The 116,137-nt window shown below is 39.5% G+C and overlaps 6 protein-coding genes and 2 long non-coding RNA genes across 8 annotated transcripts; 4 read left to right on the top strand and 4 right to left on the bottom strand.

Moving 5' to 3' along the window:
- The first annotated feature begins 22,217 nt into the window (after positions 1–22,217).
- LOC108051493 lies at positions 22,218–24,873 on the top strand. The gene has a single exon (XM_017133622.2). The coding sequence runs from the start codon at positions 22,302–22,304 to the stop codon at positions 24,834–24,836; it is 2,535 nt and encodes an 844-aa protein (XP_016989111.2). The 5' UTR covers positions 22,218–22,301; the 3' UTR covers positions 24,837–24,873.
- Positions 24,874–26,474: 1,601 nt separating this feature from the next.
- Positions 26,475–27,445, bottom strand: LOC108051494 (high affinity copper uptake protein 1). The gene is given in 2 exon segments (XM_017133623.2): positions 26,475–26,926; positions 26,928–27,445. Coding segments are annotated over 2 exon segments (813 nt in total). The 5' UTR covers positions 27,369–27,445; the 3' UTR covers positions 26,475–26,554.
- Positions 27,446–32,039: 4,594 nt separating this feature from the next.
- LOC108051495 (5-hydroxytryptamine receptor 1) lies at positions 32,040–35,629 on the bottom strand. Its single transcript, XM_017133625.2, has one exon. It carries the CDS (start codon positions 35,506–35,508, stop codon positions 33,820–33,822), a length of 1,689 nt encoding a protein of 562 aa, XP_016989114.1. The 5' UTR covers positions 35,509–35,629; the 3' UTR covers positions 32,040–33,819.
- Positions 35,630–35,667: 38 nt separating this feature from the next.
- Positions 35,668–85,343, bottom strand: LOC108051498. Its single transcript, XR_001769624.2, has 3 exons — positions 84,761–85,343; positions 68,202–68,211; positions 35,668–35,829 (listed from the first exon to the last, which is right to left on the bottom strand). It is a non-coding gene; the product is annotated as an uncharacterized LOC108051498 (long non-coding RNA).
- LOC108051496 (coiled-coil-helix-coiled-coil-helix domain-containing protein 10, mitochondrial-like) lies at positions 58,021–58,731 on the bottom strand. The gene has a single exon (XM_017133626.2). It carries the CDS (start codon positions 58,612–58,614, stop codon positions 58,108–58,110), a length of 507 nt encoding a protein of 168 aa, XP_016989115.2. The 5' UTR covers positions 58,615–58,731; the 3' UTR covers positions 58,021–58,107.
- LOC108051497 lies at positions 67,513–68,090 on the top strand. Its single transcript, XR_001769623.2, has 2 exons — positions 67,513–67,755; positions 67,855–68,090. It is a non-coding gene; the product is annotated as an uncharacterized LOC108051497 (long non-coding RNA).
- A 3,379-nt stretch (positions 85,344–88,722) lies between the features above and the next one.
- Positions 88,723–89,426, top strand: LOC123037502. Its single transcript, XM_044458547.1, has 4 exons — positions 88,723–88,782; positions 88,836–88,985; positions 89,046–89,213; positions 89,271–89,426. The coding sequence occupies exons 1-4, from the start codon at positions 88,723–88,725 to the stop codon at positions 89,424–89,426; spliced, it is 534 nt and encodes a 177-aa protein (XP_044314482.1).
- A 564-nt stretch (positions 89,427–89,990) lies between these two features.
- LOC108051492 lies at positions 89,991–113,130 on the top strand. Its single transcript, XM_044458546.1, has 4 exons — positions 89,991–89,996; positions 112,529–112,684; positions 112,748–112,915; positions 112,975–113,130. The coding sequence occupies exons 1-4, from the start codon at positions 89,991–89,993 to the stop codon at positions 113,128–113,130; spliced, it is 486 nt and encodes a 161-aa protein (XP_044314481.1).
- Positions 113,131–116,137: the final 3,007 nt, after the last annotated feature.

Raw genomic sequence — 116,137 nt, 5'->3', positions numbered from 1 at the left:
AACCCAAAGTTGCGCCGCCCACTGTTTTAAATAGCTAGGGATCTAAGCAACGACTCTAGTCACTTTAAGTCTCATTTCGAAAAAAAATTTTTTTTCAAATTTCTTCATTTTTTATAAGGGGTACCATCGTCATTTTTTAGGAAAATTGGACAAAAATACAATTTTTAAGCTGTGAATGCCAATGGATTGTAAATTTTATAACGAGTTCAACGAAGTATAACATTCCATATTGGGTTTATTATTCGCAAACTTACGGTTAAAATAAACCTTTTTTTTACGAAATTTGGTTTTAGAATGTTTGTCCAAAAAACGACTTTTTTACATATTGTAACTTTGTTAAAAGTGAACCCACAAGTGAACGACGCACTGTTTTGCAGAGTTTACGACCTAATCTAACAATCCTTATCAACATCCACCTGAGAATTAAACAATCGTTTTGCTTCCATTTTTCGGATTTTTCATAAGGAGTGACTTCATGATTTTTCGCAAAAATTATCAAAAGACTATATCCCTTTTAAAATATATTACTTTAAAACAAATTCTTTATAATTGTGGATTCTGCATAGTTTCGAAGTAAGGTATTCCAGATTCGTGGTTTCGTCACGCGTTGACGGTTTATCCTGGTGTGGACGTTGCAAACAGCAAACATGCCGCAGCCCTGTTCCTGCCAGCCACTCCTGCTCCTGCTCCATCCTGCCCCTGCCTGCCCCTCTCCCCTGCCGGCCAACCCTTTGTCCAAGGTGTGTGATGATTTTAATGGCCTCCGAGGAGGCGGGAGGGGCGTGGCGGGGCGGGGCAGGGCAGAGCGGAGCGGAGCGGAGCCAGGCCAACATGTTGAAAGGATTGCTGCGAGTTACGCCATGACCAGGCCTACACACTGTGTGCCACCCAGTTTCCTGCTCCTGGCCATCCTGGCCATGTCCTGCCACAGTTGATTGGCTGTTATTTTGGGTGTTGACGCAGCCGGAGGAGGCGACTGTTGAAATTTGCATATCAAAAACGGTCAGGACATCGCCTCTCTGTCTCTGTGTGTGTCTGTATGGGTGTGTGTGAGTGTGTGTGTGTGTGTAATGGGCCACCAAAGTCCTTTTGCAGGATCTGGCTGTGCCAGCGGCTCTATGAATTTATGAACATAATATAAATTTATTTTTGCAAACTTTTCATGTTTTTGTTTGGACCACCGAAAATCTGCATGCCACACCCACCGCCCAACGCCCAACGCCCAACGCCCATCGCACATTGCCCACCAGGACAACAAAGGGATTGTTGTGTCAGTTTGCACATATATGTATGTGCAAGGATGTGCATCCTTTTTTGCATGTGTGCGCTTTCGAGCACGTTCCAAGTTTATTTATGCGAATGCAGAATACTTAATGAAAATTTAAATGTAAAAGTTACTCGTAGATTGAGGCCCCTGGAAAATGGAGCCTGGAGGAGCAGGACGATCCATGTAATCGGTCAAAAGGAGAGCAACTGCACCTTTGGGTGGCCAGTGGAATGCCCAATCCATTCGAAATTCACAAACAGCGAGACACTCGCCGTAAGCCCTGCCAGTTATGAATCTCCATTTGGAGCAGCTAGAAATGCAGAAAAATATTTGAAATTAAATTGAAAGGAAAAGGAATGGGAATGGGAATAGGTACCTAAGCCAAGCCTGATCCCCTGAGTCCAGCTGATTATGCTAATGCAATGCCACCGCATTCCCTTACTCCTTTTAATGGAGCCGACCATTCGATTTAGATGCAAATTCATCACAAAGCCGCACCCAAGAAAACAATAAAACTGACCAAAGCCGCAGTTAAACTTGGCAGACTCCGTTTAAATTAGATTTTTTGAGCAAAAAGTTTCATAAGCCCCCGCCCACTTTCAGATCCTTGTTTCTCTCCCCACCCAAAAAAAAAAAAAAAAAAAAACATAACTCACAAATCCAATTGCCATAAATAAAAAGCCAGGCCAAAAAAGTTTCGCCTGCAGGCCAGTAACTACATCAAATGATGTACAAGTTAACACATTTGCTATATAAATCTTGTTCAGAAAGTCTAAACGGCGCACGAACAATTCTCGCAAGTCGAGTTATTCAAAAATCGCTTCTAAATTGGCCATCCTGCCCCCTTCTATATCCTTTCTGTGTTTTCTGTTTGTTGTTTTGGCCGCTCTTGCCATGCAGCTTTCGATTGTGCACATTTATCTTGGGGCAGCTTATGCGAAAAGTTATGAAATATGCGCACGAGCGCCGCACAAATTGTCGACGGCTGGGGAAAGTGGGAAAAATGGGTTATGGCATAAGAGGATGAAAATTCCCAGTGGAGAGCCCCCGGGAAATCGTGCAGCAATCTGCTGCCTCGTCTGCCTTACGACTGTCCGCGAATGCACTTGACACTGGTCGCAGGATAATCAAGTTTGTTCAGGATGATTCCCTGATCCAGACCAGATTGGCGAATAGTGAGCACATATCTTAGTAAAGATATCATTCCCCCTTTGAGTAAGCCATCCCCGGGAAAACTCAATTCATTTCCCACCCTCGTGTGTGTGTTAAAATTAAATAAAATAAAATTAAATGTATATAAAATTAGGTTAATGCCTTGGCAGCAGCATCCGCAGAAGGAGAAGCGCCAGCGCCTTTTATTTTATTGCTATGTAGATGAACCAACACAGCAAGGGGCAGGAGGAGGGGGGCCTGGGGGGTCCTGGGGAGGTCTTGAGAATGGACGTTCACGCACCCCAGGCACATACGTACACTAAGAAACACATTCTTAAAACCTTGTTTAACATTTTTGAAATTACATTGCTCCGAAAGAGCCCTTACCATTTAGCTACATGTTTAACTCCATAAAATAATGAATCAAGTATTTAAGTCATTTCATCTATGAAATATTTAAAATATGTATTTAAAACTATAACTTAACATAAAAGCTGATAACAATATTAATATATCCCTTTTTGGTTCATCTCCAAGATTGCCAATTTGAAATTAAAACTGTTAGCTTTCATAAGTATGATGAAACGAATTTGTTTAAATTATTTGAATGAGATCTGACTTTTTTTCTGACATTACTACACTATTTTTTCAAGTGCACCCTCTGCAGCGGATTGCCCCATCCCAAAGGCCACAAAACAGGCGACTTAAACAGGACTTATGGTTATCTTTCCATTTTATGGATATTGCGACCGGCCCGTTTTCCAATGTTTTTTCCACGGGGTGGCTGCCACGAAATAAATGAAGTTACTCGCAGCCATATGTTTGCTAAATGCTGTATGTAAATGTCGTGAGGAAAACACTTTAATTTCGGCAAAGTACAAGGAGAAAGAGCGAAGACATCGCGGCAAGGACATTCGAGGCATTAACTTAATGGCGCGAATGGAAGAAAGCGAAAGTGGCAGTGGCAGTGGCAATCGGGAAAAGCAGGGAAAGCGGCAAAAAGCCTCGCTGAACTTGAGACAAATTAAGGGAAAATCAACTGCACTCGATGCGGGAATTATGGACTGCAGTGGGAGAAAATGCGGCGCATCGCTTTGCATGGCATCCAAAAATAAAACGCGCCCTGCTGCAGCGAGTTAAGCCTACTTAAGCCCACGTTGCATGTTGCATGCAGCATGCAGCGTGCATCGTGCAGCATTCGGTGGCAGCAGCCGCAGCTAAAACATTAAACAGCTCCAGGCACGGGACACAAAACTCGGATGCCGCTGCACCATTTGTCGAGCTGGCTAAGCCCACTTAAGCCCTAAAAAACAGAGCGAACAAAGACGGAGACAGCCGGGGAAATCGGGGAAATCGGGTAATCGGGAAATCGGGCAGCAGACGCCTCTACGTTTTTGGACTCTCGCCGTTCGATTTGACTTATGGGTTCGTTCGCACTCGCTCCGATGTCCGCTATTAATAGGAGCGCCCTCGTAATCTGCCCATCATCCAGCCAAGATGCTGATCAAGTGGAGTGGATTTCGCCGAGATGGCAGGTTCCGCCGCAAGTTGACATGATGGCACTGGAGGAAATGTTTCTAAATTTATAATAAAATTGTATTTGGTATAAAAAAACTGATAATCAAATCAGGGGTTTTACATATCAATCATAAACTGTTCCTTGAAAACACAAATGTGTTGCGCCTTAATTTAACATTTTATATCAATTTAAAATACTGTTAGAAACACTTCCTGAATGATTTTTTCGCAGTGAAAAACCCGCGAGTCTGATGAAAGTTATGAAGATTCCGCCGTGCCCCATAATTGGCATCAATTTCACGGCCCGCCAGCTCAGTCGCCTTCGCTCAATTGTTTCATTTGAAATACGATCGCGATGCCACAAATAGACGGGGGCAAATTAGAATTTCCTCGGTGATTTTTTCAATTTTTGGGTGAAATTGAAGCGTGACGTGGAGCAAATCGCGCCACGAGCTGCTTCATTAGGTCCCTGAGTTGTTGGGCAATTAGAAGAGCAGGAAGCGATTGCCTCGCCGGCCGGGGATTAGCGATATTCAAATGGGTTCTGTGCTGCTGCCAGGGATAACAAACAAACAAGAAATTAAATCGTGTCAATATTTTGTGCCTTCTCTGAGCTGGAGACACGCTCCGTCGGATGGAACGTGAGTGGTTCTGCCGGAGAATCACGTCGCATGCCCGGAATATCTAAGTCCTGAGTCCCAAGTCCCAAGTCCTGAATTCCAGTTAAAGATACTTCGTGTTCGAAAGAGTATTGCTTTAAGCGGAACTCGAGTGCCACCATTAAAATGCCATTGTGTGCGCCATTTTGCCAGAGTTCACCCCCATCGAACAACCCCCCCCTTTTTTTAGGGGTGGAGTGCTCCCCCCTTTAATTATGATTCAGTGCACACAAACTTTTGTTGCGTGCCGCTCCACTGTTGTTATTGTTGTTGCTGTTGTTGCTTTGTGCTAACTTTTCAATTCCTAATTATAATTAGAGAATCGGTTGTGTTCATAAATATTAAAAAGGGTCCTTCCAGCGCTGCCTGTCTCTGTCTCTGTCCCTGTCCCTGTCCCTTTTGCACTGCCTGCCAACGACATTGCATGAATAATTAACTCAAGTCGTTTTGAGAGGGGGTGGCGGGGTGTAGGGATGGGGAGGGGGTGCCTCCTGCCAGGCGCCATTTTGTTTTGCCAAGAGGAATGCCGTGTAACAACCAACAACATTGGACAGAAGGAGCAACAAAGGAGCCTGCGAATGGGGGATGGGGTAGGGGGAGGGGGAGGGGGAGGGGAGAAGAATGGAAGGGGTCGAAAAGGGGTGCAAAAGGGGTGCTGGGGGAGATGGAGTGAGGGGCCACGGCGACACGTCATGAATTTATGAATTTTTGCATTTTTAATGTAATTTGTGCCACGCAGCTTTCTTCGACGAGGCAGACAATCTTTCTCTGTTGCAAGGATCGAAAGTGAACCCCAAAAAGAAGAAAGAAAAACATTTTACTTACTCAAACACTCTACAATATTACTTATATGCTAAGCTACGAATTCGGTGTGAGTAAAAATATGCATTTTGCTTATTTAACGTTTTAAATTTAACGCATTTTTATACCCTAGGAGGAATAATTTTCAAAAACAATTTTTTTTTTTTTTTTTTTTTTTTTTTATTTTAATATTTTAATAATTAAAATATTTGGTATATTTCCAGTTACTTTCCTTTTTGGGCATATTTGTATGATCAAATTATTGCTGTTATTTCCAAGTTAATATGAAGTGCTATAGGTTAAAGGCTAAAGGTTTTTTATATTAAGTAAAGCCTGAGAAAATTTGGGTTTTAAATACTTTTTTTTTATTATATTATTTACCGACGAAAATTTTTCACTTTTTAAACTCATAATAAATATGTTTGTTATTTAATTTAAAATTCGTTCCGTTGCTCAAACGGCACTTATGCTAAGGGCTGCCAGATAAATGGAAAATCAATAGCTATTTTACTTATTATAAGTTCTACAAGCGATTTTACAAAATATACATGAAGGATTTTGTATCGGATAAAATCTCGATGGCGCCATCTAGTTCTCGTTGTATATATGAAATGTTGTTATGTGGTAACGACACATCAAAGACACGAACCGTCAGTCGGGCAAGTAAGATTTATCGATAGTCAAAATGCTCATCGAGTTTCAATTTAGCCGTTAAGTTTTTCAAAAAATTAGTTTCTCCTTATAAAAATGTATATTTTGGCCAAAACAACTTGTAATAAAATTCATTCACAGCTGAAAAATTAAATTTTGACCCTTTTTGAAAAAAATGCAAAAAATTAGAAACAACGAAATTTTTTCATTCTCAGGCGGATGTTAATGAGGATTTTTAGATAAGGTAGTCAGCTATGCAAAACATTCGTTTTTAGCAAAGTTTAAACGAGTAAAAAAATCGATTTTTTGCCAAAAGCTTTGTTACAGAATTATACAAAAAAAGTTTACTTTGACCGTACGAATGCATTTAAAAGACCAAATGTGAAATGTATACACCTGTCAAAGATGCAAAAAATGTCGAACAACTGTCACTGTCATCGTTAATTAAGGGACCTCAGCGGCTCCAAAATCGTAGGTTTCCGCTGGGGAAAGTAATTAACAAAGTCTAAAAATAATAAACATAATAAGAAAAAAAATTTCATTTGGTTTTTGAGACGTCAACCCGTTGCTAGTTAAAATCGTTGCCGTCATTTTTGGAGTCAGATTTTTTCTCCTTTAACCTCCATATTCAATGTTTACCGAAGACCAAATCAGATAAGCTTTGGCCGAGTGACCAGCACGTCAAATATGCAAAACTAATTCGGATTTGGTATGCAAGTTCGATCCGTTCCCTCTGAAGTGTCCTGCGCCATGATACGTCCTCGTTGAGGGGATGATTCTCGAATGCATGAATGCAAAAACACCAAACTTAATGACACACCGAGCGGGCGACCACATGAGACCCATAAACCAATAACCAAGAGCAACCAGAAAGTTAGCAAAAACACAGGTGGCTGGGGAACTGGCTGGTAGAATGGGTTGTAAGGGTGGAATGGGTGGCGGATTGGGATTGGAATTTGGGGCGGGGATGCAGTTGGCAAAGTGAAACTAAAGCTACACGATGCAGCACACGCAGCTGCACACATGACCAGATCAGGGTCATAATCCGGTGGCCAAAAAAAAAAAATGGCCATCCCACAATCAACTCCAACTGAAGGCAGCGTTCCGTGAAACTGCCATTGAGCGGGTAGGTTGCCAATTCGGATTCGAGTTTTCCTCCTCCTCGTCCTCTTCCTCATCCTCGACAGGTGTATAGTTTTGCTGCTCACTGGCTTTGGGCTCTCCTGCCACTACCACAAATCGTACGCTAAAACCCATTTTGGCTTGACTCACTGCCTTTGGGAGGGGCGGAGGCGGCGAAGGGGGCGTGGCAAGGGGGTAGGGGGATATCTGTGGTACCTGCGGTCAGGGGCAGGTCTACAAATTAGATTTCAACGCAGTTTACAGTCTCCTCAGATCCCTTTTTACACCCGGTATGTGGAGACACAAGGGGTATATTCAATTAGAACAGATTTATGAGGGGGGTTACATTCAAGATCTAAATAATTTCAAATCTATATTATAAAAAATTCTACTAGATACCTACTAATACATATAATATGTAACTAGTTTAACTTTAAATTAAAGTCGTAAGCTTACCATTTGGTTCATAGAATTAATATATATCTGCATATATAATTTGTAACTTTTCTAACTACCTTTTAATAAAAATTCTCTTGGGTTTAATTTGAGTCCTAAAATTAATCTTAGTGGTACATTTTCAATACATACTCAAATAAGTCTTACAGGTGTTTTGTAAATCCGTTGTATTTAAAATTAGAAAACAAATGTTTATTGTTTATTTTATAAGTTTACTCGTAATTAACTAGTTGAAAAAGGTTAAGAGGTATCTGGCAGGCGAAGTTTCCAAATCACACATTCACCCATCGTCCTTCGCATCGCATTGGGCCACTCAAAAGGACGAGGAAAAGGCAAAGACAGGAGTCCCCAAAAGACCAAAGTGACACTGGCAGCACAGCGTAGTTGAAACATTTTAAAAGCATCTTCATCATAAATCCGTAGAATGAAAAACGATGCATGCCACTCACACTCACACACACATGCACATACCAATACCAGCAGCAGTTCAAATACCAATAGCCATGTAAATGTGAAGCCATGTGGGGTACAAATTTAGTTACACATTTTGCTTGTTTGTTTGCTGCCACTCCTTGTGGCAGCGGCAAAGTGATATTGTCCCCTGGTGGCTTAACTTGTCATGCGACTGTGGGGCAACCGAGCAAAGCTAAGGCAGCCCAGCGCCAGCAGGACCTTTTTGCATTGAAGGAGCCGAAGGAGCGGGCAGGCCGCATTTTATGAATTATTCAAAATGATCATAATAAATTGCTGCAGCCTTTTACGGCAGCCCGAAAGATGGAAAATGGCAGCTCGGCACTCAGATTGGGGTGCAAAGTGGCTACCCTTATCGGCTGCCATATTTTTTCGTTAGCCTGTGTGCACTTCTGGTTAAAATGTTTTACCCTCTTTCGGGCTCAGCCTGCCAGTATGCAACACTCTTTGCCCTGGTCAACATGGGTTACTTTGCCATGCACTTAGCGAAATCGAGTGTACATTAACTGTTTTGTCTCTTGGGAACTGAATTCCTGTCTTTGATAAAATGTTACTTGTAAATTTGTATTTAAATGGCGAAAGTAGCAAGCGTTAATGTTTAAAATTATGTCTAAACCTCAAACAGAAATACAATTTCATCAGGATAGTTGTGTATTTCATATAAAGCTTTTCTCCTAATTATTTACCCTTACGATAAGAAAGAAAACTAAGAAATATAATTTATGTAATATTATTCGTGATATAAAGCAATACATCTGGACACCTGTCTTAATTTATAGTTCTATGATTTCTTTAACCATTTTTTGGAACTTATTAAAAACATATTTTGCAGTGTACAAGTTTTCTTCCCGACTGCTGTGCCGGAAAAAACTTTAGTTTGCTGTTTGAACACCATTGCAGTTTACTTTCGCAGCAGCAACTTTGTGCTTCGATGGGAGGTCTGAAAATCGGACAAGGATCCGAGGAGAAGGTGAACATCTTGGCAGGAAGTCAAACAGATACGACCGCTATTTGCCTAGCCTCAGAAGGAGCCGCTTTCAGCTTTCGGAGAAGTGGCAATGAATAATGCCAGTGGCCGGCTGAAATCTGCTAAAAGTTTCACTCATTAAGTCCTTGAACAATGGAAGTGCTCTCGAGTACTCGTAGTTGTTGCCGTCGCTCCTCGAGAAAGCCGAACTTTGCCAACAGAATAAATCAATTTCTTAGCCCTCCTCAAAACAAACCCTTCATCACCGTCGCTGTTTATTTGCCAGCAAACTTTGGCGTTGTGGCCAACGAAACACCTGCGGAAAGACGTTGGACCGGAACGGAAATGCTTAAATATATATTCCGTTTGAGCATAGCAAACTGAGTGGGAGGAACATGCACATTGATTGATTATCGACACAGTTTGGCACTCAAAATCGCCTCCAACTCGGGCGTTGAGTGATGCCCTGAACTTGGCCCACTGGGCAACATGGCTAATACCCGTTCCGACGATTTGGCTGTGGGAACAGCCAAAGGCATTTGTGAGCGGCAAATGCCACGCTCCGACGGATGCAATATCGACCCCATCCGCCAGCGGTCTAAGTCTCCAGCAGCCATCTCCTGTTCACTTCCAGTTTCTGTTTCTGGTGCTGGCTTTGGCTCAGATTCCCCTGCCAGCTGGCCAATTCACTTCATCGCGATCCACTTAGAAAAAAGTGCACCCTATGAAGTCTATAGGAAAAACCCTTAAGTCTAGGTTTATTAGCAGAAAAGGCATTTGTTTGATTAGAAATAGTCATGAATTGGTAGAAGAGTAACAAGGCATAAAAACATTTTTATATACAAGAACATTAAATATAATTTCAGAATATTGTGACTATAAGATGCCTTTATCATTCTAAAACAAAATTTCGATAAATAAATGTTTTTCTCTTAGTGTAGAAATGCGGCTAGCTCTTGATGGGATCGCCTCTTGATGGTTTGAGTACCGGTTCAATGCGCTAGGTTGGTAACAGGCCTAAAAAGAATGCCGATGAGTTGTGGCTTCCATCCACTGATGGATGTTCCGGCCCAAAAGGCAATTCGCAGTTTCAGGGCTGTTGAATGGGACGAGCACTCTTGAAAATCACCACCAATTACTAGGCGAAAACAGCATTACTGGTCACACCGGGCGTATACGCAATGTGGTTTCAACTACTTAATCGGCGGCTGGTGGCTAAACTACCTTGCCCTTGCTGACCATGCCAGGATGCAGTCAACAGGAAGTCCTGTTTCCTTGGCACGCCTAATTAGAGCCGATTAATGAGCCAGTTGGCCACTCCATTGTTCCCATACTCACCGCAATTTTCTATTGTGTACGCAATTCGACTAATTAGTTGCACACTGCGGTCAACCTAGCAACACACAGCGGCAAAAAGGAAGAGTTTTCTCCCAGCCCCTTGGGCATTTCCTCCATGTGTAACAAACTGTGTCCTTTCCTTTGGAATCCTTTTGTGCAAAAACACATACCTTGCCCCTGTGGCGCATTAAAAAATTAGTGTGAGCCTGGTCTTAAGAAATCAGAAGGGATTACATTGCGATTTAAGCCCAAAACCGCTGGCGGCAGCAACAGGTAGACATTGAAATCCACAAAAGGCCTTTTCCCCTTTTTGTTGCCAAACTAAATTAAAAGCAAATGAAATAACCTTCATCTGGTTAATACAAGCCGCAGACCTTTGTGGCCGCCGCCATTGTGACCCGTCACAAAGGAAAAGGACTCTCGGTCCAGGAACTCGATTAATGTAGGCGCCAAAAAGTGGTAGCGACCCCGGGGGGCGGATCTCTTGGCCGGATTACGACCACGCCCACTGCGTGTGTGACCAGTTCCCCAAATTGAAATTGCCAGCACGTCAAACCAAAATTAGTTTATATCCAAGCCATTGTGAATCGAAGCAGCTCCTAGAGCAGATAATTTGCCGAAGATAATGCAGCTATTCTATTGGAAGGACTATACACAAAAAAAATACTAAACTCGTTAAGTCTATTACACTAAGGAAAATAACAATTGAAGTAATGAGGATATATATAAAGATTTCTTTAAAAGAACACATAATATAACAGTTTGGTATCTGCAAAGAATTGTTTTGCTTTCGTTTTTACATTTTATTAAATTGAGGTGTAATATATTTTAAAATGTAATAAAATTAAAAGCCTTAAAAAACATTGATTTCTTCATAAGATATATATTTTTTGAATACAGACATATTTCATATTATTCCTAAAACACACATTTAGTTATTATATAAGAAAGCGAAGCTACTCTCACTTTTATATTTAAAGTATGAACGATGTACTGCCTTCCTATGCAATTCACTCTCCATTTCGGGACCCTAACATATTAATTAAATTATAGTAATTTTTCTGGCAGTGTCCACTTACCTCGTTAGCATTCCTTTCCCCGCCCGCCTCCCGCCCCTGGAGGTGTCATTAGCATCCCTGATGGATGCATTATTCAGCAAACTCTATTAACATTTACGAACACTCGATGGCAGACGATGCTGAAAATGGGGAGGTGAATGGTAAATGTTTAACGAAGTTCGCTTCGAAAAACTATAAAGCTCAATTAATAACAATTTGGCGAGCAAACTTTGTCCAATCTGGGGTTCATTGTTGGTGGCCACTGCAGCTGAGACCCGATGATTATGGGGCCACGTCTTCATCGACTGGAATTTAAGGACAAGCGTAAAAGTGACCACGTCGGTTGGCAGTTTGCTGATGTTACGGCAGCTGGCTCTACTTCGATTTACCTTTGTGTTTTATTACGCCACTGGGAGCCATACGGCAAAAAAGTAAAAGCCATTTAAAAGCCAAAACTTTGCCAGCAAACTCCAAACTCCAGCCAACATGTGGGCTCGTCCTTTGTATCCTTGTGCTGCAAAAGTTTCAAGCGCGGCGCACACTTCCGCATTTATGGCGAGTTCCAGTGCCGGACTTTTGTTTTGCTCGACTTCTCCTCGATGCATTAGGTAGCAAATAAAAACGGGGATGTGGCAAACACCCCACAGGATGCCAAGATGCCAGGATGCCCGGATGTCGGGATGGGCCCTCCACAAAAGCAGCTTATTTCGAATTCCGCGAGTGTCTGTCCTCCGTTTTGCGGTTTGTTCTGCTTACAGTTTTCTAGTCAGAAGCATAACTCTGCACTCAAGTGCACTCCGGGGCCAGATGCCCCATTCCGCATGGAAACCCCACTTCCCAGTCACGTACTCCTACATTTCAATTACACCATTCACAACGCCCAACCAAATCAATAATCAATATATTATTCCGCGCAATTAAGGCAGTGGGAGTTGGGGTTTTTGTTGATGCATTATTACTTAGGGTGCAATTGAAAAATGCATGAGCCTTAATTGATAAACAAATGCACACATTATGCCAGTTTAATAGTTTTTTTTATTTGTTTCGACATGATAGAGCAATTAAAGACATTAATACATTGCAATGCATGGGGGTGTAAAGTGAATTAATGCTCAAAATGTGCTCATTGGATATGATTTGCAGCTTTGGGTGGGGCAATCATTTACATTCTTTACGCTTGCAAAATTAGCGGATTTTACTTAGCATGGAAATTTGTTTAATTTATTTAATTAGGCATGCACATGAATGCTATGAATTTCGACACATAAATTATCCAATATGCCATTGTTGATCTGAGATGCAATTGGAATATTTATAAGCCGAAAACATTATTGAAATGACAATAAAGTTAATTAATTATGAGCAGTATAAATTATTTGACAATGAATATTAAAATTACAAAGGCAACAAAAGTACTTTGTTGATATATTTAAATATTTTTTGTACATATGTTATACATTGTCCGGACTGTCAGTGTTAATTTATTTTGCGGAGTACTTTACCTTTAATAAGCTTTAATCCTGAAGGTTCAGACGGATTTCAATAAATTTTAAATAGCTTGCCAATGTTTAAAACAATTAATATGATGCATTTTATGATTTTAAATGACTAAGTAATAAATACTTCTGTAGTAGTTATAATTAAGTGAACTGGATCCCTGAAACTAGGAAATTCACTTTGCACATTCATTAAATCATATCAAATGATGATGGAATTAGTTTACCATTCACCTAATCCACGCGAACTGATCATTTACACTCTCATCATTGAGAAAATGCTATTCGCAATACCCGTAATTGAGTTTGTCGAGCTTTGAATGCCCGCCGATGGGTCCAATCTAATTATTTCTCCGTTCAAACTCCCATCCCCGACATCATAATCCGATGGATGCCCCCTGTGTTTGCTCTTCCATTCCACTTCCCCCATATCCCCCTAATTCCGACTAATAATGCAAAGGGCTGAGGGCACATTATACGCTGCGGCACTTTTTAAAATTGACTCAGGGAGGAGCCGGAGTTCGTATCCTTTGTTGTTCGACCAGACAAATGCTTTTAGGAGCGGCCCAAATTCCGCCCAAGGGCATGTGTCCTTTTCTTGGCCAGCTACTTTCGAGTAAAAACCAAATAAAAGCCTGGCGAAAGTATGTCGCAAGGAGGAAAAGTGAAAATTGGGGGAGTGGAAAGCGGGAAAGCGGGCCAAAAACTTGTTTTCGCTTGGCCAGCAGAGAGGCGTTTAACATTCTCGCAAGTTGGCCATTTTCATGTGACAAGACAGCACATTTCATTGCGGCAAACAATGTTGCTTTTATTGTCCGTACTCCAAAGTCCGGCCGGACACTTGCCAGCTGCGTGCCACAAAAGTTTGTGAAATGTATTATTTCTCTGAGACAAGAGGCTAAAATAACTGGGAATGCATTAAAATAATTTAAGGACCATTTTGTGCAGTGGCCAGGGCTTGTAAACACCTGCCATTCTGCATGTCGATGTGTGAATACCCTTGTCGCAGATGCCACCCACAAAACAACTGACTTTCGAGTCCCTCTGGATTCCATGGTATAACAACGCAAACATCACGTATACGCAATGTGTGTCAGCAAGGCGTTCAAGTGCACCCAATGTTTGAGTTGTGCGTGTGTAGTATGCAGTGTAAGTTGGGGATCCTAAAACTTGTGCCTGATGTTACTACTCCGAGGATGTCACACCAGCGAACTGGTGACCTTTTAAAGCGGCCACACCGCCTTCGCCGGCAATTTAGCAAACACTTCCGTTCGCCGATGTCCTTGTTGTTGGCCTGGGCTGTGGGCGTGGTGTTGTCCTGGCCCACGCACAGTTGGCGCGGCGCAACGTTTTTCGCTTCGCCTTTGACACTACCCGAAGGCATTTGTGCAACAAGAAATAGTAGCTCCAAATTGGCACTTAACGAAAAAATTGTGCCTATCACATACAATTTTAAAAACCACAATAAGAGTAGAGAAGAAGAGTTTTAAAAGTTGTTTAACAAAAATAGCTGTACATAATGATTTTTAAACAATTTTTTGAGTTACATTTAGGATGACCTGCTTGTTGATATCAAGTATCACTCAAAATACGGGTCAGTTCTATTTCTTTTAAAGTACAATAAATTAATTTAAAAGTTACATAAACGTCTTGATTAATAAATACAATGTTTTTAGAACCAACTTTTCATGGTTAGTTTTAGAATTGCATGCATTGGTAAATCGTTTTCTTATTTATTAACTTGGATCAATTTTAAACTTAACATTTTTAATTAAAATTTTTAAAATAATGTTATTTGTGATTAAACAAAAACATAAATGACACACTCCTTTGTAAGTAAGTTAAGCTAGTTATAGTAGAAAATGTTTATGTAAATATATATATATAACTAGCTAAACTTACTTTGTAAAGTAAGTTGTAGTCATTAAAAAATGTTTTTCTTTATATTTTCTGATTTTTTCACAGTGCACCTCTATGTGCTTCTGATTCGAATTGTAGTGAATTTCTTTCTCCATCGACGGCGTCACCTATTCCTCGGCAGCTGTTCATGTGCTGCTGATCGGAATTCCCGCTTTGTGCTGGTTACTGGGTTACTCGGTTCGCCTGAAGTGCCGTTTACTCATCTGGGATCGAACAGGGAGGGGGGAGGGGGGGGGGGTGGTGGATAAAGTAAGTGAGTGACAAGCGGACTGAAGCCTTAAGCCAGATAGGTTGTATATGTCCTGCGGATGGTTCATTTCTCGTCGCATCGATACCAATTCCCCCAGGACAGTCTCTGTTTTACGAGTTTTCTTACAAAGTAGCGAGGTTGCGGGTAACTTGGTTTTACTTCATGTGCCTTTTGCCCAGTTAAGTTGTTTTCTGTTGGCCCAGCTGGAATTTGCATGTCTGTTCGTTGACATTTTGCTGGGCTGCAGCTGCTGCGGCTTCTTTGTCAGCTTCTTATTTATGCATTTGTATCTTTGTCCCTTGCTGTAACTGTATCTGTATCTGTATCTGTATCTATTGTCCGGTCATTGTGGCGTTTGCGGTTTGTGGTGGCGCAGAAAAAGCTCAAATAAAAAGGAGCAGGGGGACTGCGGTTCAAAGCCCCGGATTGCCAGCTCATTACAATGAAGTGCAACCACAGGAGCGGAATGCCGAAAAAAACAATTGCAAACGGAGCACATTAAGTGCAGTTCACGCTGTGTCGGCTAATGAGCCCCTCTTCACCACCCATCGTTTATCTAACTTTCCACATTTTCGCATTTATAATGCTAATTCAGCAAGTTGATTACATGGCAGCCATGGGGCAGGGCGTCCAGGATGCCGGGATTATAAAATACAACATTGTGCTGCGGAAATGGAACAAAAAGCAGCCCGAAAGCCCAGCCCACAGATAGTGTGCTTCCCCTCCACGGAAAACACTTGCCTTTAATGTGCATTTGGTGGCAATTATGGGCGCATCAGCAGACCGACGGGGAGCACTTTTTGGCCAATCTTCTGCTCCTCCGCAGTCTGCCACTTGTAATTTGCATGGCGGACAAGCATATTTTGTGGCCAACTGACCGACGCCGGCTTTTATTTATGCTTTCTAGTGCACTTTCTACTTTCTCACTGTTGCCAAACTAAAGTGCCGGCGGCTTGGGTGTTCCGAAATTCGTTCTGATGTGACTGCATTTTTTCTACGAACGCTTTTAGCTGCACATTAAGCCATTCTACTTAAATCATAAAATTCGTAATCATATTAAATAAATATAAAACTAGTAAGAAGTAGTTTTATTGCACTAAATTCGTATTTCCATAAATAAGAAAATAACACTACTTTCACTTTTAAAAATGTTGTTACTTAAATTTCTAGGCCTGAATTTCTGATGCACCTATTTTAATTCATATTTATTATTTTATTGAAAGCAAATAACAATTAAATTGTTGCTTTTAATCAATGAGCTTTAGAATAAAAAGGGTATTAAAATATAGAAACTTACTAAGTTGCAATTAAAAACAATTTTCTATTGAGTGCAAGCTTAAAGGATTAAAAGCAGTCATGCGAACTGCATTGTTTCATTAACTTTGTGTATGCATTCAATACCCAAGTTCATTCAAGTTTGTAATTGCAGTCGAGTTATCAAAGATTATGCTCAATAATTAAATTTGTGAATCTGATTTTGGGAACCTCTGCTTCCAGTCCCATTCGAAATCTAGCACATTGCCCACATTGGTTTGGTTGTGGGCCTGTTGTGATCTCCGCCTAGTTTGTTTGCATTTCAAATTTGGCGTGCTGCATAATTTACAATTTGAATCCATCAGCGAACACCCAACAACACGGTTTGCATACATATTTAGCCATCGTCTACTATTTTTGTTGACCAGGAACAACTGCCAACTAAAACGCCAGCTGAAAGCAACATCTGCACCTGCCGAAAAATGGCAACCAAATCTACATTATTTATTAATTTAAATTGTTATTTCAGGCACAAAATGAACAGAGTGGATTATATTAATATTAAAATTTTGCTTCATTTATTACTTATTCATCCGTTTATAATAACAAAATTATAAGCAATTATGCTGTGTGAAATTTATATATTTTTTACAGTGTGCCACTCGAACTGCTGCATTTTTATACCCTTGCAGAGGGTATTATAATTTCAGTCAAAAGTTTGCAACGCAGTGAAGGAGACATTTCCGACCCTATAAAGTATATATATTCTTGATCAGCATCACCAGGAGAGTCGATCTAGCCATGTCCGTCTGTCCGTCCGTCTGTCCGTCCGTCTGTCCGTCTGTCCGTCTGTCCGTCCGTTTCTACGCAAACTAGTCCCTCAGTTTTAAAGCTATCTGCTTGAAACTTTCCCAAAAGTTGTCTTTCTATTGCAGGTAGTATATAAGTCGGAACGAGCCGGATCGGGCCACTATATCATATAGCTGCCATATAACTGAACGATCGGAAATGCCATATCTTTGGTGTTTTTAAAGTTAGGAAGTTGGGATTTTCTATGGGTTTTATTTTTGACTAAAAAATCCGACCTCCCAAATTTCATAAGGATCGGACGACTATATCCTATAGCTGCCATATAACTGATTGATCGGAAATGCCATAACATTGGTGTTTGTAAAGTTAGGAGGCTGGGATCTTCTATGGATTTTATATTTGGTTAATCAATCCGACCTACCAAATTTCATAAGGATCGGCCGACTATATCTTATAGCTGCCATATAACTGAACGATTGGAAATGACTTAACTTTGTTGTTTTTAAAGTTAGGAAGTTGGGACTTTTTTTAAGTATTAAGAATGCATCATATGAATAATTTTGGAGAATATAATTTATAGAATATTCTGCAAGGGTATATCAACTTCGGCTCCGCCCGAAGTTAGCTTTCCTTTCTTGTTCATGTTTAATTTCAGTTAGTGCCGCCTGCCGGAAACTGGAAACCTTTTGGCGGCCATCCAGGGCGAGTGGGCGTGTTTTTGTTTGGCAATTGTTTGGAGTATGTGTTTGGCTACACAAACCGCCACACATGGAACTCTATTTGCCATGCTCGTGTCAGCTTGATGCTTCTGTCAATTGGCCCGAAACTGTGCTCCATGCTCCGCCATTTGGTATGCCGTTGGTAAACCTGCAACTGGCCCAAATCCATGGAGAAATATAGTGGAAACTCATCTAATTGGCATCAAACTTTTTCGACACCTCAACTCTTTAACTGGCCTAGTGTCAGACCTTCTTCAAGCGTTTAATGAGTAGAGAACGTTTAGCATATAATATTCGCCAACACCAAAGTTTCGAGGGCAAAAGAGTTTTAAAACTTTCAAGCCACTCGCATATGAATATTATTTGCTGCACATTTTCCCAGCAGACCGGACACATGCGAAAATATATATCCCACAGCCCCCGAAGACAAAAACTAAGTTTGAACTTGGCTCGAGTGGCATTTCCCAACCATACAACCACTCTCACGCCCTCAGACAACATAAATAAGCAAGCATGAGTTGCCTTTAAGTGAAATTCAATAACGCATAAAATTCCAGGGCACAAAGACCTCCATACAAGCACATGTGCTCGTGGGAAAGTGGGTGGTTTTTGGGTGATAGTTTCCTCAGGCACTCCATAAGAATGCAGGGGAATTTTGCATATTACAAATCATTGTTTGGCTCGAGTGCATACACGCAAAGAAACCCATATAAAAAGGGAAATAATAGACTTTTTTTTTCAAATTTGACAAGGTTACAAATTTTAAAATGTAAATATATAAAAATAATATAAATAACTCGCAACCTTTTCCAAATTTTATACTTGGACTATTCATTTAATATAACCTTATACATTTATCTAAACTAAAAAGTTTATAAGTGCTTTGGTATTGTGACACGACAGAAAAACCCATTAATTCCACTAGTTAATTATCATTAAAATCTACTATTGACTAAGATTCAATTTTTATTAAATCTTTCGTTCCATGACATCTTTTTTTCCGAGTGGACTTTATAAGTTGGCAACAAATTTGTTGAGTCAGCACATTGGAAGCCTTATAAATTGTTGAGTACCCGAGACTGACATTGCTAACTCGGTTATGAATTCCCATTTACTTTTGCATTAAATCCTGGCCAAATATGCAAAACACATTTGCCAGCTGGAAAATTAAAGGCGGGAAACCGAAAGAAAATGGAAACTTCACCCTCGATAAGTCAACAAGTCGTTCTAGCTGTTTTTTGCTAAGACAAATTAAATTTATAAACAAATGGCGCACAGCAAACAGAACTTGGGCTGGCGAAAAAGTTAAGCATCGTGCATTTGCCAAAGCCCCGGGGTTTGGCATCAGCAGCAGCAGCAACAACCACAGGATTCGCAGGATGTGAAGGAGGTGGAGTTGCAGGAGCAACAAGCGGACTCAGAGCAAATGCCAGTTATTATTCTTGTACCCGCCGAAGTACTGCCGCATTTTTCGTGTTTTGGGGTTTTTTCGCATTAACCGAAAACTGTTGAGTGGGTGGAGGTGGAGGGCGGTACCTTTAAAAATGTTTCACTTAAGCGGGGAAGCTGCTCTCGAGCCCCAATAAAAACAAAATGTGTACACGACAAACAAACATAAAGTTAGGAGCTCGTTAAATTACGCCAAGGGGTAAAAATATGCGAACATGCTTTCACTTTTACAGCTGCCATCCGAACGAGCGACCGTCTGTATTTGTACCAGTGTGTATCTAAATAATGTGGGTTGTCAAGACGGATATACCCCCCCTCGCACACGAATCCCCCTTCAGCAGCAGTGCCCCCCTGCGATTCCAATATCCTTCCTAGTTCCGCCCATCCATTGCCAGATAGGTTAAGTGCGCCGCCAGCTATTCCCAAACATATATTTTATAATCCCAGCAGAAGTCGGCAACGCCGAGCACGTGATGCCATAAAGTCGGTCGAACGCAGGAGCGACTTAGCATAAGCCTGGCTTGCGGCATTTCCCAGTTTCCAGTTTCCAGTTCCCAGTTGGTGTAAAAAGCCCCGTTCCCAAATCTTGGCTTTATATATGGGTGAAGGGTCTGCCAAGTTGCCGATTCAGTGGAGCGCACATTGTTAAGGAAAACAGAGGACGCGTTCGGGTGCACAAGGCGCGAAAATCTGATTTAAGAACGGACCAAGCCGCAAAAACCAAAGCCAAAATAAAATTCATGTGCAAAAGGGAAAGGAAAATTAAGACACATACCTTTACATCGCCCTTTGACCTTTAACTGAAATTCAGTCTAAAATATATTTTCCACAAATATATATTGTTTTGCAGTTCAAAAAGTTATTTGTTATTAAGTTACCTTATCAGAAACGCTATTATATTTAAGGGCATTCAAAATAATTTTCCTGATAAAATGTTAAAATGTTTTCATAGACACAAATTGAAACAAGAAACCATTAGCTTACACAATTATAATTGGATTTTACTTGATACATAGGATATTCATTTTGTAGATTGTATAAATCACTCAATTAGGTCAACAAATAAAATTCATTAAGCATTGCAGCCGGCAATAAATACAGCCTAATAAATTTATGTTATTTTAAAGCTGCTTTCGGAAAAACCAATTGCAGGCAATATGGCAACTCATAATGATTGATTCGATATCCAAGTTCGGCAAGGGCAACTACGTTCTATAAATAAGCGAAACGGATGGAAAGGAAGCGATTGCAACTACAACATTCGCATTAATCGCTTCCCCCGGCAAAGAGAAAGTTTATCAATTTCGCCAGGGACCGGAAAAAAAGGGAACGCTCACGCCAAGCGCGATATTAAAAAGTGCCCCAATTCATTTATGGGTACATATTTTTTTTTGGGACAACATCAATAACCGATGAGCTGCCATAAATCCAGGGGCATTCATTTTATGTGGGTCCTGTGGCAACACGGTAACTATAACGATTTCAGCAAACCCCCACAACTGGCAACCTACAACCTGGTCACGCAATCCGCAGAAGGCTGCAAAAAGAGGAAAAAGTTGTCAAGGCACCACTTTAATTTCCTTGATATATGCCCAATGCGATAAGTTTCACCTGACAATGAGAGCATATCTATTATTAAGATCTGGCATCCTGGAAAAGCCGGTCGCAACGAGCAGAAACACATGCCAATGACCGCAAAAAGAAGCAGATTCTAAGCCGGTTCGGGTCATTAACATAAACAACTCTGCCCAGAAAACACATAAGTGGAATGCCAGAAAAAAAAGGGCACAGCCAGCAGAACCTCAACGAGACAAAGGACCCGTGGCTGAAAATATCCTGGAGAGCTGTCAGCCCGGCGGTGCATAAATCATGGCGACCTGCCGGCAACCGAAATAGAACCGAAAACGAAAACAGGGGATCACGATGTCAGCAAATGGCAAAACTGTCATTTTCTAAAGAATTTAATTGACAGTGGAAAGTCATAAATTATATGGCATATCAAAGATGGGCGAACAGGAAGCGTGTCCTGCGGCATTAGGGCTAATTGTGGGGATGCCCCGTGCCACTTGGCAAAACAAAGAAGGTCCTGGGGAAACACGTGTGTGCCCGGGCGTGCGTGAAAGCAAAAACATTCCTATTTGGTTTGCTAATAAATTAATGATACACTCGTAGAGGGCCTGCCTCCAAAAATCTCGGCGCCCGAAAGAATAGAGGACGATTCTGTGACAAACACTTTGGCGACATTCGCACGCGAAGGCAATTTATAGCCCGAAAGGACATTAACGGAAGGACCAGCAGCCGTGTGACGAATTTGGGATGTGTTTTCGAGGACGAGGCGTCACTCTGACTGGCCCAAATAAAACGGTAGCGAAATTCTGGGACCAAATCATTTATCTTTCGGCCATTGTGGAAGTGCTTAGCCAACACTGGCAGATGTAAACACTTCACTGGATCATAAGACTAAGCCTTCGCAAAAACCTTGGAACCGATTCACGGGAAATGTTTAATGGAGAAAAGGAAATACAACAATTAAGGGCAGAAAATGTAGGTAACATTTAGAGGCCACAGATTAAAGCTGTAGTTAAAGCTTAAACTGTTAAAGGCAAAGTTAAATTATGAAAATATCAAACAAATTTTTAAATTTTTAGTACATAAAGCACATCGGCTTTCATGTGTATTTTTCGGTACTGACTAATTTATCAAAGCCATATTTTTTTAAATAATAAAAAATCAAAGAGCTTGCAAAAATTATTTTTGAAATGCTGAAAAAAGCCAACTAAATTGATATACATCATGAATTTTCGTTGAAAGATTTTGTTAACACACTTTTTTTTTTCACACAATACCCTTTGACAACGCTGCCCAAATTGAATTAAAATTTTCCATTGCAAAAGTAAAAGTTTTGGTCGTTATTTTGGTCACCTAAACCAAATTGAAGCTAAAATGGAAATGCATAGGCCTGGCGATCGTAAAGGTGGGGTCACCCAGCGCACCTGGCGTCGCATCCTGGAGCACATGGCTCCGATCAAGGACTGCAAGGTGACCCAGCGGGAAATCTGTTGGTACCGCGGACTATCCCAATCCCAGATGGAGGCAGCCAACAGTTTGGGCAATATGCTGAGGGATAACATGGATGAGATGGCGGTCTCGGGATTGGCAAAGGTTATTGTGCGTTTTGGATTGCACCCCACTCCGCCGTGGGAAATCCTTAACATGGTGATGATTCTGAGCCGGGGAAACGACCTGGCCTTCCTCTGGTTCCTCATGGAAATGTGCTACAAGACGGAGAATCACGGCGAGACCTACAGTGTCAACGAGCAGATCATCATGTCCACCATCTTCCGGCTGGACCTGATTCCCACTCTGAGGGAACTAGATCGCTGGCTTCCATTGCAAAATGCCTGTCAACCGGAAAGGAATAAGGACGAAGGTCTGAGAGAAAGCCGCAGTCGGAAGAGGAAAAAAGATCAGGAACGGCAGAAGGAGCTGGCTAGAAAGGAAAAGATCATGACGCCCCTGTCGCCGTACTTTCAAGAACCAATTATTGGAGGAGGAAGACTGCGACAGGAGCGCCGTTTGCTATCCGATTATCCAGCTAATTCAGCATGCCTTTTCAAAATAGAGGAGGAGCCGCTCGAATCGAGTATATGGTCCCGCTGGTTTGGTAGCTACAAATTAAGCGAGTCCCACCGAGTGGGTAAATCCATCATTTTCGAGGAGATCAACAGCATTTTTGAGTCGTTTAAAGCAGCCTCATTGCCACCCCGCGATGTTGAGTCCTTGTGTGCCCATCACCAGTATATTCGGCAGATGGAAAACTCGCTGAAAGCCCAACTGAAAGTGATGAAGCAGAGAAAATGCGAGGAGCTGATCACCGTCAGGAATCGAATGGAGGAAAAGAAGCGGAAGCGAGTGATTCAGGAGCTGGAGGAAATGAGTGACTGCTATTTGAAGCGTTTCCAGGACATGGCAGCCCGTGCCAGATTGGCCTCCACCAGGAAACAACTCTTTGGCGGCAGTTCCGCTGGGGAATTTAACTTTGGCTTCTCGGAAATGGAACCCAAGTGCGATGATTTTAAAGAGGAAAAGTGCCAGACTTTCGAGGCAGACAGGCCACAGGAAAGACCTGTTACTATAAAGCCTAAAAGAAGAAGTAGATCTGGCAGTAGGACAAGGTTAACGAGTGGGGCCGAACCCAAGCCCAAATCGAAGAAAAAGTCTAGATCTAGATCTAAGAGCAGGTCCAGATCCAGTTCCCGAAGTCGATCCAAAAGAAAGAGCAAAAGACTGTCTAAGAAAAAGTCCGAAGAAGAAATAGTAGAGCCAATCCCTCACCGAAAAGGCAGAGATGAATTCCCGGACATATTGGTCAAGTTACTAAGAGGAGAAAGACCCATTTTACCAGACTGTCCTGACTTTCAGCCCGAACCCACAAAGTGCGCCAAGTGCCATATTTACAATCCCCGAGAGGGTTTGCCCTGGAATCGAACCCCAAAACAACGTCCCAGCAGCCTGATGCAGTTCCTCCAGTTGTGTGGCAAAAAGGAGAATGAGAAAGAGGATTCACATTCCGAACAGCCGGATACGAATCCTTCTTCTCATCCTGATGGGAATCCTTCTTCCCATCCCGATGCCAAGGAGAGTGTTCAGCTCTTGCAATTGGGACCACCAGGCTGTAATTGTATACAGTTCAACTATCGTGAGTTGTTTGGCTCGCTGCACAGGACTCATTTGGACGACGAAAGGATGCGTCTGAAGGAGGCCTTTGTGCGGGCCATCGACGACGATGTCCAGTATCTCAGTGCGGCCCTGAATGGCGAGGAAGAGGGTTCCATAGATGCCATGGTGGACAGAGCGGCCAAGCGGGTTTTCGCCGAGGATGTGCAGGCATTCCACAAGGAACTGGAGCGATTGCAGCGGAAAAAGGCCGAAATGACGGAGCGACAAACAAAGCGACTGAACTTCGGCCGCGATTACTATGATCCCGAAAATCTGCCTTTGATGAAGGAGATGCTCAGACTGGGTCTTCAGAAGGTAGCCAGGGATAAACGGTATGTATTGCCCACCCTGCCGGATGTGCATTCGGTGCCCTATCTCATTGAATGGATTCGACTGCGCTTCGGAAAACGATACTCGCAGAGGGAGAAAGAGAAGATCCTGATGAAGGATAAACTGGTCATGGAGCAACTGGGCCTGGTGATGCGGAACCATCTGGTGAATATACCTTCCCTCCCAGTCGGAGATAACGAAAAGAACATGGCCAAGCTGAGGGGCTTTGCCAAATGCCACAGGGAACTGCACACCAACCGATTTCTGGAGGCCATCATGGAGGTGGAACGGGTCTTCTATTCGGCCATGAAACCCCAACTCTGCCAAGCGGCAACGGAATCCACATTTTTAGCCTACCTGCCCGCCCATTACCACGACTTGGGCTTCACCGTCAATAATGAAAACTTAGTAATGGGGGCTTCCCATTAGCTGCCCAATTATTTCATAAAGACGAATTTTCCCGGAAGCATTGTAGTTTTACTAAGTTCCAGTTGGGTAATTGTCCCATGCAACTCATCGCATTTAATTGCGATTTGGCTAGATTGCAAGTTAAATTGCTCTTTGAAATTCTAAGAAACAAGGCCGATTGCTAGTTTCGGCAAGCCGAAGTTTTAATACTTTTTCAGTCAATAATTTGGCTAAGTATAAACTAACAATTTGTATACAAATGTATAATTTATTTATTTTATATGTCCAAAATCACGAAAAAATTAACTCCAGTTTCAGTTTTTTGGTCAAAACAAAGAGAAATAATGGTCAACGATTAGAATGTCATACATCGTTGAATTCGTTATACAATTTGCAATCGATTGGAAGTCAAACCAAAATTAAAAATGCGAAAATCAGTAAAAAAATTAATTGCTCCAAATCAAACTCGAGTTGCTAGTTCACATCTGCACAAAACAGTTAAAACAAAAACGGCCTTATACATTTGTATGTGTTGGCCAAAGTCCCAAACTCCAGTTTCTGTGTTTGGATCAAAACCACGGGAAATAATGGTAAAATGTTGTTGATGGTCACCCATAAACGTTAATTGTTTGTGGGTGAATTATTAAAGCCGCCACTGTCTTCTGGCCAACTCGCGATTAACTTTGCGTTGGCAACCTCCTCGTGGAATTCAGACTACGAGCTTCTGTGTGCGACGAAGCGAATGCGTTATCCGCTCGGAAAATGGAGTAAAGTCAGCTTATTAAAATATTAATTGAAAGTGGAAGCGTCGATAACTGACCGACAACAATGGCGGCAGCCCGTCCATTTCCATGCCATTTCCTTCTCAGTTCCGAGTCCGCATCCATGTTTTCATGTACCGAAAAGTAAACACTGCTTTATCGCCCTCATAATTATGCCGTAATGAAAGCGCCAGACACGGCCAAATAAACGGCGGCATCGTCCTTAGCTCCTTAGCTCACCTGGGCAGCCATACGAGAACCAGGACTCACAGGGCACAGTATGTGGGTCCTCTCGTAAATGCGGGCGTCCCATAAAGCTGCAGATACAAAAATATCCGAATAACGCGTTAAAATGTCCAGACTTTACTTTAGTGACGTGGCGATACGCTTAGAAACCAGCAGATGTTGTTCATGTTCCTAGACTATTTTATGGTTGCCTTAATTTTAGGCTGAAATGTATTGACTTAACATTTTCTTTATAATTTTAACTACACAAAAAATGCGTTCCCAAAAAAATACGGAGTTGGCAGAATTAAGGCAAACTACCTTTGTATTTATTATTGGAAAATCTAATCTCCTTCTAAAATGTCTGAAAATACTTCATTAACAAAAAAATAAATTTTCAAATAGTTCACAAATAATTCAGTATTTCTAACAATGCAAATTCCCTTAAAAGGGAACTAATTAATCATGACCCATTGCTACCCAAAAGTCAGCATACCCTTATCCCCATAACCTTTTTCCCTACCTAGCTATTTTGCGCATACGCCCCGTTGGCCATAGCCACACGAAAACCCACATTCTGCAGATGCCCCTTAATTTCGCCGGCAGAAGATGCTGCATTCATTGTTTTACGAGCCATAAACATTAACAATTAGGCCGGGTACCCAAGCCGTTATGATTTTTACAGCCTGCTTTAATTAGAAAAGCACATTAGCAGAGGTCCTAGACAGCTCGTCTTAGTCCTATTTCAGCTGTTCAGTTGCAGTGGTCATGGACGCGGGTGCCGTAGGCGAAGAAAATGAAGTAGCCAACACCAGCGCCCAGCAAAACGGCCACACAGAGCCACACGTTGAAGGTCATGAAGACGAGCATCAGCAGGAAGGATATGAAGACCTGCAGGACGTGCAGAAAGGTCTGCAGGAGGTGCATCCTGGAGCACCAGACCTGTAGCCTCGAGGTTTCGCCAGATTCCGAGGGATCCTGTTGCACATGATGGTGGGTGGGTGGTGTATAGATAACCGAGGACTGAGCAGGCGGAGAAGGGTTGCCATGTCCGGAGGGCTGAAGTGGTGGCATCGAGGGCGACCTTGGGCGGTAGGCGTAAATCTGGGTACCAGACTGTTGGCTTGGCCCTTGGCGGATATGTCGGCTGGTTGTAATTGTAGTTGGCCTCCCTGTACCGCCGTGGTTGACCATACTGATCCCTTCCACCCGCCAATCTTCTCCTGTCCCACGCAAATAGCCACTCTCTGAAGAACTTCAAGGCCTCATAAAGCACGGCCACCAGAAAAATGAGCAGACAGGATAGAATCAAAGCCAAAGCGGACTTAGTATGCCAGAACTTGAACAGAATGGTCTCCGTATCGCCGGCATGGAAAAACATCGACATGGTCATGTCGTGTCCCTCTCCTCCGTGATCCCCGTGCTTCGTATCCGCATGAGCTCCATGATGCGACATCTCAGGCGAATGGTATCCTTCGTGAACTGAAATCGGTGGACTAGGATCAGAGGATCCATGGGAACCGTGATGGACGTGACTTTCAGAAGCATCAGCTCCATTGTGATTCATGGTCAAACATCCGTGAAAATGAATTTGAATTGTTTAATTGTGTAAACTCGATCGACAATTAAGTGACAGCTTTCACAAAGATTTCGACAACCAGTTCGCTCAGCGTAACCTTTTTGAAGTAGATCTGAAGTAGACTGACAAATTAGATTGAATGACAAGAAAGCGATAACTAACATTTAAAAAAAAACTATAAATGCACTACAATTTATCCGATAAATCAATTGGGTTGTCTGATAATTGCACTCTATTTTATAAAACTAAATATAAGAATGCCTGCCTAACTACATCCCCTTTTGAGTGCTTTTCTATGTATAGTTGCCAGTTTCGTCCGCAGCCCAATCTCAATTCGGTTGTATCATTAACATAAATGACAGGCGGGCAGAATATGCCACGTGCCACAAAATCAATGCAGTTGCTGTCCGTGGTCCGCTTTTTCTCGTATAGTACAGTATGCGGGCCGGGACAAGCGAGCAAATTTGCTGGCGCTAATGGAATCCATTTTTCACCAGTCGCACGGATGAGACGAGTTGCACCGAAATCCTCCAATCCTCCGGCCCAGCCATGCATATTAATAAAGATTTAAGCGTCAGCAACCGGGGAAATTAAGTTCGTACACTGGGAGCCCAGCTCGAGCACTTACAATTGCTCACGAGCCGGCCATTAGATGGTGTAACACCGAATATTAATCATACGCCGTGTTAATTTATGGCCCAGCCACTGATTGCTGAACAAGATTTTTTAGCCAGACGTGCTGCAATCTTCGGTTGCCCTTTTTCGGGAGTGTACGTGGCGGTGAAAGGAATCCGTGGCCATATCCCTGCTAAAATGAAGCCACTAGCTGTCGCTGGGAACGCCTCGCTGACCGCCCATTAATGCCGCTGCTTTGTGCAGGAGCACATTAATCATTGCGAACGCTGCAGCAGCCATCGCAGCATGGCTCCAGTGTAATTTTTTTCCTTCAGGGTGGCGTCTCTGTTTTGCTTTTTTCGGGCTCGCAAAAAACAAAGGACCCAACGAAGCCGGCAACAAAGTGAGTCCTGCATTAAATGCTTTGCTTTTCTGTGGCTGTTCGAGCGCTTCCGCTTTCAGCCTGCCTCACAGACCTTAATTGTCGAAACGGAAGAAAAGCGAGATTTGTAAAGACAGTATTAGAACATATTGAATACCCTGCTTGATTGGAAGTTTATTAATAAAAGCATTTTTATAGAAGAAAGAAAATACTTGCTAGTTAATGACCCCCTGATCTTTCGACTTTTATACATTTGCTATAAACTCAAATATACATTAGAACAATGTTAAAGTTATATAAGCTTCTACGTAAATACAAGAAATACATCACTTCTTTTTTCTTCATTTAAAACCATTAGAATGAGTTCCTTGGACATAAGAAGCAAAAACGAAATTAAGGAAATCCCTTTACGTTATCCAGTTTAGAGGAAAGCCTGTCGGCTACCCTTTACTTAAGCTGCAGAGTCCATTGTTTGCAGTCCTTGGCTGCCCGGGAATGTAATTCCTTTTGATGCCCGACACGGCTTAAAGCTCCTTGAGGTCCTGGCTCTCCGTTCCGTTCTTTATCAATTGTCTTGTAGAGCAAAGCGTTAATCATGCGGCATTTAACGAGACTAAAGACGACTGCTCCCACGAGACTGAGATTTCGATGGTCAAAGTTTTGCCGCTCATCGTCCTCTTCGTTCGATAAAGCGACAGCCATGAATTCCGGGAAAGGAATGAAAAATGTTCGCCCAATGTGTGTGTGTGTGTATGTGTGCGTGGGTGTTGGGAAACCCAAAAGAAAAGCGGAGCATTCCGACCCAGCCGGGCAGCCTTGCGTGTAATCGCGCTGCTAAGTCCATTTAATCAACTTAATTTTGTACAAATTCTCAGACATTTCGGCTCACTTTTCCCCGTGCTTTCGTTCAATTCGGGAAAGTGACGCAAGCCCCGCAGGTCGGCATTTAATAAAACATTTTCCACAATTATAACAATGCGTTGGGATGCGGGGATTGCGGGGATCGCGGAGGAGAGGAGTGCAGATTCCTATCGCGTCATGTTGAAATGGAGTTGTTAGCGCTCGGAATAATTTACATAATTTGTTTTGAATACATTTTGACAAAGGCAAAGGTGTGCGCATTGCATACTTTGGGGCTGTTCCCGGCTTACCCGGCGCATACGCAATATTTGCCTTAACAATGTTTGCAAGTTTTAATGAATGAAAGCCACCCCACAACACGTGTTTTTATTCAGCTTATTGTCACAGAAGTACGAAAAGTAAATAACATTTGATTACACTTTTTATTTCAGATCCCCCGAGCCATTTAATACCCACACAAAATATTAAATTCCCATTTCGTCGAGATGCTGCTTTGATATTTATTAAATTTAACATCTAACATCCAAGGGCCATCCTCTCATCCATCCCTCCAAGTGAAAGTCATTTGCTGAAACTGGAGCTCATTTCTTTTGGGGCAAATACATTTGAAAATTTGTCGTATTACCTTGCAGCGCATTTGACATTTGGATGCCGGGGGAGGGTCATCGATTTTCGATTGCGTTATCGAAACAAATCTAGCCACTTTGGCGGCCTTTTTCGCTAACATCCCGAAAGTGAGAGACTGGAGAGTGCCACTCACAGGAAATTGAGCTCAATTGGGGTTTTTTGTTACGTGCCGCTGCCTTTTGGCTTGGCTTTTATTGTTTCTCCGGACGGGACCGTCCAGAAAAGGGTCCTGTTCGTCCTGTCTGTCTGTTGATTTATATGGCGAGTGCTTGTTAACACTTCACCGTTACGAGCCCGACAACTGCAGGCATCTTCATAAGCGATTTTTTTTCTGAAAGCCCCGCTGGAAACTTCTCAAGGACATCGTGCCGACCCTCGTGTCGATTCGAGATGTTTCATAAACGTCGTATTAGTGTCACGTAACTACTAATAGAAAAAATTGCTCGTAAAACTGCAGACTTTACTGCTGGCGATACGATAAATTTTACGCTCCCTAGCTGCACCAATTTCACTGCACTCGTCAGCATCGTTTTTCATTTCGCTTTTTTTTTGCGTGCCGAACGCAGCTTTTTGAATACAAAAATCCGCTTGAGTGAAAGGCAAAGCGCACCGAAAACACATATCCCCGTCCACATCCGAGGCGGAAGGCGTGGCCTTGTGCTCGGTGTGTGTCCTTTTTTTTTGGCTGGCTCATAAAGTGGCATCCTAGCAAGTAGTCGGTAGTGCAGAGAAGCGGGCATAAAATCATCATTTATCAGCAGGCACCCAGCAGCTAGAATTGCACCGAGAAATAAGTCTGAGCCTTAACAACATTTTATATGGATTGTAAATCATTGTAAAAATTGTAAATCAAATTAGGGATATTAATTTAATCATTCAAGTATAATACGATTTTTTAATAACCATATTTTGTGGTTATTTTATTTTAATATTTGATTTTTTTTTGTATGTAATGAAAGGGTAGGAGAAATCGTAATCTCAATTTGTTTTGATCAACATTTTTTTAAGATCAGGGACTTTTAAAAGTCTTAAAAAAACAGATCACATTTTTTCCTTGTGTGGATTGGCTGGAAACGCACCACAATTCTGTCAAATTTGTGTGATACTTTTTGCGAGTGTGAAACTGGTGCTGCTGCTGGCGCCGTCGGATCCGGCTCACTTTGTCATTGTCATACCCTTTTTGGAGCGCCTTGCTACGGTTCTGTTTCCTGGAATCTCGACCGCCTGCTTAGGATCCCTTGTCTTGTTTTTTGCCCGGCAAAAAGTGGAACTGAGGAATGAGCAGATATTTGCATACAGCAACGCACATTTCGAGGGCTTCCGCCGACGATGTTTGTTAGTTTGTTAGTGTTTGCCATTTGGTATGAACGGCATGTTGGCGTCGCTTTCCCGTTTTTTCCCTTTTCCTTTTCCCCTTTTTCACTTTTCACTTCAGCTGGAGCTTCCGTTTCCGTGCATTTTGCACGTCTGCCCAACTTGTCACTCGCAATGAGCTGAATGCACTCGATGGGCGACTGGCTTGCAGCTGCTTTTCAATGTTTTTTGGCCCGCCAGTCTGTTAAATTGCGCATTGGGTTGACATTCAGCAGCACAAACTGCCAGCAGCTGCTGCAATTCGCATTTGTTAAACTTGAATTCAGTTCTGATTCTTTTACCCGCTTTCGCAGGTTTCTATGAGCTCTGCAAGGTTGAACCTGTCTCCTTTTATATCATTTATTTTGTATCACACCTTTGGTCTGAAATAAAACTCAAAGAACTCAATCGAAGAACTCTGATTGCCTGAAATAGTATGAGATAAGTAAGGTAATTATCTAATTATTTTATTACACATGTTAGTAGTTCTTACTGTGAAATCCTTTCTTCTGAGCACTTTAATAAATTGTATGTGAAATTAAAAACGACATTAAACACTATTAGGAAATTAAACAAAAGATTAGTACTTACTTTTTCCAGAAATATCCAGATTCCCCAAAAATAGTTTAAGTAAAAATTCAAAAGAAAGTCATTTACATTGATACGGTTTGCCTTTTATTTTATGCCTTAATTTCCGCATGTTTTTTTTCGGGAAAACAGTTTTCAAATGCAGTTTTGCAGTTTTGTAAGCTTCACTCGGAAAGTGTTTTTAGTTTTTATTTGTTTGTTATTCTCAATTACTTTGTTTTCTTTCATTTTTAATTATAATATTTGATGTTTGTTTTTGTAATAACCTTTAGTTCGGGTTGCGTATAATTAGCTGCGCTTAGTTTTGTCATGCTCGTTTGCCTTTATTTGTTTTTCATTTTCCGTTCCATTCCATTTTCAATTTCATATCATGGGTGGCGATTGTGGGTGTGTGAAAGTGTATGCTTGTGGGTTATGTAAATAGTTTGATAGTTTATCTCTCACTTGTGTTTACGTTGAAACAACAAGTTATGAATAGCTCAGTTTCCATTTTCCATTTGCTGGTTGGTTTGTTGCGAATATCATAATGCACTTCTCGCAGTGCTACATACATATACAATAAAAACATGCACACTTAGTTCGACTATATCTATATGTATAGGTATGTGTGTATTACGTTTGATGCAGCTTCGATCTAAACATAAAAGTAATGCTTAATGTTTGGTATCACAGAGAGGCGTGACTTTTCATACAAAATACAACGAAAGACTAATGCAGAAAGTTACAAAATACAATTTAGTTCTTCTCACTTGAGCTTGAGCCGCACAGTGTATACATATATATAGGCTACCTTTTCTATATCTTTATATATATATATCGTTATAGACAGAGCCGCAGATGGCTGGGTATTTACAGTGGATAGCTTCTTGCACAAACATAAATATATCTAGGTTTATCAGTAGGCTTAATTGGCTGCAATCTGCAGTTTGTAAATTTAATTTTTGGCTCAGTTTGAGTATCGCAAATCAACTAACTACGCTGGCAAATTTTGGGGGGGGGGCGGAAAATGGGGATTGTTTGGTTTTCCATTTTTTTTTTTTTGGGGGTATCAATAGATTCGATAACGATTGTGTCTCATATCCGGTGCTGATTGTTTTCGAAACATAAAAGGAACCGTAGAAACCTGTCACAGTTACAACCGTGTGTGTGTGTGTGTGTATGTGTTTGGTTTGTGAGTGTAGGTGTGGTGTGTGTATGTGTGTGTGGTATAGACCACGCCGATTGCTTAGTTCTACATTTAAAATTACAACAACAAGTTACATTTAGAGGAGTCGTTTGGGGCGGTGCACATATACAGAGATACGCACTACTAACACTACTACATACAAATATCCATGTGTGTGTGTACTGGGGTGGTGAAAATTAATATTTGGACCGTTCTTGGTATATTTTCCTTTGAGGCTTTATGTCTAGAATAAAGTCATCTAGCATTTGTTAAAGAATTCAATTTAATTACGAAATATTCAATTTTGTCACTAGGTGTAATTTTTCAGCCTGCAAAAGCAATTAGAGCTCTTAAATCACTTTTTAAATCGATTAATTTTACTTTGCCTCTTTGGACTTTAGCACAATAAATATTATTTTCAAATTAATTTAACTAGTTATGCACTAAAAGCAAATTATTTTGGCCTTCATAAAATTTTACACATTCTGGCAAACAAAAAAGGCCACACCACAATATTTTAATATACTTTTAGGTGTCCTTCAAAATTAATAGCCAGTCAAGAACTGCAATTAAAGCCATCCGATAGATTAAACAACTAAATAAGCTGCTATTCTGTGAAATACCTCAAGGAACATGTACTTAAAACTGTCCAAAATTGTGTTTTTCCCCTAAACCTTTACATTATCTATTTTATTTAGATGGCCACCCCAGTGTGTATACTTAGGTGTGTGAGTGTGTCGAGGAGAGACGTCGCCTTCTTCCGAAAACCTTTGGAAGATCCTTCGAGCAGCTCAGATTCGCTTGGCTTTGCTGTTATCCTGGGTGATGGATGTGTCCTTTGGAAAGGCCTAGAGAAAGCTCTCCCTGGCGCCGTGCCTCTCATCGCCCAGCATCACCCGTTGCGAGGGAGGCTCGCCGTACTGATCCTGGTAGTAGTTCTCCCGCATCATAGTGTTCAGGCTGGAGCAGCGGAAGTAGAGGATCTCCTGGAAGGGCTTGCGGAAATCCCTATTTAAGGTGGCATAGATGATGGGGTTCAGCAGCGAGTTGGCATAGCCCAGCCAGAGGAATAGGGACGAGAGCGATGCCGGCACGTGCATCGTTTCGAAAGGACGAATGAGGGCCAGGATGAAGAACGGCAGCCAGCAGACGGTGAAAGCGGACATGATGATGCCCAGTGTGGTGGATGCCTTCTTCTCCTTGGCCAGCTGAAACCGCAGCTTCTTGTGGTGCGGCGAGCCCAAGAGTCCTGTCGATCCACTCACCCCACCGCCACTGCCATGTCCTGCAAGGACTCCACCGCCACTGCTCAAGCCACCGCAGGTGGAGTAGGTCAACGAGGTGTTCCCGACACTACTGTGCCGCTGCCCATTTCCCGAGCTGGCCAACTCCGTGTGGCCCAAAGCAGGAGCCTGCGGGGCCGTGGGGGATCCTGTGCCGTTCAGAGCCTGCTGCAGATGCGTCTGGGCCCGCTTCTCCTCCAGGACAATCCGCCGTGCCGCCCTGAAGATCTGATAGTACACGAACAGCATCACCGAGAGCGGGATGTAGAAGGAGCCCAAAGTGGCGTAGATCTGATATGCGAAATTCTGGCACACCGTGCAGATGGGCTGCCCCTCCTCGTCCTCGTGCTCGTTGCCCAGGATCAGCAGCGGCGGCAGTGAAATGCAGGCGGCCGCCAGCCAAACGATGCCCACACAGAGCATCATTCGCCGGGGAGTCCGTTTCACTCCATACTCCAGGGGCTTCGTGATGGCCAGGTATCGGTCCACGGATATAGCGCACAGATTCAGGATCGATGCGGTGCAGCAGAGCACATCGAAGGACACCCAGATGTCGCAGAGCAGCGGGCCGAAGTTCCACTTCTCCAGCACTTCGTAGAGCAGGGCCATGGGCATCACCAGCAGGGCCACACAGAGATCCGAGAGGGCCAGCGAGACCAGGAGGTAATTACAAGGCCTCCTCAACTTGCGGACCATGCACACGGCAATGCAGACGAGGACATTGCCCACCACCGTGCCCAGGATGACGATCAGCAGGACGATGCTCACGAATATGGATGTCAACGGAGGCAGGACGAACTCCCCGGCGGCGAACTCCTCCAGGAGCAGAGGCGTATCCGAAAGGGGCACCAGAGTGGTGTTGCTGTCCCCCAAACTGCTGCTGGTGATGCCCTGGTACGTGACTATGGCAATGGGACTGCTGTTCATCGGGGATCCGAGCAAGAAGGATCCCGGGGACGAGGCCGAGGACGAGCCGGATGCGGTGGCGGAGGCGGAGGCGGAGGCTATGGCCCCCAGGAAGGCGCTGCTGCTGTTGAAGTCCTGCGCGGACGACGGCTCCGTCTCGCCTTCCACGAGCGGAACTGGAGCGGTGGCCTTGGCCGCTGCATAGGCTATCCAACTGCTGAGGAAGAGGACGAAGAGCGTCAGCGTGGCGGTGGAGATCAGTTTCTGGTGGTGGTGGTGGTGGTGCTGCTGCTGCTGCAGTGCGCGGTGGCTCTGATGGCGCCGCCAATCCCGTCCAGACGAAGCCATCAGTCGTTCAATGGTTGCAGCGGGCTAACGCGGCGTATGAGCAACCCAATGCTGACCTGCTGCCCATCATCGTCGTGCCGATGGCCCTCAGCACCATGGCTCATGCTCATCATTAATCATTATTTCAATAAAAATAAGTCCTCTTATTAGTTTCGCCTCGGGCCCCTCGTCGCTCGATTACTAATTTATGTGGGGGCGTGTGCTTAATAAAAGCGCTGCCTGCGGCCGCCAGTTGATGTGGTCATTGACTTTTATGCCTTGTACTCGCTGGTATCTCTTTTAATAAATCTCGTTTTGTGGACTTTCTGATTGTCGGCTGGGCTGCAAAAGAAACGGGAGAAGCAAAAAAAGTGGAAAATTCATTACTCAGCTGAATTTATAAAGTGCAAATCACAGTGTCTTAAAGTCTGAATTTAAATTCGCATAAGAAACGACGGCTTGAGGGCTTTCTGTTCGTCGTCCATCTTTTCTCCTACGTTTTAACATTTTCCTCAGCTCTCCTTTCCCAGCACACAAAGACCTCAACACACGCACATGTCACCCTAATGATGGTCACAGTTGTTACAATTTCCACAGAAAATTTTTAAACAATGAAACAATGAGGGAAAAAAATGGAAAATAAAAGAGAAGCAACCGCGAACGTTTTCATGGGCCGGCGGCCATCGGCAGATGGTTTGTGTACCCGCTAAGAATTTTCCTCATTTTCCCAGACACGCGGTGAATCATCGGCCTTTTGTATTAATTTTCATACTTCTTTTGATTATTGAATTGTTGGCTCAATGCCTGCCACAAACCGCAGGCCACGCCCCCCCTGCCAGCGCCCACGTTTTCCGCCCACCAGCACTTCACGTTCTTCCAAATGCGAAACAAATAAACAAAGGGCAGCTAAAAGGCAGTGGCGCCTACGCCATTGTTGCCGCCATTTTCGTTGGCAGCTTCCGTTTGGCATTTTTATTTATTTCGTCCTTTCGTCCTGCCAACTCCCGCGGCTTCCTGGCCTTGTGGTCACTTCTAGTGGAGAAGGGGACGAGGGGGAGAGCAAAGTCGCGCGTAGAAATACAATTTATACATTTCTCCCTAATTGAATTCCATTGCGAAATGTTCTCGAAGGTGTCGTCGAACCTGGCTTCGCGATTGAAAAGCCTCTTTAAACTGGCATTTGCGAAACCCGCTCCCGTGTGTCTCCCCGCACGATTTATTGAAGGCGGCCAAGTGGCAATTGAGCCAGGAAAATCACGAAGAAAGGGGCGGGGCAAAGGCGTCTAGACTGCCAGACGATGCCACACCTGTGCGCCAGGTGTGAGCCCTTAGACACTCAAAAATCAAGTGAAACTTGAAACAACAGGAGGGCAACTCACATTAAGCTAGAGCCCACAGTATCATTATAAAACTATTATCTGGGGAACGAACTAGTTGGCTGAAAATTAGGTGAAAACTGGCCAGGAATTTCAAGTAGATGTGTACGTCTAGAGAATACTAAACAACTATTTAAAAATACATTTCAAATAATTAAAACAGATGGATTAGGTAAACACATTTTACAGAAATATGAATCAAATACAAATACCTTAACTCTTTCTACATAAGTAACTGATAAATAAAGCTTTAAAAACAGTTTATAAAAGTCCCTAAAATAGGCATGCTAACTTTTAAAGACTTAACATATAAAACAATGGTGTACTTTTACCTTTTATATTATCATTTTTCTAACGTTTAAAATTAAAATGGTTTTTTAACCATTGGGAATCGTTGACAGTTTGCATTCCCAAAATGTGCAAACTGCTCTAAACTCTAAACAATAAGGCATGCACACGAAAATTGGCAAACCAATCGGTTGGATATAATAATAAATACCAATCGCAATGTGTGCGTTGCAATTTGGGAAAATTCATCTCTGGTGCGAAATTGTCTGGCAATTGGAATTTCGGATGCGCACGAGTTCATTTCGTGATTGCGATGCTGCCTGTTTGTGCGAATGCACTCGAATTCAATTGTTTTTGGCGGGTGGCTGCGCTCGAGCGACTTTTCGGTGTTAATTATGCTAATCAAGGGGACAAGATGGCCCCAATTATTTGGTCAGCAAACAACGAGTCGTAAGCCGCTGTAAGCCTCCGGAGTGCGACTCCTGTCCGGATGAATTCTCCCAGCAACAGGACATAAATAATGTAATTTAATTATGAATCGTTCGGGGGCGCGATGGTCGGCGATTTGGCAGCTCAGGCTTAGAGAAGCCTCCTTTGGCAATACGGCCACGTTATTTGTATTATTGCCAAAGCCGACAGGGGCGTAAATATTCATAGGCTTTAATATTTATGTCCTTCGTCCTGCATGAGCAACTTTCTCTCACTCTGAACAGCCCTGTCCCTTTTTCCTTTTCCCTTCCCAAATTAGACATTCCACCCTGCCAGCGCACAACTTTTCAAATATTTGGCAGTTTCTCTGGCTTCTGCGGCAGCGTCTTGAGGTTTGCCGCATTGCCTCGACTTTGCTGACAGGCCCTGCTCAGCATCTAAATCTGAATGGGGTTGGGAAAGCCGGTTGCTAAACAAGCGTAATTTTAGTTGGCCAACTGCTTCACTTTGTTGCAAAATGGCAAATAGTTTACTGCGGAGATTTCCATTTTACATTTATGCCGACCCCTCTGCCTTATTATGTGCTGTGTGCGGGATTTACTGGATCGCCTTTCAGTTAACACAAAATATATTTTATGGCCGCGCTGACGCTTGCAAATCCTTAAGTTTTTCATTGGAGTGGCCCCCCCCAAATAAGCTCATCCAGGGAAAAAGATAAAAGCTGGATGCGCATAAAGTGCTTTTTAAAATCAGCGAGCGTAAACTTAATTTTTGCAGATATCGCAAGCAATTGTTTCAAGCAGCCAGCTCGAGTATCCCCCACAGCAGCCACTCGAAAAATGGAAAACTCCAAAGGGAATGCGGTGCAGTTGATGGTTGCAGTTTATGGTCTGCTGCCACGCCCCCCGGCAGCCACCGCCCCCGCGTTTTTATAGGGCTTGGCGCGGCGACGCCACTTTTGGGCATTAAGCTTTTCTTTTCGCTTTTTTTTACCAAACACAGACAGCATTTTAAAGCTGAGCAGATTTGTGGCTGAGCAACGAAAGTCACGAAGCAAGTGACTCACTGCTGAATTGAGACAGCCAAAAAAGAAAGGCAAGAGCAGTGTAATAAATCCCCGAAAAAAGAGGGGATGAAAACTGCAGGCAGAAAACCTCAGGAGATTAAAATCTGTGCAGCCCACCAGGCGTATGCGTGATGCTGTCCACCCACCACACTCGCCAACTCATTTCATATGCTCGCCGGCTCTTTTCAATTACAAAGTCATAAAATTTGATTTCTCATACCGAGGATTCACATTCAATTTTTGCCTTGCCTCTGCTTATTTATGACCCACTCGCATATGTGTTATCCTTGCCGCATTTCTGCCATTTGCCAAGTGCCCGATGTAATTTCAACCTGACACATCACACGAGGGACACGTCTCGAGAGCTCACGAAATTGCTGTAAATGGATGCGAGTTAAAAAGCCAGCAATTTTAAATTGCCGCTGTCGACATTGGCGCCCCTTTTCGGTGCTTTTTGGGGCTGGCAGACGAAACTGGGGGCCAAATCCGGGCCTCCGAGGGGCGAATTCTTGCGCACTTGATGTTTATGTGTCAAGCTGCCTTTGGTTTACATTGCCTTACTCTTTCCTCGCTCGGCGTTGCCATGGTTGTAAATAATGAATGCGTTGATTTCGAATCATATATTTATGCCAGCGCGCTTACACCGAGCAACAAAATACGGAAAGCAATCAGGGTATAATATCTACAATGTCTCAGAATGTTTTAGTTCAAGTGGTTTTAAAGTGAGACTTCATATTTCAATGTGTAAAAATTGAGTATCGAAAAATGAATTAAGCTTTTAAATTCTAAAGAATTTTCAGTCATATTGTTCAATTTTTATTGCAATCAAAATAATCTTTATTGACAGTCCTGACAGCCCGAAAAATATGCAATGATGACTGTCGTAAAGTTTTCACACTATAAAAACTAAATTGTATTGTCTGAATAGAATAAAAACTATTAGCAAGAAATAAACATTAAACGATTATATGAAATATTTCTTATTCCGCAAATATTATGCATTAAACTTATTAAATGTAATTAAGTGAAACTTTTTATGTAAAATCCCTTAAAGCAAATTGATCGAAATTGTATTCCAATATTGGTTATTTTTTCCCATAGAAGATTAAATCTCGTACCACCGGAAATCCCCTAGAGCCGTCTGCGAGTTTCAGACGAAAAACCTTCAGTGTCATGTGTCGCAATCCTTTTAAATGGAATATCAAATATTGTGCATGTCCAACCTTTCCCACAGCATTTCCCCAAGTCAAGGTCAGAGACAGGGAATCGTAAAAGTGAGTGGAAAATGTGAGCGCCTGATTGTTTGCCATTAATTTTGTTTGGGAGTGTTGAACAACAGTTCGTGTGAAATGCCTGGCATATGTAGGCATTTCGGGATGTGTGTGTTTGTGTTTATCTGTGTGCATAATAAAATTTGTGTAAAGAACATGTGTAGAAACGAGAGAGAGAACAATAACATTTGCTTATCTTTAGGAATTCGCATCCTTCTTAGTCCTGTTATGGCGAATTTGTTGCTCCAGGTCTGACATTTTCACTGGTGTTTCATTTTTGATAATGTTTTTGCATTTAAAGTTTACGTGGGCGTATGAGTGATATGATTTGCATATGAAGGAGCGCCGCTGCGTGTGTGATGTAATAAAGCATTGAATTTTACATAAATTGCGGGTACGGCCTGTCTCGTTTCGTCTTCGTTTCCGTTTCCTGGTGGAAGACAACACGAAATTCGCTCTGCCTTTGCCATTTCCACACAGCCATTTGCATATTTCGGTACTGCGCCTTATAGTCTTTTGTTATTTTCATTTGATTATTTATGGTCCCCATATGAAGACCCAAAAAAAAAAAAACATCGATGATTTCCAGCCAAAGGAATTTATGTTCCTTACATAAATGCCCGTTTTGTCAAGTCAAACATTTGTTGTTGCCATTTTATAGCTCATTCTGTTGTTGTCGGTTGTTTTTTCGCACAATTTATTGGTTTTAAAATTATTTCCCTGGCGCGATGTGACATCATCATAAAAAATACAATTTCGCATTTATTTACGGAAATATTTTCAGTTAAAGTGTCGCTATTATCCCGGCCCATTGTCCTGCCGCCCATTACAGTTTGCTGGGGGCGTGGCAATCCCTGGTCACGCTTCACAGCTGCTAATTGTTGGCAAATTTTCAACTTGTTGGCCTTCGGCGAAAGTTCAATCAATGTAATGGCCAACACCAATTGCAATTTATTTGATTTTTGACTAGCTCACAGATGAATCCACTTAATCTACTGTTTTTGATACAAAAGAAACGGACATCTGATGCTGATACTTTAATCAACCTAATCCGTTTGGGGGAAGTGCAGCAGCTGCAACACAGCAAAGTGCATCGCTGGCCCAACAATTTTCCACTCAATATACTCAAGCAGACTTTTATGAGAATGCCGGCCAACGTGGTATTCCTCTGCCATGATCCTGTGAGTGAGTCATTAAATCTTTTTATATGGCTGCCGGATAACTTTGTCTCTTAGCTGCCACTAATTGAATTGTTTTCCAAGGGCCGAGAGTGCTCTGGGGAATGCATTCACTGCTTTGCAATAATGGCAAAATTAAATTCCTTGGAAGGTTAAGTGTATGCAATGAACATAAAAATGAAAAACCATGAAAAGAAAATGGCGAAGACTTCAAATTTGTACAAAATATAAACTAATCAAAGAATCTTAAATGATTGTCAACACACTGTTTTTGTAGTTTGTATTTATTTTATTCTAAATATGTATTTTCTCAGAGTAAATAAAATAAATATAAATGAATGAAAAATTAGTACATATTAAATGAATGAATGTACTAATAAGTAATTTGAAAAGAACAGCAAATCAAAAACAAGTCCTTTTACAAAAGATTTCACTTTCTCAGTAATTTATATACCTATAGCTTTTTCTTTTTAATATCCTATTAAGATCCTACATTATGATTGAACTTAAAGACTTTCAATTACTTGGCCTAGATCAGAGATTGATTTGATTGGATATCTTCGCTTATGTTGGCTTAAAGCCAAGACTCATTTATCTGCTGTCTCTTTCTCAGCCCTTCTACCCATCTCTTTCTTTGGCTTAGAATTCAGCGGACATTTTCAACGCCTTGCTGCAGTGAATGAGATAAGTGATGAGGTGTGTGTAAGTAATTAAAGAACCTTAACGCATAATGGGAGTTAAGCGTGTTTTGAGAGCTGTTGGTGTTGGTGTCGCCACCTCAGTGAGTGTACGAGTGTGTGTGTGGCTGTCAGGTGCTCCATCAAATCCCGAGACATTAAGCAAGAGTGGGTTTAGCTATAGAATTTCCCACGACGGCCCCACCATCATACCCTTTAACCACGTGAGATTTTGTTTTTATGTAAATATAATAAGCCCCTGTCTGCTCGTTTCTGCGTTTGTGTGTGCGAATGCCTGGCAGAGACGGCATCAATCATACGCCATGTTGTGCTGCGTTGAACGGTGGCTAAACAGGCGGAAACGCTAAAGCGCGCTCACTCACACAAACCCACGCGAGTTGCAAAATTGAAAATTTATCGTCTAGAACACACGCACACTAAACCACAACATGAACAGCTCGCGCTAACAAGAAATTGTCAGCAGCAAATTTAGCCGGCAAACAGCAACACATCGCCGCACACCAGCAACAGCAACAGCTACAGCAGCAGCAACACCAACACCAACACTAACACCAACAGCAACATCAAATGCACAGCAGCAACATCAACCTGCCATTCCATGAACCTTCAACTAAGTTGAGCTGTTGCATGCGCTTCATCAACGTCATGCTTAGCTGCATTTGAGACATTGTAGGCATTGCATTTGCAGCAGAGTGCACCAGAGCATGGCAGATATCGCAGGAGCAGAAAAGGGGTTGCACAGAGTAAACGGGTAGTGAAGTGCTCACCCCGTAAAAATTCCCCACATGCAGCCACTGGGAAATGCGTAAGCGTGTGCGAGCCCCAATCACTTCATTCGCTGTGACTTTGTTTGCCCTATTCTGCATTTAGATGAACCCACTCAGAGAACAAAATATCGAGTATGGAAGCAAAAATTCGCAATCTAAGTTTTCAGAAAACACAAAATTAATTCTATTTATATAATACATATAAAACCAGTAAATAAAATATGTAAAACTTTTTAAAACAACGTAATTTATTAACATCATTTTAATTCTTTAACGTACTTATAGTAAGTATTGGTAGATCTCCTTTATCAGACTGATTTAATTAAATTAACATTTTTTTTTTTAAGACTTACAATCAATATATAAAATATTGGTAAAAATAATGTCTTAGTGTCCCGAAAACCTCTTCAACTTTATAAAAAGACGAATCCGATAAGTGGTTCTTAAAGCGTTCTTGAAGCGTTCTTAAAGCCTACGACATCCGCGACGCCGACTGATTTTTTAGGATTTTTGTATTTAATGCAAGCCTTACTTAATTTAAATTTATACGTTTTTTTCCCCCATGTACATGTACATGAGCTATGTGGTGGATCAGTTGAATGACAAATTTATTTGGCCAGAACTGCCAGGCAAGCACGATTCCCGAATGGCATTTATGAGATCTGACTATTCAGCATGGGACTTGGCTTACATCCTGTTTTGCTTTGTGGTCTCTACATTGTGCATTCGAGACCCAGCTAGATGGCTAATTTATGAGTGCAGCTGCATTTTAAATCAAATTACGTTCGCCAGTACCCTAGGTAACAAGAAAATATGAATTACAAGCTATAATAGGGCGAATTCCAAGTACCCTCAATAACGAATACCACTATGAATGGAAAAAACAAAGTGGAGCTGGGAAATACCTAGGAAAAGCCTGGAAAAAGAAAAGCGAGTCAGAGAGCGACATGTGTGTGTGTTTTTTGACACTGGATAAAGATAACCAACTTCAGTCATCAGGAGAAATGCGGCGTGGCGGCAACAGCTCGACAGTTTTTAATTGAGTTTACGCTCCGTGTGCTGCGTTATGAAAGTGTGTGTGGTTACACAGGAAAAAACTTTATAAAGTTTGGGAAATGATATATTCTATTATTATAATTTTATTAATATTTAAGCTGTATAGATATGGTAATACTACATGTTTATATTCTCGTTAACCCATTCGCTTTAATATATTTGCAATTAAATGCCAAAACGACACATGTTTTTTTCTGTGTACATGTGGGAAAGCGCATTATTTGCACTCAGCCGCCCCTTTATGCACTCATATACGCTATTTGCCGAGCTGATGCCAAGATTTTTAATTAAGTTAATGAAGTGCATCGTGTGGTTTTTGGCCACATTTAGGAACATTGCCAAGGAGTCGCATTTCCCTCGCTTAATAACAACATAAGGATAAATCCGCCGCTCCTAACACATTGAATCTATTTACTGGAGGCCACACGAAAAGCAATAAATATAGCAAGGATACAAAAGAGTGCAGATCTCGAAGGGTGAGGGGGTAAAAAATGAAGCTCAGTTCCGAAACTTCCGTTTGCTGGCGAAAGTAAACATTAAATATTTATGATGCTGCACAAAAAATGCAATCAAAAACGTGAGAAAAGTTTCTATTGCATATTTATGTGCGCAGTGAGCGAAAAGCGCATCAAAAGGAAAAAAAAAGCTATGAAAATATTGTACAAAATTCTGAGCTGGCTTTTTAATGCTCTTACTGGGAATTAAAGCTGACTTTTTCATATTTTTCGTCGAGCTAACAAGCGAAATATGTTGTTTCCTGATAGAATAAACCTATAAGTTGATGGAATTATTGTAGATGAATGTATATAAAAGTGATCTAAATGGCAATGATTAACTGAAAATAGTTATTTATTTTTGAGCTTAATATTTTTATAACATTACATACATTTTTTTGATTTATAAAAATGGTAATAGAGAAGTATTACAAACATTTAGAAACCTCTATAGACCAATAAATTTGTTTTCCATAGTTAACAAAAAATACATGTTTTAGTCAATGGTCTTCTTTTCATTGATGATATTTTTCAACAACCGCTGAATACAAAAACCATGGCAACACATAATTACCAACCCTTTAATAAAGCTTAGTTTCCCATTCAAAGGCAGGGCACAATAGACCCGAGCTCAGTATGAAATGTAATGAATATAAAAGTGTTGCCAGCGATGAAGGTCGGTGGGTTTTGGGAGGAATACAGAGCTTTTGAGTGCGCTGCACCAAAATGGTTTTCAATTTAGTTAATTTATGGCGCGCATTGTTGGCTCTGGAATCGCACTGGCACACAATGGGCATATTTATAGCCGTTTTATTTTCCCATTTCAATGCAATTACCCCAGGCCACTCCACCGCCAACCGAAATATATGCTTATAAATGGTGTATTTTTGAATGTATTGAGGGGGACAGCTGTTAAGTCACTACCCAACAAAACAGAATGAGGCGGCGAAAAAAGTCCTGAGCCAAGAATATACCCGCACTGTCCGGAAAATATATATCTCATTGTCCATTGTGCGGACCAGCTGTCCGAAAAGCAGCACTTATCCAATTTGGGGAGCCACAATGCCGAAGGATCTGCCAGCCCGTGAATTCCGCACCCTCCAAGTTGGGGCACATTAGAACACATGTCGGGATGTCGACGCTGCTGGTTCCGCTCCTCCAGCGCCTGTTAAGTGCAAAGTTTTAACGCCGGTTAGCAGCTGCTAATTAGCATAAAGTTGGCTCAACTTTCGCGCCCCTCCGACACACATTCACTGCGAAAAAAGGCCCAACTTAAATTATGTGATACCAAATCAATACTCTTAGAATCCAAATTTTCCAAAAACAAATTATTTTCAAATTCAGTAGCAAAGAAAAAAATATTCTTAGGTAGAATTTATCGTCATTAGCCTAAACGCAACATAAATATTTTACCTTAATTCAAGGTGCATAGGAATTATATTGATAATAGTATAAAATAATTTTGAAGATAAAAATGAATCTGAAACCCGAAATTTCATTCAGTGTATCTAAAAAACGCAGGTTGGAGCAGACAAGAGCGGGTCCATTCATTCCGCTTTTTGACAGCGTCACTTGCCTTAGTCCTTGGTCCTTATTCCGTCGTGACGGTGCAGCATCTCACTCGCATCATCCACATCCAGCTCATCCCGCACATCCTGCTCCCGGTTTTCGTCCTGCTCGTCCTGTTCGTCCTGCTCTGAGCCATTCCTCATTTCTTCTTCGGTGGCGCCGGCTTTCGCTGTCGTCTTTTGTTTAGCTCCTTGAAGCACGTCTCGCTCATCTCTTTGATAAATATTAGTTTAATTCTTTTTCAGACTGCTGCCAAGAAGCAGAAGCAGGGAACTGAAACTTCAAGGCTGCCGCTTCAGCTTCTTTAGTGGCTCGTTTTCTTATTTTATACAATTATTCGGTTTCTTTTTCCGCACTTTATTGCCTTGGCGCATTTTGTGTCCTTTGTTTGGCATTTCATTTCCAACGCTTGGCTAAGTGAAAAATGTAAATATTTTCCTTTGATTGAAATCCGAGAATTGAAAATGATGGCCGAACAAACTGCTGGTAACTCAATCAGCCTTGCACGGCAGTCGCGGCAGGACATTTCAGCTGATTAATTGATGGGAAATCGCTGGAACAATAGGCTATTGAATTTATTTGGATTGAAAAAATGCATTTTTCTTTTAAACTTAAAAAGTTTTTATTTTATGCCTGTTATTGTCGATGACTATTATTTACTTTTAAATGGCAAAGTTAGGTACAGTTCCAGCGAAATTTCCTTTGCAAAGAAACAATTTCTTTTAGTGGATAACTTAATTTCTTTTCTTTTCGTCCTCTCTTTACCCAATTGATTTTCTTTCACGAATATCCGTTCATATTGCATCTTTCTTTATTCAGCATACATATATCCAGAGAAAGAACCCAAAAAAATGGTGGCAACTTAATTCGATGCCGGGTGGCTGAAATCCGACCAAATCTTTTGGCTCTATTAGGCGGCCTGCAATTTGGCCCATTCAGGAAGATGCTTTCAATTCAACGGACCCGCAATCAATGACAGCTGGTGGTTCTTTTCGGCTTTTTGGTTGTGCCAAAAACTGGGAAATTGGCAAGTGGCACAACCCCGTTGCATTCCGGTTTCCCGTTCTCGTTCGTTGTGGGAAAAATGCTGCGTCTGCGATTCATTCATGAGATACTTATACGCACACAGATACTTTCCCGCTTTTCCTCAGTGACAAGCCGTCTGACATTTGCCAGATTTTCGAAGGCCAGCAGACACGTTTCTGGCATACGGTATCAGCAGAGCTCTCCCCTGCCCGTCGTTCTTTGAGCGAAATTATGATTTGATGACAGAGCGCTGTGACGTTTAAATTGAATTTTCGATTTTTAGCATGTTTATTTCACATCTGACTTTGTCCAAACTTTTCTGCGAAGAAAGACTCTAAATTTAGCCCAAAAGGCAAGCAAACAAACGCCGAAGACAAGATATTTTTGCTGACAGTGATATATGTATGTATCTTTGATGGCAGTGGGGGGGGGGGGACATTTTCCAGGGGGCACAAGAGACAGGTGCAAATGTCGCTGCGGGGTCGAGCAATTTGTCGGAAAAGTTCAGCGCTTGTCAGCGGTCCGCAAACTTTTCCCACTTGTCACGCTGACCCTTCTGCTAAATGTTAGCGAAAGCGATGGAAAAACTGGCAAAATATATGCAAAATACTGTGCATATCACAAAATGATGCCTAATAGCAGTGTTTAAATTACAAAACTAAATTAAAAAACTAAAGTGAAAACACAGTTTTTTAGAGAATTAAACCACGATCATTTAGAAGTATGCCACTTTGAAATCGGATGACTATACGAAAAGTTATGGACTTAGAAGTGCTGGATTTTGGTCACTTTTCTGCAAAGCCATTATTCGAAAATTTGCAAAGGACTTACATTGTAAAAATGATAAAAAATCCACCCAAAAATAAAAAATAAAGTAAAAACGCAGTTTTTTAGGGAATTAAACCACGATCATTTAGAAGTATGTCACTTTGAAATCGGATGTCTATACGAAAAGTTATGGATTTAGAAGTGCTGGTTTTTGGTCACTTTTCTGCAAAGCCATTATTCGAAAATTTGAAAAGGGGTTACATTGTAAAAATGATGAAAAATCGACCCAAAAATAAAAAATAAAGTGAAAACAAAGTTTTTTAGGGAATTAAACCACGATCATTTGGAAGTATGCCACTTTGAAATCGGATGTCTGTACGAAAAGTTATATATTTAAAAGTGTGGGTTTTTGGTCACTTTTCTGCAAAGCCATTATTCGAAAATTTGGAAAGGGGTTACATTGTAAAAATGATGAAAAATCGACCCAAAAATAAAAAATAAAGTGAAAACACAGATTTTTAGAGAATTATGCCACGATCATTTATAAGTATGCCACGTTAAAATCGAATAACTCTAAGAAAGGTTAAGGGCTTAGAGGTGCAAACCGCAAAGCGGTTTTTCGAAAAACCCTCTGCTGCGTAATTTAAATTTAACGCTGTGATGTACATTAAAGATTTATGATTTCGCTTTCGCTCAGCCTCGTTTAATTGAAGGGTCCAAAAGGCAACATTGACTTGCCCGAGGCAGTTTACCATAAAAATGCAAACAGCAGCCGGAGAAGCAACAGGAGTCCGCTCGAAAAGCGGGGGCAAACAGACACTTGTTGCGGCAGGACATAGCCGAAGGATGCGACGGCAGGAGGAAAAGGATGCAGAAGGAGACGGCTGGCTGTTGCAACTGCTACGAGCATCCGGAGTCCGGGGATAACCCAATGAGAAGCCGGGGCGGAATTCGCTCAAGGCTCAAGGCAAATAGTCGGCAGATGGAGGACGGAAGAAATATACAATTTAAACGTTTCCAAATTGATTCCGAAGGCCAGCAGAGCTGCAATCTCATTTGCTCACTGCTGATTGAAGCGAGGAATAGCTGAGAAAAATGTAAAATGATTTAACAAGGCAGTAAGAAATTAATCTTAAAAAATAAACATACTTTGATTATGTTAATTGCAGCCAAATTGCCATTCAGTCTGCCAAGTGGGAACATTGATGTTTTCTCAGCTGTTTTCCGGCCTTAAGGAGTTGAAACTTTTCTGGGAATAAAACTTCAATGTACTTGAGAACTTCTAGTAGTTAAACATCAGAGTTACACAGGCCAAATGAAATTTTAAATATTCATTTTCAACCGCTAAATTAAACGTCAACTTTTACGATTAAGCACTAGAACACATTTTGATAGTTCAATTTTAGTTGTTTCTAAATTAATTTAGTTCAGAAATTTTAGTGCACGAAACACTAACACATAAAGAAAATATAAGAAGTCAAATCTCCTTCGTATTTTCTAATTTATACCAAAGCTCTTTTGTGTGGCTTGATTTATGAGGCCATTTTTCGCCCAGTGCACCGAACCTCTTAACGGTATAAAAATAGCTTTTTTACTACTTTATGCAAACTTGTCACCAACTGAACTCTTTGCACCGCTCCTCCCGCTCCACCCAAAGACAACAAGTGGCTCCTGGCTTGGCAGGGGAATTTAATTAAAAAGTTTTTATGCGTTCCACCAGAGCCGCAACAACACCGAACAGCAGAAACAACAACAAAACTGCGGGCTTGTCAACGTCAACCAACAACAAAGCTTTATCTCATCGCAGACTTTTGTGCCTATTTTCTGAGAGGTTTTCTTCTGTTTTCTGCCCTTCCCCAAAAATGTCCTTGTTCGGCGCATAGTTGCAGCTGGGAAAAAAAAGAACTTTGTTGCTTTTTTTAGTGGCATGTAAATTTGTAAATTCATATTTATGCGAGGCTCGAGCTGAAATAGTTTACCCAAAGAAGCTGAAATGATGCAGCAATTTGCGAAAAGTTATGCACTGTCACTTTCAGAGGAAAAATGGTTGGTGCAAAAAAGCGAAATTGTTGCACATTTGAAGCACATAAAATTCTGTAAAAGCCTCATCAAATGTTAAGCAGCCAGCGAAAACTTGATTGCGCATTCGCCCCGTTGGCAGCTGGTGCTCATTTGAAATCCGTGGAATTTGTGTGAAAAGGGGAGGATTCCTTGTATTAATAAATAGTTGCTAGGAAAAGCTATTTCAAGATTTCAGAATTAAGTACATACATACAATGCTATTGCTTGATTAATGAATCAATTCATTTAATGCCCTTACTTTATAGAAATGCATATAAATACCTACAAAATTTACGCATTAAGTTAACCTAATTATTAAATATATTTCATCCACTTTTTTATTGATTTTCACGTAACATTTCTCACATTTTTATGTCTCCATAAATACCGGCACAATTGAAAAACTCATGGAAAATCAAATTACTCACATTAGTGTCCAATTTACCTATGCATAAATTAATTCCATAGCCCAGCATCAAACTTTTTATGCTTTATGCGAGAAACAGAAAATTTAAATTGAATTGGTTGCACTTTAGTCAGGTGAAAAAATAAGAACCTGACTTTGACTCCTGGATTAAATTTGCATAATTTGCATACATTTTATTCTGGCAATAGTTTTTTGAATTATCTGTTGTTTTTGCACTACATCCAATAAATGAAATTTAATATAGAGCTAGGCAAATACCAAACAAAGCACTGGTCTTATCCTGACCACAATCCAATTGAGTTACTACCACTTGCGTTCAAGGGCCAATTAGCTGAGGTTGCCGCTTTTCGTTACAAAGAAAGTGCTTAGTATCCTCGAAAAGCTGGCCGGAATTGTCTTGGCCAGAAGGGGATATCTCAAAGCCGGCTTACTTTGGTGGAAAGTGCATTTGCGGTTGAGTTTTTCCACTAATTTTCGCAAAAGAAAAGCCAGCAATTTCCCCTTGGACTCGCTCGACTGGTCGAAACGGAAGTGGGCGCTAATTGAGGCGCTCTCCTCGACCTTGTAGACAAGTTGAAAACATTGTATCTGTATCTGAGAGTCACTCAACCCCTCACGACTGTCTGCCGCAATTCTTTTCTGTCTTTCTGTCCAATCCAATCGCATTACCACAAATTATGTCACGTATTAGCGCAGTGAGAAACTTTTCAAGAGCAGAACTTTTATCGTATAATTGAACTATTCGTCGGTTAAGTTTTGGTTTCGGTTTCGCATCAGTGGAGCAAAAGTTTTTAATGTCAACATATGAACACCCGTCGTGCACTTTTCCAAAGGACATCGTCCGAGGATTAGGACGATGGCGACATATCCATGCATGCGCCGGCGAATCGCCAATCAACATCATCGTCAACGACGACGGCGACTATAACCGCAGCCATCACAAATGCCATTAGAGAGGCGACTGGGCTTTGGCCCGCAGCGAGGACACTGCGCCCACTCACCGCCCACTTGCCACCCACTTGCCGCCCACCAAGCACCACCCCCTCCAGTGGCCAACAACAATGTCCTAGTGGCATTAGTAACCACCAACCCCTCCAGAACGGCAGCTCAACTAACGCATCGTAAATTGAGATTTCTATTTATTGTCGGCGACCACAGCTACAGCACACAGAAAAAAAGATAGTTTTAGAATTAATGAACATTTTGCTTATCATTTTAACTATTGAAATGTAAACTGTCATATACATTAAATGAGAAGTTTATAATTATAATAATCAATAAATTTGCATAATACTCCTTAAAAATAATATTTTAATATTCAGGCAACTTTTGTAAAAAAAAAAATAAAATAAAATAAATAAAATAAAATATATATTAGAATCAAAGAGGTAAATTTTTTCCCTGCATTAGTAGCCTTCCATCAAGTTTATGCTATATAAATGCGGGCACAGTTCAGTTCAGTTCAGTTCAGTTTGGTTTAGTTTTATGCAGTCCAGTCGCCCACATCCACTTCCCCATTTTCTTCCGGCTGTCAGCAAGTTGACGCGGTCTGACTTTATAAAGTCGCTTAAGCATTTTTAATGGACTTTTAAGTTTGCTTTTATTGTTTCACTGGTATTGCTTTTGTGTTGCTCCACACTGCATGCTCGTGGCCACATTTATGTGCACTAGGGTATATTGGATTCACTAAGCTCTGGAAAAATGTCACCAAAGGTAGAGAAAATATAAATATAATTTATATAAAATAATAATAATAACATTTACTTGAAAAATTGCACCTTTCTCCACCTACACAACTTTAATACATATTCATTTTTGCAAAAACCAAATTAACCTTGATGCATATTTAGGTATATAACACATATAATTTGAATTATTAATATTCTACCTCGTTATTTGAATATACATTAAATTATATTATTTATATACCTTTGACATGGCAATATTGGATTTATATGAAGTGATTTCCGCCCACCAGGCGTACTCAACTAAACTGTGATCAAGTTAATACATATTTGCATGGCAATCAGCTGAATTTCCTTAATCATAAGTAAATAAAGTTCATTGAGAAAATTGCCAAAGTCCTTCTCCCATTTTCCTTCGGGCTATGAGAGCAGAGTAAATACAATTAATAACAGTTGTGCGATTGTTTCGCTACTGAATTTCCTCGTCTATTAATACATATTTGATCTACTTATTTCAATCAATGTTCTGTCAACTACTTTTCGGGTATTCCCCCATCCAGGGGGCTAAACAAACTGTCAATCATAGGGAAAATCCCCCGGGTATCCGGGCTTGTATGGGATGTCCTGGGGCGCTGGCTTTATTATGGAAATTAAATTGATATTTAAGTGACACATTGCGGCGGCGGCAGGGTGAGCAAGATAAATTTTGGCTGACGGCAAATTGTTGGCCCATACGCCCATTGTTAAGATGAAATTAAATTTTTATGGGCTTAAACTGGGCTCAGTTATTGTACTTTGGTACTCTCCTCCACCCAGAAATATGCCACGACATCTAATGAAGCAGCTTTGTGTGTGTGTGTGGTCAGCTTATGGTTTTTTGGCCTGGCATTTTGGTATTTTGACCTTTCGGTGTTGGGGCTGGCTGCCGCCTTTCGGCTGTAAGGTTTAATTAATATGCAAATGGACAAAGAGCTGGCAAAGGAGTTGGCCAGGCTGGAAGCAATTTAAATTTAGTTCTCCCCTTCTTTAATGAACTCCGGGCACCGAAAGTTGTGTTTCTGAAATATTTATTGGACCGCAACTTGGTCCATATGCAGGAATTACCAACTTTGTGCGGCCTCGGGCAGTCGAAGCAGCTCTGCCGGCCTTCTGCTGCATATTCATAGGGGTATCTGGCCGCCATTTGCAATTCGTATGCAGTACATTTCCGGTTTTCGGAAGTGCATTTCCGCTTCCGCCGGCCATCTCTGCTGCACTGCACTGCACTGCACTGCTCTCCGGCCTTCGCCACAGTTTGCTGCACATCAATTTGATATTTGACAGAAGCGCTCAAAACTAATGCACTTACTGGCCATTCAACCAATTTGGTTACACGATTTTGATGCAATTTATTGCATTGCACGCCCCACTGGCCGACCACTTGTGAAATTGATTTGATTTTTATTAGCATTTTATGCGATTTGCCGAAGTGTCCATGGTGCGGCGAATGGTTCGAATGGTTGCTTCCAGGCTGCCCGGGGAATTAAATTAAACACGTTCAGGTCGGTCGGCCAGCAGAAAGTGGACGGTATACACACACTTTGTGCGGCCAGCAGACCAGGTGGACCAGCCATTTCTCATTGTTTGCCCGCAGCCGGGTTTCCCCGCCTTTCCTTCCTCCTGTTCCTCCTGTGGCCACGCCTCCATGCACACACAAAAACACACATGTACACAGAGGAAAAACCACAGGTCATGCCTGGAATAATTTAAGTTCTTGTGTTGCTATTTTTAATTAATGTAGTACTAAAATGTGGATTTTATCCTCGTTTAAAGCATTTTTATTAAAAATAACTTGTGTGTTTCCATTCTATATACTTAATCGTATTTATTAAATATTATAAATATTAATGTAAAGCGATTTATGCTTAAAAGTTAATACCATTATGTAAGAGGTTTTTTTCAGTACATACCCCAAAATAAAGCCTCAAAAAACTTTTCTGACTCGCAGTTGAATGCGTGTATGCCATATCGAATTTCACACTTTTCCGCCCACCGTCACCCCACTTCCTTCCATTCCCTTCTCCTCGCTGTGTTTCCTTGAGCGGGAAAAGGAACAAAGGAAAACAGGGAAATTCACCGGGCAAAAAAAAAGAGGCAAAAAAGAGGCAATCATTGAAACGCTTTTTGCTGTTGCACTCGTCACCTGCCATTGCAACTGCAAATCCATCTGCAACTGCCTTGTATTGGATTTTTCAGCATCGATCTTTTGCCAGCCTTATTTCACATCAGATATGGTTGATGTTGCCTTCTGTTAATGACTGCAAACGAATGATATCATCAGCCATTCAACGTTTGACAAGTTTCAAAATTTCTAAGGCCCAGAACGGGCAGAGAAAACCCAATTTCTATTTTCGATTTTTGGATGGCAAATAACTAGCTTAAATGTCCAAAAATTTATGAGTTATTTTAAATGTATCTTTCTGTTTAACTAGAACAACACAGAGCTTCCTCGATATGGAATAAATTTTAAGACTTCATAAATGATAATTCCATGAGCAAACCCCCAGCAATTAAACGGGTTTTCGAAGCCAGTGCAAATTTTAATAGAAATGGGTGCACTAGTTTCCAATTCAAAGCCGCTTAATTGGACTTAATTATGGCATGACTGCCATGTCAGATCCTAGCTGCATTCGACCCATGTCCAAATCCAAACTAACATAACCATCCTCTTCACCACTGACCGCAGTGGGAGGTCCTGGCTGCCAGGACCAGCTTTTTGGCCTGGATGTGTCAGATCAACGGGAGTTGGGGACCTAAAATACCCCTCTTTAAGAGCGTGTGAGCTGGGCAAGTTTTGAGCACGTAATAAATATTTATTAGGCCGCTACTGCTTGCCAAAAATTTAATTTGTTTTCATTAAGCCAGACAAAGCGTTTAAGGCAGCTGCAAATATACAGTTGAGCTTCGGTAGCTTAAACTTTCTTATGTGTGATTTTGGCTTAACTCGTAAAAAATAAAGAGGCAATTGCTTTAAGTCTCTAATGACTTTATAAAATTTAATTGCAATCATCAGTATGTGGATAGAAAATACTCATTTCAGAGATCAGCTCAAAAATCTATTTTGCATTATTATTTGTTTGTTTCCTCAATTGAAAACACTCTATTTTTCTTAAGCCAAAATGTTAAGTTTATGCAAATTTGACTGTTAAATATGTGTTTTACTCCGTCCCAGGAGTTTGGTGCTGGAAAAATATGCTTGAAATTAAAAAGGGTATTCTCTTTGGGGTCCTCAATGTCAACGTCGTCGCCTTGACGTGGCCAAAAACATTTCGCTGGCTTAATTGTGCGCAACCCAAGCAGATAAAAAACGAAATGAAAAAGTTTGGGGCCCACCGAAAAAATGAAAAAACGCGAAAATACGAAAATACGAAACAAAAGCGCTCAAAGCGAGGAGAAAAGCGCGTTCAACGCTGAAATCGGAGGGGCGGTTGAGTTTTTGGGCGGTGGCGAAGTAACATAACAAAACAAAATTAAAGTAAATATGCGCCCGGATCCACAGACAAAGTAGAAGGGCAAACAAAGCCGAGTCCTGACAAGGGGTCGAGCGACAGGAGAGACAAGGATGTCAGTAAACAAAATCACAATTAACTGAGAATGGCGAAAAATAACAGCGCCAAAGGAGCAGCGAGCATGTGACAATGGAGCCGATCCTTGGGCTCGCTTTAAAGTGGTTAAAAAAAGGGGAGAGCAACTCAAGGACGAAGGACCTGTCATAAAGCATTTTAATTGCGCACCCACATCGCCTGGCATTGATTGGGAGTGCTGAAGTCTATTCAAATTGGAACCAAGGACAAAATGGAATATTTAATGATTGGAAAAAGGGTTTTCGGGCTTTATACGCGTAGATTATAGTGACAATGGCATGTAATCATTATCCTTTGCAAACTTGCAGAATTAGTTTGGGGAAGTAATTCGTATAATAAAAATAAATTTTTTTTTTACTTTTAAACTCCTCAAAGCTAAGAATGTTGTCTAATAGCTATTTTTAAAACGAATATTTTTAATTGATTATCATTTTATAAAATAATTAATTCTTCATTACAATTTTGATCAAGGTCGCACAATAACCGACCAGATAAAATAATTAACGATTGCAATTTTGGGTTCTAAATGTTATAGTGTCTCACAGCATTATTAAACTAATTGCCCACATTGATATCGTCATTTTCCCCGGTGCATTTCAGGAATTTTTGCAGAGGTGCAAGGGTCTTCCTTGATCGATTCGCTGAGGCGCTGTTGATCTCCGCGTTCCCTGAATAATCCGGTTATCCTGGCACCCAAAGCGTGACCCACGGCTCCTCGGGCGGCCACATCCCTGAAGATGATCTCCGAACTTCGGGTGGAAGGTAGCAATACGGCTGGCAAATAACTGGTAGCGCTGGGTTTGGCAGAAGCGCTTCTTTGTTTGCGCGGCATTTTATGTTTTTTTTCTTAAAATTTGTACTTATTCCTTTTTTTAGACTTAAAATTTTTGTATATTTTCGAGCTTAACAAATTCAGACTTGTTTCCAAAAGGAAAACAGAATTTCGAATGCCATATGTCACGCATAGAAGCGTAGCTCATAGTTTCCAGGCCTCCCTTGAGTATCCTTTGTAATCAGCTTTGTCAGCTAATTTATATTGCATTGCCTGCCAGCTAATTGCCGAGTGCATGCCAGAGCGCCACCTGGCGGACAGACCTGCAGCGAGGACGAAAAAATATTTCTAATTTGTTTTCCCTTTCGCTTTTTGCGCTTGCTTTTCCCATTTCCCGCACTAATTACGAACACATAATGAATTTGTCGGCAAACGCGAAAGGTATGAAAGCAAAATAAACACAAAACTCCAGCTGGCTTCCCTTTGAAAATTTCCCCAAGGAAGGGGTTTAATCCTCTAAATACACAGTCCAAAATAAGGGCATCCTAAAACAAATAAATTGGAACAGCATAAATACCAATACAAATTTCACGAAATTCTTATACATATAGAAGATATCTTCTTTTACTTGCTAACTCAAAGAGAAAACAATTTATGAAAATTCTTAATTTCTGATTAGCTTTAATTGTGACTAACAGTCCAAATAATTCTTAAAGTGCATTTTCCCTTAGCTTTTTTCACCCATACTTTGGAGTTAAACATGCAAAAACAATCCAAAAAACCATTACTGAAGTACAGCTTAAATTGTTCACTAGCTAGTGAAACCGCATAGGAAATTGTAATAAGTATTTCAAAGAGCAAATACTTCTCCTTTTGGTATTCTACAAAGTCACTCCACTTTCCTGTAAGCGAGTGCAGCGGAAATGCTTTAATTGGCAGCGAGCATGCAAAAGTTGTGTTGACTATTTTCGGCTTTTTTGAGGGAAAGCGAAAACAGACGGCAATTAGCCGAACTGCCAAAAGTTTGGGCCTAATTCGAATTAGGCTCTGGCCTATATGCAGAGTTCTGGCAGCGAGTTCATGTGGCAAACGGAATATTTCATTAAATTATTGCCAACCGCAGCAGCGACAAGGAAAACCAAATAGACCCTGCAGCAAATGCCACTTGATTGATGCTGTATTTAGATTGGAGAGTGCGAAATTCAGCCCGCTTTTCCGTCCTCTTCCATTTGGGGCCATGTTAATCAGCAGTATACAATTTCCACTCACTCTGTTATGAATATTTAGGCAAATTATATTTGCCCGCTGAAAATTTTCTGTGCGGCAGCCATGTGAATAAATGTGACAGCAGCTGATGCCAGTTTTAGCTGCAAAAAATAGAGTCTACGGAATGCTAATTTCATTTTGTTTATTGTTTTGGCTACAACTTAATTGGCCCATCTCTCGTTTCGGTCCCAGCAAATGTTTATAAATCAATCAACATCAATAATGTTTCGGCAAGCAAGATGGATGGCCCGCAGCTCCGAGATGAGGAGCTGGGCTCTTGTTGATGGCTGCCCGCATAATGCCAATTAATTTGCCTCTCTGAAGTCTGTTTTTATACCCTGTCAAGGGGTAGTGCCAAAAGGGAATTGAATCGAAATGTCTCAATTTGTAATTCGCAAATTGGCAAAAAGCATTTAGGAAAATAAGGAAAATTTGGATGTGTAAGTGCTTGTCCATCGTATATATATTTATGTAAGATTAGGCTCACTAAAATTATTTGAGCACTCTTAAATAAATAGTTAAACTGAAATAAAATAAAAAAAAGTAAATTTTGTCGGATATACTTTTTGAAATTTTTTTTGTTACAGCTGTCAAATTTTCACATAATCATCACAATTTTTCAAGTTTAAATGGCAGTTTGTTAAAGGTCAAGCGAGTCGTGGTATGACATTCCTTTTTCGGAACAAGTTTTACCATATTTTTACATAGAAATGTCTGAAAAATGTTATATTTATTTATTATTTGTTTAATTTTGGGTCTCATCTATTTGCTCTTCCAGCCTGTTGCTCGTGTATATGATCTCAAACATTATATCGTCGGCGGCACTGCTGCATGGCCTCATTGAACTCCTTGCAGACGGAGAGGTCCTTGCCGTTCTCCTCGGTGCACTTGAGGAACTGCCTCAGTTCGAAGGCACAAGGACCATCCTCCACCAGTTCCAGTGGCTTTGGTGCCGATGATGAAGCTCCCTCCTGGGACTTCTCCTGTGCCGGTGCTGCCTGACCACGACCTTGGAACATTCCAGTGAGTCCTGCGCCCACAGCATGTCCCACTGCGGATCCTGCAGCTACTCCAGCCGCCGTGGTAGCCATGTCCTTGAAGCGCTCCCCAGCCGTGGGTCCTTTGGCCTCGGCGGCAGGAGCTGCAGGAGGGGCTGCTGCTGGCAGGGATTCCTTCTTGGGCTGCTGCACTGCCGGCAGGTCCTTGCTGCTCCCACGAGATGGCTTTGTGGCAAAGACATGACTGCTTCGACTGTTTTGGCGGCGCATCGATCCCCCCGATCGACTTTCGGATCGTTGACGAGGCATTTCCTTAAGAATCGCAGGAAAACAGCAAGCAAATAGAGGTGGAAAAGTGTTGTCTGACTTGCTTTACCCAGAAAGATGAATTTTGAATGACAAGTGCTGACCTCTGACCTATCCAGAGTCGACTGGCATGGCCAACTGACAAATTTGGTTTCCCCAACATAACATATACAAGGATATGACCTATTCCCAAATAAAGTTGTACGTCATCAATGAAATTTCATTGGGAATATATTTGCATATGCCTCTTGATAGTGCGTTTCATTACTTTTGACAAGCACTCTATCTCGCCAGCAGCTGCAATATAGTTTGGCGTAAACATATTGCACACTTGCGGATCTAGAAGATATGTGTGGGTATCTATGCGATTTCATTTGCATTCACGATGCTTTTGTGGGCCGTTTGCCGTATATTCCATTTGCTGTTTGCTGATCTCCGACAGCCCAAACTGGCACGCTTTCAATTTGGAACTGCACTCAAGTGTCTGGCAGGGCGTGAGTTTGCCGAGCTGTGCTGATTGCACTTCGTGTAAATTGGTTGTCGGCGGCCGCAGTGCGTATGATTAATATGGGTGGAGGTTTGTGAGGAGGCAGCCAATTTCGGGCACTCATTTACATTTCTAGCCATCGCTCAGAGCCAAATTCATGGCTCCCAAGTGGCTCTCAAGTGTTTCCCATTACAACCACCTCCGATATCCGAGTATATGTACCCGAATGCCTCAATTACTTTGGCCATTTTCACCAAAACTGTCTGGCCTTTGAAAAACACAATTAAAGTCAGATATACACCGCCACTTGCAGACCAACTCGACCATTCATAACTGCATGGAGAATCAAAAATGGCGAATGGCCAACATTTCAAATGCGGTAAATTACAGTTAACGATTTTGTAGCACAGCAATTTGCTTTATCTCTAGATGTCTATCTACGGTTTGTAAATGTATTTCCACGTAGCTGCCCCCGGACACCGTTTGTTTTGCATGTCAGCCAGTGGGCTCCATTCGTTTTTCCAAACCGCAGAGCAACCTTTTCTGGTCATTGGCCAGAACTAAAGCTGAAGCTATTGTGGCTAGCACGGCCAAGTGTGTCTGCACTGGAAAAATGATCCCGAGCTCAAGAAAACACTATGCAAATTAAGATTAAAGCGACTTCAAACAGCTGCACAAGGTAAGCATTAAATAAATATAAACAATAAAAGTTCACAAAATAAAATGTGGTATCTATTTTTCTTAGCAAGCAATTAGATTTTTATACAAAGAATTGAAAAAGGTTTTATTTTTAATAAATTTGATTGGATTTGAATTTCGTTGATGGCTTTGTTATTTTCTTGCCTGCATTATTATCATTTTGTGACTGTCATTTGAGTTTCCCGATGAATACACATTATACTTTAAATATTATGATTACTATATTTTTCCCCAGTGCGAGTTTGCGGTTAACAAATGTAGGAACACCGCCATAAAGGTGTTGAAATAACTGCTGCACCGTTGAACCCGCCGCCTTTGTTTGCCTTTCGTTGCCGGCGCTTCTGGGGCTCGATTGTTACGGCGTTTTATGGTTATTGTGTCGGGGGCGCAATGCAAATTGCCGCCACATAATTATGTCGCAGTGAAGGGGAAAATATATACACTATATACCGAATAGGGATTCCGTACAGCTGGACTTGCAGTTAACAATGGGAAAATCAGTGCCAGTTTGAGGCTTCAAACTTTCGCAAATGAACGGAAAGTTGTGGTTGTCACACCTGGACAACTCCAACTTTTTCATGTCTAATTAGTAAGCGACAGTAACAGTTCCAGCAAAACTAATTTATATAAAAACTAACTTGGCTTGGCAATCAAATAATAGAAATGAGAACTTTTAATTTGCCAACGCCCTGACAACTCACGCAATGGAAACACGGAAAACTCCGGGGAAAAAAGCGACTAATACAGGAAAAACTAAAGTTGCTCAGACTTTTACCTCAGTTAAATCAGTTACTAATTGCATTGTACTGACTTGGCGATAAGAAAGCAATTTCAATCTACCAACGAAGGGACAATCAATTTGCGTTTGAGGTTTTGCGAGGGGAACATTATTGATTTGCAAAAAATGTTAATTCTAGCATAAGTTCGAGAATCAACTATTGTTCCACTTTGTTAAAAAAAATCAGTGTAATATATTGTGTTTACATACTTTTTTAAATAAAAGCTGCAAGATTGGTTATAAATTAAAATGTAAATGATAGATTGAAGGCAAATCGTTTGTGCTTAAGAATACATTTCTACAGCACTGTGAACATTTTTAAGTTATCTTGATTTTTCCAACTTTTCACGAAGGGTATTTTTTCACAGAAGAACCCCGAGAAAGCTCCCACTACTCCATTTGGCTTTCATCAAGTGTCAGGCTGCAGTTCCTGCTCCTTGACTAATGATCGCGTGCCAATGCAATGGCAATCTGCCATTACAATAGTGCAACTTCACGCACGTATTTCCCGGGGGACAGGCAAACAAATGAATTTAGATTTCAAGAGGGCTGGCCCTCCATATATATGGCCCCGGTTTGGGCGGAGGTCAACATTTTGCAGCCATTTTTTAAACTTAATGGAAGCGCTCTTGATTATATTATACATTCGGCTGGCTTATTAGCTGGGCCCCAAAAATTAAGCTTGAAATTAATGATTGCACTTGGGACGAGAGGGAGATGCAAAGGCTTCATTGTGTGGGCTTCGCAACTTGATAATGTGCAGATTAAAATTTTCGCAGGCTCTTTCTGCTGAGTTTTCCACTTTTCTGCTTTATGAAGTAGCGACGCGAAAAGTTTCGATGCTTAAGCAGCCGCAAAAGAAGTTTTTAATGAAAATAAATCATGCGCACACTTGACTGGCTTCGAGGAACTTCCCGAGAACCCAGGACTTATCGCCCGGGAATAAGCCAAGTCGGAGTCTCTTATGGGACGCGGCCACGCAAGGCGGTTCCAAAAAATTTATGGACTTGCTCCAGTTGACATTCGATATAAATCAGGTCGCTGCAATTAGGGAACGGGCTAAATTGGACCGGATCACGAGAGACAGTTGGCCCAGAACTATCATTTAAATGGCCCAGTCCTAATTGCGATGAAATACAGCCCCCCAGGGCCTTCGGTAGACAAATCCTGGCCACAGGTGTTTATTTAATTAATTTACATAAATCAACTGGGTGCAAATCGCACACACATGGCACAGTTGCAAAACTGCCCTTGCATTTAATAAGTAATTAATTTAAAATCAGCTTATTGACCCAACAGCAAGGCCCGACCTAAAAACTGTTTACACTAATTAAATGACAGAGCTGCAGAGCAAATAAATAGAGTTAAGCCTGTATTTATGTTGCGGTACGCATACGTGGCGTATGCGCAATATTGACGATGAACTTGGATTATGGGCGTAAAGCAAACGAGGCAGATAATTACACAAATGAAAATGTCTGCTTTAAGAATTTTGCTGGAATTTCGCAAGTGCCCTAACTAATTGCCAAACGTCAGCTACAAATTCCTTACTCGATTGTCTACAGAATTTTTGCACGAAATAAATTGCGCCAAGGCAAATAAATAATGCATGCTTAGAAAAAAAGGAAGAGAGGGGGGCATGCAAATAATGGCGGGCTCTTTCCACCCGGCAAATCACTTTGAGTTATTGTATTTAGCCTTCAACATGGCCGGGCAAAGTAAAATAAACATTTTAAAGCCCCGTCGCACCGTCTCACCTGCAAAAGGTGTCCAACAAACACGCACTTTGGGCGATGATTGATATGGCATTTCGGGGCGGGAAACGCACGGGGGACATTTCCCCTTTCCAAACACAAAAAGCGTCGAGTGTCAAAGTTTTTGTGCGCGCTTAGCGCATTTGATGAATTGTTAAAAGAAAATCGCGCGTATGTGTAAACATTTTGGTCTACTTTGGGGATAGGACAAAGAAATTCGTTGCGGGGCTGGAATCGTATATATACTCTTCGATGTCTGTGTGAAAATCAACAGTAGTACCAGCTACAAGGAAAAAAAAATCAAGCTTTTGAAGCTGCCGACGAGTAAATGGCGGAAGCCCCAGCAGCTGCTGATGATGATGGCGGTTGCTGTCGGTAAACAGAAAAGAAATGTAATAATGGCTGACTGGTTAATACCCTTCGTCGCAGTGCCCTCAACAACGAAGATAAAACCTATCAATGGAAAAAGAACCTTGGAAAAGAACTGAATGGTAAGAAAGTTAAGCTTTTGAAAAGTAACCAGAATCAATCATATAAATATTTCTGATTGATTTGAAACTGATTTTTCAAGCACCCGGATACTAAATGTATTAATAAATATATGAAAGATGATTTTTTCATTCATGTTCGCCCCTTTTGAAAGGTCAATAAACTGAAAATATTAAAAATAAACAGTTCTACTATAATTTTATAGGTTTTTACGTTTGAAATTTTCCTCATCAGCACATTTGTTTGGCCCTGACAAATTTCGGCAAAGTAGATGTGTTGAGTCAAAGTGAATCATACTAAAAATTCTAGTTAATGATACCTGAGAAAATTAAAGGTAATTTTAAGAATGAGTCAGACATTTCGATGCTAATGCAGCTAAAATTAGCAGAAAACGTTTATTTATTTAATGCCGGTCATACTTGTATTTCTAGCAAAGACAGAGTATGCCCATTCAGATTCCAAGAAGGAAAACTTTTTCCAGGCTCTTCACTTTTAATCTGTCTTAGACCGACTAACACACACACACACACACGTAGGCGCACACACACAGCGGCACTTGAGCAAATATATGCATATGTGAGCTGTCATTCCCCCGAAGAAGAATCCCCAGAATTCCTTGTATTTACTTGGATTCTGCGTGGGCACCTAATCCTTGTCAGAGAAGCCACATTTGGTTGGTCGGGAAATGGAACGACACTATACACATCAAATCATCAATCACATGCTTTGGTGATTCATTGATAAGCTTTCACATCCCCCAAAGGACTCGGCATGAGGTCCTCGTGGCAATCATGTTAATAATGCCGCAAGATGTCGGCCAGCCATTAGCCTTCGCCATTAGGCCTTCCATATTCCCTTTTCTGCCTTTGCCCGGCAATTAATTTAAAGAGCTTTAAAGCAACAGCAGTATAGCATCGCAAACAACAGTAAAAACTCCCCAAATGAAACCCAGAGAATGGGAATCTGTTTATTTTGATTTTTGGAAAATCAATTTTGAATTTGTTGTTTATTTTTGATGTGGTTATCCGGCCAGCAGCCATTGGCGTGTAAACAAATCGGGCACTTTTTTTCGCAGATGCCACAAACAGAAAGGCTCTGTTTTTTGTGTGTGCTACGTGAAATGAATATAAAAACTATATAAATGGCAAATATTCATGCGGAAAATATATATAATAACACGAAAGTGTGTGTTTGCGCTATTAATGTCACAAGTGTAATTGTTTTTTAATCGCATTGATAGCGCCCGCCAGCACAGCAAATTCCACACACGAAATTATTTCGAGTGTGTGCTAAAACCACTTGAAAAACGCCAAGAGCTTTGAAAGTGACCCAAAAAAACAAAAAACCCTCCGAGAGTGCTCATGTGCAAGTGGGTGTGCACGTTAATGCTCATAAACAAACAAAGACAAAGAATAAATGGGTGTCGCGGGGGCGGAAGTGGAAAGCATTCGACTTAAGCTGTCTGCTCACACACAAAACTAAAATGCTGCACACCAAAATGGCGATAAAAAATTTACATAATGGCTGTGGCAAAAACATGAAAGCAAAATAGTGGGAAACGTGGAAATGAGGAAAGCGCATAAGTGACTGGCAAATGGCAAGTGACACTCGAAAACGGAAAAACCAGAGAAGAAATGGAGGAAATGGAATGACCAAAGCTGGGAATGAATTAAGGGGTTAAGCCCGCTTGGCACTATTCAATGGGAATCGATTATCTCCAATTGTTGGGATTGGCATTTTTTAAAAATCCATCAAACATACTTGTTTAATCTGTAAAATGTTAGAAACTTAGAACATACACAAATACAATGCAACCTATTTTGTCTAATTAATAACAAAAGGTTAAAACTCAGTTATTAATATCAGATCAAATGTAGGTAACTTATTAGAGTAATTTAAAGACTATTGCAACTGAGAAGGCCAAGAAAATCCGTTTGTAATCGAAGTCGCCTCTAATGGCTCCACTTTGCACTGTTCTGCTAATGGTGCCTCCACTTAGTTTCCTTGGCTTTTGTGCTCGAGACAAGGACCGTTGCAAAATGCATTATATCAGTTTTGCCCGAGGATAGCAGTCCAGCTTATATATCCTTGTGTATCCTGTGCATATATAGAGCCCCCATATAGAGCAGATCCCAGCAGCCCCGGGCTGGATTTTAATAGGCAAACGGACGGGGATGAACACGACAGACGAAGACGACCATCAGTGTAAAACGTGCCACAAGCACCACATTGTAAGATTTGATAAAAAGCCATAAAAAGCAGAGCTGGCTAAACTTAAGGCCAAGACTATAAAATAATAATGAAGTCAATTTCAATGATGTTGCTGTGGCCAAAACAACAAAGCTTAACTCGATCCGTTCGTTCCGTAGTTCGCTCCTGACCCTGGAAAACGTTTTCGTTATATTGTTATTATTGCTGCTTTCGACAGCAAAGGGCAAACTGGGTGGAAAAAAAAAAAAAAACAAACAAAACAAAAGCCTCACGTCACATCATTTCCTGCAGCGATTTTCGTGTCTTGCATTTGACGTTCCCTTAAAATGTTCCCCTTTTTATGGCAATTAGCTTATGATTTTCATTGTTAGTGCCCTGGCAACAATAATCGATGCAAACCAGCTGCCCACACCCGCAGATAGTTTACTTAATGGCGCACGTATGTAGTTTATGTGGACAAAATGTAAACAACTTTGTCATTAAATGGGTAATGGACTAGCTGGTAAAAGGGAAAAACGGCGAAAAGTTCCCTGAAAGTATTGCCTAAGCTGTCATTTTTCCAGATTGGTTTTCCTTGGCGTTTCCACTGAATTCAACAAACTTTTCTGCTGGACCACTTAAAACTTGACCACTTAAAAGTTTTGAGGCATGCATAACACCACTTAAAACCTTCGGACAGACCACCTGGTGACTCCCTAGTATTTCACTCTATTCCCCAGGGACAACGACCTGCTGGCCCATTAACAACTGTCTTGTAACGCCAGGGATGCGTTCAATTACGATAACTAATTCGCAGCTAATTCGGGTGCATGTTTCCGCTCTAATTGGTCAGTGTTTTTTGGGGGAAAATGGAAAATATATAGGGTAAAATGGAAAAAGGGGAGATGGGCTGCTCTTTTTGCACACCTTTTTGGGCCAAATGAAAACATACTCCTTGAGTGCGTAAGCGTGTTAGTGTCAAGCGGCTTATCTATTATCATTTCGTTGAATTTTGAATGGGCTGGGAGAGAGCAAAGTAAACCTTTGTCTGTCGTCCGTCTGGGGCTTCATTACGCTTGATTTCTTGTTCCCCCAACAGACACACACTTTCACCCATTCCTGCCATTCGACCACACAGCAAAATAGCTCTTTGTTCGTCCTTCGTTACTCAGGAGGAACTCTTCGGCTTCTTCGTCCTGGCGTTATAATGCCTTGGCTCTGGTCGCAGCCATATGAGTGCTGCACTGAGATAAAAATATTGAAAACAAAAGCTTAACATATAGAAGCTCATTTTAACAAAAATTCTTTCTAAGATAATATAAACCTTTTTGAATCCGAATTGTTGATCCAACCACTTAAAAATATGCTTACAAGCATAACCATAAATAAATTAGTAAGCAATTAAGTTATATTAGCTAAACTTTATATAAGGTTTTAAGATGGCAATGAAAATATAAAAATATATTTCTGATTTTATTTCAAGTGTACACACCCAAACAATGAGCCTGTGAAAGACGTTCTCTCGTCACTTGTTCGACCTGTAGGTACAAGGACGTCCAGTCGAGCAGCGTGCCGACGACAGGATGTGGTCACAGGATGCGAGCAGCGTGCCCAACGACTTGGAGCTGCAGTCGAGTGACCAACCCAATGACTGACACCACTGTAAACAGCCCGAGGGGCTGGGGAGCCGGGTCCTAGGTAAACACAGTGCCGGCCACATAATGAACTGACTGCTGGGGATGTCCTTTGCACCTGGCCACACCCCCTTATCGCCCACCCCCTTGCCCATCCCACATCGCACCTGTTGATGGAAAGTCCTACTGCCTGTCGCACAAAAGCGAGCAACACTTTTTGCACATTTACCAAGTTTATGCAATTTACACAAGCCCGTCAACAGTCACACGTCTCGTTGGGTTCCCTTTCTGCCCCTCTCCCCTTGCCACGTTGCTCCCATTTTAGACCCCTTTAAGCCATTTAAATGCCCTACTTCCCGGCCTCACCCAGCCATTCTGCTGCCCTTATGCACACACTGTGCTGACCACAAGCGTTTCGGTCTGAATAATTGACCAACAGACAAAAGCAGCAAAAAATATATACAAAAAATGGAGAAAAACAGCGGTGACCGACCACAGCAAAGCGAAGCCGGACAGGGACTGCAAAAACAAATGAATAAACAAAATTTATGAAGCGCAACCACAGAGTTAAGCGTTGTCCAGCTTGTGATTTAACTTGGCCAGCAACGGGGAGCGGGGGATACGTAAAAGTCCTTCCATATATCACTGCTCACTTTAAGGATGTTCCTAAACAGGCGGTGAGCAAAACCACATGTACCAGCTAGACTCATCAAATTTGTCCAGCTAACTGTGAGAGGTGGTAAGCACATTCTCACCGCCAAAAGTTTACAACGAAATATAATATTTAAACTTGATTTGGTTACCTTTTCATCATATATCATAGAGTCTTTTATTTTTACATTTAATATTAAAGCAATCAAAACAAAAAGAACAAACTCTTTCTTAAAAAAAATGTTGATAAACATAAAAATAGATTAGAATATTAATTTAGAGGCCATTGTGGAGTCCAATTTCAACACGTAAATTTAATTTGTTCATCTAAAAGTGGCAAAAACCAACAATAAAATCTACCAAATGTATTTCTAACAAAATAAATAAATTGAAGCGTTTCTCACTCACCCAGACCAAACTGGAATCATCGAAAATTCCCATCAAAGTGTACAAATATTGCAGGTAAACATATTTCTATCTCATATTTGTCCGGTTGATAGCAAATGCTGTACCGAAGAAACTGTGCCAGGCACGTAACTAATTTATTTATGTATTTCTTAGTCGCCGCATTCACACAAAGGACCCTCGAACTGCCACTTTTTCCATGTCCTGCCCACAGGCACATTAGCCGCAACGGATGTTGGCCTTTTCATGCTCAGTTGGGCACAAAGGAGCGGGGTTTTGGCCAAAGGAAAGAAATGTTTTTTGGGCAAACAAGTGGGCAGTCGACTGACACTGACCGTCGACCGTCGACCGAACCGAAATGTCAATAAATTCATATGAAGTTATCTCTTCCAGACAGCTTAATGCGTATTTTTATGGCCTAATCTAGAGTCAAATTTTTCTGGTGCTTTGCTCGAGTGGAATCCAAATCCCAAATGGCACCACAGTCAAATGCACGGACTCACCTCGTTCAATCTGCAAAGAAACGAAGGGAGAAGAAGTTGGGTTCAATCATTGGATTATTAGAAAGTGGCAAATATCAGACCCACTTGGCCGGAGTATCTATGGCAACTATCCCACATATGCTGACTGCTGCTGTCGACCATTTGATGAACCCAATAAAGCCAACACGAAGTGCCACTCAGGCCCAAATGACAGCCGAATTGTTAAATAAAATTGAAGGGCCCGGGGGCTTTCGCCAAGGAATCTCACATCGAATCTCGGATGGTACTGTACATAAAAAAGATTAACGCCGGCCTGGAAAAGTGGGTCAGAGTGCCATGTTTTCCGGCTGACGGCAGTCATTGACATGGATGTGGATGTGGATGTGGATGTACCCTGTATGTTTGCCTAGTCACCTGGTTCTACAATGTTTATTTTAAGCCCCCCAAATAACTCCCTTTATCTGCCTCTGCAATTGCATTGCATTTCGGCTGTTGCATTATTTATCGAATTTCGTGCTTTATTTTTTATGCCCTAGCATACGTGATTCTGCATAAATTCCCACACCCTACTCCCCACCCCTTTATCCCACGTTAAGCTTAGCTTCCGATTTCTTTCCCGTATTTCCCCATTCTTTTTTTCACTCCGGATTTTATTTTGCATTCGCCGTGCCGTGCACATGGAAATCGCTTGGGCCCCGACTCCGGAGTTCTTTTATTATTTATGCGTTGGCCGCAGCCACATCAGACAAAAATTGCTCGAATAAATGTACTGAAAACGAAAGGCGATAATAAATAAATGGAAGCCCAATAAAGATGAGAGATACTTTTGAAGCATTGCAATTAAAGAGACAACATTAAATGCTTATAGGTGTAATCTTTAAATTTCTTTGCCGATGGAATTTTGAATGTGTTACCGGAAAATTATTCAGCATATGTACAAGTTGATGTCACATTTATCTTTGGGACAATAAGAACTGGAGTTCAAAGTGTATTTATATGAGTTTGTTAATCTGCATTAAAATTATTGTAATTTTTATTAATGTTACCTTTCCAACGGCGTGTTTAAATTCCCATTCAATTAAAATTCTTAAGTAATTTTAAATATTGATTTTTATATAAGTGTACTTTAAGCTGTGACGAAGCAAATAAAATATTTCCTAAAAACAAATTTAAACAACTTATCTAAAACCCAGTGACTTCAGAATAATTATAAGAACCAACTGATGTCAAAATTATTACAGATTTCTACGACGACTCTGATAAAAAATAACTTTGTCTTTTTAGGCTTTGCTCTGCTCGAAGGGAACTTATAAAAGGCATAGGCACACAAAAAATTATATCAGCATTTTCTGACAGCTCGAATTTCTTCTGCAATATTCGTTTATCTTTGTTTAAATAACTGACTCTATTTAAAGACTTTATCAGTGCTCTGAAAATCAATGAATGAATTTTGTGGAATTTTTTCACTTTTGCACCATCAATATTAATAACCTTTCTTGTTGCTATTGATAGTGAACTTGATTGACCCATTATAATTTCTAAGGTTAATGTATGCCTTGTTCGGAAGTTGTTTTAGATCACATCGTTGGCCTTTTAGAAGCGTTAAATTAGCACACAAATCAGATTCGCACGTCGCCGAGGGTTAAGCAGGTTACCCAGTGTTCAGACAGGTGTTGGCTGGCCCCAAATTGAATAACATACGCAGCGCCTAAACGCACAGGACACAGGACTAAGGACCCCCAGATGGTGAGAGGGGCTAAGGTGGCTGGATGTGGGCGTGACGGGGGCTGCCTTCCATGTTTATCAGCGCATAAATACTAAAGCAAATGTACTGTTAACTCGTATTTTCCACACAAAGTGTGAAGGGAAACAGGTGAAGCAGTCGTGTGTATGTGTGTGTAAGTCAGTGACTGAATTAGTGTGGGTTTAACCACTACAACCACAGAAAAGGAGAGCGTAACTTAAAGACAGATAAAGAAGTAGGAAAAAACCCCAATACTGAAACATTACGTAACCTAAACCGCAACACAAGTGAAGGTAGAACCGCTGCGCTGGCTAACTGGAAAATTGTGTAAATAAACAGTATTAAATTTTCCGCTCGACGGCTAATAGAACGGCGGACGGACACGCAGCCCCAGTTGTTGCCGCAGCGTATCGATTCCGCCGGAGTCAGCTGCCTCCAGAACTCAAACGCTCGAGGGGACCTGAGTGCCAGATGATAGAGCCGAACTCTACTTCTAACTAAATTTACAACAACTTAAGCCATAAAAATTGAAACGATAGCCGTAAAAATAAGGCTACCCACTGGTGTACACTGCACTACGCAAAAATGTCTTATATATTTCCCCTTAAATGCCTTTAAAATATTTTAAGATCTTAGGAAAAATGTAAGATGGATATTTTCATTATTTTGTTTGCTTAAATGTTTTATTTTAGAGATGGTTAAGATAGGCTCTTAACCAACTTTTTGAGTAGTTTTTATAGTTTAACTATATTGTAGTAAAATATATATAGTTTAATTTTCTACCGTAAGTAAATGGATTTGAAAAATAATTTTTAAAGTTTTTTTCCAGAAAAATTTCAAGTAGAGCTTGGCTAAAAAAATTGATAAATTTTCCAAAAGTGTAGCACCCGCTTCTCCCCACTTTCTATATATATCCTTATTCTCAGCTTGCTATCTGCTACCCAGCAGGCAGGCCATGAAATGGGCGTCCTTGGGGGTGGGGTCTTTTGGGGGGCGTGGCAACTGCTGATGCTGCGTCTTGGTTGGGCGCCACTTAACGCCAGGTCTCGTTCCAATTTTCCCACTTCCGTTCTCATGCAAAAGTTCATTTGGTGGGGCCAACAGTTTTCTTTTCCTTTCGCTTTTCCTCGTTGTTTTCTTTCCAGAGGCCCAGCGTTTGGGTAACTTTTTGTAGCACGAAGCAGGCGAAAAAGTTTTCCTCTGTGTGGCTACGAGGTCGAGTTGCCAAAGGAGGCAGCATTTCCCATACCCCGAACTCTCAAACTCTTTTTCGCAAGTGACGTGAGGAGGTGCTCGGTGCTGATGTAGCTGTTTCTTTAGTTTCTCTAGATCCTCGAAAAACACGGCGACGCATACTGCACAGAGAAGTTTGGACACCTTGAAACGGAATGAACAATTTTCAGCAACGAATAACAAAAAAAAATTATTAAAAATTAAGATATGTAGACACTTTTTTGCTAATAAGCAAACACTTGTCTGAAAACAGAAGAATCTGAAGTCAAAAAATTCTGGAAGCTAATAAAAACCTTAAATATGATCGAAAAAATGTATTGTTGGAAACTCAGTTGATGGGAGGTATCAACTAAAAACTAAATTAATATTTAGAGAACTGCATAAATGTCTGGGTAAAATAGATAACTGATAGCTAGGATGACTAAAATTTGACTTTAATTTGTAGCTATACACTTTAATCCGCTTTAAGCCCTGTTCACTGTGGCACATAAATTTAAATCAGGCCCATCTTGTCCAATTTTTGCAGCCTGCTTTTGGGCGCACACTCTGCTGGCTCACACACACAGTGATAAGACCACCCCTCCCCCCGCCCACACTCACACAAGCTCTTCAGACACGCATATGCAAGGACTTAGTTTTAACCCGGGGCTATCAAATCTTGTAGCTGACATTTATGCGAGTCTAAGTTCTATTAACGTACTCGCAACTCGTCCTCGCACCCAAACTCTCTGCTTCCCCGAGTGTGTGTGTGAGTGTGTGTGTGCGTGCGTGTATGTTTCCTTTGCCATTCACTTGGCCCATTTGGGAGAGTGTGTGTGCGAGATGGGCAGTGTGTGCGTGTTGACATTGATTGCGTGCGTGTTGCTGACAGTTGTCCGTACAAGCTTAATAGCATTGCGATTTTAATTGAATAATATGCAGCCCCTGAGCCGAACCACAAGCCTCCATCCCCGAGAAGTCCTGGTGGTCCTGGTGGTCCTGGTGGTCCTTACTGCCCTCCAAGATAAACAATGACGAGCCCAACAACTTCGCAGTCATCGGGGTCCCGTGCATATGACATGGCCCATATTTGCTTTGACTCAGACTCAGCTTCCCCCACACTCTCCTCTGTTTTCTTGGCCTTCAATGGCCATGTCCCTGCTGGCCAAGATTTACTAGCGCCATAATTGTCAATGGGCCATTAGGACGATGTCCTGCCCCCTGCGGTTTTGCCAATCACTCAGCCGTAAGCCTCAGAGATGGCAGCGTGATGGAAATTAATATTACTACATTGTTACATAAGGAATAAACAGTGGATTTATTTGCTTTCAATAAGGGTTTTTATATATCAATCGGTCATGAAATCATGGGGGTCTCAAATTTTTCTTTAATAAAATCTTTACGGGGACCAAGTAAATCAATAATAAATTAAAACAAAATAACAATAAAACAAAATCATTGCTGAACTAATTAAATAAAATATTACTGTCCGAAATTAATTTAGAATTCATTAAGTCCATTGAAATGAATATATTTTAATAAGAATGATTTATAAATAATAAATAAATTTAAACTAAATTGCATTTTATTTTCAATACGATTAAAAGAAAAGAAGGACACCCCTAGATTTAACTGTGCAACATCATGAAAGGACTCCCCCTAAATCGAATCACAACTTTTGCTTCGGTCACGCACTCATCTTTGATTCATCGATGATTATGAAGTTGGTTGGACAGACTGGGCCACATATTTTTATGGACATCGGAGGCAAACAAAGCGGAAGTCATCTCCATCCCGATTCCATTAAAACTTTGCGGATGCGTGAGGGAATTATGCTCGCATGAAAAATCGATAAATTATTGTATTTATTGTATGCATAGCTCATATTATTATGAGTTACTGCCGGACCAATGACTTCGAACTGACAGGTCATGCGTTAAAGTTGACTCCGAGGCCTGGGCCCAGGCATTTCAATTAAAGCAAATATTTGTGATGTTTGTGTTTCGGGGGCCATAAATTAAATTAGATTTCAATTAAATGCTTCCTAGAAACAAATATCGAAGACAATTAGTTGGCTGCATATCTCTGGACTGGGCTTAATATCGCAAATTAAAGGCGGTTGACAACGGCGGTGAACCGGAGATCACAGGCCAAGGAATTAATTTGTAGCAAGGTCCTTGGCAAACAGAGCTAAAGAAAGGGGGCGATTTTCACAAAAGACAGATGCAGTTTATGCGACTCCTCACGTTCGAAGGCATGAGCCAGCAGAAATGTCATTTGGATGGCAGCTCAAAATATGCAAAAATAAAATAAGAAAATTCAGGACGAGAATGGGGGGAAAGCACCCGACAACGAGAACATGTAGAAAGAAATTGAAAACGGAAGGAAGCACAAAACGAAGAAAACAGGAGCAAAGAACAAACAAGCGCATGACATGCAAAACAGGCAAACAAGCAACGAGGCTCGAGGGGAAAAGGTGGGTGGTTGGGTGGAAAAGCAGGTGGGTGGGGTCACCACCCAGCAGGGAACAACTGAAAATGCGCTGATAAGCGAGGCATGCTCACCGGAAGCAGCAGCACTGTACGGAGAAAAATGTCACCGAAATTGGCATCAATTTGGAAGTTTTCTGTATATTTAAAATGGAATAATCTAACAAAATCTAATTGGTAAATCGAATTAACATTTTTTTGACGTTTTAAATTATTTTATTTAGCCTTAGCGAACTTAAAATGGGTAGTCAGTACGTTAAAAAGAGTATAAAACAATTAATTTAACAATCCTTATTTTTAGAAGGTGGTTTGTTGCTCTTTTAAAAATTTCAAAAAAATGTATAATTTGAACTATTTTTTCTGCACATTAGTACAGTTGTTTTAATATTACCGATATAGAAAATAAATTAAAAAGGTACCAATAATTACAGATAAATAGGAGACTATGTTTTGTAGTGTAATGCAAAAGAAATAATTTTAATGGCTGAAGATAGATGACAATAACTTGCTGGTATTAGTACAGTTGTTTTAATATTACCGATATAAAAACGAAATAAAAGTACAAATAAAAATAAATGTAAAAAAAAGAAAATTTAAGCAATATAAAAATTGATTATAATATTTTTAAACAAATAAGAAACATAAAAACAAGAAGCAATGTAACAGAGGCCAGTGGGGGAGTGAAGTATACCAGATAGACTGGGGACAAACACATAGCAAGACTGACAAAAAATGAGTGAAGCGCTTATCGTCGGGGCTTATACTCTCTCCCCTAAAAACGAAAGCAAGACATGGACACCCAGCAGGGAGACCACTTTCCATCTGCTTAGCATAACTTAAACTTTTGAAATTGTATCCCAAGATTTGTCCATCCCCAATCCTTACGGGGACATTTCAATAAAGATATTTATCACGAGTTTTTAGGTAAATACAGCTTCAAGTGTGTGTGGAAAAGGATGGGTTGTAAAATGTGTTTATTGATAGTTATTTGTAACATACCATTTAAATTTTTATTTACTTCCAACAACAGAAGCGATTAAGTATATAGACCAAATAATCTATTATAAGAGGTTGAAAATGCCTTTCAACTGAGAGCTTCCCTTGAAGCCATCGAAATCCAAGCTAATTTATGCCATACCTCTTTCAACTAATAACTTTAGCCCCCCAAAGCATTGAGAATTGAATTGAGGCCAGGGAAGCCCAATTTGTCAGGTAATTTCATTGTGTGTTTGGGACCCATTCAAACGGCACCGCAGCGCAATTAGACCCAGATTTTGTGTAGAGCATTGCGAATAAAGCGCTCGCAAAACTGCGCGAATTCCTAAATAGCAGAAGGACATTCGTGTGGGGGATGCAGGACTTTGGGGGGCTGTTGAATGGGTGAAATTGCGAAGGTGGCTGGCGCACAATGTGGGAATGAGAGGCTCGGAACAAGGACATCAGCCGCAAGCTAAATGTCGGCGCAAGTGCAAGTGCAGCAGACCCAATGGAAGGGCCCAGTCTTTGGCCCAGGTGTCCTCCCCATGTTACCGGTTTTTAGGAACCCTGGCTGGCACGCGCCAATTGATGCGTTGAATGCTCATAACGAGCTGTGATGCACTAAGAAAAATTGTAAGCCACTTACAAGACAAAATAATCAATTTTATTTTACAGAAAAGTAAATTTACATGAACATTTTAAAGGTATTTCGAATCTTTTGGTGTCAAACTTAATAACATAAAAAAAGGAATTGTGTATTTTTGTGTATAAAAACCATTAAAGGGAATGCTTTAAATAAAATATTAAATGAATTTCCTGGTTACGCACATGCCGAAATTTAAAGCTATTTCAACTCAGATTAATTATGAATTTTGTTTGTTTTTCTACGTGCAGCAGCAGGTGTGCACCTCGGGCAAGTTGGCATGTTGCGCGGGTGCCGCTGAAACAATGCTGAAAATCAATAAAAACCATTAAAATGCAGCCAAGGCTGACGACGCCAAGGAATGTGAAGTTCAAGCAGCAAGGTTGAGGTGGAGAATGGGGATCCATGCCTTCCGGCTGCATGTTGGTTGCGTGATTGGAGTTACCCATGGAGTTTTTCCCCCTCTAAAAATAGAATCCAATGGCATAATTGGTGACGCCGCGGTTTGCCTGCCAAATCGATGCCGAAACGCAGCGAACAAGGTCGTGGGAAAAGTGGTGTAGCAAATTCAGGACAAAAAACACATTAAATTTATGGCTTTTGGCTGGAGAGTTGGGAGCTTGTCGAGCTGCATGAATTATGTGCGAGGAAACCTGACGACGCACATGAATGCAAATCGGAAACTAAATTCGCCGGGAGATTTATATGACGCACACAGCATCGAGGAGAAGCCACACAAAATAACCGAGCAGTTAGCTGAAAATGTTCCACGGCAAGTAACAAAAATTTTAAATTTAAATTGCAATAAATGTCAAGCTTTTCATTTTGCCATTTTACCACTTCCGAAAGGCGATGGTGGAAAACTTATCAAACTCACTTCCTGTGTAGAAAATTTAATATTTGCCACATCCAAAAAAAAAAGTTTAAACTCGTGTTTGCATATTCAGAGCTGAGGAAAAGCATTTCAGTCCGCCCATTCGCACTGACCACAAAATGCATTCGATTAATAAATAAAGCCAATTTGCATACCCAAACCTTGGATATGCAGAGCCCAGAACCGGTATCTCTGGCCATGGAGCCCATCAATCATGCAGAATGTTTTGGTTATTTCCCATGCATCAGCCACACTAGCATACACTCTAATATGCATAGACAATTTTCAGATACCAGCACATAAATATAGCTGGCTTTTATCTCGCCCAGTTGAATTCGGTTCTCGTCATCGAAATAGTGGAGATATTTTTATTGAGCTGGCGCTTAAATTAATTGAAGAAATAAATATCGCACTTTTGGGCCAAACCGTGCATAAAGATTATGTTCGATTGATAAAGCCGGCAAACGAAAACAAATTGAACAGCCGAAAATGCCAGACGGCTTTTCGACTGCAAGATACCACAGACTAAAATTTATTTGCCTTTTTGGTTTATTTATGTGCCAGACCTTTTACTAAAATGCAAGCTGAAATGATGCTGTGGAAAATTATCATAAAAATTGGAAAACGCTGCGCGAGTGTAAACAATTTGGTATGGCCAAATAATGGCAACAATATCACTGTTTTATGAGGGCGAATAAATATTTTCGCACTTCGTATTTATGCGATTTAACCATTCAATGATTGAATGGGTTAATGGGTTTTCTGTCAGAGCGTGTAAACAATGGTGAGGGTCCAAAACTTTTCCACATCAACTCTGATGGGTAATAGGGCTTAAATAAATCATATCCGTGTTTTTTCCCTCATCCTTCATAAAAAGTCATGCAATATCAATTAACATTTGTTTGGAATATTTATAGATAGTTGCTTATTTATTTTTAGCAATGTGTCGTTGGCTTTTATCCGTTGGCAACGGAAAACAAATTGCTAGCGGTTTTCATTGTTCGCTTTGCCAGCGAGTGCTATTCCAGATATAACGCATACGCCTCGTTGGCCAAACCCGATAAATAAGTAATTAAAGCGCCTAAATAAATAATTACGCCGACATTAATGTCGGGTGTGGGCGTTGTCTGCATACCGAAACCAGCAGCCAATCTGCAATATTATCCCCATTAGCCCTCATTCTAGTACCGCATCAAAAAGCGAAAACAAATATATTGCATGAAATAACAATTCAGAAAAAAAGATTTTCCGATACCCTCGCAAAAAATTTAACTTTGATTTATAAATGGTTTAATGAGTTAAAAACGTATTATCTCTTTTTTATGACCCAACAAAATATTCAATAATCGTATCAAGTTAAATAAAGTTAATTGGAAATTGGCTAGATACTTAATATTGTTTTTTTTTCAAAAACAAAAAGTAAAGCTCAAAAGTATTTAAAAATTTTTTTCTATATAATTTGAAGGCAGAAATGTAAATAAATAAATTGATTCTTTTGGTGAGTAATTAAATATTAATCATTCAAAATTAACTAAACCTATTTTTATATTTAATAAAAAAGAAAATTAACATGTAGAAATAAAATTTAAATTATTTGATTCCATTAGTGCTAGTACAGCCTCTATTGGGTGGTCGAAAATTACTTCCAGCAATAAAAACAAAACCTATGGGCGAACCAGAATTAAGCACATAAGGAAATTTTGCACTTAAGGCCAAACAAATCACAAAGCCATTAATTTTTATTAACAAAATCTCGGCTGAACAGTTCCGAAAGTCAAGAGCTAAGCGCCATGATTTGACCAGTGAAAAAAATAACCACAAACAGACCTTTTGATAGGGAAAAGAAACTAAATAAAAGCAAAGACTGCGAAACACAAATAGAAAAAGAACTTGGGCCGAAAATGTGAGCTTATCAGTAACGTAATTAAGCAGCGATAAAGTACCGCCACGCCCCCTGCCGCCCCCTTTTTCCCCTTTGGAGAGCGATGAGTGGGACGAGCGATAAGCACGGGCCTTCTTTTTTCTCTGTTTAGCCTCAATGAGCATAGTTTATATCAATTTAGATTTGAATTTAATTTATTTACACAGACACATGTGTGAGCGGGGGTGTTTATTTTTGGTTGGATGGTCAACGTTGATAGGAGCTGCGTTTTCAGGGGTGCACATACAAAATTTAAACAATAAAATATTTATGTGTGTTATATGTTGAAAAGTTGTTGAAAAAGTTGTCATCAACATTTTATCAACTATTTCATTTATACTAATAAATTGTTCAAATTAAAAACTGCTCTGGATGCATTTTCAATTATTAAGGTATTATTATTATTTTTTCTGTTTTTTTTAAGTAAACCGGAAGGGTGGTTATCAGAAAGCATTTAAGAACTTTTATTTTAATTTATAACTTGTTTCAGGAAAATAATTATTACTATGACTTAAAGATGCTACTAAAGATTACAGAAGTAGAAAGTTAAACACTTGAACTAATCACTAAAACAATTAAAACCGTAAACGAGTGTATAAACTTTGGCTAAACAAAGGCGGCACTATATAATTATTATAAAAGTGTAAAATAAATGAAAATTCAATTATTCCTTGTTCTTTAATGGAAACCTTATTGCAACTTCATCTGCCAGACAATGGATGGAAATGGAAACCGCCTTTGACATCTTCTGATCGATAGAATCAGCGCTCTGCTTGCCCCCGTCATTAATTGACTGAGCCAATTAGTTTGGCGTTGCATTAGCGCGCATTACGCATACGCCCAGTGCGCCAAAACGGAATGAAACCGCGCTTAATCGCATTGTTTTGGCATATCTCGCAGCTGGCACTCGCATTCCCATCGCAGATACTGCTATTGCTGTCATTTTCCCGGAACACAGCTGCAGCTTGGCACCTCCCTCGTCTCATCTCGATGATTGCGGCATAACCATAACGAGAGCTGCTCTGCAATTTGTGTGCACAAGTGGTCAGAGTTGGAAGAGCAAAGCTTTTAATTGCCTGCCGCGCTTCATTACATTCTTGTTTACTGGCCAGAGTTAGCAGTTTATAATATTATTCAACTATATTAGAACGGGAAGATACCAGTTGATACACAGAGAAAATCGCTTAAAGCTCAATTAAACAATTTTTAAATAAATAAAAATGCCTTGACCTTGACCTCGAGTTTAGCAGGCCGCAAATAAAATTGCTAATAATTACATTTTTAATATCAATCATATACAAATTTAATTTAACACTGTTTCTATAAAATGAAAGCACATCTTTGACATTAATTTATTTTATATTTTGTACTAATATTTTTACATAATTATTAATATAGCCTTTAAAAACTTTTTAAAAATTTTAATGTCATTTTGGTAAGTAGCTCCAACGCATAGTTGACTCACATCGTGGTGGAAATTATTCAGGAAATTGAAAACGCCCCCAACCAGGAGGAACTTTGCATCTGGCGTTTTAATTCGCTTTGCAGCGTCTAATTGCATGCCAAAGTCGATTACAATTCAATTAGCACTCAGTGCGAACTCTTTGCAATTGTCTGGCTAACACACAATCAGGTAGTACAAGATGTCTACAATTACGAGTGCAGCCGGAACGGAACAGATCGGAACGGAACCGCCTGGCTCGTATGCAATTAGCCATCAAAGCGCCGTGGGCAAACACTCGCGGCTGTCTTGCCAGACATCGGCGGTGATTAATGGGTCTGCGGGGGCAGGACCCCCAGCATGATTGGCCGCCCCATAATGCACCCTCCAGACACGAGAACAAGGCTCCACTCGAAGGACCTCGAGGGCCTGCACTTAACCCAAACATGTTTTCGGTTTTCGGCCCTTGGCCGTGCTCTTTGCCTAATGCCTAATCAAAACATAAACAATCTGGGCCGAGAAAGGTGGTCTCTGCAGCCCGGCCAACTGGCAATTTAATTAATGAAAAGCCAAAACACTTGAGCATCTGCCCTGATTTATGCTGAATGACTTCTGTGGCGTCAGGGGCTGAGTATTGGCCCCATTCAAGTGTGCACAATTTGGCTAATAAAAGATAATGTGTCTGACTTGAAGATGTGACAGCCTCAGGTCGAGTCCTTGAAACAAATAGTTAACAATCAACTGGGTCCGAAAAGGTTTGGTTTTGGGGTATTAGACTTTATGATGAAAATATGTTTATCATAACGTATACAATGGAGTTGGTTTTGTTTACTGTTTTAAGGGCAATGCTTTTATTTACCTAAACACACTTGAAGAAATGTAAAAATTATCTTATAAAATCTTTAAGAGAAATTTTTTAGTTCATCAAAATATAAATAGAAGCTTTTAATTATATTTTGAAAAGCAAAACTTGTACTTGAGATACGATTCTTTTGTATCTTGGTTTTCCATCGTTGTAGAATTTTTATTATGTATACAACCAGGCTAATCAGCTTTCAACGACTTCCTAATCTTTGCCGCCACTCACGTGTCCATCTCTAATCAATTTGTATATCTGCCAAAGGTCGCTTTCATAGCTTTAATTACTGGTCATTAATCATAATTGAAAAGAGAGGCGTGCAGACTGTGTTTCCCGGCAGGGCAAAGTTCTCTGTTTCTGACCGCTGCATATGCCAATTTTCCCGGGAAAACTTTTTAAAGCTGACTGGGCAGAGAAAAGCAGTCAACAGCAGACCGCAGATGATCCAGTTGATTGGAGGCTGAGGTGGTCAAGACAGCGATGAGCTGGGGGCTTAAATTCGCAATTATGTCGTTTTAATAAACAGGGTCCAACGAGCCGTAATTGCCCAGATGCCATGGAGAATCCGGAGCAACGCAGTAACCAGAAGCTGTAACCGAGAGACCCGTAAGGAAACTCAAGGCGAAACGATTGAGCCGTCCCATCAATAATGTGCGTGACACAATGTTGCCGAAGGCTCGCCCGGCCCACGCTGCGTATACGCAATGCGGCAGGAGATGGATAACAGGATCAAATGGTATTTCCCAGCATGTTAAGTGGATTGTTAACGTTTCCCAGTGCGTGTGTGTGAGTACTTTATGTATATATATATATATATATAGACAAGGTGGGGAACAAAACTTAATTGCAGACATTAATTATGCGCAAAATTAAGATATATTGTGCACCGGAGTAAACTCTGGTTATTATTACTTACAGCCAAGCGATGCAATTTGAATTAATTTTTTCGCATTCATGCGGCTTAATTAGTTTTTCATGAATTGCACCACTTTCCATCGATTTTGTGTCAATACTGAATTATATAGTCGGTATTTGCACGGCCTACTACCAGTCAAAATAAAGTCAGTAATTAATCTTCTTTCAACTGACCGCAGGCGTGGCAACCAAAGTTGATTTTAATGAAATTATTCCCAACTGGCGCACTGACCTGAAAGCCATTCCAGCATCCCCCACTTTTCGCTCCAATCCGATCTGAGCTGCCGGCATTTTGAATACATTAATGCATGCGAATTGCACGAAGCTAATTACTTTTTAATTATTTTACGGCTTAAGGCCGACAAAACCATCAGTGTATTTTAATTTTAATGTAAACATCTGGATGATATTAAATCGGTTAAGGGATTTTAATAAAAGCCATTGATTAAGCCTAAATGAGATGGGACAAATAATTCGATAAACAGATAAGCCGCAAAGCTATGTTTAAAATAATTATTCTGGTCATATGTCAAACGACCCTGAAATTTACTAACTACATCAGGTAATTTCTAAAATAACTGAATATCTTAAATTACTCTGAACAACGTAGTATAATAGTCCTAACCTCAGGCTCAACATCAGAATTCTCCTACCCAAAAATAACAGAAATTCGGCTCCATTTGATTATAGTTGATTGTAAATTGAAATCGAAATTGTTTTCCTCTACAACCGAGAGTCTAGATTATTTGCCATCTCGACTTGTTCCTCAATTATTGTGCCGTATTATATATTTATGCAATTTTCCGAATGCGTTTCTGGCTGCAAACTGTTGCATCCCCTTTGTTGCAGTTCGCTCATCTGGCAAATAAATGCAATTTGATGGATCAAAAGGTCCCAGTTCACCACAGAAAGGGGAAAAAGGGGGATAAATTGAATTCCCATTGTGTGGCAAGGCTCGGGGCATTGTAAAATTGACTTTCAAGTTGAGATTTCGCTTGGGTAAATCTCGGATCATAAATCAACAGGGCTAAATTGGGGCGGAAGGTGGATAATCAGGAAAAGACTCTTTTGGGCCCTGCTCTGCTTTAAATTTGACGTATCGCGGACTGCAAATCCTTGAGATTTCTCATTAGCCGTGGCAACTAATTAACATAAGTAATTTGCTTAATGGCCACTCAAAGGCAGCCGCTCTCCATGAACTCCCCAAACTTCCAGAAAATACCTGGAAGCCATGCTCGTTTATTAGGCCCACAAAAGAAGAGAAAGGCAAACAAATAGACCGATAGGCAGAACGAACAAACAATAAAGCCAAGAACAAACAAAAAGCACATGCAACTGAGAAATCCGGGGCTTACATGATGGATTTCCCAATGGCTGGCATGAACTAATATTTTGTAAATAAAAAGTTAGCGCCCTGCTCCGTCTTCTTTTCGCTGTTTTTTGTTCTTGGCACTGATAGCGTTTGGGGACGGAAATTAAATTTGGCCACGTTAATTGCCTCGATTAGAACTTTTCGGCCATTACGATAAGCGTGGGCAGCAGCCCCGCAGACAATGGGAAAATGACAAAGCCGGCTGACCTGTCTTTCTCTTTTCTGGTTTTTTGGCCAGCAAATGATGAGATTGTGATTAATTAACTACTTAATTAAAAGCTTATTAGCGCCGTCGCTAAGGTGCGAAGGGGCCACACGGCGTATGCGCAATGTTCGTTAGCCCTAAGAGTAAAAAACACTGACGCAACATGGCAAAACAATAGTTTACTTTATATTTCCGACATGCCTTCTGGCATTTTGAGCTCCATTGTTTGTGTGTTGTCGCCTTTGATTTGAGCGTTCCGTTTGTTTTGCAGCTGCAACCCTGGCGTATGAGCAATATTCCGGCCAGACAATGCACAATGCTGGCAAGAGTGTTGGTTGCGGAAAACTGTCGACCGTATTACGCATACGCCCCATTGTGCCAACCATTCTTCCTCGAGAGTCAATTTACAATAGATGAAAGAGCAGCAACAGCTCCAGCAGCCGGAAAACTGTGTCACTCTGACATCTCATGCCCTAATGCTTAAAGCAAACACGTGCGGACCATGTGGCCATGACTCACTTTAAGTGACGGACAACACGGCGGCTGTAATTAGTGTAAGTGCCCGCCCGAATTGTCCCGCCATCTTTTGGCAGCACTCTCGTTTCACTTTTCATGTTCAAGGATGCGCGCAGCAGTTGCTGCAATTGCTGGGAAATACTTTTAAACAATCGCAAGTGCTGCTCGCAACTGGAAGATACCTATTATTCACACTTCTAGTTGTTTATTTTTAGTCACTCTCTCAAATCGAACATGATTTTATTTACACTTCTAAATGTTTACTAAGCACTTTAACCTTCAATTTGACTTTTGAAAATTTGTATAAAAAAGCTTTAGACGATTGACTTTTTCCGATTGGTAGATAAAATATTGTATTACTAGAGAAATAATAATGGTAAACAAGAAATCTTAGATATTTTTAATAATTCTATTGAAACTTTAAAAAAGTATAATGGTTTTTTGTTAATGCCTAAATTTAAAATTATGAAATTTTTAAACTTAGAGACAAAACATTTTATAAATAATAAATTTATGAAGATAATAATTTTATAATGAGAATAGTTCAATCCAATTTATGTGTTTAAGTCGAAAACTTAAGTTATGGTTACCAATTTTTGACTTTAATTGATTGTACCAAATTAATATTAACTAATGCCCAAAAAAAATCAAAATTAAAAAGAATCATATTTGATTCGATATACCCTTGAGCTGGGTACTTCAAATGTATCCAAAAACTTAGCCCAGACAACAGCACTTCCTGGGACCAGTCGGCCAAATCCGCTGGCATGCTGAGTTTTATTTGGTTTCAGGCAATTAAGCCTGTTGTTTTGCAGTTAAGTGTAAATTTATACAGAAAAGCCGCACCCGCACCTCGGGTGCACATCTGTGCGGTGGTAATTTAGCCAACTTTAAAGATAAAACTGCTGCATTTAACCGAGAGCGATGGAAAATCGACAGCATCTGCGGCACATGGCACATGCTGTGGAATACCCGTAGCCTAACTGAATTATCAAATCAAGCGGTTTGTGACTTTGTAATTTGATTAGCTATGCCCCCGGCAAAAGTGTTTGTGCATATCAGTGGCTGATTTTCCAGTTATCTAAAAAGGGCGAGGTATGAAAACATTCAACAGACAGAGATGTGCAAAGTCACAAGTCAACCGGAGGAAACCCACAATATCACTTAGTGCAAGTGGCAGCTATTTATTTCCCCTTGGTCTAGGTCAATCATCTACAGTGCCCAAGACGGCCCGAGTAATCCAATTAATGTTTGCCTGCCATAAATCTATATTTAAATCTCCGACAAACACTGGGCGATAACAAAGATCGTCCGCAGATTGGTGTTAGGGTGCTAAATTCGCGGCTTTATATTTACTCAAACAGGGGGGGCTGGTAAACAAATGCAGAACAATATTGGACCAGAGACTTACACTGGGTCAACGACTCCCGACACTCTCACTTTCGTTGTGGATCGGATCGGCTTTCTTCTCGAAGTCGTTTGCATAAATTTTGTGTGTTTTCCAAAAGTCGTCAAACAGGTGGCAAGTGTCGCACAAATTACTTTAATAATAGCACAAGCATTGGAAAATATCCGAGAAATATATGTGTAATGAAAAACTGCACAAGTTAGTCCAAGATATTTTTTGTTTCGACTTTCGGCCTATTTACTTTCGAGCACTTTTCCATTCAAACTTATGTAGACACATGCAAATATTTGCCAATATTTATTTTTGTTTTCCACACACTAATAGCATTGAATTTTTCATTCATTTCAAGTAGCACAAACAGATTCAATTTTTCCCCTTTTTGTATGTGGGTATTTTCATTTGAATAATTCCTGAAAATATTTCTTCTTCACTTATTTATTTATTTTGATTTCTGATGGTTTTGAATAATTTGAATTGTGCGGGAGGCTGCCAGGAATTCGGGAGCCGAGCGCGTATAAACTGCGGAGCCCGACGATTGAAGAACTGAAGACCCGTCGGTCCGCCTGTAAAAGTTTAACTGGAAGCGCGACCGCCGACCTCCGAGCAGCGATTGAAGGCGCTCAACATTTCCCCGAGCGGTACAGAGAGAGCCTCGTACCTGTGCGTATGGCGTGCGGCCTTAACAGTGTGTCGGTGGTATACCCGATATACTATATCGCATAACAGCACTAGTACTCTCTCCGCATGCACACAGCTGCGCGCTGTTATCAGCGGCCATTCTTTATCACTGTGTCAGTGGGTCTGCTCTCACACTCTCTCTCTCTCTCTCTTCCGCCTTGCAGGGCGGGGAAATTCAGCGAGAGAGAGGGAGAGAGAGCCTGAGCAAGAGCCCAGAACATTCAGGGGAAAATCTCTACCAGAAATCGCAGGCACCGGGAAAATCGCATGCGAGAGAGCAGAACATTCGGAATATGAAACACAGACTGGCGGGGAAAAATCAAGAAAGGCAGTCCAATAATAAATATTTACCATAGTTCTAGTAATAGTTTAATATTTGCTTCATCGAACTGGCTATTTGCTAAAAATGTCTACATATATTTACGTATAATTAACTTACATCGTTTAAACACCTGCCGTTAAATAGGTAGGTAGTTTCAAAGTACATAACTTTAAGCTCTTTACTTACCATAAAAAAACAAATTTTTAAATGCCGTCAAATTAGGCATCTATATAAGCGTAGATGCTTTTTGCCTTGTTTGCAAGATGCAATTTGTTTATACATTTACTTTAAAACTGAAATGAGTAAATAATTTTTGATTCTTAATTATTTGCAATTAGCAAAACATACAATGTTTACGCAAATAAATCTAGACTTGCTTAACCTTTTATTTTGTTTCCTTTATTTTTTTATATATACACATCCGTTTTTTTAATTAATGGTTTAATTCAACCTTATGCCAATTAATATAAATAATTATTCTCTTTGATCTAGTTTTTCTTGCGGAAATCAACAATTGCTTAAGTGGTAACATTTTTAAATTCAAATGTGGCGCCATTGCAGAAATGTTACTACTTAACCAAATTCAGCAAGGGGAAGTTGTACAAAATTGAGAAAGAGACAGCCCGAGCAGTAACATTTTCCTGCAAAATCTAACAGAATATAAAGATGCGCTTTGGTAAAATAATTTATTTGAAACCCGAATTCTTTTAACTGCAATAATTATGCCAACCTGGGTATCGAGTAAATTCCGAAATTATCCGGTCCAGCAATCATCATAAGAGAAGCCCGAATATGTTTATGGACAAGATAATAATCAGTAATCAAAACAAAATAAATTAAAGCTTTATAAGCTAACATTAGCTGTCAGGCAGCCAAAGAACATAAATCGAGACCAGAGCCCCCAGCTAACCGAAATAAAATGGCAAAAATTATTATTATCTAAACAAAGGGGGGTGCTCACATGCCATCGCTCAAAAGCACTTTGCCACTGAGATTTTAGGGGGGGCAAATCGGGGCTGCATTATTCCCCACGTGCCTCTTGGCTTACCCCACCACTGCGAACTCTTGTTTTTGGGTTTTCAAATTGAAAAACATGAAAAGAAATATTTCCAATCAATTGGCAAAGAGAAACGAATAAAAATTCACATACGAGGAGCACAGAACAGAACAGACAAAAAATACCCACACACACAGGAGGAGGCAACAAGAAAAATGTTGTTCATTCATTAAATACAAAAATTCATTAAACAGACGAGCGATCAGGAATATTACTGATGCAGTCCAAACGAAAGTGGCCTGGTGTCTGACCGGTGCAAAAAGGGAGAAAATAAAAATAGTTGTTTACTTTCAGAACAGAAGCAACGACAACAGCGCGAACACCGGGGAAACAAGCTCTCTCAGTGCGATAAAATATGTTTTTTTAATGCAGGTCGGTGTTCAATAAAAGTGCCACAAATCCAAATAGAACAAGCTGCAGAAAAATACAAGAAAATAATTTCGCAGTTTCGACTAGTTGATACCAGGTCTGGTAAAACTTCTGCAAGCCAAATCGAAAGTATTTGCAATATTTATAGTCCTTATATACCCCGTTTCAGAAATGACCATTGAAAATGGTAAAGTGAATCAAGCAAAACGAATGAAAAATTATTGACCAGCTGCAGGAATTAAAAAGAAATTAAGGTGTGAATTGTATGATAAATTGATGGCTTATATATATTTACACGATGCTAGCAATATTACATAAATAAATTAGGTTATTTACAATTTCCGAAAAAATTATTTATATTAAACGATTATTTTAATGAAAATCAGTTAAGAATAATTAAACACTCTCGACCTCATTGAGAAATAAATGTTTAGCCAAATCACAGTTTAATACATATTCGTTTTAAAATATTAATGACCATTGATTACTCAATTTATTTTAATTTAATTTAAAATTTACCCGAATTTTTAACAATTTAAAGGACCGGAATCATAATACAAAACTATAGTTTGTTAATAAACTTACATTGTAGGGGCATGTGTAAGATATAGAGTGAGACGTGAAAAGTTCATGATGTATAATGTCGCTTATAACTACAATGTCGCTTATAAACGTCAAAGTTTGACTAAAAAATACATAATATTAATTATTTTTGTATACAAAAATTTTCTACCGACCTTTACTTTACCAACAGGCGTTCGATTTATGGGCTTTATGTAACAATAATCAAATGCACAAAAACTGTTATCCAGAGAAGTCCATTTGATGTTGGGATCTGTAATAGATGTGGAAAGTTATGTAAACCTAAGCTTTAATAAAATATTTCGTTTAAAACACATTCTGAAACCTTGGACGATCAAACAAAACTAAATTTTCATATATTTATTTGATGCACTAGAATGAGCCCGATTTAACAAATCAGTAGTTTCCAATCAAAATTGATGTACTAAATATTTCAATAATATGTTTTTGTGTACTTAACCCATAGCTTAATTATACCTACACAAAGAGAATTAATCAAGTAATTTGCCCTCCGATAATTTTCGCAATCAGAAATAAAACCAAGTTCAAAAAATTTCACTTTGAGTTCAAGTTACCCATTTTGAGTATAAATGAACTGAAGAACTTGAGAGTCGAGTCACAGCCTTGTGTTTTGAGTTTTCAATTTTAAAACAAATTTTTTTTAACTTAAAATTCAAGTACACATTCCCGCATCGAAGGACAATTAAGTTAACCACACACTTCCCAATTTTTAATTTTTTTACCCACCAAACTTCGTTTTAAAAGCGATTTAAATTAAAATTTACTTTCATCTGTATCCATAAACTTTAAAAGTGAGTTAAATCAACCATTAAATTATTAACCTATGTTTTTAATTGATAATTCCGATTTAAAATGTTTGATAATACTAAATGAAGCACAGTCTAACTCAACTTACAAAAATTTGATCAGTTTCGGATGGTCTTTCAATGTTTAATAATGTGCTCAAACGTTAATAATTTTGTTAGGCTGGTGGTTATACTGTGTTTGGTTCTAGAGGTATGATATTTCCTTTCTACCGCAAAAATAATAAATTACATAAACTGTTTTAGATCTCAACCAAATTTGAATGGACAAATATAAAATGCTCTACTCTGGATAATAGTTTTTGCACAATTGAATATTGCTACATAAAACCAATAAATCGAACCTATAAATATGTTTCCCTTAAAGTGAACCTGTTGAAAACTCCTGTTACTAAAGTAAAGGTTAGTTTATACTAAATACTGGCTGAAATTAAATAAAAAAAATATTTTTTATAGATAAACTTTGCAGTGTATAAATGGGCCAATGGATACCTGCCATTTTTATATAATTTAACAGTGGATTCATGTCGTTTCCTAAAAAACACAGATGCGAACCCAATCGCAAAGTTCTTTTACGAACTTATTAAGTCTCACTCCAATATGAATCATACATGCCCATACGATGTAAGTTCAATACCTAGAATAAATTTTATTCTCTGATTCTTATGATTATCTTTTTAGCATGATGTTATCATCGATAAGTTATCCACAGATTTCTTGAGTAACCAATTCACAAACGTTCTGCCAGTTCCTGAAGGGAAATATATGGTCAAGTCCAACGTGTTTGCTTATGACATTCTTCGAGCCCGCGTTGATGTCTACGGAACTATTTCTTAAACGGTTGCTTTTTATTATTTTTAAAATTGTTAAGTCAGGTATTGTCTTTGACATAATAAATAATTGAGCAATTTTAAAAAATAACGAAACTTTAATTCTTCTGTATAGATACAAAAATAAATAAAATAAAAATATATTTTTGCCTACATTAAAAGGAAGTTTAATCAACCATTAAATTATACACAACAAAATTTTTAATTGATGATTCCGATTTAAAATGGTTGATAATACTAAATGAAGCACAGTCTAGCTCCACTTACAAAAATTAGATCAGTTTCGGATGGTCTTTCAATGTTTAATAATGTGCTCAAAGCTTAATAATTTTGTTAGGTTGGTGGTTATACTGTGTTTGGTTCTAGAGGTATGATATTTCTTTTCTAACGCAAAAATAATATATTATATATTCTGTTTTAGATCTCAACCAAATATGAGTGGACAAATATAAAATGCTCTACTCTGGATAATAGTTTTTGCACATTTGAATATTGCTACATAAAACCAATAAATCGAACCTTTAAATATATTTCCATTAAAGCGAACATGTTGAAAACTCCTGTTACTAAAATGAAGGTTAGTTTATACTAAATACTGGCTGAAATTAAATAAAAAAATATATTTTTTATAGGTAAACTTTGCGCTGTATAAACGGGTCAATGGATACCTGCCATTTTTATATAATATAACAGTGGATTCATGTCGTTTCCTAAAAAACACAGATGCGAACCCAATCGCAAAGTTCTTTTACGAACTTATTAAATCGCACTCCAATATGAATCATACATGCCCATACGATGTAAGATCAATGACTAGTAATAATTCTCTTCTCTGAATCTTATGATTATCTTTTTTAGCATGATCTTATCATCGACAAGTTATCCACCGTATTCTTGAGTGACCAATTTAAAAACATTCTGCCATTTCCTGAGGGGCAATATCTGTTAAGGTCAAACTGGTATGCTTATGACATTCTTCGAGCTCGACTTGGTTTCTACGGAACTATTTCTTAAATGGTTTTACTATTTTAATATAGACATTTCCTTTGACACCATAAATAATTAAGTAAATTAAAAATAAAATAAAGCCGGTTTAGGCTCTAAATTTGACTGAACAGGGTATTTAAATATGAGGAAGCCACGAGTAATTATACGCTCTAAAGCTCTCAGAGAACTTTATACATTATAAATCGAATTCCCACGTATTTATGTAAAAAGGGACTTTATTTCATAACAAACAAAGCTTTGTTCAAATTAACTTAAAGCAAGAAATAGTATTGGAAAATAAACTCTTTATTTTGAGACACTTTAATTTTAATATTAAAAAACTGCTAATAATTTCTACCAACGCTTAAATAATGATATATATTAAATTGATTTCAACTACTTAAATCGCTAACAAAAAAAACTAACAAAAATTCTGTAGGTTCCTGAAAGCTAATGATGAAGTCTCCCAGGTATGCTAATGATATTCTTTCTAGGTAACTATTAAAATTAAATATTTGAATATATTCAGCATTTGACAAATAGCTTAAAATATATAATATATAAGCGTTTAATTTAAAAAGTTCAAGTAGTGATCACATCTTTAATTGTATTAAAAATTGTATTAAAAAAAAACACTCTCCTAAGAACCAAAACCAAAATTTATTGCGCCGACCTTTACATATCATTGACCCTTTTGAAATGGAGAGCGCCGAGGAGGCGAATGAGAAATGTTGAAGTGAATTTATTGTTTCGCTAATAGCTGATGACTGCCAGATATTTCGCATTCAGAGTGCCCTAGGAAAAGTGTCGAGTAATTTGTGGAAATGGTCAAGGCGAAATGAACGATAAGTGTGGGTCTCTAGCCATTTCCAGTGCCAGACCGCATTTATCACTTCTTGGCTCTTCGCTTTTTTTTCCAGCGAGTTGATAATGCCACGTCAATCGAATAAGTTACTGGCAATAGGCTGTCAGCCGGCATGCCAGTCCCTCTTCACCTGCTTTACATTTCCTTACTCTCCAATTATTATGAAACAATGATTGATCCGATGAAGAAAATCAGGAAAAATCAGGAATCGATGCCGAAACGGAAGCACTGACAGATAGAGACAAAACAAATTCGCAACTCAACTGGAAATAAATCATAAATAAAATATGCGCACCAAGCAAACACATCAGCCAGCGCCCACGAATCATAATCGGAATGGGGCGGGGAAAAGTGGGCGGTCTGTTGAGGAGAATCCAATTTGATTTACGATAAATACGCCATGATTTATGCCCTTTGCCGCTGCCTTGTGTCCAGAGCCTAAGCCGCCGATACGCATCAGTTCAGCTGGCGACCGCAAAATCATCGTATTTTGGCGAGCGTTTTTCAATTTTTCATTTCGCTAAAACTCTTTTGGGTTTTCAAAGCGAGATTCTCAGCAGTCCTTCGGGGATATCATCTAAACGAAATGAGGTTGTATTAAATTGACACTCGTTAACAAATGAAAAACTGGATAGGAAATAAAAATATATATAAAAGTTATCTATGTTGGTTTTTCTATAGACCTTTTTGACAATAATTGTAGCTATTGATAAATGGAGGTCTTACGCTGGTATTTTAATTAAATACTTAATTTCTTCTCCTTTTTTTTTTTTTAATTTTTTTTTTTTTTTTTTTTTTTTTTTTTTTTTTTTTTTTTTAAATTTAATTTTTTTTTTTTTTTTTTTTTTTTTTTTTTTTTTTAAAATTTTTAAATTATTATTATATTTTTATATATGTACCATTATAACAAAATAAAATATCAGATATAAACTGAGTATCAAGAATTCGATCCCTCTACACTTGCAAACTTTGTAACCGAAGGCTTTGTATTCAATTTATTGTTGATTCGTTTCAATTCTCTGTATTTTATTCTTTTTTTGTGCATATAAATTGGCTGCGTCATGGTTTAAAATTTTGTTGCATACTTTTGCGGGTTTCAGTTTGTGTTTGCGCTGGTATTTGCATTCGAGTTTGCGGTTCGTTGTTTGTTTGTTGCTTATTTATTTAGTTGTAAGCGTATGCAAAACAAATATTAAGGTAAACTTGTTCGACGCCCATTTCGTGTTCGCCGACGATGTTCTCGTGCTGGCAGGATGTTGTAAAGAGGCTATTTCTGACTCAGTTTGGGTCATGTATCTGAATGATAAATGTGCTGGCAGGCTGGCAAATTGTATTGATAATCGCTGCCAGAACTTTTGGCGCCTGTAAATCACTAATGATGGCCAATTTTATGCACGTATTTATGTCCGTTATGCCGAGTGTTTGGCCCACGCATTTCAAAGTATTTCTAAAAGCAACTTAATGTTTGCCTGCCGCCCAGTCTCCAAACTATCAGAGAGTCACGCACTTGGCAATCCGAAAGTAAAACAGAAACAAAATTCAATTAACTTCTGCCTTTGAGCCGGGCCCAAAGAGGGATTCAGGATTCAGGCTGCTTATAAATAGGTTCGGTGCGTGTGGCACTAGCTTAAAAACCCCCTAATCCTCACCCTTATCACATCCTTCATTTCAGCCTAATTAAATGGACATTTCGACAGCTTGACATGTGTGAGCGTATAAGTTTCCGGCCGTGGGTTAATCCTCATTCCAGTGATTTTATTTCGGTTCAAAAATAGGGGGTCGCATCAAACTGACAATGTTAATTGAAATGCGGCCAGTGTGAGAATCACCGTGGAAATAAAAACTCGAAAAACTCTAAAAACCCGAAAAAAAACGAAGTTGAAAACGAAAAAAGCTGGCGGGCAATAAAAGCACACTTCGCCATTACGTATACGCAACGTGTAACACAGGAGATACTGAGCTGGTGACGGCGAAAATAAAACTTTATTGCTAATTTATTTGATTAAATTTCACGCCGTCGCTGTCGTCTCAAATGTATTTTTGCGTTACACTTGTTTTGTTGTCATTGTCGGTGAGATCTCTGACATTTGCTGACACCGAAGTTGTCAGACCTGATTCCCCGCCAATTGATAAGAAAAACACTCGGGGGGCTGATTATCAGACGGTCGAGATCAAAGCAGGTGTTTGCGCCTCGTTTCTCTTAAAGATTTAAACTCCGGCTCAGCCTGCCGTTGACCTGCCGTCAAAGCAATTCAATTAGAGCTTCGGCAGACAACGCGGCGTATGATTAACATTTGGCGCGCCGCTCAAAAGTATGCAAACAAACACAGAACTCGACGCACTCACTGGAAATGCAAATGTCAAGCACACAGAGACAATAAATGAAAAATAAATGAACGGAATGCATAAATAAGAAGCATAAAAAGGCAAGTGCCAAATGTAAAAAGGTATTATGGCACCCGCACACACACGAGCAGGAGACAATTAAGGCCGGTGAAAAGGGAAAAATAGAAGAGGGAAGGCAAAAGGGAAGAAAGGGAGTACCTCAAAGCCAGGTAGCAGGGCTAAAACCATTGCGAATTTCCGCAACGCTGACATTTTCATTTAAATGCGTTACACACTCACACTTTGAAGAAAAGCGCGGGGAAATGGAAAAGCGAGCGGGGTGCTGAAAGGAATAATGTCCTTAATTTGAATGACGCTTTTTATGCTCTCAACGTTCATTTGGCTGCCTTTGCAATTTCGCCGCTAGCTATAAAAAACTTTCACCAAAGAGAGAAAACTTGAAGTCGAGCGGCACGTGGCTATATCCAGCGGGTCTAGTTTCCTGCAGAATTATCCCCTGGAATTCCTTCATGACCATCAGCATTTCGTGGGGCTTGCTACAAGCCACAGAGCTGGAAATTGCGAATCTAATAAAAATATATAAATACAACATGGAAGAAAAATCCAACTAATCAAATTGGGCGAGAGATACACGCCAAAGAAAAGTACGGGCTTTTTCCTAATTTATATTTTCTTGTTCTTTATTTATATAAAAATATACATGTATGAATCTTCATTAAATCCGAAAACTACTTATTAAATGTGAGGGTGTCAGAGATAAATATAAATTTATTCTTGGGTTTTATAATTTATGTATATATTTGTATTTGTTTTATCTGATCTATATATTTTTATATCGCCCCTTAAATAACAATATTCCTTTTTTCAGTGCTTCAATTCGCAACCGCAAGAAATATCGCCAGGCAATGAAACACTTTGCCGTGGCTAATGCGCTGCTCCCACCGATTTGATCGCCCCCAGTATATAACAAATATCGAGGCAATAAAAAACTGTAACTAAACAGGCAAAGAAAACACAAATTGCAGCGACCACGGCACAGATTGAATTTCCACGCATCAATGGCGGCAGTGGCAGAAAAGTAGCGCCATAATAGGCTCGTCAAATGGACGGCATTAGTATTAGTGTGCGTGGCTGTTCTGTACATGTATGCGTGAGCAGGGTGAGAGTGTGGCTGTATGTACGTGGGCGAGAGGCAAATCGAATTGACATAAATTGACGGTATTTATGGCCGCAATAGATGGAAAAGCTGGCTTTAACTCTCGGCCTTCCTTCTGTTGGCCGGCAAATAATTTAATGCCTGAATTTGCATAGCCATTCGCAAATCAGGCAAATTAAAGAATAAAAACGCATAAAATTCAAAGCCTGCTTTTGGTCCTGAGCCAGCTGGATATCCTCCACAAAATAACATAAATTTTCCTAACTATAAACCTATTTATTCGCAGGTGTTTGAGCGTCATGCTGAGTTGGCCATAATCAGCAACATAATAAGCCCGCAAATTGCTGACCAATTCCGTACGTCAGAATTTGACTTTAAGCGGTTTCTAGAAAACCAATCGAATGCCAAAGCTCGAAACAGGAATAATTGAATCGGGAAAAATAAACATGAGGCAAATGTGATTTGCGAGCAGCAGCATAATTTTTTGGCTCAATTTTTGGAGACCAGAGATGGAAGCAGCCGGTACCCGGCGCCACAATCATGAAATACGACACTCACATATGCATGAGGATGCCGAGGACAAGTCCACATGGTAGATGTGTCTGTGCTCGGCAATTCCTGGCATCCTTCAGATACAAGTGTGGTGGAAATTTCCCGCAAATGTAAATGAAAAAAATTTCAATTTAAATGATGTTTTCCCAGCTCCGAGCAGCTGAAGCTCGGTTTATTAGCCAAGAATGAAATGTGGGACCAAAATGAGAAGAGGGAAAGTGCGGTCAAAGGATGATAATCCAGCAGTCAATTAAGAGCGATGAATGCAAGATGCATTAGTGAGATAAAGCGATCAAAGACCATTATAATCAATATTAATTAAGTGACCTTTCCAGCGAACAGTTTGCCATAATTAAAAGATACCCGAGGGGTTGGTCACGGATAGAAAATTAAACTGAGCACAAATTGAAATTGCCGACTACATGGCAAATCAATTCGAATGCAATAAATAGTCGTTTATATTTACTTGCCAATGCAATATGCAAATGTGAATGGAAATTGGAATGGAAATACTGCGTCTACGTAGTGTTGGCCCAGAAAACAGGAGAGCAAACTCAAACTGGGCTACCAAGTGACAAATCGTTCTTTCTCCCCCATTCCAGCCGTAAAATTTGATTACTTTGTGGTGCTGTTCAATGTTTGCACAATGGCTTCGACTTCGTACCGAAATCCAGGTAAGTCCTTGCATTCCCCCACTCCGTGTGCATTGCGCTTTTGCAGCATTGTGCAAATAATAAAAGGCCTCGCCTTAGAATTGCATTCATGGGACCTTGCCCAATATTTGCTTAACTTTACTGAAAACCCAAGTTTTCGCAAATCAAACTACATATTTAATTAGTTTTGTAACGAAAGGTTTTCGGGCCTAACTAAATATTTACAAAAATCAGACTTTGGGTCCCAAACCAAAGATCCCCAAAAGAGGTCAACTATCCTTTTTTTCCCCATTTTTTTGCGAACACATGTCCAACTTGTAGTTAATTAAGTATACGCACTGAGGCCTACACAATTTAGCATTCGTTTAGTTTCTGCTGACTTTGCATAATTTGCCAGACGCTTTTTTGACTTTTTGGCTGGTCGACCAGTAAATTTTTCAAGTTAAATATGGCTAAAGCACTTCTAAGGCCGTCTGGCTCCATATGCAAATTACATTTAAAAGGAATTTTTATATGTACACAGTCGGATGCCTGAAGTTTTCCTATTTAAATATGCACCACCCTCGTTTGTGCGCTTGTTTTTAGTACTTAATTGGAATTTCCGTCAACTTAAACAAGTGTAAAGTTATCTAAACACAAAGTGCTACTAAATAAATACGTAGTTCATTACAAATACTGAACCCTTGGTATAGTTAGTTAGTTACTTTAAATTGCAGCTCATGGTCAGTTGTTTATTACTCGATTGAAGTCATACAAAGCCATTGTAACTGGTCTAGTGAAAACAATACTCAAACTCAGTCACACGCAGTGAACAATAAATTCTATTTCTGTATCACTCTATTTATAAACATATTGTTAACTTTTCCATTAGATACTTCTTTTCAAATGGGCAACAAAAGCGGAAACGGATACAACAATGAGGAGATTCAAATGTTTGATTACTAAATGTTATTCCTGTGTTATCAAAGCAATATTAGCATAAATAAAAAAAACCATTTTAACGAAAATCAGCTGAATAATTCATGAATGGCTTTAAAGAATTCAATGAAAGTATGTCCACCATTTAAATTAAAACCATTGAATGCCTAGCGCACAAAACTTTTCAATTTCGGGGAGCCAGCTGTCTGTGGAATATCTCTATAAGTTGCCAACAAAGCGAAACAAGTGCTCTAATTAATCTTGAAAGTATTTATAACTTTTGTTTCCCCAATTTTAAACAATTGTAAATAATTAATGCACCATTATACTCAATTACTAAAAAACCTGAATACAATATCCCCAAAGGAGTGAAAACCGAAAGTCAAAAGTTTTACAAACTGCAGCTGTTGAGAAAACTTTTCCGGTTGAAAAGGAGTAGGGGTCATGGGTCACTGAGAAGAAACTAAGTAAGAATTTAAGCATTTTCTCGAGCTGCGGTTTGTAAGACATTAAAGTTGCATCAGAGATAAGTCTATTTTTTTAAGTTCGTTTTTATGTTTGAAGTGCTATTTGATAAACGGGTTCAAAAATGTAAAGATAAATGTTCATGGTGCTTTAAACTTACTGCATGAAAGCATGAAATTCTTAAAGCTTTTTAATGTAAAAAGATTTGTGAACGGCTAAACCCACTTATTTAGCTTTTTCCTTCGCGTCACACTAAATTTTTGAAGCTGAGATATGCGCCGGAAAAGGACAAAATGCAAATGCCTTAAGTTACAATTTGGGGTGGCATTTGGGGCGGGCAATCAACTACAATTTGCATTATTGCAGCTCCACGCGGATACCGCCAACAGAGCTGCCCCGAAGCCCCAAAGCCAACCGCAAATGCTGGCAACAGCAGCAACAAGAACTTGGAACAACCGTTGCTAAATATTTGCAACAACCATTGCAACAATAATAGCAGAGGGTGAGCGACAACTATGCGACTCATTCCCAGCGACATTGTATAAACAACAATTTTAGCGGATATTAAAAACAATGTTGCTGCTCTCGGGGCGCTTCCTCTTATTTCTGCTGCTTCTGTTGGGAAATTGCGAGCAGGGGGAAATGGGAAATGGGGGAAAGTGGGAAAATGTGAAAATGGCGAGGTGGCGAGCTCACAGCACCCCTGACTTTCCGAGAACGTCAAATTTCAAGTCGTGTTTTGTCATTTTCCATTCAACTGTCTGCGGCTGTTTTGTTTCGTTGTTTCGTTTGTTTGGCTTTCGGTATTGGGCCCCCCATTATTGTTCACTTGAATTGTGCTCCATTGAACGGCGGCCGGAAATCCGCTTGTCGCACTTAAACATAGTCAGTCCGCCAAATGTCGTCGGACTGCGGAAGTCCCTCTGCCTTGGTCTCTTTTCGGGCTTAATTAAGCCTTTGAAGGCGTTGCTTTTCAAGTTGATTAAAATTTCATTTGCACCACATTTCGCTAATGCGTCAACAGTGATAGAAGGGCCATAGTTCGGCAACTTTTACAACTCGACTGATTGAGAGACTGCTTAATTCAGAGTAAATTTCCTGTTCATTGAAATTTTCTGTGCGTGTTGTTTGATTTAATGAGGAATTAAAGAGAGTATATGCAAGCAAATATTATAGCAAAAGTTGACGTAGGTCAAAAGAACGAATATGTAAAAATACAGTCAGTCAAACTGATTTATTTATTGTGAATGATGGTAACAACAATTGGGTTACAATGTAAAAACATTAGCCACACCATCAGCACCCCAATCAAGCCAATTGCTTATTTTGTTAATTAAATGCTATTATTCAAATTGTCCGTTGAGATTCGTCTTACTTTAAGTCCGTCCCAATGGAAGAATTTGGCTCAATTATCTGGCAATTGCCTCGGCATCGACATTGGCATCTCAGGAATCAGGTGTTTTGCTGCTCTAATTGGCACGTGTTATCGCGTGTCTGCGCCCCTTGGATATCTCAGGCTAATCAAAGGCCAACACTCCCCGCCGATTGCCTTTGTGCGGTGTCAGTGACATTTGGCCAAGTCAGGTCGAACATGGCCCAAACGTTTGTCTATCATTAACTGCTCGCCAATTTGTGCAACTCGGCCACATAAAAGCTGTCACACTCACGCACGTCCCTTATGCGCTTTTGAGTGGACTGGCATGGCTTAATCAACTTACGACTAAACAAAAGCCCATATAAATTATTTAATTAATCCTTTGGGTTTCGGCGGGAGTGTGCTTAAGTGTTCGTGCGGGCAATCAATGTCATAAACGCACACACACACGTAGGTGTGAAACAGTCTGCCATGATTCTGATTTCCAATTAATTTTTGTTGCCACGAGAGAAAAGAGTGCTGCCTACTTTCAGGGATTTCTCGGAACTTCATGTGTTTCGGGGGAATCGAAGTTAGGAAGGGGTTACCTTAAGGCTTGTAGGCTGTGAAAATTTGGGGGTTAGGGGAGGTTAGGCAAATCCTTTTTAGGAAATACGATAGGGTTGACTCAGGTCTAAATGGGTTAAGTCCGGATTAACAAGGACTATTTAAACTAACATAACTATTTAATATAGTGACCAAGTGACCTTTCATATCAATATAATGGTAAAACTAAGTCATAACCAGAGGATAAAATCTAAATGGAAAATGGTTATTCGTATTTGAGCCTCACACAAAACTTTTCGATTACGATCCCTTTTTAAAAATGTCAGGCCTGGCAACTTAAGATACCTTTACTAAATGCTCCAGTGCGGAGAGATACAATCGGCACACCTGGTTATTTTCCCTCTATCCACTCCACACACTCATGGATATCCGGATATTCAGGAGCCATAAATATTCATTGCCTGGCCAACGGCGTGGGCTTAAATTCGCAGCTAAATTGGGCAAAGATGCTTCTGGTAAGGAACTCACAGGAATATCATTGTCTGCCCCCCGGAAAAGTCCCCCAAAAGTTGCAGTAACAATACATCTGCAGACAATCCAAGTTCATGCCGACACGCACTAAATCTTTGCTTTCATGTTTGCGTTTTTGTTTGAGAATGGACGAAAAACTAACCCTTTACCGGGCCAAGTTTTCCCCCACACACACACATATAGAGGCATAGAGGAAAAGAGCCGAAAAACCTATATTGTAGTGGATATAAATCCCTGCCACATGCCTTTATGCAAAGTTTGGATTAAGTTTTGCCGAGCAAGGAGCGAGGGCGAGGTCGACTGGCAAGGTCCTGGGTTTGCCAAGGACCAAGGACCGAGGACCACCCGCTTCTGCATGACTACCCAAATTTGTAAACAATCAGAAAATGTGTCAACTTATTTTTTTAGCCAAAATGCGAAGCGAGCGAGCCTGGTCACAAACAACAATGGCAACACAATCTGATGCCTGATGCCTTAAGTAAATACATAGTTTGAAATTTGTTTTGTGTGTGTGCTGTCATTGTTGCTGTCGCCAGTTGGAAAATTCAGTTAAGCCGCTTACTGAAATTCAAGCTAACAATAATAGCATCATAATAGGAAGCGATTTCAACTTTTAAACACTAAGCGCATTTAAATTGCACACCAACAACAAGTTCGGCCACTCGAATTTGCATAAGTTCTATGGATATCGAAAGGCAGCCGAATCACTTTGTCCCATTTTAGTTGGCAGAGCGTAAAATGAACTCCCAGTGCTTGTTGCAATTGCCAATGGAGGACACACATGCAGGCAATTGATATTGATCCCTTCAGCAGGACAATTGTCAGGCGAGTAAATTGGATTTTGTATTCTTTGACACACCGATTTGTCTTCTGTCTGATAACATTTAATTTGGCCAACTGACGGTTAACTTTCTCGAGACAAAAGCTTTCCCAATCGATTGACCAGACGTCGGGCAAACAATTAGTAAACCAAAACCCTACATACAGCTCGCATTTCAAAGCCATTTAAATCATTCGATCGGCAACCACTCAAATCACCGAAGCGAAACATTGACAGCCACAACAATGGCGAAATTATTGTGGGTAATCATATCTGTTTTCCATCATGGAATTTCCATCTGCATATGTACCGCAACAAAGTCTCTTTAAACAGCGTTATTTTCCTCGTTTATCTAACAAACAGATGGGCTTACGCTTTTATGGTTTATGCAGAACGACAAAAGGAAAATATTTACATCTTTATGTACCAAATAAAAATAATAATTTAAAATACAATAAATATAAATATATTACTATTATTATTATCAAAGCTTAAACTTTCTTAAAATTGATAAATGTTAGAGTTGCATTACCACTTTCGCAATCAACTGCAATAATCAATTCATTTTTAAATGCCTTTTCTTCCACCTTAGTATTGGCATTTGGAAAAATGGATCTGAGAACTTAAATGAAGTATTTATTTATGGCGCCACAATGCACTAAAAAAGTTGTTCCCTTAATTTTAAGAGGTGGTTGCCCTTTCCTTCATGATCTCGATTACCTACCAGTAAATCCAAGTAAATCCAAGTTGGAGGCACTAATATAAATGGCTGCGCCTGCAGACTAAACTTTTGCGAATTTCCCAAAAGTTGTGCTACTTCATGATGTTGCACTCGTATATACTATGGGTCCCTGATTCCGCATGTGAGGCTATAAATAAACTGCCAAATGTGTAAAGTTGCACCATTTCAAAGGGCAAACATTTAGGGGGAAGAGGAGAAGGGGTGAGGTTTTTGAATATGTTTGTCATTGTTAGAAGCAGCATTGCGGCAAGCGATACCGTTGTACTCGCATCAGGAGCACGTGTGTTAGGACCTCCCCCATCCCCGAAAAAAGGATCCCCTTCGAACAGGACGAAATTTCCCCAGTGACTGACGGACAAATTTCACATTTTGTGTCAAAATGCCGCTGCCAGGAGTCGCAGGAGCAGCATCAGCAGCAATAACAGGACACATTCAATTGCGGCAACCGCAATACAGACACTCAATGAGTTGGGGTTGCCAAGGAGATGGCGGGGAATGTGCTCTTCCATCACGGAATTTCTTTTTACCCTTTACTGCATATTTCAGCAATATTGTTTGTCACAAAGCAAAATAATGCTTTAGGAACTTTGCAATATTCAAATCTATAATGGGATTACATTTTCAGCGAGGAATTTTTAAGAGAAACTGTTTTTAAAGGTGCCCAACGTTTTAAAATAATTTTAACCGATTTATTTGGAAAAGATTTTAGACACATTTTATTGACCAAACTACTAATAGTTTAAACAGTTTTTTAGTCCCATTGATTTTTGATGCAAATTTTAAATTCTTAATCGATTCCTTAAATTGTAGGTGAGGGTAACTTAAAACTGATAGACCCACTAACCCAATACCTACATATTTTGCATATATTGGGAAACAATAAATTTTGCAGTAAGAGCTCCGCTGTGTGGGTGTCACTCGACTCGATTTGCTTGAATGTGTGAGTCCGTCCGACAGAAGCTGACCTTCGACACGACTGGGGAAAATGGAGGGAAACCCAAAGACAAAGGACCCCAAATCGCCAGACTGTGACAGCTGTGGGGCTTGGATAACTTAAATGGGTTAAAAGGATATGTTCCTGGCTCTGGCTTCCCGCTCTGCCAATTCCAATATAGAAAGCAGAAAGGAAAAGCTTATTAAACGCATGAGTTGTCGAAATTGAATTTTCTCTGACCGAGTAGAACTATGCGAAATCAGAATTGAGCACTTTCCCATTCCGTCAATCCAAATCCAGAGGGATTTGTGGGAATAACTTCAAATGTCGACTTTGGAAAACAATTTACAATTATAATGATAATCAATTTTACATTTCGCTTTTCTCCCTTTTGCATTACAAATTGTTTCCTTCATCAGGCAAAAAGTAATGCCCAAGTATTTTAATGCCCGAGCTGAGAAAATAAAAAAGTGAGAACAGGGGGAAGCAACATTAGTGACTTGGCAGCAAAAAAGTTTATCCTCGACTAGCTTTTGCTTTTCCACGGATGTAAGAGCAATTTTTTTCATTAAAAAGCGAGAGCAAAACTTTTGGCACAAACAATTTTAATAAACATTCACAAAAATTTAATTATATGCATGGGCATACTGATGATCGGAGGAAATAGAGCCATCCAGCGGGGCGCCAAAGTAAACATGGCCAGATGCAGAGTCGCAGATAACCCACACAGTCCAAACAGTTCAAACAGGCAAACAGGAAGGGACCTTTAACCCGGCTGCTAAGCCGAAATTTAATATTGGAAGGCAATGAGCCAGCGCGCAATAAAAGCCAAACCCCCAATGGGATTGGAATTGCAGAGTGGCAATGGGACTGGCGGGTTAAAGGCGTGGGTGGCCACGGCTTTCGGGGGTTAAGGGGCCATCGGCCTCTCATGTGCCGCATGGTAATGAAGACTCCCCGTTCCAGCCCAGATATCTTGTCTATTTCAGTGGCTCTTTGGTAGCAGCCAATAAAGTATTGTTGTAGCCAAGATACTACCACTGCACTCTAAATTATATTTTGTACCACGCTCTAGTGAATATATTATTAACAGTAAACCGAACTACCACATTATATTGCACTAAAGGAATACTTTTTAATGCAAATTTGGATTAATTTAACACTATAAACTTGTCAAATAATAAAGTTATTTTTGATAAAAGACTCGATATACTAACTAGATTTTTCAGGAGTAATTATAAGTATTATGTAAAAGCAAAATCATTAATTCTTGTTGTTTTATTATAGAAAAATGTTTGATATTTATAAAATTATTTAACTATTCACCTATAAATCTAGTCTCTCTCGTAAAACATATTTCTTCAGGGCATATTTCTGCACGACTTTATAAGGTGAATAACATGTAACAAGTTCTTTTTATTTGGTGTGGGATTAGTACATGTAAAATTCCAAAGAAGTTTATAAAATAATTTAAGCAATATATTTTTTCAGTGCACAAATAGTGTGCTGGTTCACCGGCTGTCTCTCCATTAGTCCGTGAGTCGATCGACAGTTTCTTGGGGGCGTGGGACGGCTAAAATTGTGGAGTCGGTAACGGTAAGCGTTCTGTTCAGTCCTGGGCTTTGTTACATAATAGGTGAAGTTTTATTGTCGAAAGCTATTAAACTTTTCCCATCAAAAGTGTACGATGTTGCCACATGAAAAAGGTGTAGAGCATTAAAGTTGCGCCAGTCAGAAAGTGGAAAAGCTGTCTGCGAAATGGAGAAGGAGCACTTTGGGGAATAAACTGTGAAGGTGATGATGATTTTTCTGGCCGTAATAGGTGGATTTTAAAAATTGGAAACAATTGAAACAAAACCTATTCAATTTAAGTTGATTAATTATTTTCAAAGTTATCATTTTAAATTTGCATTGCATAAAGATCTAAACTAAATTTGAATTTTAAGGTCAACTTTATTTATATGAATATAATAATATAACTTTGTTTAATAAACACAAGTTAAACAAATAAAATGTACGCATTAAAATAAACATTGAACTTTTGAAAGTTCCTTTGTTTTGTGTTAAATTTGTGGCATCATTGGATGACAATAATATTTTAGCCACATTCCCCGGCCACAGTTTCTAGCCCAAGGGACTGAAAAACAATTGACTCTTGCTGAGGGCCAAGGAAATCTCCTTGTTTTTCCGGTTTTGTTGCCGATTGTTGGCATTCCACTCCATCTTCGATTTGTGTTTTCCCTGCCATGCAGTCGGGGCACGCATTGCGCATAAAATAGCTGCCACAGAGGGATTTGGGGGGGGATTTCAAGGGGGTTTTCAAGGGGGTTTTCAAGGGGTTTCGGGGGCCAGAGGCTCCGCAGAAGTTCCACTTCATTTGGGCCATTCGCTTCGGGTGCGGTTGATGTCTACATTTTCAGCATGTTGGTTAAGCACTCGGCAACTTTGCTTGTTTTTCCGGTTTTCCGGTTCCACCGCTTCCGCCATTATTTTTTCCCGCTGAAATTGAAAAAGTTTATGAGCAATTTTAAAAGTCAGTATTCGACTTAACCGGACGACCCGTCCATTGAGATTGGGTTAATTCGGATTTTGTGTCGAATGCTGCTAATGAATTGGCTCGTTTGCACTTGTGGTTGCACCGACGATCTCCGCCCACCGCTCTCTTGCCACGCCCCCAAGCACTTGAAATGCAATTAATCAGTGTTGGTAGATGGCGAAAAGTTTTTTGGCCAAAAACGATAACATGGGGCTCACCGCAAAAGAAACCTCAAAACCAACTAGCATTTGTATATGCATGCATATATCTTGCAAAATTAGGGTGGATATCAGTTGTGAGTAAAAGATAATTTCGAAGATATTCTACTTTCTTTTTTGGTGCCATGTTTAAATTATTTCACATTCTAAATATGTTAAATAATCTTGTATTGGCTAAATTAGACAATATACAATATTTTTAAGACGCTAATATCTACAACAAAAAATTATAAAATATTAAAAAGCTTTCTGTATACTTATTATGAATTATAAGGTATTTACAACCGTTATTATCTTGCAGTTTAAAGAAATTTAGCTTCATTTAATATTAATAATATTATTAAAGACAATAAAAAATCAGTGAATATTAAACCTAAAACATGTAATCGCATACAACTTAGTGGTCATCTTTAATAGTTGTTCAATGCAGGCTATTTAAGTTTGAGTTATGTGTTCTAATTGCAGCTTGTACATGTGTTATGTTTCACCCTAATTCAAAATGTAAACACGGGTATGGGTACCCGTGTATTTTATGGCAAACACCCACGCGCACCAGTGCAATTTCGAAAAAGGAGGAGAAATAATGTTGATGCAATAACATGCAACTTTGACACCAGCAAGTGCAAAGGCCATCCAAAGGGTTGTGTGTGTGTGTGGGTGGGTGTGTGTGTGTGGGTGTTTTTGTGTCTGTGTGAGTTACATGCACTTAACGTTGATTTGTGCATCGACCGTAGGATCTCAAGCCAGCTCAGAGGCACTTGCAAGTACTGCTCACCCTTGGCCCCACTTCACAGGACTACTCCACTCCACTTCAGCTTACTTCAGCTGAGCGGAGCTAAGTTTCATTTGCAATTTTCATCTGCAGCTGTTACCCGAGTGCCCGGCAAACAACCCAAAACACAGAAATATCTCCGGGAAACAGAAGAAAATGGAATTGGAAAAGCAAGATAAATTTGTTATCGAAATGCCAGGAGTCTCTCATACTCTAACTAAAACTGATACATTTGAGTTCAGGCATGGTTAAGTAATGGCTTCTGGCTTGGTTTAAAATTATTCCATGAAAAGGCTCAAAGGGAGTGTGTATTTACATAATTAAATCAAAATTAAATCTAGTATTTCCAATGGAAATGGAGTTTTGGTTACACATAACAATAAACTAAATTTAAAATATTTATCTATCTCTATAGTATCTCACAATTATATTACTATTAACAACCTTTAATAGTAAATTGATATTTTAAGCAAGATTATTATACCCAAACACGTACATAGTAGTGTTTATAGTGTTTACATTAAAGGAAAGGGTAAAACAATCAGAGCTTCAATATTCTTGACTTTGAGATGCAGTACCGCTTGTTAGACAAAACCCATCTGTCGGCTGTCTATGCGTGCATTTCTTCCACCTCTCCACCTGGCAAATGCAATTAGAATTAATAAATAAATATGATTTGCAAACTAATAGAAGACGCGAAGCACACCAAAGGAAAGAGCCAGGAGTAGGGCTATTAAATTTGTCGGAGCCAAGAAGTGGAAACGGAATTATTACAACGGGGTATTAAATTATATTTAATTGGCCGCCAGCAAGGAAAGCTCAGCGGGAAATTGAATCAAAATGTTGAAAACCACTCAGGACCCAAGGTCAGAGTTCGCAATTACCCGATATTTGCGCTTGTGGCCATCTTTATGGGACATTAAGTACACGACCAAGGGGCCAAAAGGATATCGCCCTTGACAGCTGGCCAACTGCCACAACCTACAACTTCATTTGTCCGATGTCCGAGTAGTTGTACTTGAGCGATGGGGCTGGTAATTATGACAACCGCAAACATCGGATTGGACACCCAAAAAGCAGGCTAAGGGCGCTCCTAATGGTTAATTAATTGATGTGTTGACAGTTCAAAAACCACAAGAATTCCCCTAGCGAATAGCCAGTCGGTTAGACACATTTAATTGAGCATAAACGGCCTTTGTGTAATACAATTATATTTTAATTTTTAAACATAAACGGCCGTTGTGTAATACAATTATATTTATTTTCAGATGTTCGTTTATTATTTAAAGAACAAAGTGACAATTATAGAAAAATTGATATATATAAAACTCTGAAAAATAATAAATTTGTAGTAATTTGCTTAAGCTGCTGGAAAGCCCTCATAAAATGAATTTGTCGATATAGCCGTAAACGCTTACAAAAAACGGAACACCAATAAATTAATCTTGCAAAATTCCAGAACTCATAAATTTATTTTTATCATATCATCTACACTTTCACGCCATAAATCATAATCAAGTGAACTTTTCCACCTGCAAAAATGGTGGAAAAAATGGTTTGATGAGAATGAGAAGCAATAAAAATTATATTGCCTGTCAAGAAAAGCCAAGGACTAGAAGTGAAATCAATTAAATGCATTTTCCAAAGTCTCATCTCATTTTCGCTTCCGCTTCCGTTCTCTCCTTATCTTTCTATCTGTTTTCTGGCTTTTCCTCGTTTACCTAAGCTTTAAGTTGTTATAATTTATGGCGTCTATAATTGCAGCAATTTGTGCGATGCGCCAGGTAGTCACCACCTCCATATCCTGCCCCACTTAGACGTGCTCGTATTTGAGATGAGACTTATATACAACATGCTACACATGACCCCATGAACCAATCCTGGGTGCACTGAAAAAAAATTATTCTATCTCTTTTTCATTCCGATATTTGTTTTTATAAAAATAAAACATATATCAGCTTAATAAAATATACATAAATATTTTTTTATAGCACTTAATATTATCCATTAAGTTTTAAGACTGAAAGCTGTCATACTTTAAAGGAACCCTTAATAAATATTATTTTTAAGACCAAAATATTAAATTACTTAAAGAAAACATGTGTTCCCGTAATGAAGAAAATTATATATTTTTTTCTTCGTATATTTTTGCTGTGTGAAAATTGCTTTTCTTGCCTCCAATTTTGTCGTCTCCGTTGCAGGCAAAATGTCAGCATCGTTCAGGACCTGATGCCCTATCGTTCCCTCTCCTTCTTTGGCCCTGCATCCGTCTCTTTCTGCCGCTTTCTGCGGTCCGGGGCTGCTGCTTGATTGCACTTTTAATTAACTTTTTTGCGAGCTTCACAGCTTCGGGATGCTGGCTCCTGTTTCAGCTGCTGCCAATTGTCGGCACTTTGTGCTTTATGCTTTCGCCTCGTCATTAACAAAGGCAAACAAGTCGCGCATGGGGCCATAAATAATGGCAATGTCACCCACACCGCCCACTCCGAAAATTATTTGTAGACAGTTTAAGCCATATCCCGAGCTACCAGCACCGTAATTCCGCCCGCCGGCCAATATGTTAATTCAATTCGCCGCATTGTAATCAGCGGCAGCCAAATTGTGAGCCCCGCAAATGTTTACGGATTCCCCCACCGGATTTCCAGAAATGTTTCCCGGCAGGTGAGTATTGGCAGTGCAGGCACGCGTAATGTTATGATTGGAAAATGAAAATCATTTACGTGAGCAACCAATTTGCAGCTCATATAAAGCAAATCTAGCGGCAAGCTGCATTACCCACAGAAATACGAGGTGGGCGATGGGTTTGCCCGGTTATCATGTGTGCAAATTAATGCTCCCAACGTGATGAGCATAACGAGAGATCCCAAATCGTAGATATTGCCCCGGGGCACAAAACTGGTCAAAACTGGCTGCTAAAACGAGATAAACGATTGGTATAGTGGCTTCCGAGTACTTTAATTCGATAAAGAGGTATCCTAGCTTAATGGAATAGGAAAATATATAAAAATACAATTTTATAGTGTGACACCTTTATATAGGTAGCATGTTTATAGTTAATTTGTTAAAAAAGCATTACAAATGTAGGAGATTTTATTTGCGCCACCGATTATTTTCTCATTTTCTGTTTGATTCAATTTTAATGACAATGCTTTCACGTAGGTGATAGCGTTACTAACGTTTAACGGTATCAATTTAACTGGAATGATTACAATTTTAATTTAGAGGTTAAAGTTTCACATTTTTTTTCTATTAATTTAAGCGAATGTCACCCATAATATGTTTATGTGAAAAACAACATCAAATGAACCACAAAATACTATTTAATCTTTTTTTAATTGTGCTTTATTTAGTTTTTGGGTAAACTGAAACATTAATATGCATACAAATTTTAGTATTCGTTAAATAATTTTAGTTTCAAGATGTTCTTGAAGTCAACTTCGCTTATTTTTGTTGTTCTATTAATGAAATTAGCTCTACAGGTATCATTTATATTTTTAGTTTATACTTACAAACTTTGTCTGCAAATCTTTTGATCAGAAATTTGGTGAGTTCGAATACTGTTACTTAAAGTCAGTAAACCGAAGCTACAAATATATTTCCGGAAAATTTAAGCCTCTTCAACTTCCAATATCCAAACTAAGGGTATGTAAATATATACAAAGTTGTAGGCCAAAACGATTACAAAATGTTTTTATTTGCAAAAGGTAAATGTAGCACTGTGGAAACGATATAACGGATATCAGCCTTTTATGTACAACATAACTTTTGATGTCTGTAAATTTCTGAACAATCATAAATCAAACCCCGTAATAAAATTTATTCACGACTCACACTCGAACTACTCAAATATAAACCACTCTTGTCCACTCAATGTAAGTATATGTGCTTGTTAGTTTTAATAAATAATTAATTGGACTAACTATTTTAAGCACGATGTTATTCTGGAGAAGCTTCCAATTGATCTTGTAAATTACCGATTTACTAAAGTTCTTCCTTTTCCGGAAGGCGATTACCTTCTCAAAATATACTGGCTGGTTGAAAAACATCGTGTTGCATTGGCCGAGATTTATGGAACTCTTACATAAACCTAAAAAAAATCCAAAGAAACGATATCTTTTAAATTTATAAATTATAATAGGCGATTTTGTAATAAAAATGTTAAATCGTTTTCTCTATTATCTGTTACAATTAAATGAAAACGTTGAATTTACACAGCATTTACTAATAATTATTTTTCAATTTGTTTATTTTTTCTTGTTTAAGATTAATTCACCTTTCAGACTACATTTTATTACTAATTACTATTTAATCTACTTTTAAGTGGTCAGTATTTATTAATTGTAAATGCTTTGTTTTGCTCTTTTTATACTCTTGCAGAGGGTATTATAATTATAAATAATCAATTTTTTGACCCATTTTCATGTTCGTTATTTCCAAATTTCCGATATCTTGTAAAATTAATGACTCAAAATTGGAATTTTAAAGTTCATAACTTTTCTAATCTTGAGCGGATTTGAAAGTGACATATCTCTAAAGACTTGTTGTTTAATTCTCTAAAAATCTTTATTAAAAATTCATTAATTCATTTTAACGTTGATCAAATTTTTGACCCATTTTCATGTTAGTTATTTTTATACGACACCCACATGATGTTTACAAAATGTAAGTTAATATAAAATTTGAAAAACTTAAAATTTATAAATTTATTAAACATTTAAAATTTTCAATGTTGTGTTTACTTACCCAAAAAATTTAGCTTGTCATTTTCCCTGTCATTCCAATACAGTCGGTATTTATAACTTTAGAAAACAAAGCTTATCACTTTTTTCTCTCTCTTAGTTTATTGGCAATCCAACTACTCACATTTTCATTTTAAAAACAACCTCAAATTAACCACAAAATACCATTTAATCTTTTTTTAATTGTGCTTTATTTAGTTTTTGTGGTAAACTGGAACATAATTATTCATAACAATTTTAGTATTCGTCAAAAATTTGGAGTTTCAAGATGTTTATTAAATCAACTTCTATTGTTTTTGTGGTTCTGTTGATGAATTTATCGCTACAGGTATCACTTATATTTTTAGCTTTCAAAATAATTTTTTTTACACTTCTTTTTTACATAAACTAATCTAGATTGAATCTCGATTCGAGTTTACGAACTTTGTCTGCACATCGATTGACAAAAAATTTGGTGATTTCGAGTACTGTTTCTTAAAGTCAGTAAATCGAAGCTATAAATATATTTCCGGAAAATTTAAGCCTCTTCAACTTCCAATAACCAAAATGAGGGTATGTAAACATATCAAAATCATAAATGTTTTAGACCAAAAAGAATTCAAAATGTTTTTATTCACAAAAGGGTAATGTAGCACTGTGGAAACGATATAACGGATATAAGCCTTTTATGTACAACATAACATTTGATGTCTGTGCATTTATAAACAATCAAAAATCAAACCCCGTGATAAAATTTATCTATGACTCATTCTCGAACTACTCAAGTATAAACCATTCTTGTCCTTTCAATGTAAGTATATGTATTTGTTAGTTTTAATAAATAATTTGTTGGACTTACTATTTTAAGCACGATTTTATTGTGGAGAAGCTTCCAATTGATCTGGTAAATTACCGATTTACTAAAGTTCTTCCTTTTCCGGAAGGCGATTACCTTCTCAAAATGTACTGGCTGGTTGAAAAACATCGTGTTGCATTGGCCGAGGTTTATGGATCTCTTACATAAACCTAAAAAAAAAAATAAAACCATATATTTTAAATTTATAAATCATAATGGGCTATTTCGTAATAAAATTTGAAAATCGTTTTCCCTATTATATGTTAAATGAAAATGTTGAATTTACGCAAGATTTACTAATAATTGTTTTTCAATTAACAATATGGGCTACATTTTATTACTAATTACTATTTAAGCTACTTTTAAGTGGTCAGTACTTATCAATTTTAAATGCTTTGCTTTTACTCTTTTTATACCCTAGCCGAGAGTATTATAATTTTAGTCAAAAGTCGATCTAGCAATTCCGTTTCTACGCAAACTATTTACTCAATTTAGAGCTATTTAAATTATACTTTGCAAATTTTATCTGTTGTAAATCAATCCATTACTTTAAAAAGTATACCAAAGTGACACACCTGAAGACTTGTGGTTGGATTCTCCAAATATCTGCATTAAAATTTTTCATTTTAACTTTATTTAAAAGCCATCTGCAAAAGAATATTTGTTTGATAACAAAAACACCACATAACGAGGTGAAAAGTTCGCACTTTCAACAGACAAAACTTCTGAATTTTGTGACGAAAACTTAATTTTAATTCTTTATTGTTGGTATTATTTTTGATTTAATAAACCCTTTCAATGTTATTAAGATCAAATCTGTTTTGCAAATTAATTATCCCAATTAAATAAACATAACATTAATTTGTTAAAATCGAAAATTAAAATTTTTGCGTCGTTAAGATAATTAAATGTGCATTCTATTCAAATAAAAAAGTATTATAAATAATTCATTTTTCTATAAAAGAAATTTAGTATTACTTTGTTTTTTGGTATTTTAAGATGTGTGTTTTTACAAAGTATACGCTTTTTATCTGTACAATAATTTTTTTTACTTTTGAGGTAACTTGAATATTTTAATTAGGAAATACAAGTTTAAACCATTTTTTATTTCAACTCAAGGGCGACTCAAAGTTTGAGTTCACAAACGTAAATTGCACTTCTAACCGAAAGGAAATTGCCGATTTTGAATACTGCTATCTAAAGTCGATAAATCGCAGCTATAAATATATTTCCGGAAAAATTAATATCTATGAAATTCCACTCTATAAGGTTACGGTATGAGATATAATAGCATAATCTTTAAATATTATGTGACTGGTCTGAATATGTTTTAAACAGATTAATTTAATAATGTGGAAAAGATTGAATGGATACAAGCCCTTTCTGTACAACATTACAGTGGATTTCTGCAAATTTCTTGACAAACCAAAATCAAGTCCAGTTGGAAAATTTGTATATGATTCGTACATGAACTATTCAAACGTAAATCATTCCTGCCCTTATAGTGTAAGTTAAAATAAAAACCTTAGTTACTTACATTAAAATAATAATTTAATTGTTCCTAGCACGATGTAATTTTGGAAAAGCTGCCTATTTCGTTTTTGAATCACCGAATGACACAAATTCTTCCTTTTCCCGAAGGCGATTATCTTTTTGAATTTCGGTGGCTTCGTGGGAAATCAATTGTGGGCTGGGCTAAAGTTTTTTTTACTATTTCATAACTACGAAAATATTTAAATATAAATGTTATATTGGTATGTATTTTATAAAATAATGCCTTTGGTATTTACCACTTCAAATTATAATATGTTTTAATTGTTTTTGGTATAATAAAAAATACTTATTATTTTAATAGTAGCTTACCCGCATTTTAAGACAAATCAGTATATACTAATTAAAAGTGAAATAAACATATAAGATAGCTTATATTCATTTAATGATATTATTTCAATAAAGTAATAACCCAACGCAAACAAATCCCAGTAGACTTTCAATTGGTAACTTTCAATTTCAATTATCAACTTTTTTATGGACCTGCACTAACCCCCTATTAAGTTAAACACAAAATTGGCCCCAACAAAGAGGCTAAAATCGAAGCTGGGTAAAATTGTATAAATGAAAACTAAATATTTACTTTGAGCCCTTGTTATTGCTGGCAGCTGACAGCAAGAAAACAAAGAAAATTGAGAAAAAGGTTTTCCCGGCAACAACAAACCAACGCTTATCTATGAGCGTTGAGCGCCCAAATAAGTAAGTCAATAAATCAATTCAATAAAAATTTGTGCTGCCTTTTTATATTTGAAGTTTTGTCTCTGGTTTTTTTTTTTGTCTTTTGGGCGCTTCTGTTTTTGGCAAATCCCAAGCAAACAAATGTGAGCAGAAAAAACTTTTGGCTTGGCAAATGTTTGGCAGCCAGCAGAGAAAACAATGATGAAGGGTAAAAGGGCTAAGATGAGCGTCAAAAGGTTAAGAGGGAATGAAGGCTTGGGCCGGAAAGATACATAAACAATGATAACTGCAAAGTTTATCAATTTGTAAAATGGCAGCCGCAGACATGAAGAGTTTTCCTCGGGAAAAGTGTAGGGGAACACAAACATTTTTGCTGAGCTGTGCACTTTAAAAAGCTCTTATTTTGGTGCCTGAATTTGCTGAGCTTTTCGCGGGGCACCGGTTTTCTCTTTATTTGCCCAAACGGTAATTGAAATAATTAATTTAAATTAAGTTATGCCCAAAAGGAAGTGACTGCTTAAATATTTCTTTTTACTGGCCACTGAATAACCCACAAATCGACCATCATTCACACATAACCCCATGCCTGTGGTCACATAATTCAAATGAATTGTTTATACAGCACCGAAAACTAAACAACAACAAATGGGATTGGCGAGGAAAAAAGTTCAAACAATGAATGAAATGTTTGCGTTACGTGTCAATATTATCTTTTTATTTCAGTGGCGTTTTGTTTATGTGCACAGAGAGGAAGCGAGCAATTGGGCTTGCGTGCGAGCATAAAAAACATTGTTTTAAAAATACTTGGCCAGTGTGCGGGCTATTTTGGCACTTAGCTATTTCTAAAAAAGAAAAATGTATATCAGCCCAAAGACATTGTGACATGCCGACATGACGAAACGGGTGTTCAAAGTGTCAGGCGCTGAAATGCGAACAACTTGACTCAACTTGACTGGCAAATTATTCAGCAAATCTCTTAGCATATGCCACACACAGAATCCAATTGCTCTGGTTTAGCCGTGACGATATGCTAGTCTTCAATTTAGAGGTGAATCAATTGCGAGTGTCGTCCACTTAATCTCGGCCAGATGACCGCAAATCCCTCGCTGCTCATTCTTGGACGCCTCTTAATTGCGCTTAAAATATGCTGCCAGCGATATTTCGGTCTTTTAAAATAGCCACATATCGGAATATATGTAAACAAGAAAGTATGACAAATTATATGAATACGGATCACCGGGTAAACAAATTATATTTAATTATCATTTCATTTTATTTGTATACTTAAATTAACAAAATCAAATAATTAAATATTAATTTCACTGAATTAAATTTATATTAAATACAAATTATTTAGTATTTGTTATGCACTTCTGGGTTCAAAAAACATCTCGATAATAGAAATAAATAGTCCCTAATGTAAACAATTTTAAATATATTTTAGAAAAATAATTCTTATAAAATTCATATAATCAATAATTCATACTTAATTTATAAAATTTAGTTATCTTGTCCAAGTACCTAGTTAACATTATAAATAATAAAAAAATAAAATCGGCGATTTACAAATAAAATATAAAATAATGTAAATAAAAATGTATGTGAAAATAAACCATTCTCATAGATATTCCAAAAATGTCACAAATCACATTAAAATAGCATTGCCAATAAAACATTATTTAAATTTTTCATGTATTTCTTTCTGGATTTAAATTATAAACAAATTTGTTTTTTATCATATCAATGGTGAATTACAAATACATTACTACATTTGTTTTCAGTAAGAAATTGTTTCGTAAATATTAAAGACTTTTTAGTCAGGATTTGTCGGTATTTAAAGAATCTATACCTCGGAAAGTTTAATAAACCTTCTAGCTGTGCCTAGTATAACCATTGGATACCCCAAGAAGGACAAGGGGCTGGACTGGGTTGAGCTGTCAGCGCATTTGCCAAAATTTCGCGACGAGAATGCAATGCTCTCATCGCTCTAGCCTTCCCCACCCCGCACCATCCACAGCCCCCCTCCCAACCACTTACAGCCCCCTTAAGACCCCCTAATCATCCAAATTCCCACCCACTGGTTAGCACCGGAAAGTATTTCTTTCTAGTCTGCGGCGGTCGTGTGACTCGCTTTTGTCTCTCTGCCGTTTGCCGATTTGCGGGGGCGTCAAAGTAAAATCGTCTCTGCTCTTTGCCAAATCGAAAATCCAAGTGCCACCAGCAATCGATGCGCATTTCGCCAGTTGCGAGTGCATTGGCATTGCAATGGATTCCGAGTGCTCACAACATCCTTCCCAGCGTATATATTGTGGAACTATCGAGCGATATAGCGTTTCACCAGCCATACATATCAATTGACCATCGCGACAAACAACATTGAGCAGACAAACACACTCGATGATATTGTTTGTGCGGGTGTATTTTTTTATGTGGCCATCCACACAGATTGTTGTTAAAATATTGCCACGCTTCGCATAAAAGTTGCATGAAATTGGTTCC

Source organism: Drosophila rhopaloa, unplaced genomic scaffold (assembly GCF_018152115.1).
Source record: "Drosophila rhopaloa isolate 14029-0021.01 unplaced genomic scaffold, ASM1815211v1 contig_167, whole genome shotgun sequence".
Lineage (NCBI taxonomy): Eukaryota > Metazoa > Arthropoda > Insecta > Diptera > Drosophilidae > Drosophila > Drosophila rhopaloa.
Note: the sequence above shows the minus strand (reverse complement) of the source record. Positions and strands in the feature narration are given on the sequence as shown.

Excerpts from the sequence above, each read along its gene's own strand:
- LOC108051493 (XM_017133622.2), top strand. The coding sequence starts at position 22,302 with ATGGAAATGCATAGGCCTGGCGATCGTAAAGGTGGGGTCACCCAGCGC.
- LOC108051495 (XM_017133625.2), bottom strand. The coding sequence starts at position 35,508 with ATGGCTTCGTCTGGACGGGATTGGCGGCGCCATCAGAGCCACCGCGCA.
- LOC108051496 (XM_017133626.2), bottom strand. The coding sequence starts at position 58,614 with ATGCCTCGTCAACGATCCGAAAGTCGATCGGGGGGATCGATGCGCCGC.
- LOC123037502 (XM_044458547.1), top strand. The coding sequence starts at position 88,723 with ATGTGCTCAAACGTTAATAATTTTGTTAGGCTGGTGGTTATACTGTGT. Across the intron at positions 88,783-88,835 it reads TACTGTGTTTGGTTCTAGAG|ATCTCAACCAAATTTGAATG; the intron begins GTATGATATTTC and ends AAACTGTTTTAG. Across the intron at positions 89,214-89,270 it reads ATCATACATGCCCATACGAT|CATGATGTTATCATCGATAA; the intron begins GTAAGTTCAATA and ends TTATCTTTTTAG.
- LOC108051492 (XM_044458546.1), top strand. Across the intron at positions 112,685-112,747 it reads TTCCACTCTATAAGGTTACG|ATTAATTTAATAATGTGGAA; the intron begins GTATGAGATATA and ends TGTTTTAAACAG. Across the intron at positions 112,916-112,974 it reads ATCATTCCTGCCCTTATAGT|CACGATGTAATTTTGGAAAA; the intron begins GTAAGTTAAAAT and ends AATTGTTCCTAG.